This window comes from Staurois parvus, unplaced genomic scaffold, assembly GCF_062004578.1.
Source record: "Staurois parvus isolate SC_StPar_1 unplaced genomic scaffold, SC_StPar_1.0 ptg001729l, whole genome shotgun sequence".
Taxonomy (NCBI): Eukaryota; Metazoa; Chordata; class Amphibia; order Anura; family Ranidae; genus Staurois; species Staurois parvus.
In genome coordinates this window covers 230,041-352,492 of record NW_028319525.1, presented here as the reverse complement: position 1 = coordinate 352,492, position 122,452 = coordinate 230,041, and the positions used below count along the sequence as shown (strand labels likewise).

General features: G+C 46.6%; 1 protein-coding gene, 1 long non-coding RNA gene and 1 pseudogene across 4 annotated transcripts; all 3 read left to right on the top strand.

Moving 5' to 3' along the window:
- Positions 1–2,476: 2,476 nt before the first annotated feature.
- Positions 2,477–25,282, top strand: LOC149434596 (dynactin subunit 3-like; annotated as a pseudogene). The gene is made up of 7 exons (XR_016308652.1): positions 2,477–2,635; positions 4,296–4,380; positions 6,977–7,063; positions 9,809–9,891; positions 12,521–12,580; positions 19,699–19,758; positions 22,993–25,282. The product of XR_016308652.1 is annotated as a dynactin subunit 3-like (transcript).
- A 942-nt stretch (positions 25,283–26,224) lies between these two features.
- Positions 26,225–31,290, top strand: LOC149434595 (ribonuclease P protein subunit p25-like protein). 2 transcript variants are annotated; one of them, XM_089663604.1, is made up of 2 exons: positions 26,225–26,317; positions 28,012–31,290. In XM_089663604.1, the coding sequence occupies exon 2, from the start codon at positions 28,021–28,023 to the stop codon at positions 28,576–28,578; it is 558 nt and encodes a 185-aa protein (XP_089519730.1). In that variant the 5' UTR covers positions 26,225–26,317; positions 28,012–28,020; the 3' UTR covers positions 28,579–31,290. The 2 variants fall into 2 exon arrangements, with proteins under 2 accessions (XP_089519730.1, XP_089519731.1); XM_089663605.1 differs by having other exon boundaries at positions 26,255–26,296.
- Positions 31,291–64,752: 33,462 nt separating this feature from the next.
- On the top strand, positions 64,753–121,758 carry LOC149434594 (uncharacterized). The gene is made up of 3 exons (XR_016308651.1): positions 64,753–66,645; positions 113,407–114,183; positions 114,528–121,758. It is a non-coding gene; the product is annotated as an uncharacterized LOC149434594 (long non-coding RNA).
- Positions 121,759–122,452: the final 694 nt, after the last annotated feature.

The window sequence follows — 122,452 nt, the reverse complement described above, 5'->3', positions numbered from 1 at the left end:
AATAAAATATGATAAAATAAAAATAATGAAAAAAATACATATATAATAATTAATTAATTACTTAAATAATTAATAAATATTTAAGAATAATTATAAACGAATTTGAAAAATACAACAAATTTTAAACATATCGCTAATTTCCTTCAAAGGCTGTGTGTATTAGAATATAGCCATCTTCCAAAATACTTTGAATTTTGAAAAGAATAGAATACAACAAATTAGATAATAAAAGAACAGAATAGAACAAATAGTATCGTTTTCTGAAATGTGAATTTGGAATAGAACAGAACCAGCTATTCTTCGCTATAAATTTGGGTCGATTCGATATTTTGGATTTGAATTCGATTTGAATACTTTGAACCCGTTGGAAAAATCTCAATCCGGTCGAACACAAAACTAAATGAATTTCATTATGAAATCGAGGAAACAAAATGAGTAACTTAACAAATGGATCCAGAATGATACATATATTTATAATAATAATAATAATAATAATAATAATAAATATAATCTATATAAATATATAAATGAAATATAACCAAATAAAACTAATGAAAAAAAAAAACATATATAATAATAATAATTAAAAATATATAAGTAATAAATAATACAAATATAAATAAAATATAATAAAATAAAAATAATGAAAAAATACATATATTATACTAATAATAATAATAATAATAAAAAGATAATAAATTCATAAAAATATAAATATATAAATATAATAAAATATAAATAATGAAAAAAATACATATATAATAATAATAATATTAATAATAATAACAATAATTAATTACTTAAATAATTATTAAACATATAAGAATAATTGTAAACAAATTTGAAAAATACAACAAATTGTAAACATATCGCTGATTTCCTAAAAAAAACTGTCTGTATTAGAATATAGCCATATTCCAAAAAACTTCGAATTTTGAAAAGAATAGAATACAACAGATGAGAAGATAAAGGAATAGAATAGAATGAATAGTACCGTCTCCTGAAATTGGAATTTGAAATAGGACAGAACCAGCTATTCTTCACTATGGATTTGGGTCGATTCGATATTTCGAATTTGAATTCGATTGGAATACGTCGAACCAGTTGGAAAAATCTCAATCCGGTCGAACACAAAAAGAAACGAATTTCATTACGAATTTGAGGAAATAAAATGAGTAACTTAACAAATGGATCTAGAATGGTACATATATATAATAATAATAATAATAATAATAATAATAATAAAAAATATAAACTATATAAATATATAAATAAAACAAAATAAAACTAATGAAAAAAATAATATATATAAAATAATAATTAATAATATATAAATAATAAAAATATAAATAAAATATAATAAAATAAAAATAATGAAAAATATACATATATTATACTACTAATAATAATAATAATAATAAAAAATGCTAATAAATTTATTAAAAAAATATAAATATATAAATAAATATAATAAAATAACAATAATGAAAAAAATACACATATAATAATAATAATAATAATAATAACATTAATTAATTAATTACTCAAATAATTAATAAACATATAAGAATAATTCTAAACGAATTTGAAATATACAACAAATTGTAAACGTATCGCTGATTTCCTCCAAGGCTGAGTGTATCAGAATATAGCCATCTTCCAAAAACCTCGAATTTTGAAAAGAATAGAATACAACAGATGAGAAAATAAAGGAATAGAATAGAATGAATAGTACCGTCTTCTGAAACGAATTTCATTATGAATTTGAAGAAATAAAATTAGTAACTTAACAAAGGGATCCGGAATGATACAAGAGGAGTTATTATGTTCTGTGTTCTGCACATGTGCAGTGAGAGGAGGACGGACGTGGTCGGGGGGGGGGGGGGGGGGTAACGGTAACCCCGGGGCAGATCTCCGGGAAGACCCCGATAAAAATGAGATTTTGTAGGAAGAGCCGGATGAGGGATGACACCACCGCCAGGTTTTCAGTGCTGTGTCCTCACTGGATGTTCGGTTGTCACCAGAGCAGGAACAGGCGGAGAATCTTCCCTCGGGGACACCCCCCACCCCCGATGGAAGCTAAGGGGGGATTCCCTCACTTTGGAGAGATTTCTTCGTCTTTAGTGCAGGAGGTGAAGGAAATCTCAATGATGGGACACAGAAGGCAAAACATTAAAAAATGCTGACATGTGTTAACCTTCCACTACTTCTACCGAAGCTGACAACATGAGACTGGCTCCCCGTGTTACTCTCTGTACAGAACAGAAGGATAGATTTTTCGGGGTGTCACCTGTGCCGGAAGTGAGAGGAATGTCCTGCAGCCGGGGACACGCACAGTGATCAGAGCTGTCGGGGGGTGTGTTCCTCTCAGGCTCCGCCCATATACAGGCTCCAGCCCTTGCAGCCTATAGAGCTGAGTACAGAGGGAGGAGCCAGTGTTGTCAGCGCAGTCACGGGGCATGTCCTCTCCCCCGGTGTCGTCACGTCCGGTCGGTGGAACGCAGGGCGGGGGTCGCCGGGTGATGATGCGATATCGGTGCGGCTGGCTGTGATGGCGGAGCTCCGGGAGTTGCAGTGCCGGCTGGAGGAGGTGGAGAGGCGGCTGTACGGGGAGAGCGGAGTGCCGGCCAGGAAGGTGATGTGTGCAATGTCACCCGCCGCCCTGTCCTTCCTCAGCATGTCACCATGACAACTCCGCCCCCAGGGGTCTCCCCCATCGTCCTCTACCCCATGGTCCCCCCTCCCCACCAACATGGTCCCCTCCAACCTTAGTCCCCCCTCCCACCAAAATGATCCCCTCCATTCTCTGACCCCCCCATACTATGCCCCCCACCTGCCCACCAACATGATCCCCTCCATACTATGTCCCCCACCAACATGATCCCCTCCATACTATGTCCCCCACCAACATGATCCCCTCCATACTATGTCCCCCACCAACATGATCCCCTCCATACTATGTCCCCCACCAACATGATCCCCTCCATACTATGTCCCCCACCAACATGATCCCTCCATACTATGTCCCCCACCATGATCCCCTCCATACTATGTCCCCCACCAACATGATCCCCTCCATACTATGTCCCCCACCAACATGATCCCCTCCATACTATGTCCCCCCCCCCCCACCTAAATGATCCCCTCCATACTATGCCTCCCATCCCTAGCAACATGGGCCCCTCCATACTATGTCCCCCACCACCACCACTAACATGGGCCCCTCCATACTATGTCCCCCACCACCACCACTAACATGGGCCCCTCCATACTATGTCCCCCCACCACCACCACTAACATGGGCCCCTCCATACTATGTCCCCCACCACCACCACTAACATGGGCCCCTCCATACTATGTCCCCCACCACCACCACTAACATGGTCCTCTCCATTCTTTGCCCCCACCAACATGGTCTCTTACATTCCCTCCCCTCCAACATGGTCTTCTCCATACTATGAACTACCCCACCCACGGACATGATTCCCCCACAACAACATTGCCCCCTCCATTCTATGCACCCCCCAACAACATGGTCTCCTCCATTCTATGCCCCCCCCACCAACATGGTCCCCTCCATTCCATTCAATGCCCCTCCCACCAACATGGTCTCCTCCATTCTATGCCCTTCCCCCACCAACATGCCCCTCCCCCCAACATGGTCCCCTCCATACTATGCCCCCCCCCCCACCAACATGGTCACCTCCATTCCATGCCCTCCCCACCAACATGGTCACCTCCATTCCATGCCCCCCCTCATAAACATGATCACCCCCCTTCCATGCCCCCCCCCCCAACATGGTTGCCTCCATTCTATGCCCCCCCCACCAACATGGTCTGATAGAATTCCATGCCTTATTCTATACTACCCCCATTCTATGCCCCCCCCCCCAACATGGTTGCCTCCATTCTTTGCCCCCACTTCCTCCCCACCAACATGGTCTCACCCCCTCTATATCCAACACCCACCAATATGGTCTCCCCTCCTACTATGATCCCCCCCTCACCATGATCCACTCCCTACTATGTCCTTCCCCCTTCTCATGCTTGGTCCCAGTATTCTAAGATGTCCCCCTCCTGTGATCCCAATCCCCCCTTCACCGGGTCCTCTCCACATTATGATTCCCCTCCCTCCCAAATCCCATTACCCCCCCCCATAATTATAGCCCCCTCTGGTCTATGCCCCCTTTAATCCCAAGCAAGGCCTCTGTGTTCTATGATGATCCCGACCCCCCCCCCTTCCCGGAAATCATGTGTGGTGTCCTCCTCTGATCTCCTCTCTCCTCATCCTGCAGGTTGCGGACGGGTTGTTGAAGGTCCAGGTGTCTCTGGGGAACCTCGCCGGGAAGAGGGAGCGTGTGAAGACCCTGTACAAGAAGAGTGAGTGTCCCCACCAATCACTGCCAGATCCCTGCTCCGCCCACTTCCGGGTGGTCTCACTCCTCCTGCTGCATTCTGCATTGTGCCTGTGCCCATTTCCCTTGACTGCCTTGTGTCAGCCAATCACATGCAGCTTCTCCATAGAGGCAAAACATTTAATTTTCCTTTTTTTGGATTGGCTGTTGGGAGAGGAGTGGCCACACCTGGGAGCTATAATATAAATCCTATACACATCGTCCTGGCAGTGGGAACCAAAACCCAAATCTCTCTATCTCCCGTCTGATCGATGTTTATAAACAATGTTACTTTGTATCTCTCTATCTCCCGTCTGATCGATGTTTATAAACAATGTTACTTTGTGTCTCTATCTCCCGTCTGATCGATGTTTATAAACAATGTTACTTTGTATCTCTCTATCTCCCGTCTGATCGATGTTTATAAACAATGTTACTTTGTATCTCTCCATCTCCCGTCTGATCGATGTTTATAAACAATGTTACTTTGTATCTCTATCTCCCGTCTGATCGATGTTTATAAACAATGTTACTTTGTATCTCTATCTCCCGTCTGATCGATGTTTATAAACAATGTTACTTTGTATCCCTCCATCTCCCATCTGATCGATGTTTATAAAACAATGTTACTTTGTATCTCTCTATCTCCCCGTCTGATCGATGTTTATAAACAATGTTACTTTGTATCTCTCTATCTCCCGTCTGATCGATGTTTATAAACAATGTTACTTTGTATCTCTATCTCCCGTCTGATCGATGTTTATAAACAATGTTACTTTGTATCTCTCTATCTCCCGTCTGATCGATGTTTATAAACAATGTTACTTTGTATCTCTCCATCTCCCGTCTGATCGATGTTTATAAACAATGTTACTTTGTATCTCTATCTCCCGTCTGATCGATGTTTATAAACAATGTTACTTTGTATCTCTATCTCCCGTCTGATCGATGTTTATAAACAATGTTACTTTGTATCCCTCCATCTCCCATCTGATCGATGTTTATAAACAATGTTACTTTGTATCTCTCTATCTCCCGTCTGATCGATGTTTATAAACAATGTTACTTTGTATCTCTCCTATCTCCCGTCTGATCGATGTTTATAAACAATGTTACTTTGTGTCTCTCTATTTCCCGTCTGATCGATGTTTATTAACATTGTTACTTTGTATCTCTCCATTTCCCATCTGATCGATGTTTATAAACAATGTTACTTTGTATCTCTATATCTCCCGTCTGATCGATGTTTATAAACAATGTTACTTTGTATCTCTCTATCTCCCGTCTGATCGATGTTTATAAACAATGTTACTTTGTAATTTCTCCATCTCCCGTCTGATCGATATTTATAAACAATGTTACTTTGTATCTCTCTATCTCCCGTCTGATCGATGTTTATAAACAATGTTACTTTGTCTCTCTCTATCTCCTGTCTGATCGATGTTTATAAACAATGTTACTTTGTATCTCTCTATCTCCCGTCTGATCGATGTTTATAAACAATGTTACTTTGTATCTCTCCATCTCCCGTCTGATCGATGTTTATAAACAATGTTACTTTGTCTCTCTCTATCTCCTGTCTGATCGATGTTTATAAACAATGTTACTTTGTATCTCTCTATCTCCCGTCTGATCGATGTTTATAAACAATGTTACTTTGTATCTCTCTATCTCCCGTCTGATCGATGTTTATAAACAATGTTACTTTGTATCTCTCTATCTCCCGTCTGATCGATGTTTATAAACAATGTTACTTTGTCTCTCTCTATCTCCTGTCTGATCGATGTTTATAAACAATGTTACTTTGTATCTCTCTATCTCCCGTCTGATCGATGTTTATAAACAATGTTACTTTGTATCTCTCTATCTCCCGTCTGATCGATGTTATAAACAATGTTACTTTGTATCTCTCTATCTCCCGTCTGATCGATGTTTATAAACAATGTTACTTTGTATCTCTCTGCTCCTGTTCACATTGATGCAGTGCAGGACATGCAGTAGATCCTGTGCGTTCCTGTATTGCAGGCACACTGTGTTCTGTGATCTGCTGCGGGTTTCAATTAATCGTTGCCAACACCCTAAAAGCAGATCGCAAACGCAGTGCGTTTTCCTAAACTGTATCGCATGAGCAGGGGCGGACTGACCATTTGGAAACTTGGGCACTGCCTGAGGGCCCGGTCAGTAGGGGGCCCCATGAGATGCCCCTGGTACCTTTTTCATAGGCTTTTTTGAGTTTGGGCAAGGACACAGGGGCCCCATGATCCCCTATTGCCCGGGAGCCCCTGATTGCACAGTTTGGGTAGGTCCTCATATAATTTTGGTAAAGTTGGTTGTAATGTGATCCTTCGGACACCACCATACATTATACAATCTGTGAAGTTTCTTTTTGATCTTCCAACAAGTCTGTAGTGCCAGGGACTGCCTGATTGGATACAGACTGACATGATAGATGAGGTAGGTTCTCATATATTGGTCGATCTAAGGTTGTTTAGAGATTGTATCATGTATGGTGAGTTGGATTTCCTGTGTATGATGATCTTGTTTCATTGGTTATCCATTTATCTCCTTTTGTTTGTTTTCAGTTGACGATCTGATCAAATATTTGGATCCTCACTACATCGATCGAGTGGCCGTTCCCGACTCCATGAAACTGGAATACATCCTGGCGGGTGAGTCTCCTCCCTCAGCGATAGGCTCACCGTACACGGTACAATCTGACCGTACAATCAGGGGCGGACTCACCATTTGGGAACTCGGGCACTGCCCAAGGGCCCGGGGTCAGTAGGGGGCCCCATGAGATGCCCCTGATACCTTTCATAGGCTCTTTTGGGTGAGGACACAGGGGACCCATGATCCCCTATTGCCCGGGGGCCCCATGATCCCCTATTGCCCAGGGGCCCCATGAGTTGTCTCTCCTCCCCTGCGTACAATCCACATTAGATTACCAGGACTGTGTAATATGAAGAGCCACGGGATCTGTCCAATCAGTTTGCAGCGCTTCTCCTCTTCGGAAAGGTTTTACCTCTCTTCACAACCAGGCCGTTTTTTGCTATTCGCCACTGCGCTACTTTAACCTCTTCACGCCGGCCGAACGCAAACGTGCGGCCTCCTGGGGTCTGGGCCTAGACGCCGAGTGGCCACACATTTGCTCTCTATTAAAAAGGACATATGTGCTGAGAGCGCGCACCCTGCCCGCCCCAAGCACACACGTCCGGTACTCACGGAAAGGTCTCAATCTCCTCCTTCAATCCGGACCTTTCCCGATCATGTGACGGGGCATCACGGTGGTCACATGACCCTAAATCCTGCCCCGCCTCCCGGCTTCTGAAACTCTTAAAGGGCCGGGAGACGCCGGCGTGACGGGGTTAACTGGTAATTGCACGGCCATGCAACGCTGAACCCAAAGGAAGTATATAAAAACTTTTTTCACACAAATAGAGCTTTCTTTTCCTGGTATTTGATTACCACTGTGTGGGGTTTTTTTATGTTGTTATTATTATATAAACAAAAAAGACCCACATTTTTGAAAAAAAAAAACACACTATTTTTTACCTTCTGCTATGAAATGTATCCAAAAAAAACCCCACTCCTTTTTCATAAATTATGGCCAAAATGGCTTTGGTAAAAAAAAAAATCCCAATAAGTGTATATTGATTGGTTTGTTCGAACGTTTTAGAGTCTACAAAACTATGGGATATATACTGGATTTTTTTTTATAATATGTATACTAGTAATTGCGGGGATCAGCAACCTATAATGAGATTGAGATCTGACACTAACTGACCATAGGGGGGAAGCTGACTAATTGCCACTGACATCTCTAGTGACACCAATACAGTGATGACATCTCCAGTGACACCAATACAGTGATGACATCTCCAGTGACACCAATACAGTGATGACATCTCCAGTGACACCAATACAGTGATGACATCTCCAGTGACACCAATACAGTGATGACATCTCCAGTGACACCAATACGGTGATCAGTGATGACCTCTCCAGTGACACCAGTACGGTGATCAGTGATGACCTCTCCAGTGACACCAGTACGGTGATCAGTGATGACCTCTCCAGTGACACCAGTACGGTGATCAGTGATGACCTCTCCAGTGACACCAGTACGGTGATCAGTGATGACCTCTCCAGTGACACCAGTACGGTGATCAGTGATGACCTCTCCAGTGACACCAGTACGGTGATCAGTGATGACCTCTCCAGTGACACCAGTACGGTGATCAGTGATGACCTCTCCAGTGACACCAGTACGGTGATCAGTGATGACTTCTCCAGTGACACCAATACGGTGATCAGTGATGACCTCTCCAGTGACACCAGTACGGTGATCAGTGATGACCTCTCCAGTGACACCAGTACGGTGATCAGTGATGACCTCTCCAGTGACACCAGTACGGTGATCAGTGATGACCTCTCCAGTGACACCAGTACGGTGATCAGTGATGGCATCTCCAGTGACACCAATACGGTGATCAGTGATGGCATCTCCAGTGACACCAATACGGTGATCAGTGATGGCATCTCCAGTGACACCAATACGGTGATCAGTGATGACCTCTCCAGTGACACCAGTACGGTGATCATTGATGACCTCTCCAGTGACACCAGTACGTTGATCAGTGATGACCTCTCCAGTGACACCAGTACGGTGATCAGTGATGACCTCTCCAGTGACACCAGTACGGTGATCAGTGATGACCTCTCCAGTGACACCAGTACGGTGATCAGTGATGACCTCTCCAGTGACACCAGTACGGTGATCAGTGATGACTTCTCCAGTGACACCAGTACGGTGATCAGTGATGGCATCTCCAGTGACACCAATACGGTGATCAGTGATGGCATCTCCAGTGACACCAATACGGTGATCAGTGATGGCATCTCCAGTGACACCAATACGGTGATCAGTGATGACATCTCCAGTGACACCAATACAGATATAATACTATGCTTGGTCATTGTACTAATGGCACTGGCTGGGAAGGGGTTAACATCTAGGGCGATCGAGCAGTTAAATGTGTGCCTAACAACGCAGAGCTCTGGGCTGTGATTGGATATAGCAGATCCCGGCCGTAAATCCTTGGCTGGGACTTGCTGACAGGCTCCCGCTGTGTACAGTCACAGCGGGTGCCGGTGGGTGGGGGGTGCACATGCGCGCCCTAAACCCCGAGGCAGGCAGCGACGTGCGGGTGCGTCACTTTGCCTGTGTGAGTGCTGGGGATGGGGATCAGGATGACTGCTGACGGAATTTATGATTTATTCTACATTTCTGATCCGTAAACTGCTGCGTGTCCCGCAGCTCTTCTGTCACCAGTAGTAGATGGATGGGGTAATGTAAGGAAGCCGTGCTGCTCGGGGTGTGACGCTGCATTTCTTTTTTTTTTTCCCCCATTCAGAGGAGCCGTATATTCTGTCCAGGCCGCCCTGCTGGAGCAGCTCCATTCCTTGCAGCCACTCCTGGACAGCGAACACATCAAAGGTAAGGTGCGACCCCCTGCGGACAGCCCCCAGCCATCCCGCTATGTCCTGACCGTTCAGACCAGACTAATCTGTCACCTGGGTTCCGTTCCCTGCGACGTCGGGACGTACGGGGGACGGAACTGGCGGGAAATTTTAAAATGTGAAAAAGTGACATTCACTAAATCCACTAAAATCACATAGTATAACATTCCTGTATCAAACCATTTCACATACATTTTGTCCCGAGTGCTTTGTCCGGCGCCCTGCCTGCATTTTTACTGTTCTTTCTGCCTGGAAACTGAGAAACGTCCATGGCGTCCAAAAAGCGTCCCTTTAGGTCAGACGCGGTTTTAGACCGGCTAGAGAACAGCGATAGTAAATCAGAACCACTTGCAGAATTGAGTGATAATGATTGGTGGGGGAAATTCCTCATCAGACACTGAAACGATTCTGCGACTTTGCTCAGCGATGTGCGAACTTGGCGCTATATTTCACATTTCAGTGTTTTTGGTTTGATTATATTATTGAATTACATTTATTATTATATTATTTTTTATGATTATATTATAATTTATGATTTCGTGTTTCAAGTTTTATCCTCCCCGGGATGTTTACTAGACTCTTGTTCGGACAGATTTCAGTGAGTTATTCCTAAAAATTACAGGCCGACAATAAAAAATATACATATTTCCATGCAAAAAAATGTACCGCTTTGAGCACAGAAATATGGACATCATCAGACCGCTAGGGAGGTTAAAGGTTTACCCTGCATACAGCTATTGAGAGCCTGTAAGTGACTGCTAAACATCTGAATATCCCTTAAGGCTTGATATTACTCCATGAGGGTAGATGTATGCATTCTTGCCATATAGAGGTGGTCACGGAGTGTTCACTTTTATTTTTTATATTATTTTAATTTTATATATTTTTTTTTTTTTTGTTGCTTAAAATTGATTTAGTTTGTTTATTTAAAAAAATGTTTTATATAATTAAATTTTATATTGTCTTTTATTTATTTTATTTTTTTGTTTTGAGTGTACACAATTTGTCAGTATTTATTAGTTTATAGTGTACACAGAGTGATTTTGCACGATTCACGTGTTACAGTTGAATCTATTTTATTTTGCACAGAATATAGTATATACTTATTTATTTTGAAGGTAATACACTATTTTAGTTTCATTTTTTCGAGGTATTCACTGGGTTCTGGAATGATGGAAATATTGAAGTTGGACACACCGGATTGAGAGATTTTTTTGGACTTGGAAATTTATTTATTTCTTTGGGACTTTTATTTATATTTTATGTTATGGTTTGATTTAATATTTTAAGTTAAGGATAAGAAAAAGGTTTTGAATATGGGTAAGCAAATATGCGGCCCCACTGAAAAAAATCCCAGTTCTATGAGGCCGCATATTTGTGTGACGTTGGCGGGAAGGGGTTAATATGACGCTAGGGGCGGGGCGCAGTGACATTTCTAGCCCAATCACTACCGAGAATCGACCCGCAGAAATTCCTTAACCACTTCCAGACCGGACACTTTCACCCCCTTCCTGACCAGGGCAATTTTCAGCTTTCAGCGCTATCACACTTTGAATGACAATTGCGCGGTCATGCAACACTGTACCCAAATTAATTTTTGACCATTTTTTTTTAGACAGATAAAGCTTTATTTTGGTGGTATTTATTCACCGCTGGGATTTTTATTTTTTTTGCTATGTAAATGAAAAAGTCCAAAAATTTTGAACAAAAGTGTTTTTTTAATAAAATTTTGCAAATAAATAATATTTCATCATAAATCTTTGCCAAAATTTATTCCGTTATCTTTTACTAAAAAAAAAAAAAAATTAGTTTATAACCAAAAATTATAATTTTTAAACATTTTTTTTTACATTTTTATTTTATTTTTTTATATTATTATTTTTTTTTTTTACATACTGTCACCCTAGCAGTACAGTGTCACCATGGTGACACTGTACTACTTGTGGGGGGTGATGAAGATTTTTTTTTTTTTTTTTTACACTGATTGCTTTTACACCCATATAGGATGTAAAAGCAATCATTTCTCTTTCTCTCTGTCTGCATTCCTGCACTCATTGAGAAGTACTGAGTGAGCTGTGATTGCTCACAGCTTGTCACATGGTACAAGGCTGTTGTGAATGGCCTTGTACCATGTGACCTCTGTGATCATTCACAGATTTCACACGTAGTAAGCAATGATGTCACAAGTGACATCTTCCTTACTACTTTGCATGTGATCACTGATTGGCCAATCAGTGATCACATGATCGGGACCTCGTACAGAGGTCCCGTCCGATCGGTGTTTCACTGTGTCCGGAGGACACAGCGGGCACCGGATCGCGGTGCTGCCCGCTCCCAGGGAGCGCGCACAAGCAGGGTGAGGGGAGGTCGTTCATAAACGGCCCCCCGACCCTGCACTGCCACCGTCCGGCCGTTTATATGCAACAGCCGGTCGGGAAGTGGTTAATGATGACAGCACAGGGATGCAAAAGAGGCGTATCATGAAAGCAAAAGTACTTTGTTGGTTGGAAAGCTGGGGGGGAGGGTTAAAAGGGAATATTTCATATGCATACATTACATAGTAAGATTTGTAAATCCGTTCTATTTTCTTGTGTTTCTCCCCCCAGCGGTTCCAGCTCAGGTCTCCAGGTTACAGACCCCTTTCCCAGATCCACATCCAGCAACAGGTCTGTCATGTCTGTGATTGATGTACGGATAATACAGTATGGGAGCATTACTGACTACACATGCAGGGCCAGAACAATGGGGGGCTACTCCTGGTACAGGACAATGGGGGGGCTACTCCTGGTACAGGGACAATGGGGGGGCTACTCCTGGTACTGGTGTCATGTGAGGTTAGGGGCACCCTAGAAAGTTCCTGCCGCTGCAACCTGACAGGAGTAGCAACCGCAGCATAGCTACTCCTGTCAGCGCTGAATGTCACAAGCCGAATCCGGAGAGCAGAAGAGAACCGCGAGGAGACGCTCTCTGTCCCCGCCAGCTCTTCTTCTGGAGTCCTGCTGCTGCTGATCTCTTCTGCATCAGGACTGTCAGATGGGGACGGTGCTGGGTTTGCAAACCTGTAAAGTCCCAATTTGACAGTCAGGTGTCCCCAGCCGTGATCCCATGTAGGAGCCGGGATCTCCCCCCACCGGCTGCCTGGCGGAAGTGTTAAATCCACTTGCCCTAGGCTCCTCCTAAATTCTAATGTACCCAGATGAGGGGGAGCCTGGGGGGGGATGGGAATTCACACAGCTACTACCACTGCATCTCAAATCTGTGTGTTTGATGGGTGAAATTGCACTGGGGACAATGGGGGGGGGGGGCAAAGTAAGAAGCTGGAGATTAGAGTGTGCTTGGGTGGGAGGATTAGTGATGGATTTGGAGGGGGGAGGGATTTATGTAGGGGAGTGATTTAAGAGGGGGGAGGGTGGTGTTTTTTTGGGGGGACATCTGTGCAGGGAGGGGATTTGTGCTGGTGAGGGATTTTATTTTATTAAATTTTTATTTTTTTTTTGGGGGGGGGGGAGTTGTGTTAGGAAGGGGGGATTGAGGGGGAGGATTTGTGCTTGTAGGGATTTGCGCTAGGAGGGGAGACTTGTGCTGAGGGAAAGATTTATGCTCATGTGGAAATTAGGGGGGGGGGGTTGGTAGAGGATTTGTGATAGGAGGTGGGATTTGAGGGGGGGAGGGTGTTTTTCCTGAGGAGTCCCTTGTGCTGAGAAGGGACATTTTAATTTTTTATTTTTTTTTGGGGGGGGGGAGAATTTGTGCTAGGAAGGGCGATTTGAGGAGGAGGATGTGTGCTAGTATGGATAAATAGGGGGATATGCGCTGGGGGAGGATTTGTGCTTGTGGGGGTATATGGGGGTCTTTGTGCTAGGAAGGGAATTTTGTTTTGGGGGGAGGAGGGATTTGTGTTTTTGTGTTAAGAGGGATTTGAGGGGGGAGGATTTCTGTTAGTAGGGGGATTTGTGTTTGGGGGGGAGAAGATGACCCCGTAGGAGAGATTTTGAGTGATATTAACCCACCAAAGACTGCAAATATATTCTTGTTGCGACACATACTTACAGGTGAAACTCGAAAAATGAGAATATGGTGCATTCATTCATTTATTTCAGTGCAGCAACTTAAAAGGTGAAACTAATATATGAGACTCATTACATGCAAAGCAAGATAGTTCAAGCCGTGATTTGTCATCATTGTGATGATTGTGGCTTACAGCTCATGAAAACCCCAAATCCACAATCTCAGAAAATGAGAATATTCCATGCAATCAATAAAACACGGATTGTACATAGAACAATATCGCACCTCTGAAAAGTAGAAGCTGCATATGTACTCAGTACTTGGTTGGGGCCCCTTTTGCAGCAATTACTGCCTCAATGCGGCGTGGTATGGAAGCTATCAGCCTGTGGCACTGCTGAGGTGTTATGGAAGACCAGGATGCTTCAATAGCGGCCTTCAGCTCTTCTGCATTGTTCGGTCTCATGTCTCTCATCTTTCTCTTGGCAATGCCCCATAGATTCTCTATGGGGTTCAGGTCAGGCGAGTTTGCTGGCCAATCAAGCACAGTAGTCCCACGGTCATTGAACCAGGTTTTGGTGCTTTTGGCAGTGTGGGCGGAGCCAAGTCCTGCTGGAAAATGAAGTCAGCATCCCCATAAAGCTTGTCTGTGGAAGGAAGCATGAAGTGCTCCAAAATCTCCTGGTAGAACGGCTGCTCTGACCCTGGACTTAATGAAGCACAGTGGGCCAACACCAGCAGATGACATGGCTCCCCAAATCAACACAGACTGTGGAAACTTCACACTGGACTTCAAGCATCTTGCAGTGTGTGCCTCTCCATTCTTCCTCCATACTCGGGGTCCTTGTGCCTCTCCATTCTTCCTCCATACTCAGGGTCCTTGGGCCTCTCCATTCTTCCTCCATACCTCAGGGTCCTTGTGCCTCTCCATTCTTCCTCCATACTCGGGGTCCTTGGGCCTCTCCATTCTTCCTCCATACTCGGGGTCCTTGGGCCTCTCCATTCTTCCTCCATACTCGGGGTCCTTGTGCCTCTCCATTCTTCTTCCATACTCGGGGTCCTTGTGCCTCTCCATTCTTCTTCCATACTCGGGGTCCTTGGGCCTCTCCATTCTTCCTCCATACTCGGGGTCCTTGGGCCTCTCCATTCTTCTTCCATACTCGGGGTCCTTGGGCCTCTCCATTCTTCCTCCATACTCGGGGTCCTTGGGCCTCTCCATTCTTCCTCTATACTCGGGGTCCTTGGGCCTCTCCATTCTTCCTCCATACTCGGGGTCCTTGGGCCTCTCCATTCTTCCTCCATACTCGGGGTCCTTGGGCCTCTCCATTCTTCCTCCATACTCGGGGTCCTTGGGCCTCTCCATTCTACCTCCATACTCGGGGTCCTTGGGCCTCTCCATTCTTCCTCCATACTCGGGGTCCTTGGGCCTCTCCATTCTTCCTCCATACTCGGGGTCCTTGGGCCTCTCCATTCTTCCTCCATACTCGGGGTCCTTGGGCCTCTCCATTCTTCCTCCATACTCGGGGTCCTTGGGCCTCTCCATTCTTCCTCCATACTCGGGGTCCTTGGGCCTCTCCATTCTTCCTCCATACTTGGGGCCCTTGGGCCTCTCCATTCTTCCTCCATACTCTGGGTCCTTGGTTTCCAAATGAGATGCAAAAGTTGCTCTCATCAGAACAGAGGACTTTGGACCACTGAGCAGCAGACCAGGTCTGTTTTTTCTTTAGCCCAGGTAAGACTCTTCTGACATTGTTTGTTGTTCAGGAGCGGCTTGACAAGAGGAATACGACATTTGAAGCCCATGTCCAGGATCCATCTGTGTGTGGTGGCTCTTGATGCACGGACTCCAGCCTCAGTCCACTCCTTGTGAAAGTCCCCAACACTTTTGAATGGCCTTTTCCTGACAATCCTCTCCAGGCTGCGGACATCCCTGCTGCTTGTGCACCTTTTTCTTCCACACTTTTCCCTTCCACATAACTTTCTATTAATGTGCTTTGATACAGCACTTTGGGAACATCCAACTTCTTCTGCAATGACCTTTTGAGGCTTTCCCTCCTTATGGAGGGTGTCAGTGATGGTGTCAGGTCAGCAGTCTTTCCCATGATTGTGATTCCTACTGAACCAGACTGAGAGACCATTTAAAGGCTCAGGAACCCTTTGCAGGTGTTATGGCTGAATGAGCTGATTAGAGTGGGACACTTTGAGCCGAGAATATTCCACCTTTTCACAATATTCTCATTTTCTGAGATTGTGGATTTGGGGTTTTCATGAGCTGTAAGCCATAATCATCACAATGATGACAAATCACGGCTTGAACTATCTTGCTTTGCATGTAATGAGTCTCATATATTAGTTTCACCTTTCAAGTGCTGCACTGAAATAAATGAACTTTTGCACAATATTTTAATTTTTCGACTTTCACCTGTATATAGGCCCAGTCTTATATATTTATATGTAATATATATTTATGCAGCTTCGGAACAAGGTGAATTGCTGAAACTAACTTCCAATTTTTTGGGTAGGGCTCCATAGAGACCCTACAATTGATCATAGCCACCCTGAATTTGGAACTGAGTGCCGCAGACTTTAGCTGTGCAATCTGCTGATCAATTGCTTGATTACTTTCTATTAGAGTACAATCAAGCAACTAATCAGCAGATTGCACAGCTAAAGTTTGCAATATTTTAGCATTCACGTCTAAAAGGATGTGGCATGCTCCCGACCAGGGACAGGAGGCCGTTGTGTGCACACATGAAGGCTGCACAATAGGAAGACATCTGCACCACCCACCAGCTGACATGGTAGGAAGCATGTGCAGTACAATACATGCATGCAAAGGTTCATGGGACATTTAGTCCTGACATAATAACTGGGGAAGCGCTATGGTAGGCAGGCAGTGCTGGGCACATGTCTGAAAGGCAAAAGAAAATGTTAGCAGCTATTTAACCACTTCAAGTCCAGGCCAATTTTCAGTTTTCAGCACTGTCGCACTTAAATGACAATTGCGCGGTCATGCAACACTGAATTTTTTAGCATTTTTTTGAGACAGAAAAAGCTTTATTTTGGTGGTATTTATTCACCACTGGGATTTTTATTTTTTTCTTATGTAAATGAAAAATTCCAAAAATTTTGAAAAGTGTTTTTCTTATAAAATTTTGCAAATAAATAATATTTCATCATCTTGGACAAAAATGTATTGAGTTATCTTTTTAGTAAAAAAAAATAACCCAAATTAGTTTATAACCAAAAATTTATAATTTTTTTTTCAAAAATGTTTTACATTTTTATTAAATTTTTTTTTTTAAATATACTGTACTACTTGTGGGGGGTGATGATGATTTTTTTTTTACACTGTATGTAAAAAGTGTATTCGTCTATCTTTTTAGTAAAAAAAAATAACCCTATTAGTTTATAACCAAAAATTATAATTTAAAAAAAAAAAAATCACATTTTTATCTAATTTTTTTTCATATTTGTTTTTTTTTTTAAAACATACTGTCACCCTAGCAGTACAGTGTCACCATACAGTAGTGACACTGTACTACTTGTGGGGGGTGATGAAGATTTTTTTCTTTTTACACTGATTGCTTTTATACCCATAAGGGCTGTAAAATCAATAATTTCTCCTTCTCTCTGGCTGCATTCTTGAAGCCATTAAGAACTACTGAGTGAGCTGTGATTGGTCACAGCTTGTCACATGGTACAAGGCTGTTGTGAATAGCCCTGTATCATGTGATCTCTGTGATCATTCACAGATTTCACACTTAGTAAGCAATGATGTCAGAAGTGACATCTTGCTTACTACTCTGCATGTGATCACTGATTGGCCAATCACACAGAGGTCCCGTACAGCGATCGGTGCGGAGGTCACAGCGGGCACCGGAACGTGGTGCTGCGCGCTCCCAGGCTAAAATGGCCCGCCCCTGCACTGCTCCCATCCGGCCGTTTATATACATAGGCCGGACGGTGTTCCACTGTGTCCGGAGGACACAGTGGGCACCGGATCGTGGTGCTATACGCTCCCAAGGAGTGTGCACAATCAAAAATGGTGGGCGCAGTTTATGAACGGCAACCCGCCCCTGCACTGCCACCGTCCGGCCGTTTATATACAGCGGCCGGATGGGAAGTGGTTAAAAAAAAAATTCAGTTTACAAAATTATTATTATTATACAGGATTTATATTATTATTATTCAGGATTTATATTATTATTATTCAGGATTTATATTATTATTATACAGAATTTATATTATTATACAGGATTTATATTATTATTATTATTCAGGATTTATATTATTTTATTATTATTATTATTATTATTATTCAGGATTTATATTATTATTATACAGGATTTATATTATTATTATACAGGATTTATATTATTATTATTATACAGGATTTATATTATTATTATTATTCAGGATTTATATTATTTTATTATTATTATTATTATTATTCAGGATTTATATTATTATTATACAGGATTTATATTATTATTATTATACAGGATTTATATTATTATTATTATACAGGATTTATATTATTATTATTATTCAGGATTTATATTATTTTATTATTATTATTATTATTATTCAAGATTTATATTATTATTATTATTATACAGGATTTATATTATTATTATTATACAGGATTTATATTATTATTATACAGGATTTATATTATTATTATTATTCAGGATTTATATTATTTTATTATTATTATTATTATTATACAGGATTTATATTATTATTATTATTATACAGGATTTATATTATTATTATTATTCAGGATTTATATATTATTTTATTATTATTATTATTATTATTATTATTATACAGTATTTATATTATTATTATACAGGATTTATATTATTATTATTATACAGGATTTATATATTATTATTATTATTATTATTATACAGGATTTATGGCGCCAACAGTTTGCTCAGCACTTTACAATATAACGGGAGACAATACAGCAACAATACAGATCAATACAAGAGGGATAGGAGGGCCCTGATCCTGGGAGCTGACAATCATATAAGAGGAAATGAACGTTTATCATGAAAGGTGTAATATTACTTTTGTCGCGCTTCCTGTCCCTGTGACAGCAGGAAAAGAAGTTAGGGGGACTGTTTTCCATGGGACAGGAAGACAGACCGTGAGAACCCGATGCAGGGTCTAACCTTTTTCCATTGTACTGATAAGGAAACGTTCTGCCAATCTGGCCATACATTATACAATATTGTACAATCTTCTTTAGCTTTACCAACACCATTTAATATGAAGGCAGTCTTTTTAACTAGTATCCAGTCAGGCAGGTCCTCATACTACATCGTTGGTGGCAGATCTAAAGGAGATTGTACAATCAGGTTATAATGTGTGTGGTGATCTTTACTCTGTTAGCCTGTGAAGGGGGGGGGAGGTAAGTTGTAGGGGTTCCATTCAAAACGGAGTTGGGCTGGAAGTAGCCAACGGGGATGGATTTACTAAAACCGGAGCGCTCAGAATCCGGTGCAGCTGTGCGTGGGAGCCAATCGGCTTCCAACTTCAGCTTGTTCAGTTAAGCTGTAGCAATGAAACCTGGAAGCTGATTGGTTTCTGTGTAGAGCTGCACCGGATTTTGCACCATGCAGCTTTAGTAAATATCCCCCAGTATGTCCAGCTATGGATGTGAGCGACTGTAGGCTCAGTGGTTCACACAGCTCTGTAATCATTTGCAACCCTTGCAGACGTTGCGCTGCCGGTGACCCGCCTTCATTTCGACTGTTTCTTCCTCTAGGACCAGTGTGAGGAGATCTCTGCTGAGACCAAGAAGCTGCTGGAGGACTATAACAAGCTTGTATCCTTTGTATGGAGACTTCAGGGACTGTGCGTAGGGACCGTGCATAGGGGCCGGCATGGCTCTGGTTCTGTAGATTGCTTGTTGCCTGGCACACACCGGTTCACACTCACCATCCAACTGCTGTCACACGAGAGCCGCCTTGTTACAGGAGAGTGTTAGAGTCTGCGGCTGTATTATAAGAGATTGTAAAAGACACTTCTTCTTTTTATATTACAATTTATAGAAGAATACAGCCGCAGAGCTACGGAGTGGCAGCACAATACATGGCATCTTCACAAGCAATAGAGCAATGATCAATCTTGCATTTTTGTCCTTTTTTTAAAATTTTTGCACTTACAGTATATCTGTACAATGACAAGCTAAAAACTGATTGTTATATAATTAGTGTGATTGGCTACTAGCAGTAGAGCTGTGAGTTCAGATGAGCCCCAGCGCATGCACTTGAGACCCTTATATCTGCCCCGGCGCATGCACTTGAGACCCTTATATCTGCCCCGGCGCATGCACTTGAGACCCTTATATCTGCCCCGGCGCATGCACTTGAGACCCTTATATCTGCCCCGGCGCATGCACTTGAGACCCTTATATCTGCCCCCGCGCATGCACTTGAGACCCTTATATCTGCCCCAGCGCATGCACTTGAGACCCTTATATCTGCCCCAGCGCATGCACTTGAGACCCTTATATCTGCCCCAGCGCATGCACTTGAGACCCTTATATCTGCCCCCACGCATGCACTTGAGACCCTTATATCTGCCCCAGCGCATGCACTTGAGACCCTTATATCTGCCCCAGCGCATGCACTTGAGACCCTTATATCTGCCCCAGCGCATGCACTTGAGACCCTTATATCTGCCCCCGCGCATGCACTTGAGACCCTTATATCTGCCCCCGCGCATGCACTTGAGACCCTTATATCTGCCCCAGCGCATGCACTTGAGACCCTTATATCTGCCCCAGCGCATGCACTTGAGACCCTTATATCTGCCCCCGCGCATGCACTTGAGACCTTGTGTCAGCCCCGGCACGTGCACTTGAGACCCTTAGACTTGCCCCAGCAGGCCAGCACTTGAGACCTTAAGTCTGCCCTGGCGTGTGCACTTGAGACCCTTAGATCTGCCCCAGCACATGCACTGGAGACCTTGGCTCGGCCCCCCGGCGCACGCACTGGGGACCTTGGCTCTGTCCCCCGGCATGCTCACTGGGGACCTCGGCTCGGCCCCTGAATTTGAATTAACCCCAAGCCCTGTACCTGCAGACCTTAGACCAGCCCTAATACATGCATCTTAGACCCCAGATCAGCCCCAGGGTGTCTTCAGGCCAATGCAATCAAATGCAAGATCAGACCCTGTGCCTATAGGAAGACAGGGTACCTGTGCAGTGCAAAAATTATGAGTGCAGCGCTTATTCGTATCTAATAGAACCATAATACAATATATACTCAATCCCCAAAATAAATCCAAGATACTCAATACATATACAGTGTCATGCATGTATTCCCTCATGGGGAATATCTCGTGCAAAAACGTGAAAATAAAGTAATATATACTATAATAACATATATACTAATAATAAACAGTGCCACACAAAGTGCACAAAGGAATAAACGATCGTACAAATACGAGAAAAGTCCAAAGTTAATAATAATAATACTGATGATGCTGTGCTTAATGATGAACTTCACACTCCACTCTTCATGCAGAATTATGTGCAGTGTACGTGATTCACACGTGACCATCCTTAACAGCCAAAATGCCCCCTCACCTCCTTCCTTAGACCCCAAGGGGCCAGCACGCTTTCAGGGTCACACCATCCTATCAGTATGGATCACTCTCTAGAAGATATCTTCCTCCTCCAGCGTCCACCAGTTTAGCAGCCAGCTCCTCCCAGGGTCATAGTAAGACACAAGCAGAGACCCTCCATAGTGCAACCAGTAATTTTTTTGGTAATAGGTATAAAAAGTAGATTTCCACTCACAAAACGATGAATCTTCCAGCCTCCTACCACATGCTATGGGTGTACTGCATGGGTAATACACAGGGTGTTCCAATATGGCCCCCACGCCGGAAATGACGTCACCGCGATTACCGGAAGCTCCTCCCCACGTACCGACTAGTTGCTTCATCAGGGTCACGAAGTGGGCGTGACGCAACTAGTCGGTACGTGGGGAGGAGCTTCCGGTAATCGCGGTGACGTCATTTTCGGTGTCGGGGACAAGATGGTAGACCTACACAAGGCTGGACTGGGCTACCAAACTATGGCCAAGCAGCTTGGTGAGAAGGTGACAACAGTCGGTGTAATCATTCACAAATGGAAGAAACACAAAACAACTGGGGATCAAATACTGATTTCCTTCACTGTAACTGCCGTTATTCCTCTTTTTAAACCCAACCAGTGTCATTTAATGCGTAATATACTTTACGCATCTGGTGAGTGCGCAATTTTACCACATGATATTGGAGCACTATTTGTGGATTCTACAGCTTATTTGCACCTAGACCGGCACAGACTGTCACTTTTCTTGGTATATATAGATTCCCGGACAATAGTAATGTTTTCTTCGTAGCGCTGCACCTATTTACTTATACATTGGGAAGACCAGTATATTGCTGTTTCTCCTCCCCCAGCTCTCTGTGCAGCTGTCCAGCTCGCCGATTACAAAAAGAAACTGCCACTAAATGACAAGAGACCACTAGAGACTGCTCCTGAGCTGCAGCACGTTGCCTGCAATTTATAAAATACTGTCATGTGACAGGTGAGTGCTGCCAAGAGACTTGCTTTCAGAATACAGCAGACAGTCTTGGTACAGCTCACTAAATAGGGAAGGCAGAGGAGCAGCATGACAGCCAGGGGAATAGACTCCTGAAGGAGGTCAGCGATGGTGATCTGATTTGTTGCCACCGCCAGCGGTAACTTCTATCAACCTGTCAGCTGTCCTTCGCCTACAGTTGTCACCAGGGGCGGACCGACAACTCATGGGGCCCCCGGGCAATAGGGGATCATGGGGCCCCTGTGTCCTTTCCCAAACTCAAAAAAGCCTATGAAAAAGGTACCAGGGGCATCTCATGGGGCCCCCTACTGACCCTGGGCCCTCGGGCAGTGCCCGAGTTTCCAAATGGTCAGTCCGCCCCTGGTTGTGACCTGTGAATGATGAAAGCTGTGCTGCGGGTCATGGCGGGGATATTGTCATTGTGTGAACGAGGCCGTGTGCTCCTTAACCAGCCGCCTCAGACTCTTCTCCTCTCCAAACAGTTTGTCATGTGGGATGAGACTCTAATCAAGATGGAGGCAGCCAAACAAGTGAAACCTGCATCCGAGTGACTCCGCCCCCTTTCTCTGTAACCGCCCCCCCCCCCCCCACATTATTTATACTAACGGCGCCGTCTACCATGTATACAAATCGCTGCTTCTAGCATGACCCCGCTACTGGGTTTTATTGTAATATGATTTGTCACGTTGGAGCCCCCCCCCTCTCCGGCTGTCATAGGTGGGGAGCTGATCTGAGCTGGCCCCTGGCTGGGGAAGGGTTCATAAAGAGGGGTGCGCTACTGCAAGGGTGGCGATACGCCTGCTGACCCGGGGTGATGTACAGTCTGCAGGTAATCGGGCATCCAGCTCCTGTTAAAAAAATGTATTTATTGATTGACTTCCTTGTTCTTCCTCCTAGTGGTGAATATTGTGTATTACATCCAATAAAATCCAACATTATGTCACCTGCATTCCTTGTCTGCTGGATCTACAGAACTGTCACTGTATTGTACGGGGTGTCCTATAGAGAGCCATGACTACTGTACCCCCCCCCCCATACATCACCTGAGATGAGGGGTGTCCTATAGAGAGCCATGACTACTGTGTGTACCCCCCCCCCTCCATACATCACCTGAGATGAGGGGTATCCTATAGAGCCATGACTACTGTATGTACCCCCCCCCCATACATCACCTGAGATGAGGGGTATCCTATAGAGCCATGACTACTGTATGTACCCCCCCCCCCATACATCACCTGAGATGAGGGGTATCCTATAGAGCCATGACTACTGTATGTACCCCCCCCCCCCATACATCACCTGAGATGAGGGGTGTCCTATGGAGCCATGACTACTGTGTGTACCCCCCCCCATACATCTCCTGAGATGAGGGGTATCCTATAGAGCCATGACTACTGTGTGTACCCCCCCCCCCCCCCATACATCTCCTGAGATGAGGGGTATCCTATAGAGAGCCATGACTACTGTATGTACCCCCCCCCATACATCTCCTGAGATGAGGGGTATCCTATAGAGAGCCATGGCTACTGTGTGTACCCCCCCCCCCCATACATCACCTGAGATGAGGGGTATCCTATAGAGAGCCATGGCTACTGTATGTACCCCCCCCCCAATACATCACCTGAGATGAGGGGTATCCTATAGAGAGCCATGACTACTGTATGTACCCCCCCCCAATACATCACCTGAGATGAGGGGTATCCTATAGAGCCATGACTGTACTGTATGTACCCCCCCCCCCCCCCATACATCACCTGAGATGAGGGGTATCCTACAGAGAACCATGACCACTGTATGTACCCCCCCCCATACATCACCTGAGATGAGGGGTATCCTATAGAGAGCCATGACTACTGTATGTACCCCCCCCATACATCACCTGAGATGAGGGGTATCCTATAAAGAGCCATGGCTACTGTATGTACCTCCCCCCCATACATCACCTGAGATATGGGGTATCCTATAGAGAGCCATTACTATACTGTATGTACCCCCCCCATACATCACCTGAGATGAGGGGTATCTTATAGAGAGCCATGACTACTGTATGTACCCCCCCCCCATACATCACCTGAGATGAGGGGTATCCTATAGAGAGCCATGGCTACTGTATGTACCCCCCCATACATCACCTGAGATGAGGGGTATCCTATAGAGAGCCATGACTACTGTATGTACCCCCCCCATACATCACCTGAGATGAGGGGTGTCCTATAGAGAACCATGACTACTGTATGTACCCCCCCATACATCACCTGAGATGAGGGGTATCCTATAGAGAGCCATGACTACTGTATGTACCCCCCCCATACATCACCTGAGATGAGGGGTATCCTATAGAGAGCCATTACTATACTGTATGTACCCCCCCATACATCGCCTGAGATGAGGGGTATTCTATGGAGAGCCATGACTGTACTATACGTACCCCCCCCATACATCACCTGAGATGAGGGGTATTCTATAGAGCCATGTCTGTACTGTATGTAACCCCCCCCCCCCCCATAATCACCTGAGATGAGGGGTAGGGGTGGTGTCATGTAGTAGGGGGTGTGCAGCAGAGAAAGAATTCATCTGATAACTCCACCATGGTCCTTCCATTCCTCTGTCCACCAATGGGGAGGGATGTCCTCTGTACTCTGTTTATTCACCCATGAAGTATAATAAAGGAATCATTCCTCTGTACGATGTTACATTGTATCCGACTGTTCCGGGAGGATTCTGCAGACAGAATAAAATACTGGAATTGTGGTGTCTGAGTTTTATTATTGTGGTGTTTATATGATTGTGTGCCTGAGATAGAGTGGAGAGGAGTACAGAGGTACAATGAGAATGCTGGGACCAGGACACAGACTGCATCTCTCTACAGTATCTCCCAGAAGTGAGTCCCCTCCCCCCTTCTGGGAGATACTGTACATCTAAACCTCCCCCCATATACAGAGTAACCCCTTCCCTGCTCTACACCTCCCCCCCACACACACACACTCTACTTACATCTATACCCCCCCACTATATATACCTCCCCCCAACTATATACATCTAGTGGGGAGAGGTGTAGAGCGGGTAAGGGGCTACCCTGTATATAGTGGGGGGGTGTAGAGCAGGGAAGGGGTTAATCTATGTAGTGGGGGGTGTAGATGTATGTAGTGGGAGGGGGGGTAGAGCAGGGAAGGGGTTAATATGTATATAGTGGGGGGTGTAGATGTATGTAGTGGGAGGGGGGGGTAGAACATGGAAGGGGTCAATATGTATATAGTGGGGGGGATCCAGGTGTATATAGTGGGGGGGGGATGTAGATGTATATAGTTGGGGGGGGTAGAGCAGGGAAGGGGTTAATCTGTGTAGTGGGGGGTGTAGATATATGTAGTGGGAAGGGGGGTAGAGCAGGCTGGGGGTTAATATGTATATAGTGGGGGGTGTAGATGTATATAGTGTAGGGGGTAGATGTACATAGTGTGGGGGGGGGGGATGTAGATGTATATAGTGGAGGGGGTGTAGATGTTTAAAATGGGGGGGAGGTGTAGAGCAGGGAGGGGGTTAATCATATTGCTCTTAGGCAGTGAATGGGAGATGTAGTTCCAGCAGTGACCGGCGGGTGGCAGCATTAACCAGCACTCGGCATACACGTGTGCGTTCCACTGTGAGCCGCACACCGGAAGGGCGTTAAACATCTCACGATTGATTGGCGGGCTCCGAAGTCCCGCCCCCCAATGATGACATCACAGTAAGATGGCGGCGCAGTGAGGACCCGGATGGATCGGTGAGGTGTGTGGGGATCGATGTGTGGTGAGTCGGTCTTCCCTGTCCCTCCATAGGTGGTGTGCTGGGAGTAGTAGTTCCATGACTGGGGGCTCTGCTGGTGCACCACAAATGCCAGCATTCCCTGTATTCAGGGGGGACACGTGCTTCCCTTTAAGTGTCCCTGTGATGTGAGAAGGGAGCCATGACCCCGGCTGGCGGTGCGGGTTTCCTCCTGTAGGGGGAGCCACTATACCAGACCACCTCCTTCCCAGTATATTGGGCGATGCCAGGAAATGCTGTCCGCCTGGCTTCCTCTCCTGGATGGAGGCTCCTCCTCCTGACAGCCAGGAAAGCGGCATTCCCAGTGCCAGACACCCCCACCCTCCCGGGACAGCTCCGGTCCCAATGAATGCAAGGTGTTTTCTGATTACATGAGGTGGAGAGCTGACGTGGTGACATTACAATGACGTACCCTGCTTCTGACCACAGGGGGAGCTCACTCTGGGGGGTGTTAGATGGACTAGCAGATTTAAATACACTAACAAACTGAAGCCGAGCTCCAGATCACACTTTATCACACCCTTCCAGTCCGGACGCTTCCCCCGCCCCCCCCCCCCCCCTTCCAGTCCGTACGCTTCCCCGGCCCCCCCCCCCTTCCAGTCCGGGCGCTTCCCCCGCCCCCCCTTCCAGTCCAGGCCAATTTTCAGCTTTCAGCGCTATCACACTTTGAATAACAATTGCGCGGTCATGCAACACTGTACCTATATGACATTTTTTATCATTTCTTTTAGACAGATAAAACTTTATTTTGGTGGTATTTATTCACCGCTGGGATTTTTTATTTTATTTTTTTTGGGCTATATAAATGAAAAAGTCCAAAAATTTGGAAAAAAAAGTGTTTCTTTTAAAATAAAATTTTGCAAATAAATAATATTTCATCATAAATCTTGGCCAAAATGTATTCATCTATCTTTTTAGTAAAAAAAAAAAAATAACCAAAATTAGTTTATAATCAAATTATAATTTTTTCAACTTTTTTTTTTTTTTTTACATTTTTATTTTATTTTTTTAGATGTTTTTTTTTTTTTTTTTTTTGAACATACTGTCACCCTAGCAGTGTACTGTCACCATGGTGACACTGTACTACTTGGGGGGGGTGAAGATTTTTTTTTTTTACACTGTTTGTGTTTGTGTAAAAGCCATTGAGAAATACTGTGTGAGCTGTGATTGGTCACACCTTATCACATGGTACAAGACTGTTGTGAATAGCCCTGTACCATGTGACCTCTGTGATCATTCACAGATTTCACACGTAGTAAGCAATGATGTCAGAAGTGACATCCTGCTTACTACTCTGCATGTGATCACTGATTGGCCAATCAGAGATCACATGATCGGGACCTCACACAGAGGTCCCGTACAACGATCGGTGCGGAGGACACAGCGGGCACCGGATCGCGGTGCTGTGCGCTCCCAGGCTAAAATGGCCACCCCTGCACTGCTCCCATCTGGCCGTTTATATACATGGGCCGGACGGGAAGTGGTTGAGAAATGTCACCTGCTGATTGGGGCTCATTCACACCAATGCAGGGAGCAGACTGAGGTTGTGCTTTAAGTGCAGTTAGTGTTTGCGTGTGGCGGAGCCCCTCCTTCCCCACTTGGTGTATTTGCCCCATACATCTATGATCCTACTGGAGGAGGTGTGGCCCTTACATAACACTTTTGTCCATTGCCCGTAGGAGAACGTCATGGAGAACTACAAGAAAGTCCGGGTGGAGGAGAAGCCCGTGGAGCTGCCCTTTTCTTCTCTTCCCACAGACATCATCGAGATGAAGGTCAAAGATGGCAGCAAGATCCGTAATCTCATGGGCTTCGCCATCGGCAAGATGGAGAGCGAGAACGTGCGCCAGATTCTGTTCAGTGGCACAGGCAAGGCCCTCGGCAAGACCCTCACCTGTGTGGAGATCATGAAGAGGAGGGTGAAGGACCTGCACCAGATCACCAAGATCTTCTACAGGCAGACCGAGGAGATCTGGGAATCCATTGTACCCGAGGTGGGCCTGGACCCGCTGACCGTAAAGAGAAACTGCCCCTCTATCTGCATCCTTCTCAGTAAGGACCCCCTGGATACCGCTGAGCCTGGCTACCAGGCCCCCGGCAGCTATGACTCCCAGTGGCTCCAGGAACTGAAGGTGGAGAGCCAGGGGCCAAAGAGGAAGAAGCCAGGCCTGGGCCGAGGTGGGGTGATGGGAAGGAAGCAGCACAGGCCACCTGGTGGACGAGGGGAAACCTCCAAGCAGTCGTAGAGAGCGATATTTATAGATGTGGATTTGTGGAAGACCCAACTGAGGAAATATGGCCAGATGTTGGCTGGGGCTTCATTGGGGTAGTCCACGTTTTAGGCCACCCTTTGGTCTTACAACTGGAAGGGCCAGTCTGGTCACGTTGGGTTGTATAGATTCCCGAAACCTGGAGAACAATGATGGAACTATAACGGAAGGCTGATGGCACTTGACCTGAACCGATCCCTGAACTCCAATGGCCAACCAGCCTGAGCATTTCCAAAAGGTGTCCATGTTTTCTGAGTCATTTCAGTTGGTTGGTGGAGACCCATTTTCAGCTGGTTGGTGGAGACCCATTTTCAGTTGGTTGGTGGAGACCCATTCTCTCCTCCAACTTGGTTGCACCATGGAGGCTGTGAGCTAAGTAACAGTGTTACCTGCTAATCCCCCCCCAAAGTCTGCTGGCTGTAGGCCCCATTTTCAGGTCTTGGAGATCGTTGATCTGGGAGAAGGATTGGCAGGGAGCCCTGGAGCGTATAAGGCGATTGAGGGGTGGGCCTTAAAGAGACTTGCTGCAGAACGAATGCCCAAAGTCTCTTTAAGCCACGCCCCTCAATCACCTTATACTCTCCGGGGCTTCTTGCCATTCCTCCTCCAATGGCTTCCACCACTAAATACCTGGTACTTCCAGGTATAGCGTGTTATGTGACCCCCCCCCCCTGCCATGATGCATGGACTATGTAGGCTTTAAAGAGAACCTGTCACTATGTCCTGGATGGGCAAGATGAGGGCGTCTCTTCAAAGCTTTATTAAGGGACAAGTTGAGGTGGAGTGTAGGCCGCCAGTCATAACCTCGTCTGAAAATCCTTGTTTCCTGGCTGACCATCACTGGCATGAGCATCACTATTTTGAGCACGTATGCTGACTGGAAGAGTCGCAGGTCCCAATCTGCCTACTCTACAGGATTAGCATCACAGCCAGGCACCTAGCATTTTCAGAAAGAGCTCAGCAGCAGCCTCCATGTTTCCCTTATGGAAGATTTCCATTACAGAAAGAAACAAGCCCGCTTCAAGCGCACACTTCTGGTGCCGGCTTGCCAGGGCTTGGCCTACACCCACACTTCATATAAAGATGGTGGCCAGGGCTTGGCCTACACCCACACTTCATCTAAAGATGGTGGCCAGGGCTTTTCCTACACCCACACTTCATCTAAAGATGGTGGCCAGGGCTTGGCCTACACCCACACTTCATCTAATAATGGTGGCCAGGGCTTGGCCTACACCCACACTTCATCTAAAGATGGTGGCCAGGGCTTGGCCTACACCCACACTTCATATAAAGATGGTGGCCAGGGCTTGGCCTACACCCACACTTCATCTAAAGATGGTGGCCAGGGCTTGGCCTACACCCACACTTCATCTAAAGATGGTGGCCACAGCTTACCAGGGCTTGGCCTACACCCACACTTCATCTATAGATGGTGGCCAGGGCTTGGCCTACACCCACACTTCATCTATAGATGGTGGCCAGGGCTTGGCCTACACCCACACTTCATCTATAGATGGTGGCCAGGGCTTGGCCTACACCCACACTTCATATAAAGATGGTGGCCAGGGCTTGGCCTACACCCACACTTCATCTAAAGATGGTGGCCAGGGCTTGGCCTACACCCACACTTCATATAAAGATGGTGGCCAGGGCTTGGCCTACACCCACACTTCATATAAAGATGGTGGCCACGTACCAAGCTTTATTGATCCAAATAGACCACACTGGGGATGCTGTGCTTCAGCGTGGTCTGTGTTTGAATCAAAGATGGTGGCCACAGCTTACCAGGGCTTGGCCTACACCCACACTTCATCTATAGATGGTGGCCAGGGCTTGGCCTACACCCACACTTCGTATAAAGATGGTGGCCAGGGCTTGGCCTACACCCACACTTCATATAAAGATGGTGGCCAGGGCTTGGCCTACACCCACACTTCATATAAAGATGGTGGCCAGGGCTTGGCCTACACCCACACTTCATATAAAGATGGTGGCTAGGGCTTGGCCTACACCCACGCTTCATATAAAGATGGTGGCCAGGGCTTGGCCTACACCCACGCTTCATATAAAGATGGTGGCCACGTACCAAGCTTTATTGATCCAAATAGACCACTTTGGGGATGCTGTGCTTCAGCGTGGTCTGTGTTTGAATCAGAAGAGCTAGGAGGAATCCGGTTGCGTGAGTGGCTGCCCTCTATATATGTAACCATCCCATATATGCGTATACGGAAGTCTCTAAGACCCGAGAACCTGGTGAGGAGAGCACACAGACCTGCAACCAGCAGATCAGAAAATGGGGGTCAGTGCTGTCTTCTGCCCACCTTCCCTGACCCCTCGTCCTCCATATTTTAGACTAAGTAAGAAGTCTTCTGGAAAATCACCAGCTGAACCCTAGATTGGATCCCCCCCATCATCCCAACTTGAACTGTACCACCAAAATGGAATCTTGCACCTGATTGGCTGTTCTTCCTCCAAAGCTGTAAGGGAACTTTGTGACAAAAGCCCCAGCGGGGACCGTTATCAGACAATCGATGACTTCTCAGTGCGTGATTGCAGGACAGGCTGAGAGTTCAATCGCTTGCCGGCACGATTGGAGACCTCAGACCTCGGTGTTCTGCATATTTCCACATTGCCGAAACTCTGCGAAGGGCTCACAGCGCACAATAAAATGTATTTTGTGATCATAAAGGGTTGTCCTGTGTGTGAGCACCACGTTCATCCTGCTTGTTCTGTATGAGGACTGACCACTCTTCATGATCTGTGCTAATAAGTGGTCCCAATATGGGCTTAATGTAGAACTAAAGGCAAAACCGTTTAGTTTGTTTGGTTTTTTTGGGGGGGGGGGGGTTTGTTTTGGGGGTTTTTTGTGTGTTTTTGGTTTGGTTTCTTTTTGTGTGGGTTTTCTTTTTTTTTTGTTTGGTTTCTTTTTGTGATTTTCTTTTGTGTGTTTTTTTTTGTTTTGTTCTTTGTTTTTTTTAATTTTCTTGTTTTTTTTTATTCTGTTTTTTTTGTTTTTGTTTTTATTCTGTTTTTTGTTTTTGTTTTTATTCTGTTTTTTGTTTTTGTTTTTTTTATTCTGTTTTTTATTCTGGGTTTTTTTGTTTTTTTTTTGGTTTTTTATTCGGTTTTTTGTTTTTGGTTTTTATTCTGTTTTTGGTTTTTTATTCTCTTTTTTGTTTTTTTTTGTGGTTTTTGTGGTTTGGTTTTTGCTTTTTATTTATTTTTATTTTTTTTGTGGGTTTTTTTTTTTTTTGATAAAGTAAGGGAGAATTATATCCTCTCTGTAATTTCTTTTTTTTTTTTTGCTATCTGTGTTCCTTTTTGGGGAGATTTCCTTTCACTTCCTGTCCCATAGTTCAAACAGGAAGTTACATTTTAATCTGGCTGAAAAAAGGGAAAAATCCATCCAGTTCAACCATAAAAAAAAAAAAAAAAAGTGAGACTATAACTGCAAAGTGAGTTAATCCCAGATCTAGTGTCCCCATTGGAAGATTTCCCCTCTCTTCTTGTTCTGGTGACAACTCAAAATTTAGAATTTTTCTTTCACCCTTGGTGGTAATGGTAAACAGCACACAGAGAGAGAGAGGGTGAATCTTCCCAACGGGGGCACAGACAGCAATAAAAACCCAATAGGGGTTCTAATCCCTCCCCACTCTGTCCAAAATGATAAAAAAATAGTTCTACTTTTAGTTATGCTTTAATCAGAAATGGGGGATGTGATGCCCCTCACTTTTTTACGCACGAACCCCCATGACGAACATAGGGGTAGACTTACTAAAACTGGAGAGTGCAAAATCTGGTGCAGCTGTGCATGGGAGCCAATCAGCTCCCAGGTTTGAAGCTGATTGGCTCCCTCCCATGCACAGCTACACCAGATTTTGCCCTCTCCAGTTTTAGTAAATCAAACCAACAGACTAAATGTTGATACTAAATTGTTTCCCAATTCTATTAGTGTGTTCTGAAAGCAGCAAGCAGGTCTCTATATTACTAAAAGAGAGAGGGCGCCACCATCTAAGTGTAGCCATTTATTAGTAAAACAAACCCCAAGTGTTTCAGGGATAAGACACGCCCCTTTAGCAGGCCAAATAGCTATTTGGCTTGATAAAGGGGCGTGTCTTGGCTCCGAAACGCTTCACTCCACCTGTCCACGCTGACATTGTGTTGTCGTCCGCCTGCTGAGTTCAGCTGAGCCAGCCGAGTGTCCGGAAGTCCCCAGCTGCATCCATTACAGCGTCGGGTTCCAGCGGGGTTACGTCGCTGCCATGTTCATCTAGCACAGGGGTGGGCAACTGTGGCCCTCCAGCTGTTGTAGAACTACAAGTCCCATGAGGCATTGCAAAACGGACAGTTACAAGCATGACTCCCAAAGGCAGAGGCATGATGGGACTTGTAGTTCACCAACAGCTGGAGAGCCACAGTTGCCCATCCCTGATCTAGCAGCTTCCCAGCGCAGCTCTGCATTACCAGCCATCTCCCAGCTGAACTTTGCTGTCCCTGGGCACCTCCTGGACGAACGATGCATGGAGATGCCGGTTTATATTCCTATCCTTACATTAATGCAGTCAGTGCATACATGTATTTGTTTGGGGTTATGTTACCAATAAATGCCTACACTTAGCGGGTGGCGCTCTTTTATTTCTGATCTGTGCACTGGGTTCCACTCCAGACCTGTAATCAAAGTCTAGCATCAAGTCCATGACACTCCTGGGATATGGATCTGGTCAGGTAAGTAGCAGAGGGGGTTGTTCATCAGTTTCAGCTGCTTTGGTGGTAATGAAATTAACAACAGGTGCACTAGATGGGCAACAATGAGTCGACCCCCAAAACAGGAATGGTTTTACAGGTGAAGGCCACTGACATTTTTTTTCCCTACTCATCTTTTCTGACTGTTTCTCACTAGTTTTGCACTTGGCTAGGGTCAGTGTCACTACTGGTAGCATGAGGCCATACCTGGACCCTACAGAGGTTGCACAGGCAGTCCATCTCCTCCAGGATGGCACATCAATACCTGCCATTGCCAGAAGGTTTGCTGTGTCTCCCAGCACAGTCTCAAGAGCATGGAGGAGATTCCAGGAGACAAGAGCATGGAGGAGATTCCAGGAGACAAGAGCACGGAGGAGATTCCAGGAGACAAGAGCACGGAGGGGATTCCAGGAGACAAGAGCACGGAGGGGATTCCAGGAGACAAGAGCACGGAGGGGATTCCAGGAGACAAGAGCACGGAGGGGATTCCAGGAGACAAGAGCACGGAGGAGATTCCAGGAGACAAGAGCACGGAGGAGATTCCAGGAGACAAGAGCACGGAGGAGATTCCAGGAGACAAGAGCACGGAGGAGATTCCAGGAGACAAGAGCATGGAGGAGATTCCAGGAGACAGGCAGTCCCTCTAGGAGGGCTGGACAGGGCCGTAGAAGGTCCTTAACCCATCAGCAGGACCGGTATCTGCTCCTTTGTGCAAGGAGGAACAGGATGAGCCCTGCCAGAGCCCTACAAAATGACCTCCAGCAGACCACTGGTGTGAATGTCTCTGACCAAACAATCAGAAACAGACTTCATGAGGGTGGCCTGAGGGCCCGACGTCCTCTAGTGGGCCCTGTGCTCACTGTCCGGCACCATAGAGCTGGATTGGCATTTGCCATTGAACCCCAGAATTGGCAGGTCCACCACTGGCACCCTGTGCTTTTCACAGATGAGAGCAGGTTCCCCCTGAGCACATGTGACAGACGTGGAAGGGTCTGGAGAAGCCGTGGAGAACGTTCTGCTGCCTGTAACATGGTTCAGTATGACTGTTCTGGTGGTGGGTCAGTGATGGCCTGGGGAGGCATCTCCATGGAGGGACACACAGACCTCTACAGGCTAGACAATGGCCCCATGACTGACAGGTATCGGGATAAAATCATTGGACCCATTGTCAGATCCTACGCTGGTGCAGTGGGTCCTGGGTTCCTCCTGGTGCGGTGGGTCCTGGGTTCCTCCTGGTGCGGTGGGTCCTGGGTTCCTCCTGGTGCGGTGGGTCCTGGGTTCCTCCTGGCACAGGGGGTCCTTGGTACCTCCTGGCACAGGGGGTCCTTGGTACCTCCTGGTGCGGTGGGTCCTGGGTTCCTCCTGGCGCGGTGGGTCCTGGGTTCCTCCTGGCGCGGTGGGTCCTGGGTTCCTCCTGGTGCAGGACAATGCCCGGCCTCATGGGGAGAGTATGCAGGTAGTTCCTGGAGGATGAAGGAATTGATACCATTGAATGGCCCCCACGCTCACCTGACCTAAATCCAATAGAACCCCTCTGGGATGTCATGTTTCAGTCCATCCAACGCCGCCAGGTTGCACCTCAGACTGTCCAGGAGCTCAGTGATGCCCTGGTCCAGATATGGGAGGAAATCCCCCAGGACACCATCCGTGGTCTCATTAGGAGCCCCCCCCCCCCGACGTCAGGCATGCATAGAAGCACGTGGGGGCCACAGAGACCACTGAGGGCCATTCTGAGTTGCTGCAATGACATTTCAGCCAAATGGACTCGCCTGCTGCATCATTTCTTCACTTTGATTTTCGGGGTGTCTTTGAAATCAGTCCTCTGTAGGTCGATCATTTTCATTTCCATCAAACGATGGGGCATCTTCTATTCCAATCTTCTATTGTCCACATTGAGTCAATAGATCACCATTCATAGATAGATCAATAGATCATAAAATGCAGATATTGCTCTGTCTTTATACATAGACCCCACCGCTGGTCCCATAACTAACAGTACAGCTCGTGCAGGAGCAGTGCAGAGAAAGCAGCCACTGTATCATCATAGGCAGCCATTGGTACTGATTACAGGAGGTTCTCTGGGGGTCCCTGGAGGCTGAAAAAATATTTCGTCCTGGCCGGATCCGGAGGGGTTATTGGAGCCGGTGGCGGCTTCTTTCCTTTGATGTTGGATTCTGTGTGAATTTCAGATTTAATGATGGCGGACAGTAATTGTCTCTCCGGTAGCGGCAGTGCGCCGAGAACCCCCTCATTACTCCCAGTCAGATCTCATTAGCCGTCCAGACTCTTCTCTCAGATGCTGTTTGAGGACGTTCTTGAGCCGGCCAACTTTGCCGACTTCAAACCAATTACCAGTTTAAACATCATGGCGTTAAATATTGGAGGGACTTAACCTCTTCGCTGCCAGGGACTGCCGAGCTTCAGTCTAACATGGTGCTTCTCGGTAGATTTGTGGAGTCCTCTAGAAGGCAAAACAGAAGGAGGCCCACTGCCGGCACTACAAAATGGTTGTAATCATCCCAAGGCTAGACTTCCTACCCTATACTTTCCTGTACCTGGCTCATGAGCTGTATGAGGTCCCTAAGGAGTAGGGTCCATTGTGCAATGGGGGGTTCAGGGTTTGAGGTCCTTCAGGACTGTATGAAAGTACAAGAGGTCCCTAAGGATCTGAGTTCATTGTGCTCCATGGGGTTCAGGGTCCTTCAAAGCTATATGAGAAGTCCTTAAAGTTTGGGGTCCATTGTGCCGTGGGTGGTTCAGGTTTCAAAGTCCTTGAGAGCTGTATGAGAGTATGAAAGCTCCCTAAGGATTGGGGTCCAATGTGCCTTGGGGAGTTCAAGGTCCTTCAGAGTTGTATGAAAGGTCCCTAAGGAGCAGAATCCATTGGGCCCGCGCGGTTCAGGGTTTGGGGTAATTCAGAGTTGCATGAGAATATGAGAGGTCCCTAAGGAGCGGGGTCCATTGTGCCCTGGGGGAGTTAAAGGTCCTGCAGAGCTGTATGACAGAACGAGAGGACCCTAAGGATCTGGGTTAAATGTGCACAGGAGGTTCAGGGTTTGAGGCCCTTCAGGGCTGTATGAGATGAGAGGTCCCTTAGTGGAGGGGTCCATTGTGCCTTGGAGGGGGGGGGGGGATTCAGGGTTCAAGGTCCTTCAAGGCTGTATGGCAATATGGGAGGTCCTTAAGGATTGGGGCCTATTATGCTCCAAAGGATTCAGAGTTCAAGATTCTTCATGGCTGTATGAGAATACAAGAAGTCGCTAAGGTGTGGAATCCATTGCCCCATGGGGTTTAGGGTTCAAGGACCTTCAGGGCTGTATGAGAATATGAGGTCCTTAAAGTTTGGGGTCCATTGTGCCCTAGGGGGTTTAGAGTTGAAGGTCCTTCAGGGCTGTATGAGAAAAGGAGAGGTTCCTAAACATAGGGGTCCATTGTATCTTGGCAGGTTCAGGGTTTGAGGCCTTTCAGGGTTGTATGAGAATACAAATAGTCCCTAGGGTGCATTGTGCCCCGGGGGTTCAGGGTTCAAAGTATTTCAGGACTCCCTAAGGATTGAGGTCCAATGTGCCTTGGAAAGTTTGGGATTCAAGGTCCTTCTGCGTTGCATGAGAGTACAAGAAGTCCCTAAGAATTGAAGGTCCTTCTGGGCTATATGAGATTACGTGAGGTCCTTTAGGGTCTATTGTGCCTGGGGGGGGGTCAGGGTTGTAGGTTGTTCAGAGCCCCCCCCCCCCCAGTACTGACTGTTCTTCCCATGCAGTCTACAGAGATAGCTGGGAACAATGTACAGTGCCTTGAAAAAGTATTCATACCCCTTGAAATTTTCCACATTTTGTCATGTTACAAACAAAAAACGTAAATGTATTTTATTGGGATTGGATGTGATAGATCAACACAAAGTGGCACATAAGTGTGAAGTGGAAGGAAAACGAAAAATGCTTTTAAAATTTTTTTTTACAAATAAATATCTGAAAAGTGTGGCAGGATTTGTATTCAGCCCCCTTTACTCTGATACCCCTAACTAAAATCTAGTGGAACCAATTGCCTTCAGAAGTCACCTGATTAGTAAATAGAGTCTCTCTGTGTGTCATGTGATCTCAGTATAAATCCAGCTGTTCTGTGAAGCCCTCAGAGGTTTGTTAGATAACATTAGTGAACAAACTGCATCACGAAGGCCAAGGAACACACCAGGCAGGTCAGGGATAAAGTTGTGGAGAAGTTTAAAGCAGGATTAGGTTATAAATCAACATCCCAAGCTTTGACCATCTCACGGAGCACTGTTCAATCTATCATCCAAAAATGGAAAGAGTGGCACAACTGCCAACCTACCAAGACATGGCCGTCCACCTAAACTGACAGGCCGGGCAAAGAGAGCATTCATCAGAGAAGCAGCCAAGAGGCCCATGGGAACTCTGGAGGAGCTGCAGAGATCACAGCTCAGGGGAGAGAATCTGTCCTCAGGACGACTATTAGTCGTCACTCCACAAATCTGGCCTTTATGGAAGAGTGACAAGAAGAAAGCCATTGTTGGAGGAAAGCCATAAGAAGTCCCGTTTGCAGTTTGCGAGAAGCCATGTGGGGGACACAGCAAACACGTGGAAGAAGGGGCTCTGGTCAGAGGAGACCAAAATGGAACTTTTGGGCCGAAAAGCAAAACGCTATGTGTGGGGGAAAACTAACACTGCACATCACCCTGAACACCCCATCCCCACCGTGAAACATGGTGGTGGCAGCATCATGTGGTGGGGATGCTTTTCTTCAGCAGGGACAGGGAAGCTGATCAGAGTTGATGGGAAGATGGATGGAGCCAAATACAGGGAAATCTTAGAAGAAAACCTGTTAGTCTGCAGAAGACTTGAGACCGGGGCGGAGGTTCCCCTTCCAGCAGGACAACGACCCGAAACATCCAGCCAGAACTACAATGGAATGGTTCAGATCAAAGCATCTTCATGTGTTAGAATGGCCCAGTCACAGTCCAGACCCAAATCCAATGGAGAATATGTGGCCAGACCTGAAAATTGCTGTTCCCAGACGCTCTCCATCCAATCTGACAGAGCTTGAGGGATTCTGCAAAGAAGAAGGGGCAGAAATGTCCCTCTCTAGATGTGCAAAGAGACATCCCCAAAAAGACTTGCAGCTGGAATTGCAGCCTTGTAGGTCGATGACAGTACACCTTTAGCGAGGGCATTCAGATGATACCCAGTGAAGATCCCAGAGTGTGCCAGGGAAACATTCTCCACATCACTGTACACAGGGATGCCACTAAGAGGGTAGCAGCGGCCCTCCTGTACGGGGCCTGGCCCCACAAATGTGTGTGTGGGAGGGGTTTGCAATTACTGGAACCAATCCCCTTGTGTGAGCTGCAGGAAAGGGAGGATTAGATCGTGGAGGGGGGTGATAAAAGTAGCACAAGAGTGCACAATTACTGGAACCAATCCCCCCCCGTGTGAGCGGCGGGAAGGGGGGGATCAGATCGTGGAGGGAGGGGGTGATCAAAGTAGCGGGGGAGGGGAATGCACAATTACTGTAACCAATCCCCTTGTGTGAGCTGCGGGAAAGGGGGATCAGGTTGTGGAGAGGGGGGGTGATTAGAGCAGCAGGGGGGTGGGCACAATCACTGGAACCAATCCCCCCTGTGTGAGCTGCGGGAAGGGGGGGATCAGACCGTGGAAGGGGGTGATCAAAGTAGCAGGGGGGGGGGGCACAATTACTGGAACCAATCCCCACCGTGTGAGCTGCGGGAAAGGGGGATCAGGTAGTGGAGGGGGGGGTGATTAGAGTGGTAGAGTGGAGGGCAAAATTACTGGAACCAACCCCCCTGCCGTCTTTTCTTTTCTTCCTCTCACAGCTGTCACAGAGGGATTGGTTCCAGTAATTGTATCCTCCCCCTCGCTGCTACAATCATCCCCCCTCCACGATCTGACCCCCGCTTCCCACAGCTCCTATCCCCCGTGTGCCCCACCCTCACCGCCCACACCGCTGCCAGCTTATCCTCCTCCCCTTCCCTCTAGCTGAGGGGCACATGGGGATCTGGTGTCAGTAAACATGTCATGTTTACTGGCCCTTCATTTCCTGAATGTGTACAGTGAGTGATCGACACCGATCTTTTCTGTGTTCATTCATAACTGAAGCACAGCAAACAGGTAGGCTGTACAGGGACCCATGATTTCTATCAGCAGCTCTGAATATACATTGCCATCACCAAGCTGGACATATGACCCAGGACAGACCGGATCCATGAATATCTGTCCACCAGAACTGATTTCTGACCCTCCATATGAATGCCAGAAACATGCTGCCCTCCTGTACAGGCCCTGTGCCCCATAAATGAGGGGCGCAGTTCCTGGAACTAATCCCCCTGTGGCCTCCACTGCAGCACAGCCAGCTTCTCCTTCACGCTGCTTTTCAGCTGCTGCAGGAGGAACCATGGGGGGGGATTGGTTTCAGTAGTTGTTCCCTCCCATTCTGACCCCACCCCCTCCATTATCTGACACCCCCTTTCCCACAGCTCTGATCGCCCCGCACTGCTGTTGGCTTCTCCTCTCCCACCCGCCTGCTGTCAGATGTTATGGTGCACAGGGGGAATCGCTGTGAGTAAGCACCTTCATTTCTTGAATGAACACAGTGGGGCGTATTCACTAAAGCTGGTTCACTCACAATCTCGTGCAATTCTGTATAGAAACCAATCACCTTCAAGTTTTTGTTGCTAAAGCTTAATTAACCAACTGAGGCTAGAAGCTGATTGTCTGCCATGCACAGCTGCACCAGATTCTGAGCGAACCAGCTATATTAAATAAACCCCAGTGTGTGATCGGCACCAATCTATCCTGTGTTCATTCATAAATGAAGCATAGTAAACAGGTAGGCTGTACGGGGCCCCATGATATCTAACAGCAGCCCTGATTATAAATGGCTGGTCGTGTGACCCAGAACAGGATGGATCCATGAATTCCTGATGTCTGCAACCGGATTCTGACTCTCGGTAGGAATATCACGGCAGAAATGTTTAACCACTTGCCGTCCGGCTGCTGTATGTAAACGGCCGGACGGTGGCAGTCCAGGGGCGAATTGCCATTCATAAACGGCGCCCGCATTTTCAAGCTGTGCGTGCTTCCTGGGAGCGCACAGCACAGCGATCCGGAGCCCACTGTGTCCTCCAGACACAGTGAAACACCGATTGTCATATGGGACCTCTGTGTGAGGTCCCGATCATGTGATCACTGATTGGCCAATCAGTGATCACATGAAGAGTGGTAAGCAAGATGTCACTTGTGACATTATCGCTTACTATGTGTGAAATCTGTGAATGATCACAGAGGTCACATGGTACAGGGCTATTCACAACAGCCTTGTACCATGTGACAAGCTGTGACCAATCACAGCTCACACAGTATCAGTGTTAAAAAAAAAAAATCTTCATCACCCCCCACAAGCAGTACAGTGTCACCATGGTGACACTGTACTGCTAGGGTGACAGTATGTTAAAAAAAAAAAAAACTAATACCCCCCCCACGGCGAGAGAGAAAGACACTCACCTTCACAGCTGGACATCCCCTGGAACAAGAGTCAGGCTCTCCATACACCATCAAGCAGCCCGCAACCTTTCTTGGATCTCACCCGGTCCCAGTAGCGGACTGGCCACTCGCTCACAGCCCAAGGGCCCGAGGGTCAGTAGGGGGCCCCATGAGATGCCCCTGGTACCTTCTTCATAGGCTATTTTGAGTTTGGGCAAGGACACAGGGGCCCCATGATCCCCGATTGCCCGGGGGCCCCATGAGTTGTCAGTCTGCCCCTGCCTGGTCCCCATGCCACATGTATCCCTTCATCTGGGGGGTGCTGCTGCCCCCTTGAAAAATGCTGCCCTAGGTAAATGCCTTGTTTGCCTTGTGTTAAATGCACCCCTGTACACAGGGGCAGACTGACAAATCATGGGGCCCCTGGGCAATAGGAGATCATGGGGCCCCTGTGTCCTTGCCCACACTCAAAGCACACCTAATAAAAGGTACCAAGGGCATTTCATGGGGCCCCCTACTGACCCCGGGCCCTCGGGCAGTGCCCGAGTGCTCGAATGGTCAGTCCGCCCCTGCCTGTACATGAAGGGTATGTGCCTGTCCTACTTAAAATGCTAGTTTCCTGGCTGCCATGCCGGTTTGGACTGGAACAAACATGCAAATAAAGGCTTATGACTTTCATCCCGTTCTCCTGATATATATTTGTGTCTTGGTCAGTTTTTTTTTTACAAATATTGAGGCCAGAGGATCAGTATGACAGCCATTTTTTGTCCTTTGACAGGTTATCCTTAAAGGCACAGTCCACCTGTAGTAAATGCAGCACCAAGGATCCTTTGATGAATGTGCATCAGGGTCTCAGCGTGTCCTGGGCACAGTGTATAGGTTATTGCAGTGTTTTTGCCCTTAGGCTGGCACAGAGGTTTGGACCTTCTGGTTCGGAACTGGGCTACACTTCTGGTGACATTGCTGCCATGGCAGATGGGATTTGTAGTAACCTCTCTTCATTGTTCCTGGACCTTGATGGGCAGGCAGAATCCCCCAGGAAGACCCCCCCCCCCCATGATTCAAACAAGGTGCAAGTGGGGCATTGTGAGCTTTGGGTAAGGAGTACGTTAAACATGGGTGCAACAAGAAACATGGCCCAAAAGGTGGACTTAAAGCGGAGTTCCACCCAAAAGGGGAAGTTCTGCTAAAAAGATTGGTCCCCCGCTCCCCATTAACCCCTTTACGCCGGCCGCACACAAATGTGCGACCTCCCGCTGTCTGGGCCTAGACGCCGAACTGCCGCACATTTGCGTTCATGTAAGAAAAACATATGTGCTGAGAGCACACGCATGTCCAGTACTCTCGGAAAGGTCCCGGTCTGCTCTTTCGATCGGGACCTTTCCCGATCATGTGACCGCCGTGAGGACGCATCACGGCGGTCACATGATCCCTAAACCACGCCCCACCCGCCACTCCTCCCGGCTTCTGAAACTCTTAAAGGGCCGGGAGGCGCCTGCGGGAAGAGGTTAAGGATTGGAACATTTGGGGAGCAGGGGGGGGGGGAATGGGTACCCCAATTTGACAGGTACACGCTCCCACTTCCGCTGCGATCACCTGGGCGATCGGAAATGGAAGTTGTCCTCTTACCCTCCCTCCCCAAAGTCTTCTGGGACACTTGACAGGTCGCAGAAGATGACGGGACCATTCAGGAAGCGCAGCGCTACTCGCGCATGCACAGTGGGCACCCGGTTGCGAAGCCGCAAGCTGTCACAGCCGGGTGCCCACACTAAAGATGCCGGCGCCTGGAATACAGGACAGCCGGTGAAATGGGCTGCGGCGGGGGCAGGGATGGACTGACAACTCATGGGGCCCCCGGGCAATAGGGGATCATGGGGCCCCTGTGTCCTTGCCCAAACTCAAAAAAAACTATGAAAAAGGTACCAGGGGCATCCCATGGGGCCCCCTACTGACCCCAGGCCCTCGGGCAGTGCTCGAGTTTCCAAATGGTCAGTCCACCCCTGGGCGGGGGCAACGCAGGATCGTGGGACAGGTGAGTGGCTGTTTTTTAAAAATCAGCAGCTACAGTGGAACTCCGCTGTAACCTTCAAAGTGAAAAAATGCTTGCTGCAGTTCTAAAAAATGTCCACTAGATGTCACCCACATCTCATCATTTATTAAAGCCATTCCTACTCCTAATTCTGAGAAATCAGATTTTATGTATTTATTTCAGGTACTTATATATCACCATCCATTTACACAGCACTTTACATATATATTGTACATTCACATCAGTCCCTAACCCTCAAGGGGTGTACAATCTAAGGTCCCTAACTCACTTTCATACATACACATACTAGGGCCAATTTAGACAGGAGCCAATTAACCTCCCAGCATGTCTTTGGAGTGTGGGAGGAAACTGGAGTACCCAGAGGAAACCCACACAGGCACAAGGAGTACAGGCAAACTCCAGACAGGGGGTGCTGTGGTTGAGATTTGAACCCATGACCCTAGTACTGCCAAGCAGAAGTGTTAGCCACTGAGCCACTGTGCTGCCCCATTTAGCCACTGTGCTGCCCAGATTGAAGTGTCTTCATGTCAGCCAGTAGAAGGTTTAGGCCTTATGCGTTAGCTGTAGAATGCTGCATTTTAAAATGTGAGTTTTTAGCATTTTTGCATTCGTTTTTTTTCACATATTTTAGCAAAGTTATACTCCCACAAAATCTTCAGCTCAAAAATAGCCAAGACTTTTTGAGCTTTTATCAGCGTCAGAGCATTTTTACAGCTAAAAAATTCCCCTTGAAACCCACTAGTTCTGTTTTTTTTTTCCCAGCCAGAAAACGCTGATTAAAGCCGATGTGTGTACGGACACATAGGAGAACATGCCGGGGAGTTTACTAGCTGTAGAAAAAAAATGCCAGAAGCCAAAAACAGTCGCTGCTAAAAACGCGGCTGGTAAAAAATCCTATCTACAGCCGGGATTGCCAGAGAAGAGAACTCCAGTAGGTTTGTTCTGGACCATTTCCAGGATTATTATTATTATTATTATACAGTATTTATAAAGCGCCAATAGTTCGCTCAGCGCTGTACATTACAAAAGGGAGACAGAACATGTGACAGAACAATACCAATACAATGCAAAACATGAGGGGATCGAGGGCCCTGATCTTTCGAGCTTACAATCTAGGAGGGAGGGGGTGGTGGCACAGGAGAAGATAACTGTGGGGGATGGAGTGGTAGGAAGAGTGGAGGAGGTCGGCAGTTAGCAGGGGGTGGGGTAGGCTTTCCTGAAGAGATGGGTTTTCAGGGTGCACCTAAAGGAGAGGAGAGGATCAGCGCTGAATTTTGAAGGAAAGACATTCAAAAATCTGTGAATTGTTAAACTGTGATTATTATTATACAGGATTTATGGCACCAACAGTTTGCTCAGCGCTACAATATAACGGGAGACAATACAGCAACAATACAGTTCAATACAAGAGGGATAGGAGGGCCTGATCCTGGGAGCTGACAATCCTCCTCTCCACCAGTATGTTGCCCACCCTGCAACAGTGGAAATAACCCTAAAGACTCATATCTACAGGACAGGGCGCTTCACCAGGATCGCCATCCGATATAATAAACCCATATAACTGCTGCTTATCTTTTTACATTTCTCTGGGGAAAATAAATGTTATTATAGACGTGACAGATCAATTCATCTTGTTGAAACAAAGATTCAGAGCTTTTACAGTGTATCTAAAATGTAATATTATTGTTTTGTACCGGTCGGTAGATGTTGTGACTGTATTCATTTCTATTTTTTTTTCAGGATATTATTTTTCTTATTTTCACCTGGTGATCCTGCCAGGAACACACTTCCTGTTAGGGTGACAACACTCACTCAATGTAATTTTGGAGCAGAAGCGTTGTCATTGTAGGCTGCTCTTCTGATTTGAAGAACAAACTCATCTCCTTCTCTCCCCCCCCCCCCCCATATCTCTCTCTCTCTCTTGTTTCCTTCTTATTCTTCTCTTCTCTTTTTTATCCCTCTCTCTCCCCCTATTTTCTTTATCTCCCTCTCGCTGTCCAGCTCTCTTCCTATCTTTCTTTTTCTTTCCTTCACTCTCTATCCCTCTCTTCCTCTGCTTCTTTTTCTCTCGCTCTCTTCCCTCTCTCTCTCTCTCTCTCTCTCTCATTTCTCTCTCTTTATCCCTCTTGCTATTTCTTTCTTTCCTTTTCTCTCTCCTTCTTTCTTTCTTTTTTTCTCTTTCTTTCTTTCTTTCTTTCTCTCTCTTCTTTCTTTCTTTTTTTTTTTCTTCTTTCTTGCTTTTTCTTTCTTTCTTTCTTTTTCTCTTTCTTTCTTTCTTTCTCTCTCTCTCTCTTTTCTTTCTTTTTTTCTCTCTTTCTTTCTTTTTCTCTTTCTTTCTTTCTTTCTCCCCCCCCCCTCTCTCTCTCATCTTTCTCTTTCTTTTCTCTCTCTCTATCTCTTTCTTTTCTTTCTTTCTTTCTTTCTTTCTTTCTTTCTTTCTTTCTTTCTTTCTTTCTTTCTTTCTGTCCTTCTTTCCTTCCTTTCTTTTTTTCCTTCCTTCCTTCCTTCCTTCCTTTCCTTTCCTTTCCTTCCTTCCTTTCCTTTCCTTTCCTTTCCTTTCCTTTCCTTTCCCTCCCTCCCTCCCTCCCTCCCTCCCTTCCTTCCTTCCTTCCTTCCTTCCTTCCATCTCCCTTTGTCTCTATCTCTCCCTTCTCTCTGTCTTCTCTCTCTTTTTTTGCTCCCTCCCTTTTTCTTTCTCCACTGCGGAGTTAACATGTGATGCACAGAGAGGGTGATGGGTGCTTACTGGAACCAATCCCCTGTATAACTCTCTCTGCAGCAGCTGAACCCCAGTAGAGGAAAAAGCTGGCTTTCTGCTGCTGCGGAGATAGCCATACAGGGGATCATTTCCAGTAATTGTTCGCCTGCCATGCTGATCACCCTCCCTGCCCACATCTGATTCACCCAGCTGCCTGGGGCCCCCCTGCTGGCCTGGGCCCTGTACAGGAGGACTGGTGGTACGGCCCTAAATCTCATAGAAGCTTTATCATGTTCACGTCATTCCAAAAGCCATTTCTGAATATTTTTATGTCTGCAGATTTCACTGGAAGGTCCCTGTTCAGGTATTTCCTGTTATAGGGTGACAACACTCTGTCCCTGTATCTCAATTGTGTTCCTGTGTTGTCACCCAGGCTGATGAAAAGTGGCAGTTCCAACCCACATTACACAGACATGGTCCACTGTCAGGAGACCCACCCTGCGAAATTCCACGCAGCCACCCCTGGAGTGCATGCAGGCCGGAAGTGACTGCAAAGGATATGAAGGAGATCAGCAGCACTGAGATGACAAAATAGTGAAGAATAGGACTTTTATTATGAAAATGGCAATTATTTATGACACACAGAGCAGAATAAATGCTATTTCAGTGATGCTTTACATCTCCTGTAGGACAAATAATAAAGAACATACGTACAGTATATACAAAATAATATATTCTCTTTCAATGCATCGGTGCTGAGATTTGAATGAAGGTCGTCTGTGAAAGGCTCCGCTGGTATTCTTCATCCCGTGTCAGTGAGTTCAAGGCTCCAGCGAGGATCTCCTGCCAGATTCCGGGCCATTCATCAGCAAACAATGGCCGCCCTTCCTGGGCCCGAGCACAGCGTCCGTCCGAAGCCGAACAAAGATCCTCTGTGTCCGCTCTGCCTCTCCTGTCTGCTGAGCTGCAGAGATGACGCTTTGTATTATCCATTGCTGAGATTACAGAGAGCCCTCAGCGCTGAATGTGAGCAGTGAGGCTTGACGAAACGCACCGAACGCAATTCACCGCGACAAACCTCCAACCATACACCTGATAAGGGACCAAAGTCACACAATTAACTTTTCTCCGACTCCAGAGGAAGTGGAGCAGAACACTGCAATGTATCCAAATGGAAATATTATACATTTATATAGCTCTGACATATACCGCAGCGCTGTACAGAGATCACTGAGCCAGTCACATCAGTCTCTGTACAGAGGAGCTTACACTCTAATGTCCCCTCCCCCACAGTCACATCAGTCTCTGTACAGAGGAGATTACACTCTAATGTCCCCTCCCCCACAGTCACATCAGCCTCTGTACAGAGGAGATTACACTCTAATGTCCCCTCCCCCACAGTCACATCAGCCTCTGTACAGAGGAGCTTACACTCTAATGCCCCCCCCCCCCACAGTCACATCAGTCTCTGTACAGAGGAGCTTACACTCTAATGTCCCCTCCCCCACAGTCACATCAGTCTCTGTACCAGAGGAGCTTACACTCTAATGTCCCCTCCCCCACAGTCACATCAGTCTCTGTACAGAGGAGCTTACACTCTAATGTCCCCCCCCCCCCCACAGTCACATCAGTCTCTGTACAGAGGAGCTCACACTCTAATGTCCCCTCCCCCACAGTCACATCAGTCTCTGTACAGAGGAGCTCACACTCTAATGTCCCCTCCCCCACAGTCACATCAGTCTCTGTACAGAGGAGCTTACACTCTAATGTCCCCTCCCCCACAGTCACATCAGTCTCTGTACCAGAGGAGCTTACACTCTAATGTCCCCTCCCCCACAGTCACATCAGTCTCTGTACAGAGGAGCTTACACTCTACTGTAATGTCCCCTCCCCCACAGTCACATCAGTCTCTGTACTAGAGGAGCTTACACTCTAATGTCCCCTCCCCCCACAGTCACATCAGTCTCTGTACCAGAGGAGCTTACACTCTAATTTCCCCTCCCCCACAGTCACATCAGTCTCTGTACCAGAAGAGCTTACACTCTAATGTCCCCTCCGCCACAGTCACATCAGTCTCTGTACCAGAGGAGCTTACACTCTAATTTCCCCTCCCCCACAGTCACATCAGTCTCTGTACCAGAGGAGCTTACACTCTAATGTCCCCTCCCCCACAGTCACACACTATTATTATACATGTATATAGCTCTGACATATACTGTAGGAGTCGGCACTACGGAGGAGACATCGACTTTTGCGGCTCTTGCTCCCTACAACAGCTCCAACTTTACAAGTCGTCCCCCCTCATTGCTCTCTTTGGTGCTCTGGGATGGCGGGTCAGCAAGCCCAGACCTCCATCTACCAGTCACCGGGCCGGGATCTACGGACAGATAACGATCTACATGTTGCTGATGCCGTCCCCCCATTCTAATGCCATCAATGCTTCTAAGTCACAGAGCTGACACAAGTATGCAGCAAGTGAAGGTCGGGGAAATCAGAACGATTCATCTGCATAACTGCCACTTCCACCAGAATGAATGGCGGCGGTAACATTTGGCAGGCGATGGCGCTCACATGGTAACGACGTTTCATCAGTCGGGATCAATGGAGTGATTTTGACAAACTATATTGTGGTTTATTTGGTAGAAATAGTTCCCCTGTGAGGACCCAGCCACACTGCGCGCATGCTGAACGCTCCACAGCTGTCAGGTTTGGCACAGTAGGCGGCAGTGTGATCGCAGCGTCTTTTTTTATTGAACTTTATTTGAAGTGTGGTGGCATGTGTTGCCCAGGGGCGGACTGACCATTTGGAATCTCAGGCACTGCCCGAGGGCCCGGGGTCAGTAGGGGGCCCCATGAGATGCCCCTGGTACCTTTTTCATAGGCTTTTTTGAGTTTGGGCAAGGACACAGGGGCCCCATGATCCCCTATTGCCCGGGGGGCCCCATGATCCCCTATTGCCCGGGGGCCCCATGAGTTGTCAGTCTGCCCCTGGTGTTGCCCACGGGTGCACTGCAATAAACGTGGCATGTCTGCACTTCATCGCAGCTCACTGGACCTCCCGGCTGCGTTGCAGTGCGAACGGGGCTCCTCCAGCGCAGAAAAATTCCAGCCACCGCATTCCGTGGAAACAAACCCTAGGGCCGCGTCATTGTGTAAAAACCGTGCGATCGCACATGATGTCAGGAAAACATCGCAATGCAACTAAATAAATAACAAAGAAAAAACTTTTTTTTTAGTTCTATGTCCTTTGTAGCTTTCTGGTATTTTCTAGGTTTTTTTGTTATTTGACTGTTTTTCCATATTAAGAGAAAAAACAAAGCAAAAAAAAAAATTCAATAGACAATATACAGGAATTTATTGTTTTCTGTATAATTTTGTATTTGTGGTTTGGACAAAAAAAAATAAAAAAAATAAAATAAATTCATGAAATTAGAAAAAGAAAAATATAAATAACATAAAATAAACAAACAAATAAAAAAATAATGAAAAAAAACTTGACTGTCCTGCACAGAGTCCTGACCTCAACCCCATAGAACACCTTTGGGATGAATTAGAGCGGAGACTGCGAGCCAGGCCTCCTCCCCCGACATCAGTGCCTGACCTGACAAATGTGCTTCTGGAAGAATGGTCCAACCTTCCCATAGACACCCTCCTAAACCTTGTGGACGGCCTTCCCAGAAGAGTTGAAGCTGTTATAGCTGCAAAGGGCGGGGCCAACTCAATATTGAACCCTACGGACTAAGACTGGGAGGCCATTAAAGGTCATGTGTGTGGAAAGGGCGGGGCCAACTCAATATTGAACCCTCTGGACTAAGACTGGGGGGGCCATTAAAGGTCATGTGTGTGGGAAGGGCGGGGCCAACTCAATATTGAACCCTCTGGACTAAGACTGGGGGGCCATTAAAGGTCATGTGTGTGGGAAGGGCTGGGCCAACTCAATATTGACCCTCTGGACTAAGACTGGGGGGCCATTAAAGGTCATGTGCGTGGAAAGGGCGGGGCCGACTCAATATTGGACCCTACGGACTAAGACTGGGGGGCCATTAAAGGTCATGTGTGTGGAAAGGGCGGGGCCGACATAATATTGAACCCTACGGACTAAGACTGGGAGGCCATTAAAGTTCATATGTGTGGAAAGGGCGGGGCCAACTCAATATTGGACCCTACGGACTAAGACTGGGGGGCCATTACAGGTCATGTGTGTGGAAAGGGCGGGGCCAGCTCAATATTGAACCCTACGGACTAAGACTGGGAGGCCACTAAAGGTCATGCGCGTGGAAAGGGCGGAGCCAACTCAATATTGAACCCTACGGACTAAGACTGGGGGGCCATTACAGATCATGTGTGTGGAAAGGCAGAGGGAACAATACTGGGGGCAATATATAGTAAAGAAATAATGACAACAAATAAAACACAAATAAATAAATGGAATGAAATTGATACAACTTGAGGAGAGACGCGGAAAGGTAACATTGTATCCACCTGATCACTGAAACATTCCCATCAGAACAGCCTCAAATATGAACTTCCTATGCTGTCCCGACCGTCCAATCACATCAAACATTACCGCCATCCAGCTGACCATTTCCAGTGCCCATTTGTACTTGATGGGTGGCAGCACGGACAGTTCAGCTTTCAGTTACGAGAAAACAAACAGTGTTCAATGTCTTACAGTTCATCATCTTTCTAAAGCAGACACAGCCCAGAAAGTAGAGTAGAAAAGCCTTCCCCCTGCCAGCATGCTGTGCTCTCTGTGTGGAAGCAGTGCTCTCTCTGCAGAGGTTCGACATGCCCCCTGGCAAATCAGCATTCATGAAAGCTAATGCTCTCTGCTGATTGGACGCGCTAGCTATGACTCATTGGTGGTATTTAGGATCTCTGCAGAGAGACCACGGCTTCCACAGGGAAAGTACGGGTCCTTCTCTGCAGGATGCTGGCTGTGGACAGGCTTTCCTACTCAGATGTGATTGGACAGGGAAGGAACAGCAGATCACTCATCATTGCACTCTCTCTCATTCTATCAGCATGTTCACAGTGTTAGATCAACAGTACAGTGCAATACAGAGATAGAGCACTGCTCCCTCCACTGCCAGCTGTGCAGGAGATCACTGGAGGCTGATATACAGAGAGTCTGAGGGTTCTGAGAGGGGAAGGGTAGAGCTTCTGGTAATACTTTCATTGCTGTCTGTGACTTCCTGTCCCGGTGACAATAGCTCCTCTCATTTATTTTTTGGTTGTCACCAAGACAGGAAGTGAGGGAAAATCTCCCTTACGGTGTACTTTGTGCATTTTTTCCATATCTGTGCATTAATCCGGAGTGGAACTTTAGCTTCCTGTAAAGACCGCTCACTGCAGCTCTCTCCCCTTGTGCAGGGTGACTGGTCTTGTCTCCGCCCCCTCCTGTAGTTTTCTGCAGAGCCTGTAGAGGGTGGAGCCTGTTTGGTCCCTCCCATAGCTCTGCTCTCTCCCCTTGTCTAGGGTGACTGGTCTTGTCTCCACCCCATTCCTGCAGTTTTCTGCAGGCAGCCTGTAGTGGGTGGAGCCTGTTTGGTCCCTCCCACAGTTCTGCTCTCTCCCCTTGTGCAGGTGACTGGTCTTGTCTCCGCCCCCTCCTGTAGTTTTCTGCAGGGCCCGTAGTGGGTGGAGCCTGTTTGGTCCCTCCCACAGTTCTGCTCTCTCCCCTTGTGCAGGGTGACTGGTCTTGTCTCCGCCCCCTCCTGTAGTTTTCTGCAGGTAGCCTGTAGAGGGTGGAGCCTGTTTGGTCCCTCCCACAGTTCTGCTCTCTCCCATTGTGCAGGGTGACTGGTCTTGTCTCCGCCCCCTCCTGTAGTTTTCTGCAGGACCTGTAGTGGGTGGAGCCTGTTTGGTCCCTCCCACAATCTGCTCTCTCTCCTTGTGCAGGGTGACTGGTCTTGTTTCTGCCCAATCCTGTAGCTTTCTGCAGGCAGCCTCTCTCCTTGTGCAGGGTGACTGGTCTTGTCTCCGCCCCTCCTGTAGTTTTCTGCAGGACCTGTAGTGGGTGGAGCCTGTTTCATCCCTCCCACAGTTCTGCTCTCTCCTCTTGTGCAGGGTGACTGGTCTTGTCTCCACCCCCTCCTATAGTTTTCTGCAGGTAGTCTATAGTGGGTGGAGCCTGTTTGGTCCCTCCTATAACTCTGCTCTCTCTGTGCAGGGTGACTGGTCTTGTCTCCGCCCCTCCTATAGTTTTCTGCAGGTAGCCTGTAGTGGGTGGAGCCTGCTGCCCCCCCACAACTCCGCCCTCTGCAGAGGCTATGTACAGCACAATGATGAGCTCACTACTCCCTTTACCAGGTAATATCTGGGTTTGCAATAGAATTTGTTGCACACAAAGTGGATTTCTATCCTTTGTTGCTATTGAGGAATATTTTCAGTAAATGGAAGTTTTGTGGCCGGAGTTCAGCAGAATTGTAATGAAGATAAAAGTGGACCCGACGTGGCTCCTCCCCACCCGCCTATAATTCCGCTTCTGTGGGATCACACTGGGGATCATCTTATTCTATCTTTGTCCCGGATTTGTGAAGCTTCCTATCTGTCTGCCCGCGCACTGACTTTATGTCACCCCAATTGTCGGGTGGGGGGAGGGGCAGGTCGATGTGTCCATGCCATGGCAGTGCCGTGCTTGTCACCAGATGCTCCCCGCTCCTAATTACCGTCCCCAGATGGACCCTTTCCGCTCCGCCTTGCGATGCCGCCGTCCGCGCTGAGAGGAGGTGACAACTCTCGCTGAGATATTGAACTGTCCATCTGCCGGTGGAGGCTAAAATTAGACAAAACATGGAAAGGCTTTTATAGAGGCAGGAGCTGTCATGTCACATCCATGTCCGGGGCCACAGTTCTCATCTCCTTCTGGACGATCATCGGGGGGGTGTCATGTCACATCCATGTCCCGCCGTGTCCGGGGCCACAATTCTCATCTCCTTCTGGACGATCATCAGGGGGTGTCATGTCACCTTCATGTCCGGGGCCACAGTTCTCATCTCCTTCTGGACGATCATCAGGGGGTGTCATGTCACCTTCATGTCCGGGGCCACAATTCTCATCTCCTTCTGGACGATCATCAGGGGGGTGACATGGCCCACCATGTCCGGGGCCACAATTCTCATCTCCTTCTGGACGATCATCAGGGGGGGTGTCATGTCACATCCATGTCCGGGGCCACAATTCTTCTCATCTCCTTCTGGACGATCATCAGGGGGGTGTCATGTCACATCCATGTCCGGGGCCACAATTCTTCTCATCTTCTTCTGGATGATCATCGGGGGGGGTGTCATGTCACATCCATGTCCGGGGCCACAATTCTCATCTCCTTCTGGACGATCATCAGGGGGGGTGTCATGTCACATCCATGTCCAGGGCCACAATTCTCATCTCCTTCTGGACGATCATCAGGGGGGTGTCATGTCACATCCATGTCCGGGGCCACAATTCTTCTCATCTCCTTCTGGACGATCATCAGGGGGGTGTCATGTCACATCCATGTCCGGGGCCACAATTCTTCTCATCTTCTTCTGGATGATCATCGGGGGGGGTGTCATGTCACATCCATGTCCGGGGCCACAATTCTCATCTCCTTCTGGACGATCATCAGGGGGGGTGTCATGTCACATCCATGTCCAGGGCCACAATTCTCATCTCCTTCTGGACGATCATCAGGGGGGTGTCATGTCACATCCATGTCTGGGGCCACAATTCTTCTCATCTCCTGGACGATCATCAGGGGGGTGTCATGTCACATCCATGTCTGGGGCCAGAATTCTTCTCATCTCCTTCTGGACATTCATCAGGGGGGTGACATGTCACATCCATGTCTGGGGCCACAATTCTTTTCATCTTCTGGACGATCATCAGGGGGGTGACATATAACATCCATGGCCTGCCGTGTCTGGGGCCACAATTCTTCTCATCTTCTTCTGGACAATCATCAGGGGGTAACATGTCACATCCATGGCCTGCCGTGTCCGGGGCCACAATTCTTCTCATCTTCTTCTGGATAATCATCAGGGGGGTGACGTATAACATCCATGTCCGAGGCCACAATTCTTCTCATCTTCTTCTGGACGATCATCGGGGGGGGGGGTGACATATAACATCCATGGCCCGCCGTGTCCGGGGTCACAATTCTTCTCATCTTCTTCTGGACGATCATCAGGGGGGGTGACATATAACATCCATGGCCCGCCATGTCCGGGGCCACAATTCTTCTCATCTTCTTCTGGACGATCATCGGGGGGTGACATATAACATCCATGGCCCGCCATGTCCGGGGCCACAATTCTTCTCATTTTCTTCTGGACGATCATCAGGGGGGGTGACATATAACATCCATGGCCCGCCATTTCCAGGGCCACAATTTTTATCTTCTTCTGGACAATCATCAGGGGGGTGACATATAACATCCATGGCCCGCTGTGTATTGGGCCCCAATTCTTCTCATCTTCTTCTGGATAATCATCAGGGGGGTGATATATAACATCCATGGCCCGCCATGTCCGGGGCCACAATTCTTCTCATCTTCTTCTGGAAGCTGTAAGGTAGGGCGACATAGGATATCCATGGCTGGCCATGTCAGGGGCTCCAAATCAGCTCATTCAATTCTCCTAGACGGTGGAAAAGTGGTGACATATGACATTCATGGCCGGCCATGTCAGTGGCCAAATTCTTCTCATCTTCTTCTGGACAATCATCAGGGGGGTGACATATAACATCCATGGCCTGCTGTGTCAGGGTCCCCAGTTATTCTCATTTTCTTTTGGATAGTGCAAGGGGGCCAATGTATGACATTCTTGAACTGTCATGTCAGGGGCCCTAATTCACCTCATCTCCTTGCCCTGGAGAATGGAAAATGGTCTATATATCAAATCCATGGCCTGATATGCAGTCGGTTCCGAATTCTTCTCATTTTGTTCTCCTGGACAGTGGAAGGGGCCAATGTATGACATCCATGACCTGCCACATCAGGAGCCCCAATTCATCTCATCTCCTTCTACTGGAGAATGGAAGAGGGACGATTTATCACATTCATGGCCTGCTATGTCAGGGGCCCAAATTCTTCTCATCTTTTTCTCCTAGAAAATAGAAAGAGGTCAATCACAAGAGTCAGATGAAGTATTGGAACATATCCAAACCCAAGAACTGTGCACACACACCCGCACGGATGTCACAGAGGCTGTGTCCATGCAGCCACTGGGTCCCAATTGACATCAATGGGACTATCCAGCCTTGTTCAACTAGGGTGCCCCGGCATCCTGGGGAGCCTTGAGGTTTTTTCAAGGGTGCCTTGAGATTTCTTCAGGGGTGCATTGAGGTTTCTTCAGGGGAGCCTTGAGGTTTCTTCAAGGATGCCTTGAGGTTTCTTCAGGGGTGCCTTGAGGTTTCTTCAGGGGTGTCTTGAGGATTCTTCAGGGGTGCGTTGAGGTTTCTTCAGGGGTGTCTTGAGGATTCTTCAGGGGTGCGTTGAGGTTTCTTCAGGGGTGCCTTGAGGTTTCTTCAGGGGTGCCTTGATGTTTCTTCAGGGGAGCCTTGAGGTTTCTTCAAGAGTGCCTTGAGGCTTCTTCAGGGGTGCATTGAGGCTTCTTCAAGGGTGCCTTGAGGTTTCTTCAAGGGTGCCTTGAGGTTTCTTCAGGGGAGCCTTGAGGTCTCTCCAGGGGTGCCTTGGCAAAATGTCTAAAAATTGCCCAAAACTTGTATACAAGCCAGTGGGTGGAACAAGCCTGCCTTTTAGTTACACAAACCACCGGTTTTCATTGTGCGCCATTACGACCTTCTAGCCGCTGATGACATAAAAATACAATGATGTCATCAGCTGATAAGGAAGGCGTTGGGCCCCTGCATAGCATCCTTGCTTGCCTCTCCCCCACCCATCTCCATCAACACTGGGATCACATAAGCTGAGTGACTGGTCTTGTCTCCGCCCCTTCCTGCAGGTTTCTGCAGGGCCTGTAGTGGGTGGAGCCTGTTTGGTCCCTCCCGCAGGGAGGGCGGAGACAAGACCAGTCACTAAGCTTATGAGGGAGAAGAGAAACATTGGAATACTAGTCAGTACCAGGGTGCAAAGATGTATTTGCTTTGGAGGAATAAATCACCGCTAGCGTTGGGTGTCCTACGTGTGCGGATTTTGCCGCGTTCTGTAAAACCATTTGTTTCGTTTTTTACATTTTGTAGTTCGGCGCCTCAAGATCGTGCAGAATTTTAAAGGCTGCCTTGACTGGGAAAAGATTGAGAGACGCCGGAGTAGAGGATGGATGATCTAATGAATTTTTGTTGTGCCGTCTGTGTCCTGATTCCCTACACTTAGGGATCTATTTCAAAAAAAATAAAAATCCTAGCAATTGGCCGGTGAAAGTTCAAGTACATTCGTTCTGTGTTCATGGGGCAAAGATGAGGAATGTTACTGGACTATTCCCTGTGCTGGTCGAATGTTTTTCATTGCTTTAACCCCTTCCTGCCTACAGGGCACTTCTACCCCCTTCCTGCCTACCGGACACTTCTACCCCCTTCCTGACTACAGGGCACTTCTACCCCCTTCCTGCCTACAGGACACTTCTATCCCCTTCCTGCCTACCGGACACTTCTACCCCCTTCCTGCCTACAGGGCACTTCTACCCCCTTACTGCCTACAGGGCACTTCTACCCCCTTCCTGCCTACAGGGCACTTCTACCCCCTTCCTGCCTACGGAGCACTTCTACCCCCTTCCTGCCTACAGGGCACTTCTACCCCCTTCCTGCCTACAGGGCACTTCTACCCCCTTCCTGCCTACAGGACACTTCTACCCCCTTCCTGCCTACAGGGCACTTCTACCCCCTTCCTGCCTACAGGACACTTCTACCCCCTTCCTGCCTACAGGACACTTCTACCCCCTTCCTGCCTACCGGGCACTTCTACCCCCTTCCTGCCTACCGGACACTTCTACCCCCTTCCTGCCTACAGGGCACTTCTACCCCCTTCCTGCCTACAGGGCACTTCTACCCCCTTCCTGCCTACAGGGCACTTCTACCCCCTTCCTGCCTACAGGGCACTTCTACCCCCTTCCTGCCTACCGGACACTTCTACCCCCTTCCTGCCTACAGGACACTTCTACCCTCTTCCTGCCTACAGGACACTTCTACCCCCTTCCTGCCTACAGGACACTTCTACCCTCTTCCTGCCTACAGGACACTTCTACCCCCTTCCTGCCTACCGGACACTTCTACCCCCTTCCTGCCTACAGGGCACTTCTACCCTCTTCCTGCCTACAGGACACTTCTACCCCCTTCCTGCCTACAGGGCACTTCTACCCTCTTCCTGCCTACAGGACACTTCTACCCTCTTCCTGCCTACAGGACACTTCTACCCCCTTCCTGCCTACCGGACACTTCTACCCCCTTCCTGCCTACAGGGCACTTCTACCCTCTTCCCGCCTACAGGGCACTTCTACCCCCTTCCTGCCTACAGGGCACTTCTACCCCCTTCCTGCCTACAGGGCACTTCTACCCCCTTCCTGTCCAGGCCAATTTTCAGCTTTCAGCGCTGTCACACATTGAATGACAATTGCGCAGTCATGCAACACTGTACCCATATGACATTTTTATCATTTTTTTCTTTTGGTGGTATTTAATCACGGCTGGGGGTTTTATTTTTTGTGCAATAAACAAAAAAAGAGCAAAAAATTTGAAAAAAAAAAGTTTCTTTGTTTCTATTGTAAAATTTTGCAAACAGGTAATTTTTCTCCTTAACTGATGTACATTGATGAGACTGCACTGATAGGCAGCACTGATGGGCATTTATAGGCAGCACTGATGGGCACTGATAGGCAGCACTGATGAGCTGGAACTGATGATGGGTACTGATAGTCGGCACTGACTGGCGACACTGCGGGGCTGTACTTATGGGCACTGGTGGGTGACACTGGTGGGCACTGCTCAGCACTTGTAGGCAGAACTGGTGTGTGGCACTGCGGTCGGCAACTGGTTAAGAAACAAAATACCACATTTGGCCATTAAAATTTACTATAATACTTATGCAGCCCATATATGGGTCGAATTCTGAATGATTTTTCGTCCAAAAATCGAAAAACGTCGTTCGCTCGGTAATCTGATGGCGCCATCAATGATTTTGAAAATCGGCCGACCGAGTCATAAAGTTTCCCCCATATAACAAGCGAAACTTCTGTACCTTCCAGGTCACGGCTCAAGCGCATATTCTTTTCGGAAAAACGATCGTACGATTTGACCGTCATTGAGTCGAAAATTGGTCGCTGTTCATGTATTTTCCAACATGCCCGATCACCGAAAAGGGGAGGAGCCACGAATATCGGCCGGTGCCATTGACCCCACTAACAGAGCGAAAATCAGCCGGTGCCATTGACCCCACTAACAGAGCGAAAATCGTCCGGTGCCATTGACCCCACTAACAGAGCGAAAATCGTCCGGTGTCATTGACCCCACTAACAGAGCAAAAATTGTCCGGTGCCATTGACCCCACTAACAGAGCGAAAATCGTCCGGAGCCATTGACCCCACTAACAGCGAAAATCGTCCGGTGCCATTGACCCCACTAACAGCGAAAATCGTCCGGTGCCATTGACCCCACTAACAGCGAGAAAATCGTCCGGTGCCATTGACCCCACTAACAGCGAGAAAATCGTCTGGTGCCATTGACCCCACTAACAGCGAGAAAATCGTCCGGTGCCATTGACCCCACTAACAGAGAGAAAATCGTCCGGTGCCATTGACCCCACTAACAGAGCAAAAATTGTCCGGTGCCATTGACCCCACTGACAGAGCGAAAATCGTCTGGTGCCATTGACCCCACTAACAGAGCAAAAATCGTCCGGTGCCATTGACCCCACTAACAGAGCAAAAATCGTCCGGTGCCATTGACCCCACTAACAGAGCAAAAATTGTCCGGTGCCATATAAAGGATGTAATGAATGGTGAATGCAGCATCAAAGCTGTAGTGTACGCTAACCAGTTGGTAGTAATGGGTGGCCACCGGACTCCTTAAAGGAGGAGCCCCAGCAAGCCAAGACGTCACGCCGCCAGATCACGGGGATACGGCGACCACCCATTACTACCAACTGGTTAGTGTACACTACAGCTTTGATGCTGCATTCACCATTCATTACATCCTTTATATATGGGGATTGATCGCTTTTCAGTACCTAAAGTGTGTTTATAATTTTTTATCATTTTCAATAAACTATTCATTTTATGATAAAAATGCTACACTATGGGTACTATTTTTTGCTCCACATCGAGCACTTAACCCGCTAGGACCCAGGGGAGAGCTGTACCCAGCAGACCCCGTTTGTAGCCAAGCCTTAAAGGGGACCTCTAGAAGTACCATCACCATTATCCACTGAAGAGGCATCCATTCCAGGCTACATCCTACCCAGGGTTGAGGGGACCTCTGATACATTTGAGATTGTAAGCTCCCAGGATCAGGGCCCTCTAATCCCTCTTGTATTGAACTGTATTGTTACTGTATTGTCTCCCTCCATAATGTAAAGTGCTGAGCAAACTGTCGGTGCTATATAAATCCTGTATAATAATAATAATGTAAATGCGCATGTATATTGCGCCTCTGGTGAGTGTGCAATTTACCAGTTATTCCCGCACGACACTGGATCACGTGTTACTGTGTTAATCGAGTCACCTTCTTTCAGTCGTTTTGTGTTTCCACCATCACCACCTATGGAACTATTACTGCCTATTATAGTTCGTAGTGGATTTTGGCTGTTTATCAGTATTTCACATCCTGATAAGGACACTACTTATATATGCACTTTACATCGATACCTTGTTATCCTGACTGGATTTACGGTTTTTAATTTTATTTTATGATTTTTATAGCGCTGCACTACATATTTTATGACTAATAGTATAAGGATTATGATAATAGTAATAATAATAAAAATAATAATAATAAAAATACATAATAATTAACAGTAATACTATAAGGATTATGATCATAGTAATAATAATAATAATAATAATAAAAATACATAATAATTAACAGTAATAGTATAAGGATTATGATCATAGTAATAATAATAATAATAAAAATAATAATACATAATAATTAACAGTAATAGTATAAGGATTATGATCATAGTAATAATAATAATAATAATAAAAATACATAATAATTAACAGTAATACTATAAGGATTATGATCATAGTAATAATAATAAAAATATTAATACATAATAATTAACGGTAATAGTATAAGGATTATGATCATAGTATTAATAATAAAAATAAAATACATAATAATTAACAGTAATACTATAAGGATTATGATCATAGTAATAATAATAATAATAATAATAATAATAAAGAAAATAATAATTAACAGTAATAGTATAAGGATTATGATCATAGTATTAATAATAAAAATAAAATACAAATAATTAACAGTAATAGTATAAGGATTATGATAATAGTAATAATAATAATAATATTAATAAAAAAAATAATAATACATAATAATTTACAGTAATAGTATAAGGATTATGATCATATTAATAATAATCATAATAAAAATATTAATACATAATAATTAACAGTAATAGTATAAGGATTATGATAATAGTAATAATAATAATAATAATAATAATAATAATAATAAAAATACATAATAATTAACAGTAATAGTATAAGGATTAAGATCATAGTAATAATAATAGTAATAATAATAATAATACATAATAATTAACAGTAATAGTATAAGGATTATGATCATAGTAATAATAATAATAATAATAATAAAAAAAATAATAATACATAATAATTAACAGTAATAGTATAAGGATTATGATCATAGTAATAATAATAATAATAATAATACATAATAATTAACAGTAATAGTATAAGGATTATGATCATAGTAATAATAATAATAATAATACATAATAATTAACAGTAATACTATAAGGATTATGATCATAGTAATAATAATAATAATAATAATACATAATAATTTACAGTAATAGTATAAGGATTATGATCATAGTAATAATAATAATAATAAAAAAAATAATAATACATAATAATTAACAGTAATAGTATAAGGATTATGATCATAGTAATAATAATAATAATAAAAAAAATAATAATACATAATAATTAACGGTAATAGTATAAGGATTATGATCATAGTATTAATAATAAAAATAAAATACAAATAATTAACAGTAATAGTATAAGGATTATGATCATAGTAATAATAATAATAATAATAATAATAAAGAAAATAATAATTAACAGTAATAGTATAAGGATTATGATCATAGTATTAATAATAAAAATAAAATACAAATAATTAACAGTAATAGTATAAGGATTATGATAATAGTAATAATAATAATAATATTAATAAAAAAAATAATAATACATAATAATTTACAGTAATAGTATAAGGATTATGATCATATTAATAATAATCATAATAAAAATATTAATACATAATAATTAACAGTAATAGTATAAGGATTATGATCATAGTAATAATAATAGTAATAATAATAATAATACATAATAATTAACAGTAATAGTATAAGGATTATGATCATAGTAATAATAATTGTTCTTGTAGTCATATAGCAGTAATAGCAGGTAAATACTGTTACTACTACTACTAATAATAATAATAATAAGAAGAAGAAGAAGAAGGAAGAGGTGGGATGCAGTATTAGTAGATGGATGATAAGAACAAGAATGATAAATATTAATAGCACTATAATAATAGCAGAAGGATAATAATAATTCAAAATAATAATAATATAGTTGTTGTACTGGATGGAGAATAGTAATAAAAATAGCAGGATAATATCAGATATACTGGTATCTTGTAGATTGTAAGCTCTCGGGATCAGGCCCTCTGTCTCCTCTTGTACCAAGTTGTATTGTAACTGTCATGTCTGCTTTCATTTTGTACAGCGCTGCGCACACTGTTGGCGCCATATAAATCCTGTATAATAATAATAATAATACAGGGCGGCAGCGGTGCGCAAAATCACATATATATACGTGATTTTGCATCTCCGTGTAGGGGGCCCCTGCCCTACCCGTGCCGCCATTTTTCGGCCACGGCTGTCAATCATCGGGTCCTGGCCAGTAATTACCCGCCAGCGCCCGGTGATTACCGAGCATCTCCGACGGGGAGGAAGATTGTTTTGTTTACTAACAGTATTCTTCTCTGTCAGCTCGAGCACACAGCACAGCACAGCCATCCAGAGCAGTGTGATTACAGTGAAGCACCCCCTCCCCCCAGTACAACACTCCCTACACATAGTTAGCCCTTTGATCGCCCCTCACATTAACCCCTTCCTGCCCAGTGCCATTAGTACAGTGTCAGTGCTTTTTTTTTTTTTAGCACTGATCACTGTATTAGTCTCATTAGGATGTCAGTGACACCAAGTCAGTTTCCCCCCTTCAGTGTCAGAATGCCCACTGCAGTCCTGCTAACAGTCGCTGATCGCCGCCATTACTAATAGAAAAAAAAATCCCATTATCCATACCACCATTTGTAGACGCTATAACTTTCATGTAAAGCAATTAATTTACACATTGGGATTTTTTTTTTTTTGCAAAGACACGGAGCATAATACATTATGGCCTAAATTTATGACAAAATTAGATTTTTTTCAGTTTTTTTACTGGACATGTTTAATAGCTAAAAAGTCAAAAATATTGTTTTTTTTCAAAATTGTCGGTCTTTTTTTGTTTATAGCACAGAAAATAAAAAAACTCACAGGCGATCAAATACCACCGAAAGAAAGCTCACTTCGTGAAAAAAAAAGGACATAAATTTCATTTGGGTGCAGCATTCCACGACCGCGCAATTGTTTGTTAAAATAATGCAGCGCGTAACGCAAAAAATGGCCTGGTCAGGAAGGGGGGGGGGGGGGGGGGATCCTCTGGAGAATAAATAATAATAATGATAATAATTATATCAACACAGCAGTGATAGCAGACTGACAATAATAACACTAAAATGATGATGATGATGATGATGATGATGTTGATAAGTAGCAATAGCAGATAGGGACTAATAATAATAATAATATAAACTATTGTTATTATGATCATTATTATTTAGCTGTAATATTAGGTAAATACTACTACTGCTTAATAATAATACTAAGAAGAAGAAGAAGGAAATGCAGTATTAATAGAGGGATAATAATAATAATTATTATTTAATATTTATTATTATTAGAAATAATAATGACATAGCTCTTGTATTAGATGGTGATGGTGGTGGTGATGATGGTGATGATGGTGATGGTGGTGATGATGGTGATGGTGGTGTTGATGGTGATGATGATGGTGATGGTGATGATGGTGATGATGGTGATGGTGATGATGGTGATGATGGTGATGGTGGTGATGATGGTGATGGTGGTGATGATGGTGATGGTGGTGATGATGGTGATGGTGATGATGGTGATGATGATGGTGATAATGGTGATGGTGGTGATGATGGTGATGATGGTGATGATGATGATGATGATGGTGATGATGGTGATGATGGTGATGGTGGTGATGGTGGTGATGGTGATGATGATGGTGATAATGGTGATGGTGGTGATGATGGTGATAATGATGATGATGGTGATGATGGTGATGGTGATGATGGTGATGATGGTGATGGTGATGGTGGTGATGATGGTGATGATGGTGATGGTGATGATGGTGATGATGGTGATGATGGTGATGGTGGTGATGGTGGTGATGATGGTGATGATGATGGTGGTGATGGTGATGATGATGGTGATGATGGTGATGGTGATGGTGATGATGGTGATGGTGGTGATGATGGTGATGATGATGGTGATGGTGATGATGGTGATGATGGTGATGGTGGTGATGATGGTGATGGTGATGATGATGGTGATGGTGATGATGATGGTGATGATGATGATGATGATGGTGATGGTGATGATGGTGATGATGATGGTGATGGTGATGATGATGATGGTGATGGTGATGATGGTGATGGTGGTGATGATGATGGTGATGATGGTGATGATGATGATGATGGTGATGATGATGATGGTGATGATGATGATGGTGATGATGGTGATGATGGTGACGGTGATGGTGGTGATGGTGATGGTGATGATGACTACAACTATATAGCAGTAATTGTAGATGGGGATAGCAATAATTACTATCAATAATATATAGCAGTAATATTAGGTAAATACTTCTACTACTAATAATAATAACACTAAGAAGACCACTGCAGTATTAATAGATGGATAATGATAAAATAATAATATTACAGATATAGTAGACGGATAAAAAGAATAATAATAAATATAATATATAATGATATAACCATTGTAGTAGACGGAGAATAGTGATAATGATGGTGATAATAAGAAGAAGAAGGAGGAGAAGGAGGAGGAGAAGGTGAAGGAGAAGGAGGAGGAGGAGCAGAAGAAGAAGATAGCAGTTATAGCAGACTGACAATAATAACAATAAAATAATAATAATAACTAGTAGTAATAGTAGATGGGGCTAATAATATAAATTATTGTTTTTATGATTATTATTATTTAGCTGTAATATTAGGTAAATACTGTTACTACTACTTAATAATAATACTACGAAGAAGAGAAAAAGAAGAAGAAGAAGAGAAGAAGAAGAAGAAGAAGAAGAAGAAGAAGAAGAAGAAGAAGAAGGAAATGCAGTATTAAGAAATGGATAATAATAATTATTATTATTTAATATTTATTATTATTAGAAATAATAATGATATAATCCTTGTATTAGATGGAGAATAGTGATGATGATGATGATGATAATATATAGCAGTAATATTAGGTAAATACTGCTAATAATAATACTAAGAAGAAGAAGGAAATGCAGCATTAATAGATGGAAAATAATAAAATAATAATATTGCAGATCTAGTAGACGGATAAAAAGAATAATAATAAATATAATATATAATGATATAACCATTGTGGTAGACGGAGAATAGTGATAATGATGGTGACAGGACAGCGCGGCATTCTGCGGAGTGTCCGGCGGGGGGCAGCAGCGCTCCCTCTGGCACACTCCGCCGTCGGTAGATCGCGGTTGCTCGGAGGCCAATAAAGGTGATGGGAGGGGGGGGGGGAGGGGATCCGGCGTCTCTCCGGTCGGAGTTGGGAAGTTGGTGTCTCCTGTGTTCGGCTCTGGCTGCTCCGTCCCGGCTGTGTGCCGACTGTGGAGGGGGAGGGGGGAGCAATGAGCGGAGGACGGATGGACTGACCCCGGGGTCTGGAGACCCAACACCGGGGCAGGAGGACTGCACACTGATATACGGAGCCATACGTCACTCTGACCACCTACCTGAGAGCACCTACTAGAGAGCACCTATCTGAGGGCACCTACCTGTGGGCACTTATCTGAGGCCACCTACATGAGAGCACCTATCTGAGGCCACCTACATGAGAGCACCTATCTGAGGGCACCTACCTGTGGGCACCTATCAGAGGCCACCTACCCGAGAGCACCTATCTGAGGCCACCTACCCGAGAGCACCTATCTGAGGCCACCTATCTGAGAGCACCTATCTGAGGCCACCTACCCGAGAGCACCTATCTGAGGCCACCTATCTGAGAGCACCTATCTGAGGCCACCTACCCGAGAGCACCTATCTGAGGCCACCTACCCGAGAGCACCTATCTGAGGCCACCTACCCGAGAGCACCTATCTGAGGCCACCTACCCGAGAGCACCTATCTGAGGCCACCTATCTGAGAGCACCTATCTGAGGCCACCTACATGAGAGCACCTACCTGAAGGCACCTACATGAGAGCACCTACTGGGCACCATACAATAACCCTGGACTCTTCCCACACAGGAGAACCTGAAGATATTGCCAGGGGCCACCCTGGGCATCATACCGGGCACCTGGCACCAGCTTGGCTCCATACAGTAACCCTGGGCTCCCTACAACCAGGTCAGCACAGGGGGCCCCATAGAGTAACCCTGGGCTCTTGGGCACCCTACAACCAGGTCAGCACAGGGGGCCCCATGCAGTAACCCTGGGCTCCCTACAACCAGGTCAGCACAGGGGGCCCCATGCAGTAACCCTGGGCTCTTGGGCTCCCTACAACCAGGTCAGCACAGGGGGCCCCATGCAGTAACCCTGGGCTCTTGGGCACCCTACAACCAGGTCAGCACAGGGGGCCCCATGCAGTAACCCTGGGCTCCCTACAACCAGGTCAGCACAGGGGGCCCCATACAGTAACCCTGGGCTCTTCTCTGGCCCCCATTGGGTGCTCAGATACAGGAGAACCTGAAGAAAGTCCCAGGAGACCACGTGGGCATCATACTGGGCACTACAAGCCAAGTGTCCCATCCAGGGGGCTCCAGAACTGGCCCCCCCCCAGCCCTCCAGGCACCCCATGACCTGTAGAGTGGACCCCAATGTGAGACGCCTGTACTGGGGGGTGATGGGCTCTTTGGGGGGTTGTCCTCTAGTTGGAGGCATGCCAGTGGGCAATATGTAATGCGGTCCCTCATCATCATCCTCTCAGCGGGCACCACCCTGACCACAAGGAGAACTCCTATCAGAAGAGTGGAAATCCTGTCAGAAGTGCCACCCCCCCCCCCCCCCGTACCATCCCCCCCCCCCCATCTGGCACACATTGGAATAGCCCCCACAGAGACAGAGACATGAAGTCTTCCCGGTGAACGTCTCCTCTGGAGGTCAGTCCCATTGCTGGATGTCATTGGTCACGTTCCCCCTCCCCCACGGGGGGCACCCATGGGACCCGCTCCGCCCCGGAGCACTCAGCAGGTGACAGGACAGTCGTGAACAGGACCGGCGGTGAGAGCAGATGTGGCCCCTGCACCCTCCCGGGCCCCCTCTTCCCTGATATGTAACATTTCATCCGGATCCCTGGATACCCAGCGCTGCCAATCGTGTGTCTGCCAGCCCCCCGCCGAGGTCTTGGCTGCGTCTGCGGGAACACCGGGACCCTCTGCCGTGCCAACTCCCCTCCCCCACCGACGGAGCTCCGGACACCAAACAAGGTAATTAGGCAACTTCCAAGCTGTGTGTGTGTGCGTGTGTGTGTGGGGGGGGAGGTGTTCTGTAGTCCTGTCCCAGGGTGCCAACATTGCTCCCCTATGACATGGTACTCTCTGCCTGAGCTGTACTTGTATCAGGTATAACGTTCTGAGGACTACAGAACCCTGACTCTCCATGGAATGGGAAGGAATAGAGGAGGAGGTGTTCTGTAGTCCTGCCCTGTGAGGGGTTAAACAAGTTCATTTTGCCGGTTTGTATCCACATGTAGAATTGTATCGGAAAGAGAGAAGATACATTGTATCCTACCCGTCCTGATATGGGGGGGGGGGGGGGGCTGCGCTGTTCCTCACCCGGGGATCCTGCCGGGAACACACTTCCTGTCCCGGGGTGACAACGCTCGCTGTATTGTATTGGGGGGGACAGAAACCAGATAGGACTACACAACACCTCCCACTTACTTCTTCTCCGTAACATAAAGGGATGGGGTGCTGGGATCCGCAGATAAATGTAACCGAAAAGAGTACTGTACCAATGTCACCCTGGGACAGGACTACAGAACACCTCCTCCTCTATTCCTTCACATTCCATGGAGGGTCGGGGTTCTGTAGTCATCAGAATGTTATAACTGATACAAGTACAGCTCAGGCAGAGAGTATCATATCATAAGGGAGCAATGCTGGTACCCTGGGCCAGAACTATAGCACACCTCCTCCTTTATTCCTTCCCATGCCATAGAGGAACAGGGGTTCTCTAGTCCTCAGAACAATGTAACCGATAAGAACAGAGCTCAGGCAGAGAGTATTGTATCTGTGGAGGAGCAATGTTGGCACCCTAAGATAGGACTACAGAACACCTCCCCCTCTCCTCATCTACATAACATCGAGGGGTGGGGTTGTGTAGTCAGGAGGACTGTGTCTATGGGGGAGAAATGTTCTTATTCTGGAACAGGACTACAACCCGCTCCCCTCCTCTTCTCCATACCATAGAGGGATGGGGTTCTGTAGCCCTCCGAACAATGTAACTGATAACAGTTTTAAACTATGAAAGAGCATTGTTGTCACCCTGGGCCAGAACTACAAACACCTCCCCATCCCCTCATCTCCACAACATAGAGGGATGGGGTTCTGTAGTTCTCTGAAAAATGTAACAGATAGCAGGGCAGGCACAGGCAGAGAGTAGTGTGTCTATGAGGGAGCAATGTTGTCACCCTAGGACAGGACTACAAACACCTCCATTCTGAACAATGTAACTGATAAGAGTGCAGCGCAGGCAGAAAGTACTGTATTAAGGAAAGAGCAGTGTTGTCACCCTGAGACGGAACTACAAACACCTTCCCCTCTTCTCAGTGGGGTTCTGTAGTCCTCAGAATAGTGTAACAAATAGGAGTGCAGCTCAGGCAGGGATGAGGGAGCCATGTTGTTACTCTAGGACAGGACTACAAACACCTTCCCCATCTCCACAACGTAGACGGATGGGGTTCTGTAGCCCTCATAAAACTGTAACAGACAGCAGGACAGGCACAGGCAGAGAGTAGTGTGTCTATGAGGGACCAATGTTATTACCCTACAACAGGACTACAAACACCTCCCCCATCCCCTCATCTCCTTAGCATAGAGGGATGGGGTTCTGTAGCCCTCAGAAGAATGTAACAGACAGTAGGAAAGGCAGAGAGTAGTGTGTCTATGAGCAGGGGCGGACTGACTCATGGGGCCCCTGGGCAATAGGGGATCATGGGGCCCCTGTGTCCTCGCCCACACTCAAACCACACCCAAAAAAGCCTATGAAAGGTACCAGGGGCATGTCATGGGGCCCCTTATTGATCCCGGGCCCTCGGGCGGTACCCGAGTTCCCCCATGGTCAGTCCACCCCTGTCTATGAGGGAGCAATGTTGTTACCCTAGGACAGGACTACAAACACCTCCCCCATCCCCTCATCTCTTTAGCCTAGAGGGATGGGGTTCTGTAGCCCTCAGAAGAATGTAACAGACAGCAGGGCAGGCAGAGAGTAGTGTGTCTATGAGGGAGCAACAGGACTAAATACACCAGCCCCTCTCTTCATCTCTGTAATATGGGGGGGGGGGTTTGTAGTTCACAGAGATAACTGGAAACAATGTATCTGAAAACAGCTCAGGCAGCTCTCTGGATTTCTGGCAGGATCAGTGGGCGTATTCTGCACATATGACGGAATATTGGCAATGGTGAATGTAACAAACCCGGGAGCCAATCAGAGCAGAGGATAGTTGGGGCGATACAATGTAACACTTTGTTCAGTGAAGGCAGAGAATGGGGCTCATTCCACCTCTTTGGCTGAAGGATTCCGGCGCTCCCTGAATTGTTCTCTTTCTGACCGTTCACCGAATAAAGATCTCTGCGCTTTGAATCGATGGCGGCGGTGCGCTGATGCCGCGTCCCATCCGGGGGGGTACACCCGAGAAAAGCGTAAGGGCGCCTTCACGCCACAGCGCAGAGAAAACGCACGTGCAGCTTCTACCGCCTCATGCCGCGTACTGCATTGTTTTTTTTCGCAAAGAAAACATCGCAAACTCCCAGCATATATTTATTTTTCCGAACACAACGCTTTGGCATGAACGGGCAGCGAGAATATTTGCCGCGTCCTTTGCGTGGACCACGCCGGCGCCAGGCATCACGCAGCGCATTTTTTTTTTGTAATGCGATAAAACGCGCTGCAATGGCCGCCGATGTGATTGGAAGGAGCGCAAGAGAGGATGAAATGAATGAAAGTGAAGCCATTAAAAAAAGAGGCCGGCAAAAATGGACTGCAGAGCGTTCGAAAAACTCAGCCGCCGGTCACGCCGCCGCCATTTTTAAATGTGCGTGCGATTTCTGAAGACTTTATGGCGACTTGTGAAGATTTTCAACTATTTCTTGCGATTTGCGATTTCCATTCTTTTCTATGTCTGTGAAATCGCAACAAAACGGCAGAAAAAGTCACGCTAGGACTACTCCAGAAATTGCGCCGCAGCAAATCGCACGTGTTGAGACACCGACATTCACATTCATTGGATGCGATTTCTGAAAACTTTATAGCTGCTTGTGAAGATTTTCAACGATTTCTTGCAACTTGCGATTTCCATTCTATTCTATGAAATCGCAACAAAACTGCAGAAAAAATCACGCCAAAACTACTTTAAAAATGGCGCCGCAGCAAATCGCACGTGTTGAGGCGCCGACATTCACATTCATTACATGCGATTTCAGGTGCTATTTCTGAAGAATTTATGGCGACTTGTGAAGATTTTCAACAATTTCTTGCAATTTGCGATTTCCATGATATTCAATGTCTGTGAAATCGCAACAAAACTGCAGAAAAAAATCACGCCAGAACTAATTTAGAAATGTTGCTGCAGCAAATCGCACGTGTTGAGACGCCGACATTCACATTCATTAGATGCGATTTCTGAAGACTTTATGGCTACTTGTGAAGATTTTCAACAATTTCTTGCAATTTGCATTGCGATTTCCATTCTATGTCTGTGAAATCGCAACAATACTGCAGAAAAAGTCACGCAGGAACTACTTTAGAAATCGCACCGCAGCAAAACGCACGTGTCAAGATGCCGACATTCACATTAATTGGATGCGATTTTACGTGCGATTTCAGTTTGCAAATCGCAGTGGTGTGACCGCGCACTTTATTGCTGCTTGTGAAGATTTTCAATGATTTCTTGGACTTTGCGATTTCCATTATTGTATGTGAAATCGCAAGAAAACTGCAGAAAAATCACGCCAGAACTACTTTAGAAATCGCACCGCAGCAAATTGTGTGTGTTGAGACACCGATGTTTACATTCATTAGATGCGATTTCCGATGCGATTTCTGAAAACTTTATAGCTACTTGTGAAGATTGTCATCGATTTCTTGCAATTTGCAGAGCGATTTTCATTATAGTCTCTGTATGTGAAATCGCAACAAAACTGCAGAAAAAGTCACGCCGGAACGGCTTTAGATATCGCGCCGCAGCAAATCGCACGTGTTGAGACACCGACATTCACATTCATTACATGCGATTTCCAAAGACTTTATGGCGACTTGTGAAGATTTTCATCGATTTCTTGCACTTTGCGATTTCCATTATAGTCTCTGTATGTGAAATCGCAACAAAACTGCAGAAAAATCACGCCAGAACAACTTTAGAAATCGCGCCGCAGCAAATTGCACGTGTTAAGACGCTGACATTCGCATTCATTGGATGCGATTTCAGCTGCGATTTCCCAAGACTTTATGGCAACTTGTGAAGATTTTCACTGATTTCTTGCGATTTGCGATTTCCATTATAGTCTCTGTATCTGAAATCGCAACTAAACTGCAGAAAAAAAATCACGCCAGAACGACTTTAGAAATGGCGCTGCAGCAAATCGCACGTGTTAAGACCCTGACATTTACATTCATTGGATGCGATTTCAGGTGCAATTTCAGTTTGCAAGTCGCACAGGTGTGACCGGCACTTTATTTCTGCTTGTGAAGATTTTCAACAATTTCTTGCGATTCGCATTACGACTTCTACTTTAGAAATCGCACTGCAGCTAATCGCACGTTAAGACGCCGACATTAGTATTCATTAGATGCCATTTCAATTCCCAAATCGCCCCGAAATCGCAGCGGTATGACCGGCACTAATACACAATACTAACGTGAGAACGATGATTTTGTTTCATATGAATGACCCCCAACAGAGGAAGTCGCTCGCAGTAAAAAAACTAAACGGACGCCATAGAAGTAAAACATATTGTAGATAAATGGCGTCGTGTGCACAGGGATGGTGGGAACCCCTCATAATGGGCACAGCTGGTGTACAGACCCGGGAACTCAGCACAGGGATGGTGGGAACCCCTCATAATGGGCACAGCTGGTGTACAGACCCGGGAACTCAGCACAGGGATGGTGGGAACCCCTCATAATGGGCACAGCGGGTGTACAGACTCGGGAACTCAGCACAGGGATGGTGGGAACCCCTCATAATGGGCACAGCGGGTGTACAGACCCGGGAACTCAGCACAGGGGTGGTGGGAACCCCTCATAATGGGCACAGCGGGCGTACAGACCCGGGAACTCAGCACAGGGGTGGTGGGAACCCCTCATAATGGGCACAGCGGGCGTACAGACCCGGGAACTCAGCACAGTGATGGTGGGAACCCCTCGTAATGGGCACAGCGGGTGTACAGACCCGGGAACTCAACACAGGGGTGGTGGGAACCCCTCCTAATGAGCACAGCGGGCATACAGACCCGGGAACTCAGCACAGGGGTGGTGGGAACCCCTCATAATGGGCACAGCGGGCGTACAGACCCGGGAACTCAGCACAGTGATGGTGGGAACCCCTCATAATGGGCACAGCGGGCGTACAGACCCGGGAACTCAGCACAGTGATGGTGGGAACCCCTCGTAATGGGCACAGCGGGCGTACAGACCCGGGAACTCAGCACAGGGGTGGTGGGAACCCCTCCTAATGGGCACAGCGGGCGTACAGACCCGGGAACTCAGCACAGGGGTGGTGGGAACCCCTCCTAATGGGCACAGCGGGCGTACAGACCCGGGAACTCAGCACAGGGGTGGTGGGAACCCCTCCTAATGGGCACAGCGGACGTACAGACCCGGGAACTCAGCACAGGGATGGTGGGAACCCCTCATAATGGGCACAGAAAGTTGTACTCAGGCTGCAGCACACACTCAGTTCTTATTAGTAAAATGAAGATTTATTTTTGTAAACGTTCAAATAAAAAACTGACCCCCAAGCCGTGATCAGCCCGTTGTAGGCGGACGGTTTGGGGTGGTGATCCCACTTCGGGGTGTCGCTGTCCCGGGGACCTCGGAGTTGCAGTCACTGACAGTGCAGGTGAGCGGCTGGGAAGACAAGTGTGAACATGACATGTGCCGCCTGACCTGACCTTCCATTATAGAAGGGCTGTTATTATAGGAGGGAGGGGCCCCAGGGCGGAGCACTTCCTCATTCTATCTATAGATATTCATGAGTGACACCTTGTATCATAGAAGAGAAACTGCTGTGACATTGTTATCTCTGTACAGGCAGCCTTCATCCTATCCCACTCATCTACAATCCATCCACAATCCACGGAAAATACAACTCCAACTCTATACAGACTATTCCAGAATATACAAAAGTGATGCCGACGCGTTTCACGGACTTCTTCAGGAGAAGGTATCGGTGATTCCTGTGTAACGTTTTCATATCTGTGATGGATGAATGGCAACATAGTAGATATACAATAAGTTACAGGGATCATCGACACAACACATACGTTCCAGGTTGGAGGACACTAGTTTCAGGCACCACAATTGGTTGGTTGGTTTGGTGGGTGGAGACAGTTTAGCAACCTTGAGTCCAATTGGGTCATTGACACTCTGAGGCTTGTCCACGGATAGCACAGCTTCAACTGTATATAGACAATTCCAGAATATACAAAAGTGATACCGACGTGTTTCGTGGACTTCTTCAGGAGAAGGTATCGGTGATTCCTGTATAACGTTTTCATATCTGTGATGGATGAATGGCAACATAGTAGATATACAATAAGTTACAGGGATCAGCGACATAACACATACGTTCCAGGTTGGAGGACACTAGTTTCAGGCACCACAATTGGTTGGTTGGTTTGGTGGGTGGCGACCTTAAGTCCAATTGGGTCATTGACACTCTGAGGCATGTCCACAGATAGTACAACTTCAACTGTATATATAGTGAAGGAAATAAGTATTTGATCCCCTGCTGATTTTTTCAATGATGTCTGTAACTTATTGTACCGATACCTTTCTCCTGAAGAAGTCCATGAAACACGTCAACATCCCTTTTTGTATATTCTGCAATTCATGGACTTCTTCAGGAGAAGGTATCGGCGATTCCTGTATAACGTTTTCATGTCTGTGATGGATAAATGGCAACATAGTAAATATACAATAAGTGACAGATGTCATTAACACAACATATGCATTCCGGGATCAAAGACACCCATTTCTGCCACCGCAGTTAGTAGGCTGGTCTGGTGGGCGGACGCAGTTTGGCGACCTTGAGTCCAGTTGGGTCATTGCCACCTTGAAGCATGTCCACGGATAGTACAACTTCAGTTGTATACAGACTATTCCAGAATATCCAAAAGTGATGTTGACGTGTTTCGTGGACTTCTTCAGGAGAAAGGTATCGGTGATTCCTGTATAACGTTTTCATATCTGTGATGAATAAATGGCAACACAGTAGATATACAATAAGTTACAGACATCATTGACATAACACATACGTTCCAGGTTGGAGGACACTAGTTTCAGGCACCACAATTGGTTGGTTTGTTGGTTTGGTGGGTGGAAACAGTTTAGCGACCTTGAGTCCAACTGGGTCATTGACACTCTGAGGCTTGTCCACAGACAGTACAAGTTCAACTGTATATATAGTGAAGGAAAAAGGTATTTGATCCCCTGCTGATTTTGTCAATGATGTCTGTAACTTATTGTATATTTACTATGTTGCCATTCATCCATCACAGATATGAAAACGTTATACAGGAATCACCGATACCTTCTCCTGAAGAAGTCCGAGAAACGCGTCAACATCACTTTTTTATATTCTGGAATTCGCGGACTTCTTTCGGAGAAGGTATCAGTGATTCCTGTATAACGTTTTCATATCTGTGATGGATGAAAGGCAACATAGTAAATATACAATAAGTGACAGATGTCATTAACACAACATATGCATTCCGGGATGGAGGACACCCGTTTCTGCCACTGCAGTCAGTTGGCGGTCTGGTGGGCGGAGACAGGATGGTGACCTTGAGTCCAATTGGTTCATTGACACTCTGAGGCATGTCCACAGATAGTACAACTTCAACTGTATATAGACTATTCCAGTATATGCGAAAAGTGATACCGACGCGTTTCGCGGACTTCTTCAGGAGTAGGTATCTGTATATCTGTATAACGTTTTCCTATCTTGGATGGATAAATGGCAACATAGTAAATATACAATAAGTTACAGGGATCACTGACATAACACCTACGTTCCAGGGTGGAGGACACTAGTTTCTGGCACCACAATTGGTTGGCTGGTCTGGTGGGTGGAGACAGGATGGTGACCTTGAGTCCAGTTGGGTCATTGACACTCTGAGGCATGTCCACAGATAGTGAAGGAAATAAGTATTTGATCCCCTGCTGATTTTGTCGATGTCTGTAACTTATTGTATATTTACTATGTTGCCATTCATCCATCACAGATAGGAAAACGTTATACAGGAATCACCGATACCTTCTCCTGAAGAAGTCCACAAAACACGTCAACATCACTTTTTGTTATTCTGGAAAAAGCGGATTTCTTCCGGAGAAAGGTATCAGTGATTCCTGTATAACGTTTTCCTATCTGTGATGGATGAATGGCAACATAGTAAATATACAATAAGTTACAGACATCATTGACACAACATATGCATTCTGGGATGAAGGACACCCGTTTCTGCCACTGCAGTCAGTTGGCGGTCTGGTGGGCGGAGACAGGATGGTGACCTTGAGTCCAGTTGGGTCATTGACACTCTGAGGCATGTCCACAGATAGTACAACTTCAACTGTATATAGACTATTCCAGAATATACACAAAGGGATGTTGACGCGTTTCGTGGACTTCTTCAGGAGAAGGTATCAGTGATTCCTGTATAATGTTTTCATATCTGTGATGGATAAATGGCAACATAGTAAATATACAATAAGTTACAGGGATCATCGACATAACACATACGTTCCAGAGTGGAGGACACTAGTTTCCGGCACCACAATTGGTTGGCTGGTCTGGGGGGCGGAGACAGGATGGTGACCTTGAGTCCAGTTGGGTCATTGACACTCTGAGGCATGTCCACAGATAGTACAACGTCAACTGTATATACAGTGAAGGAAATAAGTATTTGATCCCCTGCTGATTTTGTCAATGATGTCTGTAACTTATTGTATATTTACTATGTTGCCATTCATCCATCACAGATATGAATACATTATATAGGAATCTCCGATACCTTCTCCTGAAGAAGTCCGCGAAACGCGTCATCAGTTTTTGTTTTTTTTCTGGAATTCGTGGACTTCTAAAGGAGAAAGGTATCAGTGATTCCTGTATAATGTTTTCATATCTGTGATGGATAAATGGCAACATAGTAAATATACAATAAGTTGCAGATGTCATTAACACAACATATGCATTCCGGGATGGAGGACACTAGTTTCTGCCACCGCAGTCAGTTGGCTGGTGTGGGTGGAGACAGTTTGGCGACCTTGAGTCCAGTTGGGTCATGGACACTCTGAAGCATGTCCACGGATAGTACAACATCAACTGTATATAGACTATTCCAGAATATCCAAAAGGGATGTTGACGCGTTTCGTGGACTTCTTCAGGAGGAGGTATCAGTGATTCCTATATAATGTTTTCATATCTGTGATGGATAAATGGCAACATAGTAGATATACAATAAGTTACAGGGATCATCGACATAACACATACGTTCCAGGGTGGAGGACACTAGTTTCTGGCACCACAATTGGTTGGCTGGTCTGGTGGGCGGTGACAGGATGGTGACCTTGAGTCTCATTGGGTCATTGATGCTCTGGGGCGAGGGGTTGCTTTTTCTGCCTGGCCTGATCAGTAAGGTTCCACCTTTTGGGGGGGGGGGGGCTTGCTTTTGAAATGGTCATCCTTAGAGGGTTTACCACTTTGGTGACCACCTTGGCATCCTCTTCTTGCCAGGGCTTGACAAAGTTGCTTTGAACCCAGGAGCCAGCTGTGACAGGAGTGATTTGGGTGGGGGGGCCATGGAACACAGCCCCCTTTGGAGAGGTGGGGAGACCCCTGTCTCGGCTCCCCATATCCCTCTTATGTGTAAGTCACCCTGTGCCTGTTAGGGGTACAGGGTGATCTGTCCTAATATTGAGTAGACATGTATAGGAGGGGTGTGGGGGTTGTTCATTGTTTACTGCCATGTGGTCCCATTGTGTGTCTTGCTTGGGAGCAAACTATTATGAGATGTATGTGTTTGTGTGTTGGCTTGGTGGGGGGTGTCTGCTGATGTCTCTGGTTGCCCCGCCCTGTGTCCAGATGCAGTGAGGGGGGGTTGTTCCCTTGAATGTATATATCTTGTGTCTGTGTTAATATAAAGCAGTCCACGTCCTGTTTTAATACAAGTCTGGTCTTGTCTCGTCTTGTATGGTCAGCGGTGGGGTCCGTGGATCTGTGTTCGGACAGGGAAGCGGGAGTCTAACGGAAATACCCTCGTGCAGTCCGGTTCCGGTTCCATTACACCAGCAAAAAAAGTTAGGAGGCAGTTTTTTTTTAACGTAGCGTGGGTTGTCCACACATGGGGAAAGGCAACTTTTGGGCGACAAGCTTCAAACAATGCGATTTGCCGAAATCCTGCGTCCTGTTTTAGGTGCTATTGAAAATAATGGCACCTGAACCTGCGTTTTGCGTTCGCCGTGATTCTGCCTCCATCCAAAAACGCTCAGGTGTGAATGGAGCCGTCCTGGTCCACACAAGTGCGATTCTGGGTGCGTTTTCAGATTTGCATGGCAGGCTGGATATTATGTGTTCCTAATGAGGCGGCTCGCTCAGATGTAATCCACACGCATTGTGTTTTGAGTGCCATTAGGAAAAGGGTCCTGTGCGAGTTTGTAGCGCTGCGATCCAGACTCGCAAGTGAGTACAGTGGCACGCGGAGATAAGTGTTCACACGGGATTGCTATTGACAGGAGTTTTTTGCATTGAAGTCAATGGGAGGAGTTTTTGCATTGACGTTAATGGGAGACGTTTTTGCATTGTAGTCAATGGGAGACGTTTTTGCATTAAAGTCATTGGGACGTAATTTTGCATTGAAGTCAATAGGAGGCGTTTTTGCATTGAAGTCAATAGGATGCAATTTGGCATTGAAGTCAATGGGATGTAATTTTGCATTGAAGTCAATAGGAGGCGTTTTTGTGTTGAAGTAAATAGGAGGCGTTTTGGCATTGAAGTCAATAGGATGTGATTTGGTATTCAAGTCGTTGGGACGAGGTTTGGCATTGAAGTCAATGGGACACAATTCTGCATTGAAGTCAATGGGACGTAATTTTGCATTGATGTCAATAGGAGGCGTTTTTGCATTGAAGTCAATGGGATGCAATTTGGCATTGAAGTCAATGGGATGTAATTTAGCATTGAAGTCAATAGGAGGCGTTTTTGCATTGAAGTAAATAGGAGGCGTTTTTGCATTGAAGTAAATAGGAGGCGTTTTGGCATTCAAGCCAGTGGGATGTGATTTGGTATTCAAGTCGTTGGGACGTGATTTGGCATTGAAGTCAATGGGAGTCAATTTTGCATTGAAGTCAATGGGAGGCAGTGTGTGAACCCAGGCACCAGGACACGGCCTGGCGCCTGGGATTTGTCGAGCCCTGCTTCTTGCTATGTTTAGTTAAGTCCACAGCCCTGGGCAACTGCATACATTATGGGGAAAGCTATTTTTCCCATCTTTGGGGGACAACATTGGCTCCTTGTGGTACTTCCCCCTCTCCCAGTCTGAGCTCTGCGGATTTTCATTTCACTGACTTCAGTGCATTTCACCAAATTGCTGACATGTTGCCTATCTTCAGATTTTTGCTGAAATTTCAGAGAAATGAAAACTCCTATCTGCGCTTATTGCACGCTCAGTTTGGCGCGGTGATTGCTCTTCGCGGTTCCCCTCTCTCGCCGTGCGGATGGTAGATGTGGCCCATTGTTCCCCTGATTGTGGTTTCTCATACAATCACCCGAAATATAACAGAAATGATATTTTCCGTCAGCTGATTACCGCGGCGTATCGCTTGTGGCGGGCGTCCATGGCTGTCCATCCAGGTGTAATATTACCACCATGTCAGCAGAGGATCTGTATAGACCGGCTGCGCTCAGCGGAATGACTCCACCGGGGTGGCGGGACCAAGAACGGCTCGTATTTATATCCCGCCTGTAAACAGTCCCTGAGAAAGATGAGACTTTAACCGTTTCCTCCTCCCTGCGATGGAAGGTCTTCCCTGTGTGGAGGACGGGGCCACACATCCTTCCAGGTCTTCTAGTAGTCCTGAACCCGGACTGAGCGGCATTTACTTCACTAGGACTGTGTGATGACCACACCGGTTTTGTCTGTCACTCATACCTCTCCCAGGATCCAGTGCCAGATTCCCTCCCCGGGGCCTGCGATTCCCCCCTAGGGTGCCGGCACCACAGCCAATCAGAACACGGTGGTCCTATTCACTGCTGCAGCCATTCGGAACACAGCTCTCCTGATTGGCGCCATCTTAAATTGCACAGTGATGATTGGCTCATGCCACCATGTACCTCATGACTCATGAAACCCAGTGCACCCCAAGCATCCTTTGTCATTTAGTGGACCCAGTGCACCCCATAACTCCAATGTACCCCAGAGCATTCTGTGACCTATGGTGTCCCCAGTGCACCCTAAGCATCCTGTGTCATACGGTGACCCCCAGTGCATCCCTGTGCACCTCCTGCCTCCAGAGCACCCTTTGTCATCTGGTGACCCCAGTGCACCCCTTTGGGTCCCGTGACTCCAGTACACCGCAAGCATCCTGTGTCATACGGTGACCCCAGTGCACCCCCAGAGCATCCTGAGTCATCTGGTGACCCCAGTGCACCCCCAGAGCATCCTGTGTCATCTGGTGACCCCAGTGCACCCCCAGAGCATCCTGTGTCATCTGGTGACCCCAGTGCACCCCTTTGCACCTCCTGCCTCCAGTGCACCCCCAGAGCATCCTGAGTCATCTGGTGACCCCAGTGCACCCCCAGAGCATCCTGTGTCATCTGGTGACCCCAGTGCACCCCCAGAGCATCCTGTGTCATCTGGTGACCCCAGTGCACCCCTTTGCACCTCCTGCCTCCAGTGCACCCCCAGAGCATCCTGAGTCATCTGGTGACCCCAGTGCACCCCCAGAGCATCCTGTGTCATCTGGTGACCCCAGTGCACCCCCAGAGCATCCTGTGTCATCTGGTGACCCCAGTGCACCCCTTTGCACCTCCTGCCTCCAGTGCACCCCCAGAGCATCCTGAGTCATCTGGTGACCCCAGTGCACCCCCAGAGCATCCTGAGTCATCTGGTGACCCCAGTGGGCCCCTACTATTCCAGGGCACTCCAAGCATCCTGTATCATACAGTGATCCTAGTGCACCTCCTGCCTCCAGAGCACCCTGTGTCATCTGGTGACCCCAGTGCACCCCCAGAGCACCCTGTGTCATCTGGGGACCCCAGTGCACCCCCAGAGCACCCTGTGTCATCTGGTGACCCCAGTGCACCCCAAGAGCACCCTATGTCATCTGGTGACCCCAGTGCACTCCAAGCATTCTGTGTCATACTGTGACTCTAGTGCACCCCTGTGCATCTCCTGCGTCCAGTGCACCACCAGAGCACCCTTTATCATCTGGTGACCCTAGTGTGCCCCTTTGGGTCCCGTGACTCTAGTACACCCCAAGCATCCTGTGTCATCTGGTGACCCCAGTGCACCCCCAGAGCACCCTGTGTCATCTGGTGACCCCAGTGCACCACAAGCATCCTGTGTCATCTGGTGACCCCAGTGCACCACAAGCATCCTGTGTCATCTGGTGACCCCAGTGCACCCTGTGATTCCAGGGCACCCCAAGCACATTGCTTCATCCAGTGCACCCCTGAGTGCCCCATGACTTCAGTGCACCCCAAAGCAACCTGTGCACCTCCATTGACACTCCTTAACAGTAGTCTTTCCTTCTCCCCTCCACTCTCAGCGCCCTTTGAAATTCACCTGATGCTAAATTATCTTGCTGGCTATGGACCTCTGCCTGTGACATTTTCAGTGCAGGCTTCCTGATGTGGAGCATGCCTTTGTAATGTGTGTGGAAACGGGAAATGTAATCCTCATCATAAGCCCTTGTGACACGGTGACAATACAGAAGACACTGACAGAATGTTGTCACCCTATAACAGGAAGTGCCTGAACAAGGACCTCCATGGCAGGATCATATTTAATGAGAGCTGCTGATTTAAACAATAATAAACATGACTTTTGGGGTGACCTGAACATGTTGAAGATAATACGAGATTTTAGCGTAAAGTTTAATGAGTTAAAAGAACACACAAAGCTCAGCTTGTCTGTTTGCGTCATCGGTTACGTCCTTGGGGGCTCCTGCCGAGCCGTCCAATTATAAAGACAGCTGACTGCAGTGAAAGTAGGCTCTCAACGTTCCCGTTTGACTTTAACTCCTTCATTTAGGCTTCGGTATATTTTTTTTTTGACTCCTGGTCAGTGAAACGATAAAACTTCTGTCCCCTGTGATGTCCCCTACTTCTCTGGATTTGGGTCGGCCAGCTTGGCCGGGCGCTGTGGAATTTCCGCACGCAATATGAAAGATCTGTTAAGACTCATTACAATCAGGCAAGGGGGGGAGGGGGTTAAGGAACGAAAGGTAAAACTAAACAGAAAACCGGCAACGTGCCGTAAAATATGTCAGTGTCGGGGAAATCAGAGTATCCAGGATGAGACGGAAAGCAGCCTGAGATATGATGAAGATAATCAACAATATGAGGATACTATTTGTTAGATAAACATGGGACTACGAGCAACCTAAAGTAGAACCCCGGTCAGACAAAACATTTGCATTGCAGTTCGCCCAGTGAAAGTGCGCGTATGTTCTGTGGGAATGGGGCAAAAAACGAATGTTATTAGGCTATTTCCTGTGCTGGTCGAATGCTTTTTATTGATTTAAAACTGAAAATACCGCATGTTACCACTAAATAGTTTTACGTATCATAGGAATTTCCTATACCCCATGTTGCAGAGGTAGTTCACAACTTATGGAGGAGGGGCACTTGGACCTTTTCACCTTGGGTGCTGAAGGACTTTGTCCCATTACTGGCTATCCCTTTGGGCTATCATCAGGTAGGTGACACATGGGTTTCTGATGGGATCTGTAATGGTTCCATCAGGAAACCTGTGAGAATGGGACAAAAAACGAATGTTATTAGGCTATTTCCTGTGCCGGTCGAATGCTTTTTATTGATTTAAAACTGAAAATACCGCATTTGACCACTAGATAGTTTTACGTATCATAGGAATTTCCTATACCCCATATTGCAGAGGTAGTTCACAACTTATGGAGGAGGGGTACTTGGACCTTTTCACCTTGGGTGCTGTGTGAATGGGACAAAAAAACAAATGTTATTAGGCTATTTCCTGTGCTGGTCGAATGTTTTTCATTGATTTATAACTGAAAATACTGCATGTGGCCAATAGAGGGAGCTAAGTATCATAGCAATTCCCTGTGATATTTAGAGTTGGCAGAAGAAGCGGCCATATTGGGCACTTTTTCTATCTAGGAATTTGGAGGGAAGGGTGCAAGAATGGCGGGGTCTGCAACCTATGGTTAAGAGATGGTTCACAACTCATAGGGGGAGGGGCACTTTGACCTTTTCATTTTGGTTGCTAAAGGACCCTTGTCCCTTTACCGGGTACCCCTTTGGGCTACCATCAGGTAGGTGACACATGGGTTTCTGATGGGGTCTGCAATGGTTCCATCAGGAAACCTGTTCTGTGAGAATGGGACAAAAAAACGAATGTTATTAGGCTAATTCCTGTGCCGGTGGAATGCTTTTTATTGATTTATTACTGAAAATACTGCATGTGGCCAATAGAGGGAGCTAAGTATAATAGCAGTTTCCTATGATATTTAGAGTTGGCAGAAGAAGCGGCCATGTTGGGCACTTTTTCTGCCTAGGAATTTGGAGGGAAGGGTGCAAGAATGGCGGGGTCTGCAACCTATGGTTAAGAGATGATTCGTTTTGGTTGCTAAAGGACCCTTGTTTCTTTACCAGGAACCCCTTTGGCCTACCATCAGGTAGGTGACACATGGGTTTCTGATGGGGTCTGCAATGGTTCCATCAGGAAACCTACTCTGTGAGAATGGGACAAAAAAACGAATGTTATTAGGCTATTTCCTGTGCTGGTCGAATGCTTTTTATTGATTTAAAACTGAAAATACCACATTTGACCACTAGATAGTTTTACGTATCATAGGAATTTCCTCTACCCCATGTTGCAGAGGTAGTTCACAACTTATGGAGGAGGGGCACTTGGACCTTTTCACCTTGGGTGCTGAAGGACTTTGTCCCATTACTGGCTATCCCTTTGGGCTACCATCAGGTAAGTGACACATGGGTTTCTGATGGGGTCTGCAATGGTTCCATCAGGAAACCTGTTCTGTGAGAATGGGACAAAAAACGAATGTTTTTAGGGTATTTCCTGTGCTGGTCGAATGCTTTTTATTGATTTATAACTGAAAATACTACATGTGGCCAATAGAGGGAGCTAAGTATAATAGCAGTTTTCTATGATATTTAGAGTTGGCAGAAGAAGCGGCCATGTTGGGCACTTTTCTGCCTAGGAATTTGGAGGGAAGGGTGCAAGAATGGCGGGGTCTGCAATCTATGGTTAAGAGATGGTTCGTTTTGGTTGCTAAAGGACCCTTGTTCCTTTACCGGGAACCCCTTTGGCCTACCATCAGGTAGGTGACACATGGGTTTCTGATGGGGTCTGCAATGGTTCCATCAGGAAACCTGTTCTGTGAGAATGGGACAGAAAAACGAATGTTTTTAGGCTATTCCCTGTGCTGGTCGAATGCTTTTTATTGATTTAAAACTGAAAATACCACATTTGACCACTAGATAGTTTTACGTATCATAGGAATTTCCTCTACCCCATGTTGCAGAGGTAGTTCACAACTTATGGAGGAGGGGCACTTGGACCTTTTCACCTTGGGTGCTGAAGGACTTTGTCCCATTACTGGCTATCCCTTTGGGCTATCATCAGGTAGGTGACACATGGGTTTCTGATGGGGTCTGTAATGGTTCCATCAGGAAACCTATTCTGTGAGAATGGGACAAAAAACGAATGTTATTAGGCTATTTCCTGTGCCGGTCGAATGCTTTTTATTGATTTAAAACTGAAAATACCGCATTTGACCACTAGACAGTTTTACGTATCATAGGAATTTCCTATACCCCATATTGCAGAGGTAGTTCACAACTTATGGAGGAGGGGCACTTGGACCTTTTCACCTTGGGTGCTGTGTGAATGGGACAAAAAAAACAAATGTTATTAGGCTATTTCCTGTGCTGGTCGAATGTTTTTCATTGATTTATAACTGAAAATACTGCATGTGGCCAATAGAGGGAGCTAAGTATCATAGCAATTCCCTGTGATATTTAGAGTTGGCAGAAGAAGCGGCCATATTGGGCACTTTTTCTATCTAGGAATTTGGAGGGAAGGGTGCAAGAATGGCGGGGTCTGCAACCTATGGTTAAGAGATGGTTCACAACTCATAGGGGGAGGGGCACTTTGACCTTTTCATTTTGGTTGCTAAAGGACCCTTGTCCCTTTACCGGGTACCCCTTTGGGCTACCATCAGGTAGGTGACACATGGGTTTCTGATGGGGTCTGCAATGGTTCCATCAGGAAACCTGTTGTGTGAGAATGGGACAGAAACACGAATGTTTTTAGGCTATTCCCTGTGCTGGTCGAATGCTTTTTATTGATTTAAAACTGAAAATACCGCATGTTACCACTAAATAGTTTTACGTATCATAGGAATTTCCTATACCCCATGTTGCAGAGGTAGTTCACAACTTATGGAGGAGGGGCACTTGGACCTTTTCACCTTGGGTGCTGAAGGACTTTGTCCCATTACTGGCTATCCCTTTGGGCTATCATCAGGTAGGTGACACATGGGTTTCTGATGGGATCTGTAATGGTTCCATCAGGAAACCTGTGAGAATGGGACAAAAAACGAATATTATTAGGCTATTTCCTGTGCCGGTCGAATGCTTTTTATTGATTTAAAACTGAAAATACCGCATTTGACCACTAGACAGTTTTACGTATCATAGGAATTTCCTCTACCCCATGTTGTAGAGGTAGTTCACAACTTATGGAGGAGGGGCACTTGGACCTTTTCACCTTGGGTGCTGTGAGAATGGGACAAAAAAAACAAATGTTATTAGGCTGTTTCCTGTGCTGGTCGAATGTTTTTTATTGATTTATAACTGAAAATACTGCATGTGGCCAATAGAGGGAGCTAAGTATAATAGCAGTTTCCTATGATATTTAGAGTTGGCAGAAGAAGCGGCCATGTTGGGCACTTTTTCTGCCTAGGAATTTGGAGGGAAGGGTGCAAGAATGGCGGGGTCTGCAACCTATGGTTAAGAGATGGTTCACAACTCATAGGGGGAGGGGCACTTTGACCTTTTCATTTTGGTTGCTAAAGGACCCTTGTCCCTTTACCGGGTACCCCTTTGGGCTACCATCAGGTAGGTGACACATGGGTTTCTGATGGGGTCTGCAATGGTTCCATCAGGAAACCTGTTCTGTGAGAATGGGACAGAAAAACGAATGTTTTTAGGCTATTTCCTGTGCTGGTCGAATGCCTTTTATTGATTTATAATTGAAAATACTGCATGTGGCCAATAGAGGGAGCTAAGTATAATAGCAGTTTCCTATGATATTTAGAGTTGGCAGAAGAAGCGGCCATGTTGGGCACTTTTTCTGCCTAGGAATGTGGAGGCAAGGGTGCAAGAATGGCGGGGTCTGCAATCTATGGTTAAGAGATGATTCGTTTTGGTTGCTAAAGGACCCTTGTTCCTTTACCGGGAACCCCTTTGGCCTACCATCAGGTAGGTGACACATGGGTTTCTGATGGGGTCTGCAATGGTTCCATCAGGAAACCTGTTCTGTGAGAATGGGACAGAAAAACGAATGTTTTTAGGCTATTTCCTGTGCTGGTCGAATGCCTTTTATTGATTTATAATTGAAAATACTGCATGTGGCCAATAGAGGGAGCTAAGTATAATAGCAGTTTCCTATGATATTTAGAGTTGGCAGAAGAAGCGGCCATGTTGGGCACTTTTTCTGCCTAGGAATGTGGAGGCAAGGGTGCAAGAATGGCGGGGTCTGCAACCTATGGTTAGGAGATGGTTCACAACTCATAGGGGGAGGGGCACTTTGACCTTTTCGTTTTGGTTGCTAAAGGACCCTTGTCCCTTTACCATGTACCCTTTTGGGCTACCATCAGGTAGGTGGCACATGGGCTTCAGATGGGGTCTACAATGGTCCACTGTTGTCACCATCAGGAAACGCACCATCGTTGGAGTGCAAGTGGACTACAAAAAAGTGGCAGGAGCTCAGCGCCACCAAAATACAACACTGGATGATACAAAGGAGAAAACAAGGACAGTTGCAATTACAATTCCAGATTTCATTTGATTAGGGTTCCCATCTACTAAGATGCCACTTAGCATCCTAAGAAATCTCCTCTCATCTCATTTGGGGGAACCCTCCTTCCTCTCTGGGAGATTTCATTATGTGGGAACCTGAACCGTGAATTGTTTTAGCTGCTTCGCAGGACTTCTCAAATATTTGCAGAAGGTGATTTCATTGTGAACATCACCTGCAGGTCACATGACCAGAAATCACAGATCATATCATTGTGATGGGTGACACCTATAATGACTGTCAATACATGGGGCACAGACGGGTGGGACCGGGTCCCGGGTGTTGCAGTTGTTGAGGTTTCGGTAAGGTGTGAGTCATGTCGCAGTGTGCTGGGCTCTGCAAACATTACATCTGATCTCTTTTCTGGAGCATCTTGTAGGCCACGGATAGCCAACCTTACAGCATACGTACCAGCGTGGGCACGCGATCAATGACGTGGTATGTACAGAGGCATGGACTGGCCTGCCCAAGGATTCTCCAGGGGGCCCCTGCTCCCTGCAAATACACCACGCCTGCCATAGGTTGTAATTGACTCGCTAAACCCATCCACCTCCATGAGGTTTTAGAGCAGCCCACCTTACATCATTGGTGGTTAGATGCTGGTCCTGCTACCAATAGGAGTGTAGTCTCGCCTGTGGCTGCGGATGTCATCGCCTGAGGAAGCCCCCATACCCTCCCCCTCCTCATAGTGGAACCATCAGCTGCACCAGGTTTGAATGTAAAACCTCTAAATTCTTTGTTGGAATTGGGCTGATCTGAGGTGTGAAGGTGTGTAGATTGGGGTGGTTTGAGATATGATGGTGCAGGAATTGGGGCTTCTTCCCACTGATTACCAATGAAAGGGGCATTCTTCCCACTGATCACCAATGTAAGGGACATTCTTCCCACTGACCACCAATGTAAGGGACATTCTTCCCACTGACCACCAATGTAAGGGACATTCTTCCCACTGATCACCAATGTAAGGGACATTCTTCCCACTGACCACCAATGTAAGGGGCATTCTTCCCACTGACCCCCAATGTAAGGGACATTCTTCCCACTGATCACCAATGTAAGGAACATTCTTCCCACTGACCCCCAATGTAAGGGACATTCTTCCCACTGATCACCAATGTAAGGGACATTCTTCCCACTGACCCCCAATGTAAGGGACATTCTTCCCACTGACCCCCAATGTAAGGGACATTCTTCCCACTGACCACCAATGTAAGGGACATTCTTCCCACTGATCACCAATGTAAGGAACATTCTTCCCACTGACCACCAATGTAAGGGACATTCTTCCCACTGACCCCCAATGTAAGGGACATTCTTCCCACTGACCTCCAATGTAAGGGACATTCTTCCCACTGGCCACCAATGTAAGGGACATTCTTCCCACTGATCACCAATGTAAGGGACATTCTTCCCACTGGCCACCAATGTAAGGGACATTCTTCCCACTGACCCCCAATGTAAGGACATTCTTCCCACTGACCCCCAATGTAAGGGACATTCTTCCCACTGATCACCAATATAAGGGACATTCTTCCCACTGACCCCCAATGTAAGGAACATTCTTCCCACTGATCACCAATATAAGGGACATTCTTCCCACTGGCCACCAATGTAAGGGACATTCTTCCCACTGACCACCAATGTAAGGGGCATTCTTCCCACTGACCCCCAATGTAAGGGACATTCTTCCCACTGACCCCCAATGTAAGGGACATTCTTCCCACTGATCACCAATGTAAGGGACATTCTTCCCACTGACCCCCAATGTAAGGGACATTCTTCCCACTGACCCCCAATGTAAGGGACATTCTTCCCACTGATCACCAATGTAAGGGACATTCTTCCCACTGATCACCAATGTAAGGGACATTCTTCCCACTGATCACCAATGAAAGGGGCATTCTTCCCACTGACCACCAATGTAAGGGGCATTCTTCCCACTGACCCCCAATGTAAGGGACATTCTTCCCACTGACCCCCAATGTAAGGGACATTCTTCCCACTGATCACCAATGTAAGGGACATTCTTCCCACTGACCCCCAATGTAAGGGACATTCTTCCCACTGATCACCAATGTAAGGGACATTCTTCCCACTGATCACCAATGTAAGGGACATTCTTCCCACTGACCACCAATGTAAGGGGCATTCTTCCCACTGACCCCCAATGTAAGGGACATTCTTCCCACTGACCCCCAATGTAAGGGACATTCTTCCCACTGATCACCAATGTAAGGGACATTCTTCCCACTGACCCCCAATGTAAGGGACATTCTTCCCACTGATCACCAATGTAAGGGACATTCTTCCCACTGACCCCCAATGTAAGGGACATTCTTCCCACTGATCACCAATGTAAGGGACATTCTTCCCACTGATCACCAATGTAAGGGACATTCTTCCCACTGACCACCAATGTAAGGGACATTCTTCCCACTGATCACCAATGTAAGGGACATTCTTCCCACTGATCACCAATGTAAGGGAGATTCTTCCCACTGACCACCAATGTAAGGGACATTCTTCCCACTGACCACCAATGTAAGGGACATTCTTCCCACTGACCACCAATGTAAGGGACATTCTTCCCACTGACCCCCAATGTAAGGGACATTTTTCCCACTGACCACCAATGTAAGGGAGATTCTTCCCACTGACCACCAATGTAAGGGACATTTTTCCCACTGACCACCAATGTAAGGGAGATTCTTCCCACTGATCATCAATGTAAGGGGCATTCTTCCCACTGACCACCAATGTAAGGGGCATTCTTCCCACTGACCCCCAATGTAAGGGACATTCTTCCCACTGATCACCAATGTAAGGGACATTCTTCCCACTGACCACCAATGTAAGGAATTTCTTCCCAATTTTTCTTTATTAAAAGTCTTGCAATCAATAAACATAAAATATTATACAGAATATAAAAAAATAAATAGTTATATATATATATTTACACCAAAACAAAAATAAATATAGCAAAATCTGCTGTCAGACAAAAGCAAACGTCTCAGAAATGAACGTCATAACTGGGGAAATAAATCTTACTACTCATATCACTACACCAGACATCAAACCTGTGAGGTCAAGAAACAGCCCAGCCCCCATTATGCATGCAGCCCCGCCCCCATTATGCATGCAGCCCCGCCCCCCTTATGCATGCAGCCATTCTTCAAAAAGAAGATCTTAACCAACAAAAACGAAGGGAGTGAAAAGAACAGCATAAAAAAAGCACCCCTCCCCCAGAGATGGACAGTTCACCAAAGGCAGGTCTGATATTCCTCCAGACCGCCCGAGGCTCCCTGCCCTTCTCAAGACCCCGAATCTTCCCAACCTCACCCAGAATATCGTGCACCACCACCTCTAGGGAGGACATTCTTCCGTAGGGTAATCTGACACCGTGCATTCCATGTGAAGTAACGAACAACTAAAAAAAGCGTATCCAAATCAAAGTCCCAACGAGCTGGGAATGCCCCATACACCCACTCTGCATAACTCATGCGATAGAGAAAGGGGATGCCCAGAACCCTCCCCACCCTTTTATACACCTCTATGTTAAAGGGACACAGGAGCAGAAAGTGGTCCATAGACTCCACTTTACCAACACATTCCGCTCTAGGACAATCCCGATCATCCACAGGGTGATGCTTCAGGATCCCTCTCACATAGAGCCTTCCATGGAAAGCCAGCCAGGATTGACCCCTAAACTTCAAAGTTCAATTAAACGCAACCCCTCCCTCATTACGGAGCCTGGGCAATCCTTTAACGCCTGTGACACACTGAAAGCAGAAGCCAAAATCCTCCCCTCCAGAAGCTTCCTGGAAAAGGACCTGATATCCTCCACTTTCACCTGCCACTGCCAAAGTATTTTCAGATGCGGGGGAACATAAGCCGGGAGCTTGCCATGTCGGACTCTCAGACTTTTCACTGGCCCGCCATCTTCCCAGCGATGCAGAAAAGGCCTAAACCAAGATAGAAAAATACCCACCCATCTCGGCGGGGTCTCTGCTAACATATTACCAAGATTGTACTTTAAAAAGAGCAAAGAAAAGAAAACTATCGGGTTGACCATTCCTAGGCCACCCTCCCGCTTGGACAGGTAAGTTACATTGCGTTTGATCAAGTTCAGCCTATTTCCCCATAACAGTTGGAAAAACCAGCTGTAGACCCGTGCATAGAGAGATACCGGCAAGATACAGACGAAGCTGACATATAAAAAGATTGGGATCAGGTACGTTTTAATCAAATCAACCCTCAAGGAGAGGCATTGGTACCCACCAATCTGCTTTCCCAATTTCATGACCATAGTCATCAGGACCAAATTTGATGCCCAACACTTTAATTTCCTGCTTGGGCTCTGGGAAGGCATCCGGAAGTTCGAAGCTTTCATTCTCCTCACCCATCCAGAAAACTTCACTCTTTTCATGGTTGACTTTAGAGCCAGAAGCCTCCTTGTACTGCTCTATCACAGAGACCACCTCCTGCACCTCCTCAGTCCCAGAGATAATAACAGACACATCATCAGCATAGGCCACGACCTTCACCCTCTAGCTTTCTTACAAAGGGGTTGATTGCAAAAGCATATAGCAGGGGGCTCAAAGGACATCCCTGGTGCACACCAGAGCCAACCTCAAAAGGCCGTCCAACCCAACCATTAACAAGTGGGAAGCTCTCAGCCTCTCTTCATATCTTCCTGAAGGCCGTATCTACCAAGCAGCAACCACAGATATTCATGATTCACTCGATCAAAAGCTTTTGCCTGATCCAATGCCAGCAAGTACTTTCTCCATCCAGCAGCCCTGCTTCGTTCCAAAGCCTCCCGGATAGCCAAAACTGCTGAAAAGGTACTTCTACCTTGGACCGAACAGTGCTGATGGCTGGACAACAAATCGCCTGCTACTGACGACAAGCGCCAAAAGAGAATCTGTGCCAAGATCTTTCTATCAACATTGAGAAGACTGATGGGGCCAAGAGGGACCCCTCCTGGGTTTGATTCTGAAGAAGAAAGGAAAGCTCTTCTCATCCTCCTTTTCTTCTTTTTCTTCCCCTTAACCCTCTCCCACCCCTCATCAGCTGAAACCCCCAGCAGGAATTGAGACATGGGACATGGACACCCCTCCCTGAGCCCTATCGGCTCCACCCCCATCCAGCACCCCCACACTCTCCTAACGTTTGCGCTGTCGTGGGACAGGTACCGGAGCTGGAGTAGGCCGAGAGGGAAGATCCGCTAAACCCGCCCCCCCAGCAGCTTCCGCTAGTCTGGAAGATCTACGTACCGTAGGATTAGGAACAGGAGGGACAGACTGAGGGATGACATTACTGGGAGAAACCGAATCTGACACAACAAACAGAACTGACTTTACGGATGACCCAGCTGCTGGCTCAAATTGCACCGAATCTGGGTGCATTCTTTGGCCAAATGGCCTAAATCCTGGCACAGTGAGCACTTGTTGATGGTGCAGGACGATGCAAAGTGGGCTTTATCTCCACATTTATTACAAACCTTAGGTTGACCCTAATAGAAAATGTTCAGCCTATCCCTCCCCAGAAAAGCTGAGCAGGGCAGGTGCTGAACCACGTTGCCCAGCACCCTCAAGTACAGCAACATTGTTCAGGTCCCTGTCCATATCCTATGCTCATCATGGACCTTCCGCAGTGGGGTGAGGACCTCACCATATTGGCGTAGCCACACTACCAAGTCAGCCTCTGGTATGGATTCATTACAGACCAGGATTGTCACTGATTTTATCATAGGCTGCCTTGAAACCACCTTTGCCACGAAACCTCTCCTCTGCTGAAGGCCCCTGCACCTCCTCCTATACCTCTCCCAAAAAAGGTCCAGACCTTCAGGTTTTACAAACGATAAATCAGATCAAAGCAAAAACATTACAGGCTTTAAACCCCATCTCTAAAATCAGCTCAGCCAGCCTCCCCCTTACGTGTGGGGTTCCCTCCCCCTCCCACCTCAACTGCACAACATTCCTCCTCCTGAACCCACCAACCACCCCACCACCAAACCTCCCAAAATTGTGACCAATAGCATTTTCAACATTCCCTCCCCCCCCCCCCCTTGATGCAACTGATGCATTCTTCCCACTGATCACCAATGTAAGGAGCATTCTTCCCACTGATCACCAATGTAAGGGACATTCTTCCCTCTGACCTCCAATGTAAGGGACATTCTTCCCACTGACCCCCAATGTAAGGAGCATTCTTCTCACTGATCCCCAATGTAAGGGACATTCTTCCCACTGACCCCCAATGTAAGGGACATTCTTCCCACTGATCACCAATGTAAGGGACATTCTTCCCACTGATCACCAATGTAAGGGACATTCTTCCCACTGACCACCAATGTAAGGGACATTCTTCCCACTGATCACCAATGTAAGGGACATTCTTCCCACTGACCCCCAATGTAAGGGACATTCTTCCCACTGATCTCCAATGTAAGGGACATTCTTCCCACTGACCACCAATGTAAGGGACATTCTTCCCACTGACCCCCAATGTAAGGGGCATTCTCCCCACTGATCACCAATGTAAGGGACATTCTTCCCACTGATCACCAATGTAAGGGGCATTCTCCCCACTGACCACCAATGTAAGGGACATTCTTCCCACTGATCACCAATGTAAGGGACATTCTTCCCACTGATCACCAATGTAAGGGACATTCTTCCCACTGACCATCAATGTAAGGGACATTCTTCCCACTGACCATCAATGTAAGGGACATTCTTCCCACTGATCACCAATGTAAAGGACATTCTTCCCACTGACCCCCAATGTAAGGAACATTCTTCCCACTGATCACCAATGTAAGGGACATTCTTCCCACTGACCCCCAATGTAAGGGACATTCTTCCCACAGACCACCAATGTAAGGGACATTCTTCCCACTGACCACCAATGTAAGGGACATTCTTCCCACTGACCCCCAATGTAAGGAGCATTCTTCCCACTGATCACCAATGTAAGGGACATTCTTCCCACTGACCCCCAATGTAAGGAGCATTCTTCCCACTGACCACCAATGTAAGGAGCATTCTTCCCACTGACCACCAATGTAAGGGACATTCTTCCCACTGATCACCAATGTAAGGGACATTCTTCCCACTGACCTCCAATGTAAGGGACATTCTTCCCACTAACCACCAATGTAAGGAGCATTCTTCCCACTGATCACCAATGTAAGGGACATTCTTCCCACTGACCACCAATGTAAGGGACATTCTTCCCACTGACCACCAATGTAAGGGACATTCTTCCCACTAACCACCAATGTAAGGAGCATTCTTCCCACTGATCACCAATCTAAGGGACCTGTTCACTGATTGTCAGTAAATAGGGCACTCTACAGACCACCAACGTGAGCAGCCATGATTTGTTTAGTTTCATTATATGAGGATAATCTTCTTCTATAGAGCATCTTATATCTACAACTTCATGCCCAAACTGATGTCACCTAAGTCATTATTGGGGGTTCCATGAGACCCCAACTTTAATTCAAGGCTTCTTCTGTGTTGGAAGGGTTGAGAAACGCTGACCTAATCCACCTTGCTGGATCCAGTAGAATCTCCAAGCAGTTCCTTAGAAGAGAAGCTGATTTCATCTAACAATGGCTGGGATAGCGCAGTGGGTAGAACGTCTCCTAACATACAATGCCTTGAAAAAGTCTTCCTCCCCCTTGAAATGTTCCCCATGTTGTCATGTTACAACCAAAACCGTCCATGTATTTATTGGGATTGGATGTGATGGACCGACACAAAGTGGCACATAATTGTGAAGTGGAAGGAAAATGAGAAATGGTTTTCAAAATTTGTGACCAATAAATCTGTGAGAAGTGTGGCGGTATTTGTATGCAGCCCCCCGGAGTCAATACTTTGTAGAACAACCTTTCACTGCAATTCCAGCTGCAAGTCTTTTTGGGGATGTCTCTTTGCACATCTAGAGAGGGACATTTCTGCCCATTCTTCTTTGCAGAATCCCTCAAGCTCTGTCAGATTGGATGGAGAGCGTCTGGGAACAGCAATTTTCAGGTCTGGCCACAGATTCTCCATTGGATTTAGGTCTGGACTGTGACTGGGCCATTCTAACACATGAAGATGCTTTCATCTGAACCATTCCATTGTAGTTCTGGCTGGATGTTTCGGGTCGTTGTCCTGCTGGAAGGGGAACCTCCGCCCCGGTCTCAAGTCTTTTGCGGACTCTTAAAAGGTTTTCTTCTAAGATTGCCCTGTATTGTGCTCCATCCATCTTCCCATCAACTCTGACCAACTTCCCTGTCCCTGCTGAAGAAAAGCATCCCCACCACATGATGCTGCCACCACCATGTTTCACGGTGGTTATGGTGTGCTCAGGGTGATGTGCAGTGTTAGTTTTTCTCCACACATAGCGTTTTTCTTTTAGGCCAAAAAGTCCAATATTGGTCTCCTCTGACCAGAACCCCTTCTTCCACATGTTTGCTGTGTCCCCCACATGGCTTCTCACAAACTGCAAACGGGACTTCTTATGGCTTTCCTCCAACAATGGCTTTCTTCTTGTCACTCTTCCATAAAGGCCAGATTTGTGGAGTGCACGACTAATAGTTGTCCTGTGGACAGATTCCCCCACCTGAGCTGTGGATCTCTGCAGCTCCTCCAGAGTTCCCATGGGCCTCTTGGCTGCTTCTCTGATGAATGCTCTCCTTGCCCGGCCGGTCAGGTGGACAGCCATGTCTTGGTAGGGTTGCAGTTGCGCCGTACTCCTTCCTTTCTCGGATGATGGATTGAACAGTGCTCCGTGAGATGGTCAAAGCTTGGGATAGTTTTTTATAACCCAACCCTGGACAACTTTATCCCTGACCAGTCTGGTGTGTACCTTGGTCTTCATGATGGCTGGTTGTTCACTAATGTTCTCTAACAAACCTCTTAGGGCTTCACAGAACAGCTGGATTTATACTGAGATCACATGACACACAGGGGGACTCTATTTACTAATTAGGTGACTTCTGAAGGCAATTGGTTCCACTAGATTTTAGTTAGGGGTATCAGAGTAAAGGGGGCTGAATACAAATGTCGCCACACTTTTCAGATATTTATTAGTAAACAATTTTGAAAACCATTTATCACTTTCTTTCCACTTCACAATTATGTGCCACTTTGTGTTGATCTATCACATGAAATACATTTAGGTTTTTGGTTGTAATATGACAAAATGTGGAAAATTTCAAGGGGTTTGAATATTTTTTCAAGGCACTGTATGGCTATTAGGTGAACATTACCGGTAATAAATCAATGTACAGTCAAGTCCATAAATATTGGGACATGGACACAATTCTAACATTTTTGGCTCTATACACCACCACAATGGATTTGAAATTAAACAAACAGGATGTGCTTTAACTGCAGACTGTCAGCTTTAATTTGAGGGTATTTACATCCAAATCAGGTGAACGGTGTAGGAATTACAACAGTTTGCATATGTGCCTCCCACTTGTTAAGGGACCAAAAGTAATGGGACAATTGGCTTCTCAGCTGTTCCATGGCCAGGTGTGTGTTATTCCCTCATTATCCCAATTACAATGAGCAGATAAAAGGTCCAGAGTTCATTTCAAGTGTGCTATTTGCATTTGGAATCTGTTGCTGTCAACTATCAAGAGCTGTCACTATCAGTGAAGCCATCATTAGGCTGAAAAACAAAACAAACCCATCAGAGAGATAGCAAGAACATTAGGCGTGGCCAAAACAACTGCTTGGAACATTCTTAAAAAGAAGGAACGCACCGGTGAGCTCAGCAACACCAAAAGACCCGGAAGACCACGGAAAACAACTGTGGTGGATGACCGAAGAATTCTTTCCCTGGTGAAGAAAACACCCTTCACAACAGTTGGCCAGATCAAGAACACTCTCCAGGAGGTAGGTGTATGTGTGTCAAAGTCACCAATCAAGAGAAGACTTCACCAGAGTGAATACAGAGGGTTCACCACAAGATGGAAACCATTGGTGAGCCTCAAAAACAGGAAGGCCAGATTAGAGTTTGCCAAACGACATGTAAAAAAGCCTTCACAGTTCTGGAACAACATCCTATGGACAGATGAGACCGAGATCAACTTGTACCAGAGTGATGGGAAGAGAAGAGTATGGAGAAGGAAAGGAACTGCTCATGATCCTAAGCATACCACCTCATCAGTGATCATGGTGGTGGTAGTGTCATGGCGTGGGCATGTATGGCTGCCAATGGAACTGCTTCTCTTGTATTTATTGATGATGTGACTGCTGACAGAAGCAGCCGGATGAATTGTGAAGTGTTTCGGGAATATTATCTGCTCATATTCAGCCAAATGCTTCACAACTCATTGGACGCTTCACAGTGCAGATGGACAATGACCCAAAGCAGACTGCAAAAGACACCAAAGAGTTTTTTAAGGGAAAGAAGTGGAATGTTCTGCAATGGCCAAGTCAATCACCTGACCTGAATCCGATTGAGCATTTCACTTGCTGAAGACAAAACTGAAGGGAAAATGCCCCAAGAACAAGCAGGAACTGAAGACAGTTGCAGTAGAGGCCTGGCAGAGCATCACCAGGGATGAAACCCAGCGTCTGGTGATGTCTATGCGTTCCAGACTTCAGGCTGTCATTGACTGCAAAGGATTTGCAACCAAATATTAAAAAGTGAAAATTTGATTTATGATTATTATTTTGTCCCATTACTTTTGGTCCCTTAACAAGTGGGAGGCACACATGGAAACTTTTGTAATTCCTACACCGTTCACCTGATTTGGATGTAAATACCCTCAAATTAAAGCTGACAGTCTGCAGTTAAAGCACTTCTTGTTCGTTTCATTTCAAATCCATTGTGGTGGTGTATAGAGCCAAAAATGTTAGAATTGTGTCAATGTCCCAATATTTATGGACCTGACTGTATATTCATTGATCGCCCATTGTAGTCTCCTCTAGTGATCCATCCTCCTCTCCTCTCCAGGTCTTTGGTGATACGGAAATCTCACCCCCTCTATAGACTGCGCAGGGAGCGCCGTCTGCTCAGTGAAATCCTTTTAGAGCTGATCTATAATGCATAACACGTATATTATGTATCACCTGAAAGCTTTTCCTGCCATTAAGTGACGGGATAGATAATAAATATTTCCTCAGCCCATCCCCTGAGACTGATCATCGTCAGGTAACCTCAATACACCCAGACCAACGGGGGGAGGGGGAAATAAGGAACGGTTAGAGCTGGTACAGCGGATTCAAAAGACAAAAAAACACCATCAAATGTATTTTTTTTTAGATATAGGCAGTGTATTGAAGGGCCCTTGTACAGCAGAGCTGAGACTGAGAGAGGCTCACGGAGCCAATTGGTTTTTCTTCAGTGGTAGGAGTATGCTTGTAGGGGGAGGGATTAGAAAGATGAGCTCATCAGTCTTCTGCTTCTCCTTTCACTGTCCAGTCATGAGAGAAGGGGGGGTGGGAAAGCCCAGGTCTCCTCCCCTACTAGGCAAGACAGAGCTGTGTAATTATAAGGACTAGATGGACAGAAATACAAATCCTTTGGCAGGTATACCCGCTCCCATATAGGTATTTCTTTGGTGTGTTCAGCTGTTTGCCTGGAGCTCAGCTTTAAAGTAGATCTGTCAGAAATAGAATACCAGTGCTGTTGTTATTGGCCTCTCCTGAAAATGTTCATTGCCTGGCCATCATGTCTATCCAGTGGCTTCAGTTCTTTCTGTGTCACTGGCTCTGAGCAAGTATGCAGATCATTGAAATCAGCAAAGTCAAAAGCTGTCATCCTATACAGGGCAAGAAATTGTTGGCCCCATACAGCCTCCCTGACAGGACCTCCCCCCCCACACAGCCTGCCTGAGAGCCCCCTCCATACAGCCTGCCTGACAGGGACCCCCTCATACAGCCTTCCTGACAGGGTCCCCCAATACAGTCTTCCTGACAGTCCCCCTCTCTCATAGAGCCTGCCGGACAGTCCCCCCCATACAGCCTACCTGAAGGCCCCCCCATACAGCCTACCTGACACCCCCCCCTCATAGAGCCCTCCTGACAGCCCCCCTCTCATACAGCCTTCCTAACAGGACCCCCTCCCCTCATACAACTTGCCTGACAGCCCCCCCAGACAGTCCCCCTCCCAATTCAGCCTTTTTGACAGGTACTGATGCCTCCCTGGCCCACCTCCAGGACACCCAGGCCATGAAGGCCCACCTCCATGACACCCAGGCCATGAAGGCCCACCTCCATGACACCCAGGCCATGAAGGCCCACCTCCATGACACCCAGGCCATGAAGGCCCACCTCCATGACACCCAGGCCATGAAGGCCCACCTCCATGACACCCAGGCCATGAAGGCCCACCTCCATGACACCCAGGCCATGAAGGCCCACCTGCATGACACCCAGGCCATGAAGGCCCACCTGCATGACACCCAGGCCATGAAGGCCCACCTCCATGACACCCAGGCCATGAAGGCCCACCTCCATAACACCCAGGCCTTGAAGGCCCATCTCCATGACACCAAGGCCATGAAGGCCCAACGTCCATGACACCCAGGCCATGAAGGCCACCTCCATGACACCCAGGCCATGAAGGCCCACCTCCATAACACCCAGGCCTTGAAGGCCCATCTCCATGACACCAAGGCCATGAAGGCCCAACTTCCATGACACCCAGGCCATGAAGACCCACCTGCATGACACCCAGGCTATGAAGGCCCACCTCCATGACATATGTGTGAGGTCGGTATAAATGGGTTAAGGAAGGACAGGGTATCTTCCAGGTAGGACTGCTTTCTGAGGGGGGCCCTAGTTCAACAAAGCTCAACTTGCTGTCCCCGCTGGGGAAATACCCCCACTATTTATACTGGTGACCATTGTCACCAAAACAGAAAATGATGCTAACGCCAAAATTTTACAGATGCCACCAGGACAGGACTATAGGGAAAATCTTCCAATGGGGACACTTGTTCCAGTCTAATAGTTGAATTTCTTTCAATTTGGGAGATTTCTTCTGACTTCCTCTTGGGTCTCTGGAACAGGAAATGAAGGGAAATTTCCCCAACAATACACAGGCAGCAAAAATAACGTGACCAGGGTTAATCCTTTCCCTGTTGTATCCAAAAGTAACCAAAAAAGCTGGAAGTCATATCATTATCACAGATAACAGAAGTCCTCATAGTGCCCATAGACGTGTTGGCAGGGATGATTCTGTCACCTTCCCGGTGGGAATACATCCATCGTAACAATGCTCCTTGGTGAAATATTCATTCCTGTGTTTATGTTATTTATGACAGTTCACAGCCAATAAGTGTTATAAAAATGTAATGAGGGAAGGTGGTAATAATTTATGGTGTTTTCTGATTGGCTGTATTTAACGCAGAACTCCAGACAAAAATATGAAAAAAAATCAGAAGAGCCCACTAAAAGATAAAATAACAAAACCTTCTTTTGCTGCAATATTCAGCTTCAGATTTCCTCTGTAGTACATTTTATCTGCTACTAGATGTCCTCAGTCTGATGGCCAGCATCATTCAAGCCACTAGCTCTGAGTCCAGGTTATCTGGTGATTGGACACTGAAAGGAGAAGCAGCACAGGGACGAGCTCATTGCTCTGTTATTATGCTCTCTCCTTCAGTCAGCATGCTTCTTGACAGCACATGAACTGATTGGCTGATCCTTGTGCTGTCTCCCCCTCTGCCTCAGTGTGACCTCTGCTCTTCTTGGGCAATTTTCTTTTGAGGCAATCCATGATGTTTGGATTAGGGCATTTCAAGGTAGGAATATAAATGTTGAGGAATGTTCCTGACACTCAGTAAAACTGAAGAAGTGGTATCGATAAGCTTCAAACATCTTGTCGGTGAAGGATCTCATTTATCCAGGTCATGTTATATCTAGTAGTGGTTAGTCACAATCAAATGGACCTACCCAGCCACTTCTTCAGTTCCTACAGCAGCCACTCTCAGTCAGGGTTCCATGGAACCCCAAGGTACTGCAGAAGTAGCCAAAGGTTCCTGGAGCTGTGGCTAACTGATCTTCCACAATATGGTTCTTACATAGTTCCAGGTTCAACAGTACTTGGCAGAGCCAGAGGCATAACTGTGAGGGTGGCATTCTGGCCACCACTACAAGGGATGTATTCTTCCCACTGACCATCACCAATGTAAGGGGAATACTTTTAATGACCACCAATGGACTAATCTTAGCAGGGGTTCCTTAAGACCTGAAAACTATTACAAGGGTTCCTTTGGGGTAAAAAGGTTGAGAAAGGCTGTCCTAGAGTGTCAGGAAGATACCCCAGCCTTGATATTCACAAGTTAAACACCTTTATTCAATCACCATGGAATGTGTAGATGTTGATTGTCCAAAACCAACCATGGGATTATATAACTAGAACAGAGAGTTTCCTCAACCTTCCCACTTCCCATCCTGTTTTTGGACAATGACATCTACATGGTGGTTGGAATAGGGAGTAATATAAATGCTGGGATATGTTCCTGACACTCAGTAGAACTGAAGAAGTGGCTTGGATAAGCTTAAAAAAAATCTTGTTGGTGAAGGATCTAATTTCTCCAGGTCATGGTATATCTAGTAGTATTTAGTCACATTCAAATGAACTTACCCAGCCACTACTTCTGCTCCTAGAGCAGCCATTCTCAACTAGGGTTCCTCCATAAGTGGCTAAGGGTTCCTTGAGTTGTGGCTAACTGACCTTCAGTGATAAGGTGCCTACATAGTTCCAGGGCCAACACCACTTGGCAGAGCCAGAGGCATACCTGTAAGGGTGCCATTGGCCACCACTGTAGGAGACGTATTTTGACCACCACAGTAGGGGATGTATTCTTCTCTCTGACTACCACCAGTGTCAGGGACATTCTTCTAATGACCACCAGTGGACCAATCTTAGCAGGGGTTCCTTAACCACTTCAAGACCGGACACTTTTACCCCCTTCCTGACCAGGGCAATTTTCATCTTTCAGCGCTATCACACTTTGAATGACAATTACGCGGTCATGCAACGCTGTACCCAAATGAATTTTTTACCATTTTTTTGAAACAGATAAAGCTTTATTTTGGTGGTATTTATTCACCGCTGGGATTTTTATTTTTTTTGCTATGTAAATGAAAAAGTCCAAAAATTTTGAAAAAAAGTGTTTTTTTAAATAAAATTTTGCAAATAAATAATATTTCATCATAAATCTTTGCCAAAATTTACTCCGTTATCTTTTTAGTAAAAAAAAAAAAAATCCAAATTAGTTTATAACAAAAATTATAATTTTTAAACATTTTTTTTACATTTTTATTTTAATTTTTTTATATTATTTTTTATTTTTTTTATTTTTTTTTACATACTGTCACCCTAGCAGTACAGTGTCACCATGTTGACACTGTACTACTTGTGGGGGGTGATGAAGATTTTTTTTTTTTTTTTTTTACACATTGCTTTTACACCCATATAGGATGTAAAAGCAATCATTTCTCTTTCTCTCTGTGTGCATTCATGCACTCATTGAGAAGTACTGACTGAGCTGTGATTGATCACAGCTTGTCACATGGTACAAGCCTGTCACACGTAGTAAGCAATGATGTCACAAGTGACATCTTGCTTACTACTTTGCATGTGATCACTGATTGGCCAATCAGTGATCACATGATCGGGACCTCGTACAGAGGTCCCGTCCGACGATCGGTGTTTCACTGTGTCCGGAGGACACAGCGGGCACCGGATCGCGGTGCTGCGCGCTCCCAGGGAGCGCGCACAAGCAGGGTGCGGGGAGGCCGTTTATGGACGGCCACCTGATCCTACACTGCCACCGTCCGGTCGTTTATATGCAACGGCCGGTCGGGAAGTGGTTAAGACCTGAAAATTATTACAAGGGTTCCTTTGGGGTAAAAAGGTTGAGAAAGGCTGTCCTAGAGTGTCAGGAAGATACCCCAGCCTTGATATTCACACATTAAAACACCTTAATCCGAACACAATGGAATGTGTAGCTGTTGCTTGTCCAACAATGGGATTATACAGTTGTGTTCAAAATAATATCAGTCAGACATCACTAACCGGATCAATCGCTGTTTTTGGTGGAAATGATATTTCTACATGGCAAATAATTTCCTAGCAGGTGTAGTAGAGTCATAGAAATCCAACAGACCCAACAGTCATGACATGCATGCTGCTGATTCTGTGTCATTGAATCACTCATTGAAAGGGGCGTGTTCACAATAATAGCCGTGTGGAGTTCTATTAGTGAGGTCATTCATTCTTTGAAAAAGAGGTGGCAATTATTGCCCTTATTTAAGGAAGGAAGGCAGCAAATGTTGGACATGCTGGTTACAGTGCATTTCTCTCTGAAATTCTGAGGAAAATGGGTCGTTCCAGACATTGTTCAGAAGAACAGCGTACCTTGATTAAAAAGTTGATTGGAGAGGAGAAAACATATAAAGAAGTGCAGAAAATGATCGGCTGCTCAGCTAAAATGATGGCAAATGCTTTAAAATGGCAACCAAAACCTGAAAGACGTGGAAGAAAGAGAAAAACTACCATTGGAATGGATAGAAGAATAGCCAAAATGGCGCGGACTCAGCCAACAATCAGCTCCAGGAAGATGAAAGAAGGTGTGACGTTCCCTGTGAGGACTGTTACAATTAGAAGACGCCTATGTGAAGCCAAGATATCTGCAAGAAGCCCCCGCAAAGTCCCACTGTTGGAGAAAAGACATGTGCTGAAGAGGTTACAATCTGCCAAAGAGCACATTGACTGGCCTAAAGAGAAATGACGCAACATTTTGTGGACGGATGAAAGTAAGATTGTTCTTTTTGGGTCTAGTGGGCGGAGACAGTTTGTCAGACGACCCCCAAACACTGAATTCAAGCCACAGTACACTGTGAAGACCGTGAAGCATGGTGGTGCAAGCATCATGATATGGGGATGTTTCTCATACTACGGTGTTGGGCCTATTTATCGCATACCAGGGATCATGGATCAGTTTGAATCCATCAGAATACTTGAAGAGGTCATGCTGCCTTATGCTGAAGAGGAAATGCCCTTGAAATGGGTGTTCCAACAAGACAACGACCCCAAAACACACCAGTAAACGTGCAACATCTTGGTTCCAGACCAACAAGATGGGCGTTATGGAGTGGCCAGCCCAATCCCCGGATCTTCATCCAATAGAAAACTTGTGGGGTGACATCAAAAATGCTGTTTCTGAGGCAAAACCAAGAAATAGAGAAGAACTGTGGAATGTGGTCCAATCATCCTGGGCTGGAATACCTGATCACAGGGGGCCAGAAGTTGGGGGACTCCATGCAACACAGATGTACAGCAGTTCTCAGAAACAGTGCGACTACAACCAAATATTCATGAAGTCATTCAAAGGAAAGCAAAATCTTCAAACATTTCTCAGTTTATATAGTGAATGTTTGAGTTTGTAAAGAAGAATACAAACACTGCGATTTTTTTGAACCGTCTAAGATTCACTTTTCTTCCATTTTTTTTAGAGGAACAACACAAATTTGATGTATTTTTCTTCATGTTGTGATTTGGAATAGAATGTGTCGTGTTCCCAATGCATTTGTGTGGATGGAAAGAAAAGCTATTAGAAGGATTTTCAGCTTTATTCACTTTTTTCAACACACTGCTATTATTTTGAACACGACTGTATAACTAGAATATGGAGGTTCCTCAACTTTCTTTCCTCCCATCCTGTTCTTGAACAATGATATCTAAACATTCCATGGTGGTCGGATTAAAGGGTAATATAAATGCTGGGGTATGTTCCGGACACTTAATAGAACTAAAGAAGTACCTTGGGTAAGTTTCAATACATCTTGTCGGTGAAGTATCTCATTTTTTTTAATCATGGTATATCTAATAATAGTTAGTCACATTCAACTGGACTTACCAAGCCATTTATTCAGTTCCTAGAGTGTCAGGAAGATACCTTTCTATTCACACCTTAAAACACTTTGATCCAACCAGCATGAAATGTGCAGATGTTGATTGTCCAGCACCAACAATGGGATTACGTAAGTAGGACAGGGTGGTTCCTGAACCTTCCCATCACCCGTCCTGTTCTTGGACAATGAATGACATCCACACATTCCTTGGTGATCGGATTAAGCTATGAATATAAATGCTGATGTATGTTCCTGATACTCAGAATTCAAAACTAGCCTGGTAAGCTATGAAAAAAAACATCATCATGACAAAACACATCCAGTCGAATGTAACTAACCTCTACTAGATACACCATGACCTGGATGAAGGACAATCTTCACAAACAGCCTATGGGTTTTATGAGCTTCTCTAAGTTTTAAGCTTTTTAAGAGTGAAGTGTCCACACTAACCCTCCCTCATCTTGATGTCCTTCATCCCTTCAGGGGTCCTTTATAATCCTTCACGTCCACAGACCCCCCTGGGGGCCCCTGCTCTGTACATATACCTTTCTCCTACATCCCTTCCCCATGAGCCTTCCTCTTCCTTCGCTTGCCTCTACCCTCTATCTGTCATACTGTTGCTTCTCTCATTCCTTGGGTGTCCCTGGTGACCCCATACTTGGAGTAACATATATCATTTAATATATGTAATTGGATTTACCGCCAGGACTCTCCTACTCGATGTCATTTTCTCTATCCCTCTGTGGACGTTCTGAGATAAGACGTTCTCCTCGATTTGTGCTCAGGCTGTATGAACCTCAGGCATATCGCTATATTTTGAAATTTGACTCTATCGTGTGAGTTGCCTTGTGATGTACTGCGATGCTTCTCCATACAACTCATTACTTTCTTCTTCGACTTCCTGAATATAAACGTATTATGTAAACCAAGCCTTCTCCAGTCTATCCAAAACTAATAGGAAAATGACTTCACGTACACTGGGGGATGCAAATCCTAATAATGGGCTTCTCTGATTTCCTCCCTTTTTGGTCTGTTACGTATACCATTGGAAATGTTTTATTATATCTGTTTGATAAATATACCTGTTGATCCCGCCAGAAATCTTGTGAGCTGATAACTTCTTGTGCTGTCCGTCTGATATGATTCATGAAAAGGTATGTGATATGATTCAGATATAATCTGATATGGTATGATGATTCAGAAAAGAAGAAAGAACTTCAGAAAAACAAAAAAGCCCCCCCCTTACATAAGAGACTCAGTTAGAGTCCACACTTACATCAGGGTCCTCATCGGAGTCCCCTTACATCAAAGTCCCCATTAGAGCCTCTCCTTACATCAGTGTCTCTATTCGAGTCCATCAGTATCCTCCGTTACATCAGGGTTCCCATCAAAGTCCCCCCTTACATCAGGGTCCTCATCGGAGCCCCCCTTACATCAGGGTCCTCATCGGAGCCCCCCTTACATCAGGGTCCTCATCGGAGCCCCCCTTACATCAGGGTCCTCATCGGAGCCCCCCTTACATCAAAGTCCCCATTAGAGCCTCTCCTTACATCAGTGTATCTATTAGAGAACAGTATCCTCCGTTACATCAGGGTCCCTATCAAAGTTACCCCTTACATCAGGGTCCTCATCGGTGCCCCCCTTACATCAAAGTCCCCATTAAAGCCTCTCCTTACATCAGTGTATCTATTAGAGAACAGTATCCTCCGTTACATCAGGGTCCCTATCAAAGTTACCCCTTACATCAGGGTCCTCATCGGTGCCCCCCTTACATCAAAGTCCCCATTAGAGCCTCTCCTTACATCAGTGTCTCTATCAGAGTCCATCAGTATCCTCTGTTACATCAGGGTTCCTATTAGAGTCCAACAGTATCCTCTTACATCAGGGTTCCCTTCAAAGTCCCCTCTTATATCAGGGTCCTCATCAAAGCCCCCCTTACATCAAACTCCCCATTAGAGTCTCTCCTTACATCAGTGTCTCTATTAGAGTCCAACAGTATCCTCCGTTACATCAGGGTCCCCATCAAAGTCCCTCCTTACATCAGTGTCCCTATTAGAGTCCCTGCCAGGACCCAGATAAGGGGGGGGGGGCAGAAGGGGCGGCTGCCCTTGGTGCTGGTATCATGTGAGGTTGGGGGGTGCAATGGAGAGTTCCTTTCTGTACAAACTGACAGGAGTAGTACCAACAGCATCACTACTCCTGTCAGCTCAGTCCCAGATGTTACTCTCTACCCTCCAGCTCTTCTTCCAGAGTCCCGCTGCTGATTGCTTCTACATTGGGACTGTCAGATGGGGATGGTGCAGGGCTTGCAAATCTGCAAAGTCCTGATCTGACAGGAGTCCCTAGCCGTGACGCCATGTAGTAGCCGGTATCTCACTCTGCCTGGCAGAAGTGTTAAGTCCGCCTTCCCTAGGGTCCTCTTAAATTCGAATGTGCCAAGATGAGGGGGAGCCCGGGGGGGGGGGGGGGGGGAAGGGGGGGGTGTTTGAGATTCACACAGCTACTACCGCACTGCATCTCAGGTCTGTGTGTTTGATGGAGGGAATTGCACTGGTGACATGGGGGGGTCATAGAAAGAGCCTGGAGATGAGAGTTTGCTAGGAGGGGAGGAGGAGACGAGGAATAGTGAGAGATTTGGAGGGGGGTAGGGGGGAATATGTGCTAGGAGGATTGGGGGGGGCAGGGCAGGACTTGTGTAGAGGGGTGATTTAAGGGGGGGGGGGTTGTGTTAAGAAGAGGGATTTGAGGGCGAGGATTTTTGCTAGTAGGGATAATTAGGAGGATTTGTGCGGGGGGGAGGATTTGTGCTTATGGGGGTATATGGGGAAGGGGGGTTTGTGCTAGGAGGAGAGATTTGGGGAGAGAGAGAAGATTGGAGCTGGGAGGGGGGCATGGAGGTCAAAGATGTATGCTGGGAGGTGGGGGGGGGGTTTGGGGAATTTTTGATTGAGGAGAATTTTGACTTGCAAAGGGAATATATGCTTCGGAAGGAGGAAATCCACATGTGAATGGTGGGAGAAGCACATCATTGGTTGCTCAAACACAGCGTATCTGGATCCTCAGTCTGTGCACATCAGCTGTGGACCACATAAAATCTTGTAGAGGGCTGGATGTGGCCCCCAGGCCATGGTTTTGCGACCCCTATCCTAAATTATGGGGGAGGGTTGGTGTTTGAAGTCCTGTCCTAGGGTGGCAACAATGTTCCTCCACAGATACAGGAAGTGAGCGTTGTCACCATAGGACAGGAAGTGTGTTACTGGCAGGATCACCAGGTGAAAATAAATGAACTAACGCCTGATGAAAGGAAAACTAAGGCAGCTGCCACATCAAAGAACTAGCCATATGAAAGGGATTACACTTTTGTTCCTAGGCTTAGATACATTTTAACCAAACATGGTACAGGCAACAATAGGATCACTTTTTTGAATGATCTGTAAAATAATATGCTTTCCCCGCTGTGCTATAAGGCTGCTTAATATAGAAGGTGCCATACCCCTGTAATAATGCGGTGCTCGCCTCCCACCTTCGTTATACCAATAATAAGTCAAAATTGCCACCTTCGCTGCCAGCTAAGTATAACCTCCACCACCGTTCAGCTTAGCATGCTGCTATTTTCACTGCAAGCCTGATTGCAGCTGGTATGTAGTAACCTAATATAGAAAACAGATTTCTTGCAGCTACAGTGGCTGGACTGAAAAATGACCTCATGTCACCAATTTATATATTGGTTTGCCGTTCACTGGTACAGCGTGCATTTATTGATCAGCCAACTTTATGACTACTCACATATTATTGAGTAGGTCTATAGTTACATAGTTACATAGTTAGTCTGGCTGAAAAAAGACAAAAGTCCATCCAGTTCAACCATTAAAAAAAAAAAAATTTTTGATCCTATACCCACAGTTGATCCAGAGGAAGGCAAAAAAACCCCCAGCAAAGCACGATCCAATTTGCTCCTGCTAGGAAAAAAACTCCTTCCTGATCCCCCGAGAGGCAATCGGATATTCCCTGGATCAACTTTTCCTATAAATGTTATATCCAGTTATATTCTGTGTATCCAAGAAAGAATCCAGGACTTTCCTACAGCAATCCACTGAGCTGGCCACAACCAACTCTGGAGGGAGTCTATTCCACATTCTCACAGCTCTCACTGTGAAGAAACCTTTCCGTGTTTGGAGATTACATTTCTTTTCCTCCAGATGTAAAGAGCGCCCCCTGTTGCCACCAAAACAGCCCGGACCCATTGAGGAATGGACTCCACTAGACCTCTGAAGGTACGCCGTGGTATCTGGCACCAAGCCGTCAGTAGCAGATCCTTTAAGTCCTGTAAGTTGGGAAGTGGGGCCTCCATGAATCAGACTTGTTTTTCCAGCACATTCCACAGATGCATGATTGGATTGAGATCTAGAAAATTTTGAGGCCAACACTTTAACCCCTCGCCTACCGGGCACTTCTACCCCCTTCCTGCCTACCGGGCACTTCTACCCCCTTCCTGCCTACCGGGCACTTCTACCCCCTTCCTGCCCACCGGACACTTCTACCCCCTTCCTGCCTACAGGGCACTTCTACCCCCTTCCTGCCTACAGGACACTTCTACCCCCTTCCTGCCTACAGGACACTTCTGCCCCCTTCCTGCCTACAGGGCACTTCTACCCCCTTCCTGCCTACCGGACACTTCTACCCCCTTCCTGCCTACCGGGCACTTCTACCCCCTTCCTGCCTACCGGGCACTTCTACCCCCTTCCTGCCTACAGGGCACTTCTACCCCCTTCCTGCCCACCGGACACTTCTACCCCCTTCCTGCCTACAGGGCACTTCTACCCCCTTCCTGCCTACAGGACACTTCTACCCCCTTCCTGCCTACAGGACACTTCTGCCCCCTTCCCACCTACAGGGCACTTCTACCCCCTTCCTGCCTACAGGGCACTTCTACCCCCTTCCTGCCTACAGGGCACTTCTACCCCCTTCCTGCCTACCGGACACTTCTACCCCCTTCCTGCCTACAGGGCACTTCTACCCCCTTCGTGCCTACAGGGCACTTCTACCCCCTTCCTGCCTACAGGGCACTTCTACCCCCTTCCTGCCTACAGGGCACTTCTACCCTCTTCCTGCCTACAGGGCACTTCTACCCCCTTCCTGCCTACAGGACACTTCTACCCCCTTCCTGCCTACAGGACACTTCTACCCCCTTCCTGCCTACGGGCACTTCTACCCCCTTCCTGCCTACAGGACACTTCTACCCCCTTCCTGCCTACCGGGCACTTCTACCCCCTTCCTGCCTACCGGGCACTTCCACCCCCTTCCTGCCTACAGGGCACTTCTACCCCCTTCCTGCCCACCGGACACTTCTACCCCCTTCCTGCCTACAGGGCACTTCTACCCCCTTCCTGCCTACAGGACACTTCTACCCCCTTCCTGCCTACAGGACACTTCTACCCCCTTCCTGCCTACAGGACACTTCTACCCCCTTCCTGCCTACCGGGCACTTCTACCCCCTTCCTGCCTACAGGGCACTTCTACCCCCTTCCTGCCTACAGGGCACTTCTACCCCCTTCCTGCCTACAGGGCACTTCTACCCCCTTCCTGCCTACAGGGCACTTCTACCCCCTTCCTGCCTACAGGACACTTCTACCCCCTTCCTGCCTACCGGGCACTTCTACCCCCTTCCTGCCTACCGGACACTTCTACCCCCTTCCTGCCTACCGGACACTTCTACCCCCTTCCTGCCTACAGGGCACTTCTACCCCCTTCGTGCCTACAGGGCACTTCTACCCCCTTCCTGCCTACAGGGCACTTCTACCCCCTTCCTGCCTACAGGGCACTTCTACCCCCTTCCTGCCTACAGGGCACTTCTACCCTCTTCCTGCCTACAGGGCACTTCTACCCCCTTCCTGCCTACAGGACACTTCTACCCCCTTCCTGCCTACAGGGCACTTCTACCCCCTTCCTGCCTACAGGACACTTCTACCCCCTTCCTGCCTACAGGGCACTTCTGCCCCCTTCCTGCCTACAGGGCACTTCTACCCCCTTCCTGCCTACAGGGCACTTCTACCCCCTTCCTGCCTACAGGGCACTTCTACCCCCTTCCTGCCTACAGGGCACTTCTACCCCCTTCCTGCCTACAGGACACTTCTACCCCCTTCCTGCCTACTGGGCACTTCTACCCCCTTCCTGCCTACCGGACACTTCTACCCCCTTCCTGCCTACCGGACACTTCTACCCCCTTCCTGCCTACAGGGCGCTTCTACCCCCTTCCTGCCTACAGGGCACTTCTACCCCCTTCCTGCCTACGGGCACTTCTACCCCCTTCCTGCCTACAGGGCACTTCTACCCCCTTCCTGCCTACAGGGCACTTCTACCCCCTTCCTGCCTACAGGACACTTCTACCCCCTTCCTGCCCAGGCCAATTTTCAGCTTTCAGCGCTGTCACATTTTGAATGACAATTGCGCGGTCATGCAACGCTGTACCCAGATGACATTTTTATAATTTTTTTGAGACAGATAGAGCTTTATTTTGGTGGTATTTAATCACTTTGGGGATTTTTATTTTTTGCTAAACAAACCAAAAACCACTGAAAATTTTGAAAAAAAAAGTTTTTTTTTACTTTTTGTTATACAATTTTGTAAATAAGTGATTTTCTTGCCTTCACTGATGTGCTCTAATGAGGCTGCAGTGATGGGCATTGATAGGTGGCACTGATGGGCACTGATGAGGAGGCACTGGTAGGTGGCACTGATGGGCACTGACAGGCATCACTGATGGGCACTGAAAGGCAGCACTGATATATGGCACTGATAGGTGGCACTGATAGACAGCACTAACTGGCACTGATAGGAGGCACTGACTGGCACTGATAGCCAGCACTAATGGGCACTGATAGGCGGCACTGATGCGCACTGATAGGTAGCACTAACTGGCATTGATAGGTGGCACAAAGTTATACCCACAGTTGATCCAGAGGAAGGCAAACCCCCAGCAAAGCACGATCCAATTTGCTCCTGCTGGGAAAAAATTCCTTCCTGATCCCCCCGAGAGGCAATCGGATATTCCCTGGATCAACTTTCCCTATAAATGTTATATCCAGTTATATTCTGTGTATCCAAGAAAGAATCCAGGACTTTCCTACAGCAATCCACTGAGCTGGCCACACCCAACTCTTGAGGGAGTCTATTCCACATTCTCACTGCTCTTACTGTGAAGAAACCTTTCCGTGTTTGGAGATTACATTTCTTTTCCCCCAGAAATAAAGAGCGCCCCTTGTTGCAACCAAAACAGCCCGGACCTATTGGGGAATGGACTCCACTAGACCTCTGAAGGTACGCCATGGTATCTAGCACCAAGTCATCAGTAGCAGATCCTGTAAGTCCTGTAAATTGTGAAGTGGGGCCTCCATGAATCAGACTTGTTTTTCCAGCATGTCCCACAGATGCATGATTGGATTGAGATCTAGTCAATTTTGAGGCCAAGTCAACACTTTAAACGCATTATGTTCCTTAAACCGTTCTTGAACCTTGTTTGCAGGGTGGCAGGTCACATTATCCTGCTGAAAGAGGCCATTGCCATCAGGGAATACAGTTTCCTTGAAGGGGTGGACTTGGTCACCAACAATGTTTAGGTAGGTGGTTGTGTCAAAGTAACATCCACCTAACTGGCAGGACCCAAGGCTTCCCAGCAAAACATTGCCCAAAGCATCACACTGCCTCTGCCAGCTTGTCTTCTTACTATACAGCATCCTGGCGCCATCTCTTTCCCAGGTAAGTGACTCAAACCCATCCAGCCATCACATGATGGAAAAGACAACATAGATAGGGGAGGGGGAGGAGGAGAGACCTGATGAAGCCTCTGTGGAGCGTGGAAATGGTGTCGGGTGATTTAAAGCATCAGTCAACCCAAAAGTGATTTTTTTTTTAATCTTATCACAGGACACAGAGGACTTCACATTCATAACTGGTTGGGTTATGCTGTCACCTTCAGGTGAATGGACACTAGTCAAAAAAAGAGGAATCCCCACCTAACTTTAACTCCTCCCACCTCAGAAAAGCCTCAGTTTTAGGTGATGGACGTACCTAGCTAAATCCTTCTGAAGATCTCCTTTAATTGGGCTTTAGTTCCTCTAATTCCTGGCCTGTTCCTAACACCTCTGTTGGTTCATAGAAGGGTTTCATCCAGATCAGAAGCTATGGCTATGGCTAAGCCTACTGTACCACGGACCGTGGGGACAACCTGTAACGCCATGGGTAGTTACATAGTCTGGCTGAAAAAAGATAAAAGTCTGTAACGGACCGCCCGGCGGTACCACTAGCGCTCCACTGATCAGGCGTCCCCAGAGCACGGAATCTAAGCCCCAGAGCACTTGTTTACCAGGGCCCCTGATGGTGGGGATGGACTTGGAGTACCCTGAGACCAGGTCGTGACTACTGAGCACACCCGTCAGTGGTAGGGGTATTCGCCAGGGGCTCCCGCAGGGGAGAGCCTGATATGAGGAGGTCGGGTGACCCCGATGGGATGGATGGATGGCTGAGCATGTGCAAGGTCAGACAAGCCGGGTCGGTAGCCGTGGGGTCGGTGTGGTACAAAGCAGCGGGCAGAGAATAGTCGGGTCACACGCCAGGTCAGTAACAGAAAGTCAGATCCAATAGGGGGCATCCGGGAGAGAGGTCAGGCAAGCCAAGGGTCAGAGCAGGAGAATACAGCGTGGTCAGGTACAATCCGGGTCAGCAACTTACAGGATACAGGTTCACAGGATCAGGAATGCAGGTAAGACCAGAAGGCACTGAATGACAGCTCAGGGCCGTTTAAATATCGCGCCCCGTGCTGTCATTGGTGCCAGGCACGTGCCCGCGGCTCCTAGTGCGCATGCGCGAACCCGGACGCCGCGGCCGGCCAGGACCTAGTGCCCGCGTCCCTGCACAAGGCAGCACACTGCGCCTGCGCCGGGACCAGCGCCGCGGGATCCCTGACAAAGTCCATCCAGTTCAACCATAGAAAAAAAAAATCCTACACCCACAGTTGATCCAGAGGAACGTAAAAAAACTCAGCAAAGCACGATCCAATTTGCTCCTCCAGGGGAAAAAAATCCTTCCTGATCCCCCGAGAGGCAATCGGATATTCCCTGGATCTACTTTCCCTATAAATGTTATATCCAGTTATATTCTGTGTATCCAAGAAAGTATCCAAGAAAGATGAACATGATCCATCAGACCAGGCCACCTTCTTCCATTGCTCTGTAGTCCAGTTCTGATGCTCACGTGCCCATTGTAGGCACCTTTGGCTGTGGACACGGGTCATCATGGACACCCTGGCCGGTCTGCGACTACACATCCCCATACGTTACACACTACGATGCGTATTTTTCAACACATCAGCTTCAACTTGCTGCCTAATACATCCCACCGACTCTCAGATGCCATTGTAACGATATAATCAATGTTTTTCACTTGAATTGTCAGTGGTCATAAAGTTTTGCCTGATCAGTTCTGTAGATCCCTGAATATCAGCACAGTTTACAGCTGTGGATCTGGAACATTCAGGTCAGTAGTATATAATCAGATCTTTTTATATCTTCACAGATTCCGTTCATCAGTTGGTCCTGAACATGGCTCCTTGGGATCTTTGGTGGCGCTGAAAGGAAAACATCAATAAGCTTCACATTTTTGCACCAGTGTGCGTTCATCGTGATGGGAACCTTTGTCAGCTACACTGGAGGCCAGTCTTCACCGTGAATTTTTTGGTATACAAAGTTTTCACAAGTTTAGAATCTTATGCCGGGATTATTTCTTTTGATTAAGGTGGAACATTTAAGTGAACCGCCATTGAACCCTGAACGTTTGTGGTGGAATTTCTGTAAAAATTGGCAAGACCTTCCTCAGTGGGTTAAAGATCTCTTCCCGAGAGACTTGTAGAGTTCAAAACATCACCTGTTTCCAAGAGGTTTAGAGTGCTCATCTTAGAAAGATTATAGAGTTCCTCCCAGGAGGAATCCTGGGCTCCTCCCAGGAGGAATATAAAATCGGACCCAGAAGGATTATTGAGCTCTACCGAGGAGGATAACAAAGCTTCTTCCAAAAGGATTACAAAGCCCCACCCTGGAAGATTAAAAAGTTCTTTAACCCCAATCATAAAACTTCTTAACCCCACAGGATTATGAAGCTCCACCCAAGAGGATTATATAGCATTTTGTAGCTCTGCCCAGGAGGATTATGAGGATTTAAAAGCTACAGCCGAGAAGGTTATTGAGCCTTAGCCGTCTTCATTTGATACCACAGGTTTACCTGAATCTCACGCCGGGCACGCCTCTCTTTTCCAGGGCCACATACCACCTGCAATGGGTTCCAGACTGTCAATCGGTGCGGTAGTGGCCATTTCTTTTAACTGTGTGATCGCCTTGCTTATCCTAATATTATTTCTCATTTTATGTAAGGCTTGCCAGACCCCCTCTTGCCCCAATTCCAGCCCCTCGTCCGAGTCAGAAAATAGAAACGAGGAGAAATATCTCCTACAGCCTTGAGCCGTCGTTCCTCTGCTGTAAAGTATGGCATTCACATTGCACTAATCCCAATAATATTCCGCCGCTTTTCGGCTGTCACTAATATGTAATCACGTCCACTGAACAGTCTGCACTTGACTTCTGCATGGTAATATTGCACCTTTCTCTGCACCTCTTCCTTTTATAACGTCTCTCTGCCTACAGGGGTCCAGGTGATAGCAGAAGATCTTCTTCGTCGGGGCCAACGATAGGCTAAGAGCACAAGAGCTATGAAAAACCCTGGAGCCAAAACAAAAACCTGTACATGTGATAGTTTGTAGAGAGAACTCAATACGTTTGCTGTTGCATCCTGGTTTTGTCTTCCTTTCAGCGGCTGGGAACAATGGCGTACTGCTTGGATTAACTCAGGTCAGTATGATGATTGCTCCAGGAACAGGACACGCGATGGACTGTTATTGCTCCACATGCCCTGCTGGTTCTCCTTCCTTAATGCTCAGCATGGAATACTGTGGAAAATTCAGCTCACAAAATACGGACGTGGGACTCAAAGAGATAAAGAAAGGGGGTTTTGTCTCCCCGGCCTTTGCAATAACTAGTGAGCAGCTACTCTTACGCGATCAACTAGACAATGGTCTCAGGAGTTTGAGGTTTAGGTAGCACCTAGTTTTTGGGTTTAATTGGCTATGGGAAAACATCTTGATAGCAATGAGGTGACACAGTCCAAGATAAACATGTGATGTCCCCTTAATTACATCTGTCGTGATTCAGGGAACCTTCTAAGGTTTAGTTGACCCTTGCAACCACTCAACCTCCTCACCAAAGATGGGACATTTGTGGTAGAGTATAATGAACTACCGTAACCTATCCTAGGACCCTTTACAGTATAGCAATAAGGAGAGGCGATTGCTCAGCATTCTCAGTCGTGCTCCCATTCTAAGGAGATGGGGGTTATTTGGCAACTTCTGTACACACCAGTGAAGGAATTAGCAAGGAAGTGAGCCAAGATCCCCCGTGTGACCTACAACATGAGATTAATATCACTACCGGAGGCTTGAACCCTTCGTTTGTATAGCTGTAATATCAATACAATGTCCGATGTTCACTAGTGAAAAATGACTTTTTGGACTTGGTAGGAGTTGCACTGTTAGCAGATGACCACTGTCTGTCTGTGTAGTTTGGTCTACATCTTCAGCCTCTTCGGAGATGGAGGAAAACTGACCAGTCATCCTTGTCTGTTTTGAACAGCTGTGTAATAGTATTTTATGGTGTTCCTGTCTGAGACAAGGTAACCTTTGTGCTTCCATGTGTTTGGGTTGGTGGGTGGGGGGGCATTAGGTTATTCTTTAAGGCCAAGGGAAGTGTAAGAATTTACGCTTTGTGCCCAACAGTTTGTGCACATCTGACTATCACATATGAGATTGTTGGACATCCCTTTACAAAACCATGGCCTCTTCTGGGAAAGTGTTGGACATCCCTTTCCAAAACCATGGCCTCTTGTGGGAAAGTGTTGGACATTCCTTTACAAAACCATGGCCTCTTCTGGGAAAGTGTTGGACATCCCTTTAAAAAATCATTGCCTCTTGTGGGAAAGTGTTGGACATCCCTTTACAAAACCATGGCCTCTTGTGGGAAAGTGTAGGACATCCCTTTACAAAACCATGGCCTCTTGTGGGAAAGTGTAGGACATCCCTTTACAAAACCATGGCTTCTTGTGGTAAAGTGTTGGACATCCCTTTACAAAACCATGGCCTCTTGTGGGAAAGTGTTGGACATCCCTTTCCAAAACCATAACCTCTTGTGGTAAAGTGTTGGACATCCCTTTACAAAACCATGGCCTCCTGTGGGAAAGTGTTGGACATCCCTTTCCAAAACCATGGCCTCTTGTGTGAAAGTGTAGGACATCCCTTTTCAAAACCATGGCCTCTTGTGGTAAAGTGTTGGACATCCCTTTACAAAACCATGGCGTCCTGTGGGAAAGTGTTGGACATCCCTTTAACAAACCATGGCCTCTTGTGGTAAAGTGTTGGACATCCATTTACAAAACCATGGCCTCTTGTGGGAAAGTATAGGACATCCCTTTACAAAACCATGGCCTCTTGTGGGAAAGCTTCCCATTTGTGAGGTTGTAGAAGAAGACCCACCATCGGCGTTGTAATTCACGCCAATGGTGTTCAGTACGGTTAAGGTCATGGTGCTGGGCAAGTCATCCAAGTGCCTCCACACCAAATTGGTCATGCCTTTATGGAGCGGACCTTGTACACAGGGGCACAGTCATGCAAGGGTGGAAGAGCACAACTGTCTACAATGTCTTTGTATGCCGTAGCATTTCCAGTACTCTTCACTGGATGCACCTGAACTCCATCACTCAGAGGGGGGACACATTCTCTTGGCCGTATAGCATACAGTACGTGGCTTTGCACTCATGCAGATAGGCAAACATTCAACAAACTGGATTTCTGTGCTGAAAAGCGAAAAATACTTAGAATTAGAGATCTTTACCCTATTTCAGCTTATGAGCTACACATAGATGTAGGCTGCCCTAAGGTGACTCCTCGGAGGCATGCTGCTCTTCCTTAGGATTGTTCCCTGCACTTGCTGCACCCTGTTAAACTCTCTACCAACCATTTATATTGACCTTAAGCAGTTAGGAATTTATGGGTCACAAATGGGCTTCCAGGCTTACAGCAGGCCCATCAGGGTGCCCACACACAATCCTGAAACCTCTAAGCTTGGCTCAGGCACCCTTCCTTGGGTTGGCAGTACGATGGGAAGCCCCACTGATCAATGATGAGGTAAGGGAGAGAATTGGCCAAACCTCCAATGTCCTCTCAGGTTTCAACCCGCTTGGGTATCCACATTTTAGACTTTCCGGAGCTCCTGGAATGCTCCAGAAAGGAACTGAAGTTGCTGTCCAGCGTTCCTCTTGTGAGCATTGAGTTCCTTACAGTTACCATTTAAAGCTGAACTCCAGACAAAACGTTTGGATAAAAAAAAGAAAACATTGCGCCGGATTAAAGATTTCCCCCTTCCTGTCTCTCTGACAACCTGTGAAAGCAGGACAGGAAATGACGGGAACGGTTGTCACTAATGGCAAGAAGACACAGATGATGTCCTGATGGGAGATCTACAAATTCCTCCAGAAAAATGGTCTTTGGTGTAACTGTGTTCCCATTGGGTAGATTTCTCATCACTTTCTGGTCTTGGCTGGAAGAGAGGGGGAATCCCCCCATTGAACCCAGACCTCAGGGGTTTCATGCTTTCCCCATGTAGGAGTTGGGCTTTAAAGCTTATCTCCAGAAGCATTTCTTGCAGGGGCCCAACATGTTCCTTCTGTATGTAACCGCCCCCTTGGGGCCCCCCGCCCCCGTGTGGTTTGCCTTCAATTTGATTGACTTAACCACATCAATGCAAGCTAATCCTTAGGAGGAATTTGAGGTTCTTTCTGCTCTTTGCTGCCCAGCTCCACTCACATCACCCCTCTTGTGGCTTATAGAGCAATGCACACACGCCTACTGCTCAAAGAGCCTGCCCATAAATGCTCATCATGTCTGAAGGAACATGGGGAATGTAGTATGGAAGTGCTCCTTATAAACAAAGGATGTGATGTCGGATAAACTGCACTACCCTCCTGCAACAGACAGGGAATTAGACATTTCTCGACACTACGTGAGGATGTCACGGGCAAAAAAAAATGGGTTCAGAGATAGGCAGGGGTCAATATAGAAATAGGGGAATTCCGGAGGATGAAGGATGGGTATTGTAACAGAACAGGACCCCGACTGCGCTAGGGTATTTCCATTAGACTCCCGCTTCCCTGTCCGAACACCACCCACGGACACCACCGCTGACCATACAGAAAAAAGACAGCACCAGGCTTCTTAAGACAGGAAGTGAACTGCTTTATTTTAACACAAACACAAGATATATACACAGGGCGGGGAAATACAACCAGGAACAGGAAACACATCAGCAGGCCGTCCCATCAGGGGGAAGGGCTGCTGGAAACACCCCCCACCAAACCAAGACACACAATAGAACAATGTGATACACCACATGGCAGAAACACATACATCCCATAATAGTTTGCTGGCAAGCAAGACACATAATAGAACAATGGGACAACCACATGGCATTAAACAATGAACAACCCCCCCCCCCCCCACCTATACATGTCTACTTAATATCAGGTCATGTCCCCCCACCAATACACAAACATTACATCCCATAATAGTTTGCTAGAACAATGGGATGCAGCCACATGGCAGAGAACAATGAACAATCCCCACACCAATATTAGAACATTTCACCCTGTACCCCTAACAGGCACAGGGTGACTCACACATAGGAGGGATATGGGGAGCTGAGACAGGGGTCTCCCCGCCTCTCCAAAGGGGGCTGTGCCCCATGGGCCCCCCACCCAAAGTCACTCCCGTCACAGGTATGGAGAAAGAAAGAGATGAGTTGAAGTCGGTATGAGGGTGGGTGACGGAATGAAAACAAAGTATCCCCTCTTCTCTTCTAGTGTAACATGCACTCCTGGTTGGTGGCTGTTAGCCAATCAAAAGGCTGGAGGAGACTTATCAGGACAGCAACCCCACCCCATCCAAAGGTGACATTGGGGGGGGGGGGAGTGTTGAGGGCACCTGGTGTGACAGAATATGTAGCCTCTCTGATCTCACTTCCTGTGCTGTTTGCATTGTAGAAAAATTTTTACTGCACAAAATGCGGGTTCCCACATAGCTCATGTACAGCAGAGCTCAGACGGTAAGAGGGAGAAGCAGCACAAGACACCAACCAGTTCACGTTCTAGCACGAAGTCACTAGGACAGAAGGTGAGAGCAGAGAGATGTCAGTCTCCTGGCTGGCCCAGAGAGGGTCAGAACCTCTAAGGGGTCTGCGTTATAAATGTATCACACAACGTCTGCCCGGGATTTTTACAATTTCATCCCATTTATAAAAATGTCTGAAACTTTTGTGAATTTTGTGTGAAAACATTAATCAGTGGACCCCTTATTGCTACTGAACTACGGCAGAGGAAAATGAGGTCCCCCACCCTGCCAGTGCTGTGCTGTGTGGCGGAGCTGTGTAAATACCAGGACTGGATGGACAGCAATACAGATACTTTCGCTGGTAAAACAGCACCCATACATACAGAATATTCGGTCTGCGAGGTTTGCCCACTGAAGTAAAAAATGAATGGACTGTGGGAATACAGATAGTGAAGGAAATGCGTATTTGTTCCCTCTGATGTTGAATGTTCGCCCCTCACACAGAAATGATCGGTCTAACAATGGAATGTTCGGTGTAACACTGAGAGACAGAATACAACAACAAATTCAGCAGAAATGCGTCTAACAAATGATGACTGATCTGCATGTTCATGAGGGAAAGAAGGATTTGATCCCCTTCACAAAACATGACTTAGTACTTGGTGGCAAATCCCTTGTTGGCAATCACAGAGGTCAGACGTTTCCTGGAGTTGGCCCCCAGGTTCGCACAGATCTCAGGAGGCCCACTCCTCTTGGCAGATCCTCTCCAAGTCATTAAGGTTTGGTGGCTGATGTTTGGCAACTCGAACTTTCAGCTCCCTCCACAGATTTTCAATCTTATGAAGGTCTGGAGACTGGCTAGGCCCCTCCAGGACCTTAATGTGCTTCTTCTTGAGCCGCTCCTTTGTTGCCTTGGCCGTGTGTTTTGGGTCATTGTCATGCTGGAACACCCATCCACCACCCATTTTCAATGCCCTGGCTGAGGGAAGAAGGTTCTAACCCAAGATTTGATGGTACATTGCCCCGTCCATCGTCCCTTTGATGCGGTGCAGTTGTCCTGTCCCCTTAGCAGAAACCCCCCCCCCAAAGCAGAATGTTTCCACCACCATGTTTCACAGTTGGGATGGTGTTCTTGGGGTCAGGCAGCATTCCTCCTCCTCCAAACACGGCGAGTTGAGTTGATGCCAAAGAGCTCGATTTTGGTGTCATCTGACCACAATACTTTCCACCAGTCCTCCTCGGCATCATTCAGATGTTCAGTGGCAGACTTCAGACGGGCCTGGACATGGGCTTTCTTGAGCAGAGGGACCTTGCGGGCACTGCAGGATTTCAGTCCTTGTCGGCGTAGTGTGTTACCAATTGTTTTCTTGGTGACTGTGGTCCCAGCTGCCTGGAGATCATTGACAAGATCCTCACGTGTAGTTCTGGGATGATTCCTCACTGTTCTCATGATCATTGACACTCCACGAGGTGAGATCTTGCATGGTGCACCAGACCTAGGGAGACTGACACTTGTTTTGTGTTTCTTCCATTTGTGAATGATTGCACCAACTGTTGTCACCTTCTCACCAAGCTGCTTGGCCATAGTTTGGTAGCCCAGTCCAGCCTTGTGTAGGTCTACCATCTTGTCCCTGACATCCTTGGACAGCTCTTTGGTCTTTGCCATGGTGGAGAGTTTGGAATCTGATGGTTTGATGGCTCCTGTGGACAGGTGTCTTTTATACAGGTAAAACAATGAGATTAGCAGCACTCCCTTTAAGAGACTGCTTCTAATCTCAGCTTGTTACCTGTATGAGAGACACCTGGGAGCCAGAAATCCTGCTGAATGATAGGGGATCCAATCCTTCTTTCCCTCATGAACATGCAGATCCGTCATCATTTGTTAGACGCATTTCTGCTGAATTTGTTGTTGTATTCTGTCTCTCAGTGTTACACCGAACATTCCATTGTTAGACCGATCGTTTCTGTGTGAGGGGCGAACATTCCATTGTTAGACCGATCATTTCTGTGTGAGGGGCGAACATTCAACATCAGCAGGGGAGCAAATACGCATTTCCTTCACTCTACCGCATATTGCAAGTATTTTGCCTGATGTGTAGCCGGTCTTGTGAACCGAGACCCCCGCCAGACAGCACAGCCAGCTTAGTGAGCTCATTTTTCCACCCCTGGCAATCCAGCTTGGTCACCAGCCTGCCCCCCCCAAGCCAGCTATCTGAATGATAAAAGAGCATCCACGCTCTGACAAGGTCAACGCAATGTTTTCTCCTCCTGTCAGCAAGTTCCCTGTGTTAGACGGACAGCACTGTGCACTGTAGTAAATCACAGAGCAGCCCTGATGTTCAGGAGATTACAGAAAGATCCCTTCATTGTGGATTTTGGGTATTTCTACATACAGAATTAAAAAATAAAATAAATGAAATGTAGAGACGTTTGTCTGGAGTTCAGCTTTAAAGAGCCCAAAAACTGACCAATAGGAGGCCAAGGTGGGCGTTGATCTTCCAAGCCGCGGGCCGGGACGCCATTTTGTTGGAGACATAGAACTTCCACGGAGAGAAATGTGATTTCCTTTTGTAGCGGATCCTTCCACCAATCAGATGTGTATAGCGAGCACCGCGTGTCACCACTTCTCATGTAATGACTGTTTAATAAACGCAGTTCCAGCTTTATCCTCCCGTGTGTCATGTGTGTAGTCCGTGCCGCCAGATAACCGACAACCGTGACCCAGGAAACTAGCAGCTGCACAACATGCCACTCCATCCGTATAGATCCACACTCCATCCGTGTCATCTGCAGCGTGGTGACGTCATTTTCAATACATTCCACACTTGCAGCTTTCATTACAATAATCCCTGGAGGTCCTGCCCTGGAGGTCTGTGTTCACACACTTCCTGTTATGGGGTGACAACTGTCTGGAAAAAAATGTTCCTGTGTTGTCAGCTGGAAAATGATGGAGCCCACCAAGTGCGGCCCCTGACATCAAGTGCGGCCCCTGACATCAAGTGTGGCCCCTGACTGCTTCAATAGCAATGCATTTTCACACCTCAATGCGCACTGAAGAAGTTGGGAGTACAATGTCCTCCAGTATTGGTGTCCGTGAGTGCAAAAATATCCCCCAACATTGGTGTCAATGGATCCTACATTAACTTCTAACCATTGGTGTCAGTGGACGCATTGGTAACCCCATCATTGGTGTCAGTGGACGCATTGGTAACCCCATCATTGGTGTCAGTGGACGCATTGATAACCCCATCATTGGTGTCAGTGGACGCATTGATAACCCCAACATTGGTGTCAGTGGATGCATTGATAACCCCTACATTGGTGTTAGAGGACGCATTGATAACCCCAACATTGGTGTCA

Excerpts from the sequence above, each read along its gene's own strand:
- LOC149434595 (XM_089663604.1), top strand. The coding sequence starts at position 28,021 with ATGGAGAACTACAAGAAAGTCCGGGTGGAGGAGAAGCCCGTGGAGCTG.